Source organism: Myotis nattereri (genome assembly GCF_964212035.1).
Source record: "Myotis nattereri genome assembly, chromosome: 4".
NCBI classification, from domain to species: domain Eukaryota; kingdom Metazoa; phylum Chordata; class Mammalia; order Chiroptera; family Vespertilionidae; genus Myotis; species Myotis nattereri.
The window spans coordinates 79,590,464-79,734,195 of NC_138079.1; the positions used below are offsets into that span (position 1 = coordinate 79,590,464).

General features: G+C 44.5%; 5 protein-coding genes and 1 pseudogene across 9 annotated transcripts in view; all 6 read left to right on the top strand.

Annotated features, from left to right (window-relative positions):
• Positions 1-12,945: 12,945 nt before the first annotated feature.
• Positions 12,946-19,694, top strand: LOC308517935 (zinc-alpha-2-glycoprotein-like; the record flags this gene model as incomplete). Its single annotated transcript, XM_081089484.1, has 4 exons — positions 12,946-13,021; positions 15,983-16,240; positions 18,238-18,510; positions 19,131-19,694. The coding sequence occupies 4 exons, from the start codon at positions 12,946-12,948 to the stop codon at positions 19,415-19,417; spliced, it is 894 nt and encodes a 297-aa protein (XP_080945610.1). The 3' UTR covers positions 19,418-19,694.
• A 22,227-nt stretch (positions 19,695-41,921) lies between these two features.
• On the top strand, positions 41,922-48,997 carry LOC308517934 (zinc-alpha-2-glycoprotein-like; the record flags this gene model as incomplete). Its single annotated transcript, XM_081089483.1, has 4 exons — positions 41,922-41,997; positions 45,948-46,205; positions 47,814-48,086; positions 48,711-48,997. The coding sequence occupies 4 exons, from the start codon at positions 41,922-41,924 to the stop codon at positions 48,995-48,997; spliced, it is 894 nt and encodes a 297-aa protein (XP_080945609.1).
• Positions 48,998-63,920: 14,923 nt separating this feature from the next.
• LOC308518481 (zinc-alpha-2-glycoprotein-like) lies at positions 63,921-69,653 on the top strand. Its single transcript, XM_081090227.1, has 4 exons — positions 63,921-64,030; positions 66,311-66,568; positions 68,173-68,445; positions 69,071-69,653. The coding sequence occupies exons 1-4, from the start codon at positions 63,955-63,957 to the stop codon at positions 69,346-69,348; spliced, it is 885 nt and encodes a 294-aa protein (XP_080946353.1). The 5' UTR covers positions 63,921-63,954; the 3' UTR covers positions 69,349-69,653.
• A 17,466-nt stretch (positions 69,654-87,119) lies between these two features.
• LOC308518529 (superoxide dismutase [Mn], mitochondrial-like) lies at positions 87,120-92,708 on the top strand (annotated as a pseudogene). The gene is made up of 2 exons: positions 87,120-87,149; positions 92,108-92,708. The product of its transcript is annotated as a superoxide dismutase [Mn], mitochondrial-like (transcript).
• A 6,379-nt stretch (positions 92,709-99,087) lies between these two features.
• On the top strand, positions 99,088-115,496 carry ZKSCAN1 (zinc finger with KRAB and SCAN domains 1). 2 transcript variants are annotated; one of them, XM_081089774.1, is made up of 6 exons: positions 99,088-99,219; positions 106,937-107,449; positions 108,130-108,280; positions 110,622-110,713; positions 110,991-111,117; positions 113,438-115,496. In XM_081089774.1, exons 2-6 carry the CDS (start codon positions 107,024-107,026, stop codon positions 114,328-114,330), a joined length of 1,689 nt encoding a protein of 562 aa, XP_080945900.1. In that variant the 5' UTR covers positions 99,088-99,219; positions 106,937-107,023; the 3' UTR covers positions 114,331-115,496. The 2 variants fall into 2 exon arrangements, with proteins under 2 accessions (XP_080945900.1, XP_080945901.1); XM_081089775.1 differs by lacking the exons at positions 110,622-110,713; positions 110,991-111,117 and having other exon boundaries at positions 99,091-99,219.
• An 18,197-nt stretch (positions 115,497-133,693) lies between these two features.
• The window catches only part of ZSCAN21 (zinc finger and SCAN domain containing 21), a 13,866-nt gene continuing 3,827 nt past the window's right edge, over positions 133,694-143,732 (top strand). Inside the window, exons 1-4 of one of the 3 annotated variants that reach the window (XM_081090472.1) lie at positions 133,694-133,792; positions 140,360-140,837; positions 141,366-141,558; positions 143,595-143,732. The exon at positions 143,595-143,732 is cut by the window's right edge and continues 3,827 nt beyond it. In XM_081090472.1, the coding sequence (XP_080946598.1) occupies positions 140,442-140,837; positions 141,366-141,558; positions 143,595-143,732 (727 nt within the window). In that variant the 5' untranslated portion in view covers positions 133,694-133,792; positions 140,360-140,441. Of the gene's footprint in view, positions 133,793-137,269; positions 138,447-140,168; positions 140,838-141,365; positions 141,559-143,594 lie in introns of those variants that run through there. The other 2 variants (XM_081090473.1, XM_081090471.1) reach the window with 2 other exon arrangements.

The window sequence follows — 143,732 nt, forward strand, 5'->3', positions numbered from 1 at the left end:
TTAACAATCCTTTGTATTTCTGTGGGGTCTGTTGTTATTTCGCCTCTTTCATTTCTGGTTTTGTTTATTTGGGTCCTCTCTTCTGACTTCTTGGTGAGCCTGGCTAGAGGCTCATCAATCTTGTTTATCCTTTCAAAGAACCAGCTCTTGGTTTCATTGATCTTTTGTATTGTTTTTTTGGTCTCTATGTCATTTATTTCTGCTCTGATCTTTTGTTTGTTTGTTTGTTTGTTTGTTTGTTTTATTGCTTAAAGTATTACAAAGGGTATTACATATGTGTCCTTTTTTCCCCCCCCGCCCTTGACAGTCCCCTAGCCTCCCCTATCCCCCAGTGTCTTATGTCCATTGGTTATGCTTATATGCATGCATACAAGTCCTTTGGTTGATCTCTTTCCCCCCTCCCTCCTGCCCTCCAACCCTCCCCGGCCTTTCCGCTGTAGTTTGACAATCTGTTTGAGGCAGCTCTGCCTCTGTATCTATTATTGTTCAAAAGTTTATAATGGTCTCTATTATCCATGAATGAGTGAGATCATGTGGTATTTTTCCTTCATTGACTGGCTTATTTCACTTAGCATAATGCTCTCCAGTTCCTTCAATGCCGTTGCAAATGGTAAGAGTTCCTTCCTTTTTACAGCAGCATAGTATTCCATCGTGTAGATGTACCACAGTTTTCTAATCCATTCATCTACCGATGGGCACTTAGGCTGTTTCCAGATCTTAGCTATGGTGAATTGTGCTGCTATGAACATAGGGGTGCATATATCCTTTCTGATTGGTGTTTCTGGTTTCTTGGGATATATTAGATTTACCAACATGTGTACCCTTTCTTTGCTTAGTGCTGCTTCTTGAATCCCATACTTCTGGATTACATTTTCTTCTTTTTATTTTTTTAACCCTTGACCACTATTTTACATGTTCAGTAGTAGTATTAAGTATATTCACATTGTTGAGCAGCAGATCTCCACAAGTCTTACCTTGCGAAACTGAAACTTTGTACCCACTTCTCACTTCCCTTAACCCCTAGAAACCACCATTCTATTTCTGTTTCTATGCAGTTGAATATTAGATATTTCATATCAGTGGAATCCTACAGCATTTGTTCTTTTGTGACTGGCTTATTTTACTTAGCATAATGTCTTCAAGTTCATCCATGTTGTAGCATCTATTAGAACTTTATTTCTTTTTAAGGTCAGATAATATTCCATTGTGTGTATGTATGTGTGCATGTACCATGTATTGTTTATCCATTCACTCACTAGGGGACATTTAGGTTGCTTTCACCTCTTGGATAATGTGGAAAATGCTGCTATTTTCATGGTTGTGCTAAATTTTCTTCTTCTTAGAGTCCAACCTTCAGTAGTTCCTCTAGTAGGGAACTGTTAGGGGTAAAACCTTACTACTTTTGGTCTTAAAAAGATTTCATTTTGTCTTCAATCTTGAATTGTCATTTAGTTGGGCATAGAACTCTAGATTGACAGTCATTTTCCCTCCTGACTTTAAAGATATTATGTAATTGCCTTCTACTATTTGGTGGGTTTATAAGTCTGATTTATAATACTCCATGTGAAGTGCCAGCAGACTCTAAGAAAATTGTTATAAATACAGTTGATAAAATCACGGAGTATATATTTGCAAATGCTATGTCATCACCAGTTTGTGAAACTGCTGGGGGGAGAAAAGACAACAATTAATGAACTTGTATTATTTACCAATGTTTGTTGGTTGAGTTGTGGAAAAGTTTTGCTAAGAGTTACTGTACTGATAACTCCAATGCAAGATTTTCTTGAAACAAAAGAAATGCTTACCAAGTGCTCAATAATCGAAGACCTCAAAAATTCGCAGTGTCACTTACAGTTTCTCACTAATAACACACCGTAGATGAACAAGGTATACTTGGAGCTCCAAGGAAAAGAACTAATTGTGACTAGCCAGACAGACATGAGAGTTAATTGAAATTTAAACTTTCTGAAATATAAATGAAAGATAATGATTTTACACATTGTTCTTACAATGAATCAGTATGCACAGCAATCTAATCAATAGCTACTTAACATATAACAAAGGCTGTGTTATTTTGTTCTACTAAATATACTACATCTAGCCCAGTGCTAAACATTGAGGTTCCTATTTGGTTAATTCTTCAGGAATCCATGTGCCATGACCCATTCTGACTTGCAGGGCCCAGGCTGGTGAATTAAATGGGGATATGATGGAGACCACTGCCATGCATTCTTTAATTATTTGAAAATGACACTGATTTCTGCCTTTTTTTCCTGTGATGCAATATAGTTTTCTATTTATTCTCTTGGCCTAGAGGGAGTGGGGCAGAGCTCACTTGCCCTTTGCTATGTAATTGTAACCAGATAATCAATGGGTCCGTGCTGCATGTCATTACTTGAACCAATTAAGCAGAGACAGGGTTGACTATATATGAGCTTTTATTCCAATACTGCCCGCAGCATGGGAGAGCAGCGGGTCATCCACAAAAATCTGCTCTGCTCCCCACCATAAGCCAGCTGCTTATATTGGGTAGGAGGACAAAGATTACATGGGAAAGTAGGCAAAGGGTATGCCACATGGGCAGTTTACAGGTAATACGGGCTGGGGATTTGCAAAGGCCTTCAGGTATGCAAAAGCTAGAGGTCTTCAAAGGGCTAGCATCTCTGGTTTTTAGTTCTGTTTTCTGCAACAAGGTTGTTCATCTTTCCATGATAATAGGCAGCTCCCTGATGGGGAGAATGGGCTGCATGTCCAGGTGAGCTCCCAGCCAGGTTAGACTGTGCCTTATTTAATCAGAATAAAACAATCATGATTAACAGAACATGATTAATATTTCTTACAATTCTAGCTGATTCCCAATATTCTATTTCTGCTCCTATCATAATAACTTGACTTCAGTGGTCAAGGAATCTATGTGGGATTCAGCCATCTGCTAAGTTCATCTATTCTAACTGTACATTCTAGAACATGGGAAATGAACAACAGATGGGTCTGTAGAGGCAGTGAATGTAATCTGTAACTGTGAGAGGGAGCGGGGACAGGGCTCCATTTATTACCAAACCTCCACATGCCCTATGATGGAGCTTTGGGTCCTCAGGGTTCTCAGTGCCAGCTCAGATAATCTATGCAACCTCAAAAGGCCTCAGTATCCCCTTTCCCCATTGTATAGATATTTGAGTAAATAGCTGTAGGTTACTTCGGGGAAGAACATGGGGAATCACTACTGCATGCACCTCACAGGGTATTGCAGGGTACTTCCAGATGGCGATCCAACCCTTTCAATGATGGGTTCTCAATCTAACTTACTTAAAACTAACAGTCCCCTTTGGAAACCAAGAGCTCTGACCCCACCGTTCAGGGCTATACAGATGGTCCAGCTGGAGTGACCACAGTCCTTGTCTAAATGTCTGAAATGAGGGTGGAAAGTGGGGAGTGCACAGGGCCCAGGGAATAGGGGTACTTTTTAAAGTTGCATGAATTTCTCCTGATTCTTCAATGGCCCCATTTATAAATGTCCACAGTGCCTGAGTCCGCGTGGGTATCAGGGGTGGAGGCCAAAGTTGGTGCTGGGGGAGAGAGGGAGAGGCTTTCTGCCTAATTATTTCTAAGCTTCTAACAGGACCCTTAAACACCAAGACAAACTTCTCTTTTACAATAAGTTTCTGAGGACTGGTGCCAAGCAAGAAACCCCCACTTCTTGAGTCCACCAGACAATACCCTCTTTGTCCCTCCTCTTCCCACCAGATGAGACCAGCCTCCTCCCACAGCCATATGCTGGCAACACGTGCCAAGACCTGGAGCAGCAGGACGCCCAGGGTGCAAGGATCACCCAAGGTTAGGGAGGAGAAAGGAGTGCAGAGACCTGGCATCTCGTACCCCGCAGTGATTGGAAGAGATACCTTTCTTCTCTCCCTCCCTCCTTCTCTCCACAGATGGCTGTATCTATCTAGTTTGGGGGAGAGCAAGACACCACCAGGACCAAGGGTTGAAGAGGGGTCAGCAGAAAGAATCAAAGCAAGAAGGAAAACCACCCCCAGAGAAATAGATATAATGGTATGGGGCCTGGGATACTACATGACCTGGAGAGAAGAGAGCTACGCTAGTCCTGGGCCCATCATCACATGAAAATCTGGAGGAAACAAACATATAAGCTAAGCCCAGCAGGTATGGCTCAGTGGTTAAGCTTCAACCTATGACCCAGGTGGTCACAGTTTTATTCCTGGTCAGTGCACATGCCCGGGTTGCAGGCTTAATCCCCAGTGTGTGGTGTGCAGGAGACAGCTGATCAATGATTCTTTCTCATCTTTGAAGCTTCTCTCTTTCCCCCTTCCTTCCTCTCTGAAATAAATAAAAATATATATTTTTAAAATATATATATATAAGCTAATAACTTCTTTTTTGTTTGTTTAATACTCACACGAGGATATTTTTCCATTGATTTTTAGAGAGAGTGGAAGAGAGAGGGAAAGACAGAGAGAAATATCAATGTGAGAGAAACACATCGCGCCCTGCACGAGCCCTGAGGGCTCAGCTGGGGAGGAGCCTGCAACCGAGGTACGTGCCCTTGACCAGAATCGAATCCAGGCCCCGTCAGTCCGCAGGCTGATGCTCTATCCACTGAGTCAAACCAGCTAAGGCTAAGCTGATAACTTTTTAAGATTGTGTAGGTTTAGACTCTGTAACATTTACAAATAGTCAGCAAATGCATTTCTCACCAGCATGGCAACTCAAAGAACTGTTGATAAAGAGACAGAATCCTGGTTTTACTCCATGCTGATCCCATCTGGGGTAATTAATTAATCAGAATAATTCATTATCTGAATTTAGAAAATTTGCCTTCCTGCTCTCTCTTTCTTTTTTCTTTCTTTTTTTTCCTTCCTGCACTTTCTATCAAAGGCAAGTCCTTCTGCCCATGTGAGCATGCAATACTGTGACGCAGCTATTAATCCCAACCACTAGGTTTTCCTTCTTGATACTCTGCTGCCCCACAGTGGGACTCACAGTTGACCCACTCCTCAAACTCCTTTCCACTTTTGCAGGTCCTTCCTCTGTGCCTTTCTTTACCAGATGTTCCATGCCCAGTAAAGTCTTTCCTAGATTGTAGGCCACTGCCCATCCCAACAATCAAGCCTTCTTTCTCTATGATTGTGAAGGCAGTAAGTCCCTGGGACCCTAGAGCTGGGTGATGGGAACAGAGGAGAGAAGGAAAGCCAAGTGCAGAAGACCAGGGAGGACATCTTCATGGTGACCTTGAAGGAGATCATGGACTATTCCAAAGACAGAGAAAGCCAGTGAACTGAGTGTTGTGGATGGAAGGTATATACAGGGGTGGACAAAAGTAAGTTTACAGCTGTTCATATGGGAAAATATATAATACAAGATAAATAATAATGCAAGAATAAACTCTGTTTTGCACACTCATGACTGTAAACCTACTTTTGTCCACCTGCATGTGCTGTTTTCACAAGATCAAGGGGCAGTCCCAATTAAATTAGGCATAAGAAGAGGAGTTAGGAAAGGAAATATCAGATCCCTAAAAGATCAGCAAAAGACACAAATAGAAATACACAGATTCTTCTGCCTCCCCCTCCCCACAGCACAGCTGCTTTCTCCTTCCCCATCACTTCCCCATTCTCACTTCCAGGCCTCAAGTCTCGCAGGAAATAATGTCAAAGTCAACTCTTAACCAGGCATGCCTGATCTCTCAGCTCCACAACTGCACTTGTCTGAGGCTGTTCCTACTTAAAAAAGTATCAGACTCACCGTGCCCAGGGATGTTGGGTGGAAAGTAAGCCAGCCTTGGGGTCATTCAAACCTGGGTTCACATGGTGGCTCCACCAGTCACTAGCTGTTTTACAGGGACTTCATCAAGTGACTTAATCATCTATGCTACATTGCATCAGTGAGTCCTCTCATGGCTGTCATGAGAATTCAGTTTTTAAAACTAGTCTATGTAAGCTTCATGAGGGTAGAGGCAGCGTGTCTCTTGATCTGCCCTGCACCCTCATTGCCAAGGGCATTGCTCAACATTGAGAACTTGCTCAGTAAATATAGTCCATAGTTCAGAGTCTAGGCTAGGTGCTCACTAAATGTTTTTCTTTTTCTTTCCATAAACTATTACAGCTACATGGGACCCTAAGGATCCTCCACTCCATTTTACACATGAGAAAACGGACTCAAGTAATTTATATGGGTCATACAGACTGCAAGAGGCCGAACAAGACAGAGGCCAGTTGCTCAGACCTTGTGGAACTGCTGATACAAGGCACAGAAGAAGAGATAAGAGTGAGATTAGATAACAAAATGCCCCCCAAACTGCAGAGAATCGGAAATCTCAAAGAGGAGAAATCAGGAAAATAGTCTGTATCTCCTAAGTAGGAGTGATTAAGGCACATGGACTAGGAAGGACATTGGCTGGAACAGAAAAGTTTTAGTCAGAAGTTATGAGTAACAGGAGTAATGAATAAAGACAGAAAGAGGAGGACCCTGGGTAATTATATAGTGGTATTTATTAAGCCAATACTATGTAACAGGTATATATGTGTGTGTGTGTGTGTGTGTGTGTGTGTGTGTGTGTGTGTAATTTCATTTAATTCTCACCAAAAACACTGTGATAAAGTTCTTATTATAATATCCAGTGTAGCAATGAGGAAATTGAAGCACATAGGAAATTAAGTAATTTGCTCAAGGTCTGTAAAATCTGGATCATTAACCATAACTCACTCAATTGGGTAAAATCCTAGTCAGGAGTTACTGTTTTGAATAATCAGAAGAAGGTCAAAACCCTAAGTGGGCATTACACTTATCCCAAAAAGTGTGTGTTCAGGGAAGAGAAAACAATGAGGAATTACTGAAAATGAGTGAGGGAGATGGGGACATCGGGAATTTGAGATGGGAATATTAAAAGCAAGATAAAGGAGCAGACGTAATCACTCTACAGTCACTCGACCAGGCAGTTAAACTCTTAAGTTGGATGGAAAGAAAAGTTGCAAATAATATAAAGATTAAAAATAATTTTTATGTTTTTTGGAATAGCTATGAATATTGTTGTGTCTGTTTCCTCAATATTCCCAAGATATCCCAAGAAAGAAACTATTCAAGTGACTCAGGAAAGTCAGCAGATCTGATGTTCCTCTCCCAGCCTCCCTCTTGTGGCAAAATAGGATATTACCGCGAAACACCAACACAAATGTAAATGTCTAGCTTGGACCTTACTGAAGGGAGAACATTATGTGTGTGGTGGCTGCTGCAGAGTTCCAGGAAGCTGTCAGCAAGAGCTGAATCATCCTGTTCACCCTGCAGTAGTTGATCAGGTTTCCCAAAATTGCACCAGCACATCTGGAGGCCTTCATTGCTCAACCCCTTTTCCCCATGGCTGTTTGCTCAGCCTGGTACATCAACAGATGGATTGATCAGCTTAGCACATGAAGTCCCCTTTGCCAATGGGGATCCAAATGCAAACAAAAAAGGTACAGATACTTGTCGTAGTCTGGAAATTAGCCCTACTTTCAACCCAATGAATGAGTCCGTTACTTTTTTGTGGATGCTGGCAGAAGACAGGAGAGCGAGATGAAGGACTGGTGATTGTGGCACAGCAAGCAGCATGAGCAGCATATTGGCCAGGGTTGTCCTGAACCCCTAACTCCCAGACAGTAACTTCAAAGAATCCAGGTGGATGCTCTACAGGCAGGAGGCTTGCAGTACAATCAAAGAACACTGAGCTTGAGGAATGCATGCTTTTATAGTCAGCTGTCATAAGCCTGGTTAAAATCACACGGGGTTTTGCATACATGACATTTGAATGTGCAGGAACTTCAAGGCCCATGGCTAATTGCCCTTCCCAAAAGCACCCTCCCCAATTTCTTCCTCCACCCTCACCTCCGTGCTCGATCAGCCGGTTGTTCCCTGACTCACGGCAGATTGTTCCTACGGGTGAGGCAGGATTGCCTCAGAACGGCGCTAACATACTGATCGTCGGTGACTCCCATGGATGTGGGATGCAGGAAAGGTTCAAGATTCCAGGCTACAGCAGCCAACTGCCCTGCCCTTCTGTGTGTGTGTTTGGAGGCGTGGGGAGAATCTGTGCAGTGCCCCCATCCAATCTACAGCACCCTAGGGGGTTTTTCACCCCCTGCTTTCCTCACATCCATCACCCAGGATGCCCCCTGTGGTTCTCAGGTCAATCCTGGAGGAAGGGGAGAGCACCAATATTCCTATCTGGCCTTCCAAAGGAATCAGGCAGAGGAACATCCTCACTGGCAGTGATCAAGGCCATAACTCAGTACTCCCTGGCAGGGCATAAGCCATGAAGGATTGACTGCCCTTTTTGTTGCCCCCCATTGGCTCTCCTCTTCCTCAGCCATGATTGGTTGGGAGAGGATGGCCCAGAGCTCCCCCTTTCCTAGGTTCCCTCTGTCTCTTGTGGGTAGCCCTCCCTGCCACGGGAAAGGAGTGTTCTCCTGCCATTGGGCATTGCCGCCAGCCCCCTCACTGGCCCTGGAAAGCTCCAGGTTTTTCATTCGGTACAGGAGCAGAGGGATGGGCCATTTTGTTAGTGGAGTCCCTCAGGCAAGGGGGAGGTGATTTCCTTAGTTGAGGAAATCCCCCTGAAACTATAGTAAAAAGAAAAAGAGATGGTAGGAGCGAACACATAAGAAAATTACTGGCCAGAAGGCCCAACAGTTATGCAATAGAAGTTACACATAGAATGAATTGAGGAGGAATAGACTCATACCAAAGCATATTGTCATGAAATTTCAAAAAACTAGAGAAAAAAATTAAAATTTTACAAGTTTCTGGATAGGACAGAAAAAAAAACCCACACAGGTCGTACACAAGAGTCAGAAATCAGAATGAGGAAACCCTATACACTGCTGGTGGGAATGCAGACTGGTACAGCCAATTATGGAAAACAGTATGGAGTTTCCTCAAAAAATTAAATATGCAACTGCCATTTGACCCAGTGACCCCACTTCTAGAAATATATCCTAAGAAACCAAAAACAGCAATCAGAAATAATGTATGCATCTCTATGTTCATAGCAGCCCAATTTACAATAGCTAAAATTTGGAAACAGCCCAAGTGTCCACCAATAGATGAGTGAATAAAAAAAAAGCTGTGGTACATTTATACCATGGAATACTATGCAGGTGTAAAAAAAGAAGGATCTCTTACCCTTTGAGACAGCATGGAGGGACCTGGAGAATATTATGCTAAGTGAAATAAGCCAGTCAGAGAAAGACAAGTATCACAGGACCTCACTCATATGTGGAATCTAATAAACAAAATAAACTGATGAACAAAATAGACCCAGAGACAGAAGCATGGGACAAACTGTCGAATCTCAGAGGGAAGGTGGGTGGGTGGGAAGAAACCAACCAAAAAACTTGTTTGCATATATACATAACCCATGGACATAGACAATAAGGTGGTGAAGGCCTGTTGTGAGGAGCAGGGATGGGCTAGAAGAAGTCAGTGGGGGGTGAGGGAGGAAGGGACATATGTAATACTTTCAACAATAAAGATGTAAAAAATAATTTAAAAAAAAGAAATCAGAATGGTGCTCTGGCCAGTGTTTTTCAGTGGTTAGAGTGTCAGCCCACGGACCTAAGGGTTGCGAGTTCAATTCCTGGTTAAGGGCATGTATCTGGGTTGCAGGTTTGATCCCTGGCCCTGGTCAGTGTGCATGCAGGAGGCAACCAATCAATGTGTGTCTCTCTCACATCGATGTTTCTTTCTCTCTCTCTCTCCTCCTCCTCCTCCTTCTCCTCCTCCTCCATCCCTACCACTCTTTCTGAAAATCAATGGAAAAACTATCCTCAGGAGAGGATTAACAACAACAAAAATCAGAATGGCTCTAGACATTTCAAATGTACCAATGAAAGCTAGAAGACAACAGAGAGATGCTAAAGAAAATTTAGCAAAGAAAATTATTTATTTATTTATTTATTTATTCCCTTAACCACTAAAGAAAATTATTTCTAACCTAAAATTCTATACCTAGCCAAACTGTCAATCAAATGTGAAGGTATAATAAAGACATTTTCAGATATACAAGCTCTCAAAAATTTTACTTCCAGAAGCTTCTTGATAATGTGTTTTTATCAAAATGAAAAATAAAAATAAGCTAAGAGAAATATATACACATATATATATTCATGCACTGGGGGGTGGGGGGTCCCTTAGCCTGGCCTGCGCCCTCTCGCAGTCCGGGACCCCTCGGGGAATGTCCAAATGCCAGCTTAGGCCCACTCCCCTAGCAGCCCTGAACACCAATCAGAATGGGGGAGCAGAGAGCATCTTGATTAGGTGTCTGAGGCCTGTCTGGAGGAGTGCCCTGAGATGTTCAGAGGGATCACCTACTACCTGAACTGAGTGTTCACAGCTTCTTATGTTCTACTCACCAGCACTGAGCAAGAGAAGGGCCAAAGCACCTTGAGGAAAGGGGATATGAAAGGGTAGGTGACCTCAGAATCCTACTTACCCCACTAAAACTATTCTCAAAGCTCTGGGTTCAGGGCAAGAATGGGCACAGAGAGGGACATTGTCAGCCCACTCCTGAGTATCATGAAAAGGGCCTAAGTTTAATTTATGTTCTTATCTTGAGCTCTCCAGGGAGAAAAAAGAAAGTGTCCTAGATAAGGCACTTGGCCCTTTAATTCTCTCTCACATTAGTATTTTTAATTACATTGTGTTGGGTGGGAAGTATATGGAAATGTTGTCTTTGATATTTAGTACTGGAAGAAAAATAGAAAAACTGAGAAGGAAATAAACCAGCCAGTGGTATTTAAACACACACACACACACACACACACACACACACACACACACACCAACAGCTTAGAACAAATAAAGAAAAACATCACAGGAGAACATTTTCAGATCAATGAAGAAACCAGAAGTCCACATGAATAGCCCAAGGCTAAGGCAGATTACAGTGGGATATCTCACCCCACTTACGAGAAGCGGGCAGACTTGGACCAGAGGGAGGAAACCTCCAAAGACTGGAGTCCTGACAGACTATGGGGGAACAGGAGAGGGCACAGAGTCATTCACGCCCCCATAGAGACTTCCTGGAAGGATTGAGATTTCAGAGAGGGTATAGAAGCCTAACATAGCTTTCCGAAAAGAGGTAGAAAGACTGTTGCTGACCAAGAAGGTATGAGACAGCTGAGAGAGGAGGGTGACAGGACCTGACAGGTATGCAACCTGCATTTAGGACAGAGCCACTTTAGGATAGCATGTTGTTCTATATGGTGGACCCCTTTGCAAACAACCATCAGGCCACAAAAAATGCATGGAAAGACCTGCATTTCCATGTGACTGGCTTCTGCTCTATTCTGTGTTTTGTTTATAATGCATTAAATATCATCTTGAAAGGAATAAATAAATAAATTCTAAAAATTAAGAAAATATAAAATTTGTCTCAGCGAATGAGGAGATGGCACAAAAGACTAAGTACTGGTGATCTAGGGGTAGGGTATGCAGAGAATATAGGCTGTAAAGGAAAAGACACAATAATAAAATGTGTCTCATTCCCTGGAAGACATTGGGTGTTCTTTGGGTGGGGGTCGTCTAGAATCTGACTCCAACCTCCCTTTTGAATATATCACTCCATCTGCCATAGCCTCGCTCTCCTTCCTGAACTCCATTTCCACCAAATGGCTTCAGTGACTCTCAGATAGACCTGGCCATACCTTTTGGTCCCTGCTCATTTATCGATTGATCTATTTGTGTGTTTATTTGTTGTCTTCTTTCTGCCAGGAATGGGGCTTAGTACTGGGGACAGAGAAATGAACAGAACACACATCCCTGTCCTCGTAAAATTTGCCCCCTGCTGCCAACAGAGATTCTTTCCCTGTTGGGTATTTCCCTCGTCCAACGTCTCTCGGGAAGCCTTTCCCGAATGCCATTCCACACTTAACTTCCTCCTCTGATGAAGCTCTTGTCGCCCATCCTTAGTAGCAATTGTGTAAGATTTGCAGGAATGTCTGGGTCACACTTGGCTATTAGACTTTTCAGACTTTTGTAATTAAGTTATGAAAACTTATTTTTTGTTTTTAGCTTTAAATCATTAGGCACTGTTCATTTTTTGTCTGTTTCATCTTTAAAACTAGAAAAGCCAAAAGATCCTCTCTGCACTATCATAGCTATCACCTGATTTTCAGACTGTGCTTTGAGTCAATACTTTCTGCTTTTGAGTTCATTACACTTTTTTTTAAGCTTCCCAGCTCTATGGACTCAATCATCACACCTTGCCTTTGCATTTCTCAAGCTGTTTGGCATCTAATATTTTGCCTTCACTGAGCATTTTATTCCGGTTGACCGTAAGAGGTGACTCAGTTGGCTGTTTGACCCTCCACTCCTTGTAATAGCCTGCAGGACCCTGCCTTTAACCCCAATTTGGCCCCATAACCAAGCCTGGTTCCCCTTCCTCCATTTCCCTGAGTGACTGTTGCTTAAAAAGAATCCTTTTCCAATTTCGGTAACAGTCACATCATTAGTTACTAAAACAGATCCCGATTCTGACTTTAAGCAGAAAATACATTTATTTACCAGTGAGTTCTTGAAATCAATGGAGAAACTAAGACTTAGGCAGGAGAAGCACAAACCAAATAGCACCATGGGACTAGTCCTGTAATCACATGCTGCTGCCAAGAGGGCCACGGTGTGGACCCATGTCAAAGTCCTAGTCCCAGACCGCCCGGCTCAGCTCCACATGGGCAGACCGTCTGTATTCACTGAGGAAAACACACCCAGCCTGGCCTGTGCATCCTGCTTCCTCATCGTCAGCTGAGGAGCCCAGCCTGGCACGCTCACTGGCCTGTGCATTTACCTCACCTGGGCAGGGCTCCAAGCCAAGCTGTTCCCAAAACTATATCTAGCCGTCTCTCCAGGTAGTCTGCACCAGGACCTGGGAAGTCCAGTACCTTCCACTCAGACACGATGAGCACAATGGTGCCTGTGCTGCTGTCCCTGCTGCTTGTTGTGGGTCCTGCAGTCGCCCAGGACACTCAAAACAGTGAGTTGGGAACCAGGGGCTGGGTATGGAGAAGAATGCAGGGGAGGGAATGTGTGAGACAGATGGGCTGGGAGAGGGCCCCAGATGAAGCCGGGATTCCCAGTGTACAGTAGGAATGGGTGTTCGAGGCTGTCAGCTACCTCAGCTCACACACTTCCAGAAGCATTTAGGGAGCCTCTGGACTCATGCTAAGTAAGGCCTTAAATAATTAGAATCTAAAATTCTTAGTAGGCAAATGAACAAAACTGAGACCCAGACAAGTGAAGTGACCTGTCCTGGGTCATACAGCCAGGACAGAGCAGGGACCACACCGGTGCAACTTTTTGTTCCTCCCTCCTTCCAATGGCTGGATGTATCTGTCTGACTCTCAAGGAGAAAGATAACAACTCCAAAGAGCACTTGTAAAGGGATATTAACTGGAGGATACTTCTGGAAACAAGCCCATTCCTTCCCCGCATAGTTAGACACTTGGACAGTGGGCCTGGAAGGCTGGCGACCAGGAAAGAAGCCAGCTGGAGGTTGGGCAGAGTCCATTTTAGGACAGAGTCCTGAGGCTTTTTTTCAGGATGAAGAAATGGAAGCTAAACTGTGGAAGTTAGAATTTTTACATTTACAAACTGTCAGAATATGTGTTTTATAACTATTGATTATATTTACATTGTTAATAACATCCGACATCAAAATCCAGTTTAGATTTAGTGTTCTCCAGAGAAACAGAATGAATGGCATGTATATGCACAGAAAGAAACATTTATTTTAAGGATATGGCCCACACCATGGCGGGGGCTGAGAAGTCCAAAATCGGCAGGGTTGCTCTGCACACTGGAGACCCAGAGAAGACATGATGTTGCAGTCTTGGGTCCAGAGGCAATCTGGAGGCAGAGTGCCTTCTTCCTTTGGAGACCTCAGCCTCTTCTCCTGTGGCCTTCAGCTGGTTGGAGGAGGCCCACCCACATTATGTGCAGTAATCTTTACTCAACATCTACTGAGTAAAATGGCAATCACGTTTAGAAACTAATGAGTGAGAATAACTCTCAAATGTTTCCCCACTCACACTTTTTATCTCTTCTTTTCTTCTTTCCCCTTGGTACTTTTTACATTTGAATTTTTCTCATTCTTCATCTCCTTTTACCCCTAATTTTAACAAGCTTTCCATGTTTTTTTACCTAACCTACGCTCTTTGTTCCCCCTGGATACTTTTCCTTATTTTGAAACTCTTTCAGCATGCCCACTGCTTTTCACATTTCCTATACCAAAAGCATCTTTTCAATGTTTTCTAAGTTTAAGTTTGTGAAAAGGAGAGTTGAGGCCCAGTTTTGGTATCACTGAGCCTAGTTCATGTCCTCTATGTCCTACAACTGTCCCTTCTTTCCCATCCATCCCCCTCCCTTCACCTTCCTGTTAGTCATATCTGTTTCTTCATAGCATCCTCCACCCTTCCTTACCTTATCCTTTTCCTTACCCCAACTTTAAAAAAAGAAAAGAATAACTTAAGTACTGGAACTAGAAATCTGGAATATGACCTCTAACATTAGTAACACCCATCTATATATGTAAAAGCCTAAGCGACCGTCCAACCGATAGCTATGATGTGCAATGACCACCAGGGGGCAGGCGCTCTTACCAGTAGCTATGACACACACTGACCACCAGGGGCAGGCACTCAACACAGGAGCTGCCAAGCTGTGGTGACTTGGCAGCTGTGGTTCTTGGGTGATGCACCCGGAACCAGAGAAGAGGGAGCCCAATTCCAGGATGCGTCACCCAAGAACTGCCCACTTGCAATCTGGGACCCCTTGGGAGGATGTTAGAGATCCAACTTTAGTCTGATCCCTGCAGGCCAGGTGGAGGGACCCCACAGGTGCATGAATCCGTGCACCAGGCCTCTAGTAAGAGTTATATTAGGAATCCATTTTGAAATTTATTATAAAAATATCCCAACCCTCTACCACTCCCTGACTCACACAAAAACACAGGGACAGCCCTGGCATTTCTGAGTTCCATCCTGTTCTTAGCTTATGCTGATCCATTCTAGGTCATTTCCTGCGGTTACTAATTAATTCTTCTTCCTACACTTTCTAATTATAGTGTTTGTTAGGTTCAACTAGGTTATGCTCCAATAACAAAGACAGTTTTTAGTAGCATAACTCAGCAGATGTTTATTTTTTTGCTCCTGTAAACATGAAAACAGAACAGACGATATTCCTGTCTTCCATGGGGTGATTCAAGGATCCAGGTAGTTCCCATGTTGGGACTCTTCTATTTTATCCTGTGGTCTCCACAATCATCACCTAAATAAAAGAGAGACAGAGGGTTCAAATCAGCTCATAGGGCCTCCGACCAGAAGAAAGAAATCACTTCCACCCACATTTCCTTTTGACAGAACTCAGTCGTGGTCCCAATCTACACTAATAAAAGAGAAACATGCAAATTGGTGTCACTCCACTACACCTACCAGCCAATAGGATGAGTATGCAAGTTAACCCAACAAAGATGGTAGTTAATTTGCATACGTAGGCGCGGAGCGAAGACTGAAGGCTCCAGCCGGACTGAAGACTGAAGAGGCTTGGCTTCTCCACTGCAGCCGGACCAAAGGCCTGGGTCCTGGGTGCCGGAGGAAAATTGGTGCCGGCAGCCAGGTGAAGGAAGGCCTATTACGCGAATCTTCGTGCAACGGGCTTCTAGTATACCTATAAAAAGGCTAAGAAATACCATCTTTTGATGTGCCAAGAGAGAATACAATGTAGTAAAACACAAAACGGTCTCTGAAGTATCATCCCCAGAACAGAACTAAAGCCCATTCTTTCAAGTGAGCATCCAATAGTGCACGGGTGGCAGCAGGTGGAGAGAGCTGGGGCGGAAGAAGCCCAGTGATCAGGTCTCCCTTCCTGGCCCTCTGCTGCCCACACTGGGACTCCCCTGCATGAATCCCACAGCTCACTCTTTTCTCTCCTTTTGCAGGGCCTTATTCTCTGACCTACCACTCCAATGGGGTATCCAAGCCCAAGGAGGGCTTCCCCAGTTTTCAGGCAACTGGCTACCTCAACGACCAGGCCTTCTTCCACTACGATAGTGAAACTGAAAAAGCTGAACCCCTGGGCCCATGGAAACAAGTGGAAGGAATGGAGGACTGGGAGGAACTAAGTAAATTTCAAAAGGCCAGGGGGGACTTCTTCCTGAAGAACCTGAAAGACATCATGGGCTACTACAAGGACACAGGTCAGTGGACTATGGACTGCTGGGGTGGAAGGTCTTAGCTCAAGAGGCAGTCCTGCAATTTTGAATGGAAAGGGGTCTGCAGGCTAGAAATGCTCCCCATGCCAAAGAAAAAGTCAGAAGCACACTGAGAGATTTACAGACATTTCTTCATCTCTCCCCGCCCCTACCCCCCCCCAACACATCACAGCTGCTTTTCCTCCTTCCCCATCACTTCCCCCATCCTCGCTCCCAGGCCTCAACTCTCACACCAAGTGCTGTCAGTGTCAGCCCTTGTGGGCACATCTGTCCTCTCAGCTCCACACCCCTACCCATCTGAGGTGGATCCCACTTTACAAGGCATCAGACTCACCCCCACCCAGGGATGTTGGGTGGGGAGTGAGCTAACCTTGGGTCATTCTGATCAGGGTTCAGGTTCTAGCTCTGCCAGTCACTAGCTGTTTCACAGTGAACATGTTCTTAATTATCTGGTCTGGATCTGCCAAAACTGGAGCACTGAGTCCTGCCTCCAAGAGATTTTGTGAAAATGATCTAGGTAAATTCCGTGAAAGCTAGGACATAGCCTGTCTTGATATCCCCAGGAGCCCCTTAACCTAAGACAGACAATGAAGATGCTGAGTGATTGGAAGAAAGTACCTAGTGCAAACCATGGCTCATACTAGCTGCTCAGAAAGGACTGAATTTAAAACCACAAACTGTTAGGGTTCCATAAAATCATAAAGACCCTCCTGTCCATAGGAGGAGACTGGTGGGTGGGGTCACCAGGTCTTATGGTGTGAGGAGTCATGCAAGGTGGAGCTCAGAGACTAGTTCTCCCATCTCCCAACCCAGCTTTCTTTCTCCCAAACCATGCTGCCTACCCCACAAGCCAGCCAACCACAGGCCTGATGAACTGGTGATTTTAAATTATTATAGGGCTGGTGTCAAAAGATGGGTTTCTGAGTATTAAAAAACAAACAAACAAGAAGCTACAAAAGAAGGCAAAAGTTACTAAATCTGAAGGATGTAGTTTGGAAGTCCTAGTGAGAAAACAGCCTGAACTGTGCTCAAAAATAGGAGTGGGTAAGGCACAGGTGCCTGGGAAAGAAACTAAAACAAAGTTTGATTGGCTGGAATGGAAAATGGATGTGAGCAATCATGATATGAAAATAGGTATTAGAAAATAATGAGGCCTAACATTTATTGAGCTCTATGTGCTATGCTAGGCACATGTATTGACACATGCAATGATCAAGATAACCCTCTAACATAGTTCCATTGCCATCTTAGAAATGATAAAATTGAAGCAAAACAGGTTATTTGCTGAAATTTACACAACAAGTCAGGTGAGGGTGGACATGGGTCTGGGATTAGAGCCCAGATAGCTTGAGATCAGAGCCAGTGCCAATAGCACTAGTCAGTATTGGATAAACACCTACTTTTATAATAGAAATAAAGTGACTCTTCCCCCCTTTCCTAAGGCCAATTTCCAGTTGGGAAGGGAGGCCATGTTAAAGATCTGTAATGAAAATATCAGACACCAGAATAGAGGGAAGAACTGATCAACTTCTGTGGACTCACCTGGAGACATCAAACTTCATGTAGACGGGAAAAGAGGATAGATTGCACAATCTATTTTTAACCACAAGTAATTTCTATTTAACTTGAAAATGAACTTCTGTGCTCGTGTCAGGTTCCTAAGACCTCACAGTATATTAAATGTTCATTCAAAAAGGTGCTTCATGGGACTAGAAGATCTATTCACAGCCTGTAGCAATCCGAAATTCCCTGATTGGGAAGAACGTATCTCATCTCAGATTGGCCTAAAACACCAAAGCAAACTAAGTTTCCCTCTCTCTGCCTGCTCTATGTCTGGCTAATAACCCATTTGCCAAAATAAAGGGGTTGCATCTTTAGATTTCAAAACCCTTTCTTCCTCATTGCAAACTGTGCAAGAGTAAGTTATTAAGACAGAGTTGATGCCAGGCTGACTGATTTCTGGGGGATCGGGTTGCCTGCAGGGAATCACACCATGCAGGAAAAGTATGGCTGCAAGCTTCAGAATAACAACTACTGTGGGGCATTCTGGACGGTTGCTTATGATGGACGGGACTACATCAAGTTCGACACAGAAATCCCAGCCTGGATCCCCCTGCAACCAGAAGCTGTGAACACGAAGGTGAAATGGGAGACAGAAGGCTCTGTGCAGCGGACCAAGGCCTCACTGGAAGAAGAGTGCACCGGGAAGCTGCAAAAGTACCTGCAATTCAGCAGGCCCTTCCTGGACCGTCAAGGTACCTACTGCTCCCTCTGTCCTCCTCCCCGCACTGAGCTGAGAAAAACCAAGGTGACTCCAGGCTGGGACCTCAGGGGAACATTTCAGGCAAATCCTGTAGTCATTTCTCTCTGTGATATGCCTCCTGGCTTGGCTGTGGGGAGAAGGCAGGTGTGTAAAATGTCTGCCCAGGAAGGATGAAGATGAGTAAGTGAGAGCAGGATTGATTGACACAAGCTGAGACTTTGGTTTAAGAATTAATCAGAAAGAAGTTCTTAAGCAGCAGACAGACTGGGGGAGGCAGGAGCCACAAAGCCCACTGGAAGGTTTGTGGGGGAGGGCGGGAGAGAGAGAAACCAAAAACATAAAAACACGGGGCATTGGCATTTCTTGCCACCAGAAGTCAATCCACAGTGGGTGGGCAGTGTGCTGGGAGGCAAGGAAGTAGCCACAGACATTCCTTTATCCAACAGGGAAGCCTCATGGAAAGCCTCAGCTTCCCTGATCTTCTGGAAGTTTCCTGGGGAGGCAGGTGGAAAACTGAGAGCTCTGCTCATCCCTGACTCCAGGGGTGGGAGAGACATGAACAGGGAAATGTCTCCTTCAGACCCTCAAACTCTGTGCTGTGTCTCTCCACAGACGCTCCCTCTGTGTCAATCACCAGCCATGTGGACCCAGGAAACATCAGGACCCTCAAGTGCGTGGCCGACAACTTCTACCCAAAACCCATCAGTCTGTACTGGACTCAGGCAGACAGTGTAGTGGAGGCTGAGTCATGGGGAGAGGGTCCTCTCAGTGAAAATGGCACTTACCAGTCCTGGGTGGTGGTGAAAATCCCCTCTCTGTCCAGAGGCCCTTACTCCTGCCACGTGCAGCACAGCAGCCTGGCCCAGCCCCTCACTGTCACATGGAATAAGAGTCAGTAACCAGGGGCTAAGCATCTCGGGGTCCGGAGACTAGTAGGCACCCTTTCATCGGGACATGAGAGATGAGCTCTAGAATGACAGTCATCGCCATCAGCAAGGCCCAAGAGGAACAGTGAAGGGGACGGAGAGGTGGTGAATTTGGAGACACAAAGCTTGAATGCTGAGCACTGAGCTGACTCACTGCTATTCCCTCTCTGAACCCATTATCTATTCTGTGGAATCTAATCACACTAAACAACTAGCCTATAGGAAAAATAAATCTGATTATTGTATTGCTAAAATCTGTAGCGATGTCAGCAGAGATTATTATTCATCCTGCCCCCAAGCATTTGAATCATCTGAAATTCTTGGCATCCACTGAAAACAATATGTTCTGGCCATCTTTTTGTTTGTTTGTTTTGTTGATCCTCACCTGAGGATATTTTTTCCATTGACTTTTAGAGAAGGTGGAAGGGAGGGAGGGAGAGAGGGAGGGATGGAGGGAGGGAGGGGAAGAGAGAGGGGGAAGCATCAATATGAGAGAGAGACATATGATTGGTTGCCTCCCACATGCCCCAACTGTGCCAGGGATTGAACCTGCAACCCAGGCAGGTGCCTTTGACCAGGAATCCAATGTGTGACCCTTCAATGCATGGAACAACACTCAACCACTGAGCTATACCAGCCAGGGCTATACTGGCCAGCTATACTGGAGACCTGGGGCCTCCACTGTAGCATGGTATGACCACCTTGTACCTTGAGTATTGTTCAGGTGCCCACTGCTGATGTCCCCTCTGGTCATGAGGTCATAGAACACTGCAAATTCTTTAATTCAATCCGAAACATCTTCTGTACCTCAGTTTCCCCCACACTTACTTGCCACCTGTGAGACACTATCCTCCACTCCAGCCACTCTGCCTCTCCTACACTATGTTGGCTTTAGGGCCATGTCACCAGAACCCAGATTCAGCTGCCTGCTACCACATAAGCCAAACTCCTGAGACAGATGCTGTTGAAATTGGAAAGTGATTTATTCAAGTGCTGGACACCTGAGAAGATGGGGGATTCTTGTTGCAAAGCCAATCTCAACATCTCAGTGCAGGCAGAAGTTTTTTTGTTGTTTATTTTTTTTAATAAATCTTTATTGTTCAGGTTATTACAGTTGTTCTTCCTTTTCCCCCCATAGCTCCCCTCCACCTGGTTCCCCATCCCACCCCCTGCCCTTACACACACACCCTGCACTGTCCTCATCCATAGGTGTACAATTTTTGTTCAGTCTTTTCCCGCACCCCCCACACTCCCTTCCCCCTGAGAATTGTCAGTCCACTCCCTTTCTATGCCCCTGATTCGATTCTATTCACCAGTTTATTCTGTTCATCGGATTTTTTATTCACTTGATTTTTATTTTTTTTAAAATATATTTTATTTATTTTTACAGAGAGAAAGGGAGAGGGATAGAGAGTTAGAAACATCGATGAGATTGGAGAGAAAATGGCGGAGGTTTAGACAGACGTGTCGGTGCCTTGTCCCGGAGCAGATAAGGGCGGGCAGCTGAAATGGGTAGCATACAGCCCGAATAAGCAGAGGAGATTCAGCTGAGACAGTCTGCAGCCAGGAAAGACAGAGAAATCCTAGATAAAGGGAACGGTTAGAGGCTGAGGCTGAAACCTCTCCAGGTGCGCCGGCACAGCCGCAGAGACCGTGCCATCTTGGGTGACTGTCGCCGGCATCCAGAGACCAGCTACTAACCCGGCAACAACGGCTCTCAAGCAGCGCGACTACGTGAACTCAGAGGAACTCGGCTTCTCCCCACAGAAAGCAGATCCAAGCAACAGCGGCCTCCTGATCTCCACACGCTCTGTCTGAGGAACAGCTGCTGTGGGTGAAGCCTCCCTCCACCAGCCAGAAGAGCCACAACAGCTGTGAACAGCACCCATCAGAAGACCCGCTAACAACAGAGGAGCAGCTGCTACCACAACCGCCCAAGGAGCAACCACAGCCCGAGGAGCCACTGCCACCTAGGGAGCAGCCACTGAACGACTCAATATCTATATACGTCAGTGAGATCAAACATGGGTAGACAAAGAAATCCCCAAAGGAAAGAAAAGGAGGACTCACCAGAAAAGCAGCTAAGTGATACAGAGGCATACAACATGACAGAAAAAGAATTCAGAATAAGGGTCCTAGAGTGCATACACCGGATGGAGGAAAAAATCGACAACTTATCCAAGAAGCAAGAAGAAACAGATGAAAAAATCGACAACTTAACTAAGACCCAAGAAGAAATGAAGTGCGATATAGCTGCAATAAAGAACACCATTGAAAGTATCAACAGTAGACTAGGAGAAGCGGAAGACCGAATTAGTGAATTAGAAGACAGGGAAGCAAAACACACCCAAACTGTACTTCAGTTGGAGAAAAAAATTAAAAGACAGGAGGAGAGCCTAAGGGAGCTTTGGGACAACATGAAACGAAACAACATACGAATAATAGGGGTGCCAGAACAACAGAAAGAGGAACAAGGATTAGAAAACCTATTGGAAGAAATAATATCAGAAAACTTCCCTGAGGTGGGGAAGAAAAAAGTCACACAAGCCCAGAGAGTCCCAAGCAAGGTGAACCCGAAAAGACCCACACCAAGACACATCATAATTACCATGGCAAATGTTCAGGACAAAGAGAGAATCTTACAGGCTGCAAGAGAGAGACGGAAAGTTACATACAAGGGATCTCCCATTAGATTATCAAATGATTTCTCAACAGAAACACATCAGGCCAGAAAAGAATGGACGGAAATTTACAAAGTGATGCAAAGCAAAGGACTGAATCCAAGAATACTCTATCCAGCAAGGCTATCATTCAAACTTGAAGGGGAAATAAGAAGCTTCACAGACAAAAAAAGGCTAAGGGAGTTTATCACCACCAAGCCAGCAATGCAAGAAATGCTAAAGGGACTGGTGTAAAAAGAAGAAATAAAAATCCCAGAAAGAAAACAGCCACACACACAAAAAAAGAAATGGCTACAAACAAGTACCTTTCAATAATAACTTTAAATGTAAACGGGCTAAATGCTCCAACCAAAAGATATCGAGTGGCTGAATGGATAAAAAGTCATGACCCATACATTTGCTGTCTACAAGAGACCCACCTCATTAGAAAGGACTCACACAGACTGAAAGTGAAGGGATGGAAAACTATCTTTCAGGCTAATGGAAAAGAAAAGAAAGCTGGGGTAGCAATACTTATATCGGACAAAATAGACCTCAAAGTGAAGGCCATAACAAGAGATACGGAAGGCCACTTCATAATACTAAAAGGATCAATACAACAAGAAGATATAACCCTGATAAACATATATGCACCCAATGCAGGAGCACCCAAATACATAAAAAATCTTCTGGAAGATATCAAAGGAGAGATCGACAACAATTCAATCATAGTAGGGGACTTTAATACACCACTGTCATCACTGGATAAGTCCTCTAGACAAACAAACAGCAAAGATACAGCAATACTAAATGACTCACTAGATCAGATGGACTTAATAGACATCTTCAGAACACTTCACCCCAGTGCCACGGAATATACATTCTACTCAAGTGCTCATGACACATATTCAAAAATAGACCATATATTGGGTCACAAGCAAAGTATCCCCAAATTCAAGAAGATTGAAATCATAAAAAGCGTCTTCGCAGACCACGATGGCATAATATTAGAAATAAACTGCAATAAAAACAACCCAAAATACTCAAACACCTGGAAGCTGAATAGCATGCTATTAAATATTGATTGGGTTACCAATGAAATCAAAGAAGAAATTAAGAACATCCTGGAAACTAATGACAATGAAAACACAACAATCCAAAACCTATGGGACACAATGAAAGCAGTCCTGAGAGGGAAGTTTATAGCTCTACAGGCCTATCTCAAAAAACAAGAAAAAATGGTAGTAAATCAGCTAACTCTACAACTCAAAGAATTAGAAAGAGAGCAACAAGAAAACCCCAGAGTGAGCAGAAGGAAGGAGATAATAAAGATTAGAGCAGAAATAAATAACATAGAGACCAAAAAAATAATACAGAAAATCAATGAAACCAAGAGCTGGTTCTTCGAAAGGATAAACAAGATTGACAAACCTCTAGCCAGACTCACCAAGAAGCAAAGAGAGAGGACCCAAATAAACAAAATCAGAAATGAAAGAGGTGAAATAACAACAGACCCCACAGAAATACAAATGATTGTTAAAAAATACTATGGACAGCTCTACTCCAACAAACTAGACAACCTGGAGGAAATGGACAAATTCCTAGAAAAATACAACATTCCAAAACTCAATCAGGAAGAATCTAAAAATCTCAACAGGCCAATAACTATGGAAGAAATTGAAGCAGTCATCAAAAAGCTTCCAGCAAACAAAAGCCCAGGACCAGACGGCTTCACAGGGGAGTTTTACCAAACATTCAAGGAAGAACTAAAACCTATCCTCCTCAGACTACTACAAAAAATTCAAGAGGAAGGAACACTTCCAAGCTCATTCTATGAAGCCAGCATCACCCTAATACCAAAACCAGGTAAAGACAACACAATGAAAGAGAATTACAGGCCAATATCCCTCATGAACATAGATGCCAAAATCCTCAACAAAATCTTAGCAAATCGGATCCAGCAGTACATCAGAAAGATCATACACCATGACCAAGTAGGATTTATCCCAGGGATGCAAGGATGGTACAATATCCGCAAATCAATAAACGTGATACATCACATAAACAAATTGAAAGAAAAAAACCACATGGTCATATCAATTGATGCAGAAAAAGCATTTGACAAAATTCAACACCCATTTTTGATAAAAACTCTCAGCAAGGTGGGAGTAGGAGGATCATACCTCAACATAATAAAAGCCATATATGACAGGCCCACAGCCAACATCATTCTCAATGGACAAAAACTTACACCATTTCCCCTAAGAACAGGAACAAGACAGGGATGCCCCCTCTCACCACTCCTGTTCAACATAGTACTGGAAGTGTTAGCCATTGCAATTCGGCAAGAAGAAGAAATAAAAGGCATCCAAATTGGAAAAGAGGAAGTAAAACTGTCCTTATTTGCAGACGACATGATATTATACATACAAAACCCTAGAGACTCCATCAAAAAGCTACTAGACTTAATACATGAATTTGGCAATGTAGCAGGATACAAAATTAACCCCAAGAAATCTGAGGCATTTCTATACACCAATAGTGAACTTTCAGAAAGAGAGATTATAAAAACAATCCCGTTTACCATCGCACCAAAAAAACTAAGCTACCTAGGAATAATCTTAACTAAAGAGGTAAAAGACCTCTACTCAGAAAACTACAGGACGTTGAAAAAAGATATAGAGGAAGACATAAACAGATGGAAGAACATACCGTGTTCATGGATTGGTAGAATCAACATCATTAAAATGTCCATACTACCCAAAGCAATCTATAAATTCAATGCACTTCCCATTAAAATACCAACGGCATACTTCAGAGATCTAGAACGAACTCTCCAAAAATTCATCTGGAATAAAAAAAGACCCCGAATAGCTGCAGCAATCCTGAAAAAGAACAAAGTAGGTGGGATCTCAATACCAGATATCAAGTTGTATTACAAAGCCACTGTTCTCAAAACTGCCTGGTACTGGCACAAGAATAGGCATATAGATCAATGGAATAGAATAGAGAGCCCAGAAATCGGCCCGAACCAATATGCTCAATTAATATTTGACAAAGGAGGCAAGAACATACAATGGAGCCAAGATAGTCTCTTCAATAAATGGTGTTGGGAAAATTGGACAGATATATGCAAGAATATGAAACTAGACCACCAACTTACACCATACACAAAAATAAACTCAAAATGGATAAAGGACTTAAATGTACGACAGGAAACCATAAAAATTCTAGAAGAATCCAAAGGCAACAAAATCTCAGACATATGCCGAAGCAATTTCTTCACTGATACAGCTCCTAGGGCACTTGAAACTAAAGAGAAAATGAACAAATGGGACTACATCAAAATAAAAAGCTTCTGCACAGCAAAAGAAACCATCAACAAAACAACGAGAAAACCCACTGTGTGGGAAAACATATTTGCCAATGTCATATCTGATAAGGGCCTAATCTCCAAAATCTATAGGGAACTCATACAACTTAACAAAAGGAAGATAAACAATCCAATCAAAAAATGGGCAAAGGACCTAAATAGACACCTTTCAAAAGAGGACATTCAGAAAGCCAAGAGACATATGAAAACATGCTCAAAGTCACTAATCATCCGAGAGATGCAAATCAAAACAACAATGAGGTACCATCTCACACCTGTCAGACTGGCTATCATCAACAAATCAGCAAACGACAAGTGCTGGAGAGGATGTGGAGAAAAAGGAACACTTGTGCACTGCTGGTGGGAATGCAGACTGGTGCAGCCACTATGGAAGACAGTATGGAGTTTCCTTAAAAAACTGAAAATGGAACTCCCATTTGACCCTGTGATCCCACTTCTAGGAATATATCCCAAGAAACCAGAAACACCAATCAGAAAAGATATATGCACCCCTATGTTCATAGCAGCACAATTCACCATAGCTAAGATTTGGAAACAGCCTAAGTGCCCATCAGTAGATGAATGGATTAGAAAACTGTGGTACATCTACACGATGGAATACTATGCTGCTCTAAAAAGGAAGGAACTCTTACCATTTGCAACGTCATGGATGGAACTGGAGAGCATTATGCTAAGTGAAATAAGCCAGTCAATGAAGGAAAAATACCACATGATCTCACTCATTCATGGATAATAGAGACCATTATAAACTTTTGAACAATAATAGATTCAGAGGCAGAGCTGCCTCAAACAGATTGTCAAACTGCAGTGGGAAGGCCGGGGAGGGATGGGGGGCAGGAGGTAGGGGGGTAAGAGATCAACTAAAGGACTTGTATGCATGCGTATAAGCATAACCAATGGACATAAGACACTGGGGGATAGGGGAGGCTGGGGGACTGTCTAGGGCGGGGGGATAAAATGGACACATATGTAATACCCTTTGTAATACTTTAAGCAATAAAAAAATTAAAAAAAAATAATAAAAAAAATAAAATAAAATAAAATAAAAAAAAAGAAAGAAACATCGATGAGAGAGAAACATCGATCAGCTGCCTCCTGCACACTCCCTACTGGGGATGTGCCTGCAACCAAGGTACATGCCCTTGACTGGAATCGAACCTGAGACCCCTGAGTCCGCAGGCTGACGCTCTATCCACTGAGCCAAACCGGTTAGGGCTTCACTTGTTTTTTAGATTCACTTGTTGATAGATATGTATTTGTTGTTCATAATTTGTATCTTTACCTTTTTCTTCTTCTTCCTCTTCTAAAAGAATACCCTTCAGCATTTCATATAATACTGGTTTGGTGGTGGTGAACTCCTTTAGCTTTTTCTTATCTGTGAAGCTCTTTATCTGACCTTCAATTCTGAATGATAGCTTTGCTGGGTAGAGTAACCTTGGTTGTAGGTTCTTGCTATTCATCACTTGGAATATTTCTTGCCACTCCCTTCTGGCCTGCATGGTTTCTATTGAGAAATCAGCTGAGAGTCATATGGGTACTCCCTTGTAGGTAACTAACTAACTGTTTTTCTCTTGCTGCTTTTAATATTCTCTCTTTGTCTTTTGCTCTTGACATTTTAATTATGGTGTGTCTTGGTGTGGTCCTCTTTGGATTTCTTTTGTTTGGGGTTCTCTGTGCTTCCTGGGCTTGTAAGCCTATTTCTTTCACCAGGTAGGGGAAGTTTTCTGTCATTATTTCTTCAAATAGGTTTTCAATATCTTTCTCTCTCTCTTCTTCTGTCACCCCTATAATTCAGATGTTGGTACACTTAAAGTTGTCCCAGAGGCTCCTTGCACTATCTTCATATTTTTGTATTCTTTTTTCCTTTTGCTTTTCTTGTTGGGTGTTTTTTGCTTCGTATTTCAAATCTTTGACTTGATTTTTGGGATCCTCTAGTCTGCTGTTGGATCTCTGTATATTATTCTTTATTTTAGTCAGTGTATGCTTAATTTCTAATTGGTCCTTTTTCATATCCTTGAGGGTCTCACTAGATTTATCGGAGGTTTCTAGAAGATTCTTGAGTAACCTTATAACCGTGGTTTTGAACTCTATATCCAGTAGTTTGTTTTCCTCTATTTCTTTCATTTGTGACCTGTTTCTTTGTCTCTGCATTTTGGCTGCTTCTCTGTGTTGATAGAGTGGCTTTGTATTCTAGGTGTCCTATAGGGCCCAGTGGCTCAGCCTCCCCAATTACCTGAGGTGGACACTCTTGGTGCACCCCTTTGTGGGCTGTATGCACAGTCTTGTTGTAGTTAAGCCTTGATTGCTGTTGGTATCACTGGGAGGAATTGACCTCCAGGTCAGTTGGCTATGAGGATCAGTTGTGTCTACAGTGGGAGAACTTCTGTGCTGGAGATACCCTTATGGGGCAGGACTTGCTTCAGTGGGGCTTTGGTGCTCACTGAGTCTGCCCCTTGAGTATGTCTCTTATGGATCTGAGGAGTTGTAATCTGGATGGTCTCACTGACCACTGAGTAGACTGGCTCTTGGATCTCCAAGGAGGTGCAAAGTCAGCCACTGCCTGAGGCCACCCAGCAGGAGCTACAGAGAGATCTGCAGATTCCTCCTATTTGTTTGGGGTTTGGAGGTGCCCAGATGAGGAGCAGCTGTGAAGTAATGCAGGCTGCTGACGAGCCTTAGGTCTTCTTTTGGTAGCTCTGGGGTTCTCTGACCCAGCTACAGTTTGACAGGTTTTTAGGCAGAGAAAGGCCAGGCCATTCGTATGCAAAAGTGCACAGGTTGGGTGGGGTTGTAAATTGGATGGGGTGGGGTCTCAGGGAATCACCAGGGTGGAGTAAACCGCAATGGCTGCCAGTCTGCTTTGCCTCAAAGAGATCCCGGGGTCTGTGTCCTGCGGCCCCATGCAGGAACAATGAACACTGCAAGCACCTCTGTGAGAAAGCCGCCCTCACATTCTGACCCGATGCCAGACAGTCCAGTTTCCCTATGAGTCTGGGTCCCCAGAGACTCGCCCGGAACTGGAGTTCAGAGCAGTTGGGAGCTTGTATCTCCCTCCCGATTGTAAAAGACAACAGCATACCCAGCTGCCAGCCCCTTTCGCACGCGCCTCCATACCTCCACACTTCCACACCTCTGCACCTCCTACCGGACTCAATGCACTTTTCTCTTTCCTTCTAGTTGTAGAATTTCTACTCAGCCAGTCTTCCTGTGGTTCTGGATGATATTCGTTTTGTCTTTTAGTTGTAGCTTTAATGTGGTTGTGCGCGGCAGCAAGTTCAGGTATTTACCTATGCCACCATCTTGGTTGCTCTCCCCAGGCAGAAGTTTTTATAAGGAGGAAGAGAAAAACAGAACAAGGAAATCAAGGAGAGGGTTCTGAAGATTTCTCCATGTGCTGACCAGCATGATCCATTTCAATAAGGATATTGAAATTGGTCAAGTGATGGTTGGATGTGCATCATCCTGGTCTTCGTCATCTTGGTTCTATGGTTGAAGGTCAGCAAACCTCCAAAAACTGGGATGACTGAAGTTCAGAATATGCATCTTCTGAAGTTAGTTCATAGAATTCCTTTACAAACATGCTGTTTATCTACAGCTATATATTAGTCAGAGTTAGCATTTACAGAAACAATGTCAAAGGAATGATGGAGTGGGTTACAATTCCCCACTGTTACAGTCACACACAACCATATCTTATTTGAAAGGCTTCATCCTGTCAGGACACACTCCCAGGAAAGTAAAAAAATATTCAGACCTGTAGAGAATTTTTATAACAGTTTATTTGAGCCTAACTGATGGCATATGCATCTTCTTTATGCATATGAGAATAACAGTTTGCATCTTTTTTTATGCATTTGAAATTAAGAAGGAAAAGTAAGGAGGTGGGAGAAAAAAAGGTGGGGATTAGACCGAAGGATAGTTAACAATTTATGTGCTCTCTTTTGTTTGATAGTTCAGTTTGTTCATTAAATTCCACAACAGACTCATAGGCAGAGAGTCGGCAGACAGTTCTGGTGGTGAGGGGTGGGGTTGAGTGGGGTGGAGGGATTGAGAGAAAAAAAGAGAGAGAGAACTCATGGACATGGACAACAATGTGATGATGGCAGGGGGAAGGGAGGAGTGGAATAGGTCATAAAGGGGATAAGTGCTGAAGAAAAAGTAAAATAAAATAAAAACATTTTAAGTTTATGTGCTCTCTTGAGAGTTACCATCCCTTTTGAGGGTTACTACATCTGGTATTTCAAAGGTGTGTTAACTTTACATGCATAAGAGCAATCGACCAGCTGGCTTAAAGCCTTTCACTAAAGAAGTTATAGGTATGGGGCTTGGCTTCCCACTATGACCTACCCAGTTAGGAATTTATGAACAGATCACCCTATGAGATTTCTTTCTACAGAACCCCTTTTTTTCATCCACAGTTCCCACTTTGGTCATAAATCAATCCAAAGAATGCATTAATGACCAACCTTTTGATTGGATAGTGTGGTCTCACAGCCCTACGAAGGCTCATTCCTAAGAAATCTCAGTTTCAATGTTGTCTTGTTGACCATTGGGCATGGGACTATACTATAAACATGGAATCTGAGTTGAGGTTGAATTTTTTCCAAAAGGGAAGGGCAGGTAAGTGGAAGGCAGTCAGGTTCTATGGCCTTCATTACAGATAAAACATTCTAGATAATTTCTTTTCTGAACTATCATGATCCGAGTTTTGCCTTCTGACTCATTTTTCTGTATTTGGCATCTAGTATAACATTTACAAACGCCATGGAAAGAATATTAATAGTCATACATGTTCAGTAATCATAAATAGTTGGACTATATAAAAAAAGCCAAAGACAAATGTAACTATTATGATGACTAATCATTATCAGACTGGTAAAGATAATCAAACAAAATGGATTCTGAGTTCAATATCATATAGTAGGTACACAAACCTTGTCAATGTCTAGGGATAGTTGTCTATCCCTGGTGTCGGCAGCTTCTCATCTTCCAGCAGTCTTTGATGTCCGTAAACAGGGGTAGATGTCCATTACTGTTTAGGTGCCTGATTAGGTACCTTCCAACGAAAGTGTCTTTTATTTGATGTCCTTTCCAATAAGCAAAATGTCCAGGTGGTAGTTAAATGATTTTTAATGTCTTTGTCTGCTGAAAGCTGACTGAAAGAAAGGGACTACAAACTTGGCATTTTCTTGAAGTGACTCTATCAAACCTTTGCAATAGTGCAAAATGTCTCCATTCAAAAATGTCAGTTCATAAGGTTCTTCATCTAAGTCCAGTTTAAATGCACTGTGCTGCATGAAGAAATGCAAAAACCGAAAAATAGGGAGCTGGGAAGAATCAAGTGGCTCTCTTAGGTTTCTGGAGCCTTGACTATTCATTTAATTTACAACCATTGTTTATCCACACGATAAACAGAAGTTTTCATCACTTATTTTACAATGTTTCCCATGAAATTTCAAACCTTTCAAGGTGTTTCAGGGGCACTTCTAAAACACTACAAAGTTATTCCTACATATATTAAGATTTTAACCCTAGCCCAACAGCATGGCTCAGTGGTTGAGCATCTACCTATGAACCAGGAGGTCACGGTTCGATTCCCAGTCAGGGCACATGCACACATTGAAGACTTGATCTCCAGTGGTGGGTGTACAGGAGGCACACAATCAGTGATTCTCTCTTATCAATGATATTTCTTTTTTAAAATTTTTTTTATTGATTTCAGAGAGAAAGGAAGAGGACGAGAGAGATAGAAACATTAATGATGAGAGAGAATCATTGATTGGCTGCTTCCTGCATGCCCTCTATTGGGGATCAAGCCTGAAACCTGGGCATGTGCCCTTGACCGGACTCGAATCCGGAACTCCTCAGCCCACAGGCCAATGCTCTATCTACTGAGCCAAACCAGTTAGAGCTTGGTTTTTTTAAATTTTTTATACGTCATAGGTTTCTATCTCTCTCTTTCCTCCCTTCCTCTCTGAAATCAATAAAAAAATATTTTAACACTAAAAACCTCAATGTCAAATGAAAGCTAAGAAGTCAGATAGCATACTTTCGCTTGGACATTTTATAGCCTTTAAAAACATTTCTCATTATTCTGTGGTAAAGCAACTTGATACTAGGAGCCTAGTATGGCAGCATTATAATGTTAAGTGGCAGCCAGTTTTATCTTTAAAAAAATCATTATTGGCAGTTTTCCCTTATTATCACTACTTTAATGTAGTTTTCTGTAAATCCAAGTGCTTTGATTTAATGCAAATACTCTAGATTGAGAAATGAGATTGTCATCTTCTGTTAGTGATGTAACTTAATATGCTATTTATGGTTCTAATGAAGAATAATACCCTAATAATTTATAGTGTGGAATGTTTAGAATAAGTTAGAGAGGTAAATGTCACCATAATTCCTAGAATTAAAAAAAAAAAATCTCCAAGGAAGAAAAGAAAATTTATCTCACAATAACCAATAGCTCTCACAAAATTTTCTCATGTGGTAGGATTGTGTGTAAAGAAGCCTAGATCAACTTAAAAGATTTTTCTGGAAGTTCAGCAAAGTAATGTTAAAAAGGGGCCTTTGGTCTCATCCTCTCTAACTTTCATTTCTCTTTTCCAGTCTTTTTCCTAAAGTTTGGTGCTACTCAAGTTGGGTGCATCAGGGAGCTCTGTAACACTCATGTGCCACACAGGTGGTCTGTCACTTCTGCATCCAGTTTAATGGAGCTGAATGGTTTCTTAGACCATTATTCTTATGGGTCCCTAAAGCTGACTTTGCTCAAAGCATTAGGACCCTTATTACCATATCAAAGTTCTGTCTCTGCTTAAGCATGAATTCACTGTTGCTTCGTAGTAATCCCAATATGCTTTCATTTTTTTAAAATAAAATAAAAAATTGACAAAGACTTTTGCTCCTAGCCTGTTTGGGAAGAGTTCATAACATGGTGAAGATTGAGTACAGAGACTGCAACCTTATGAATAATAACTGTTGCCACTTGGCTTTTCCTTCTAATGCAAATACTCAACAGTAAACATGCCTAAAACATAATTAAAGCTTTTGGCCATACTTTTGGAAGAATTGTTTGCTAAGTAGCAGGTGTAGTTAACTGTCAGTTGGTATTTATTCTTTCTCCAGAATGTGTAGCCTTGATGCTTCCAAACTGCTTGTTGTGTTGTGTTTGTTTGTTTTTTCTTTTTTTTCTGAATAGCAAAGTTACTACTGGAAAAACTTAATTATGATTAGTGCAAATTTTTTAAGAGTTTCATTTTGCTTTAAAATTAGCGTATATTTCATCTCTTGGCTTTGGTGAACCTCAGATCTAGCTAGGAAATTCTTTTTTAAAAATCTGACATTTGGATTAATCTCCACCTTGAACACTAATAGTTGTATTGTCCACAAATCTCAGGAACGTTTTAGGCAGAAAACTGGTTGTAACTTGTTGGTGATCTGAAGGAGTGTACTTTAGGAGTTATTAAATAATACCCTTCTTTAATTGCAGTCCTAGGTACCGATAGCATGAGTGGCCTTAGTGTGTTTGTTGAAGTGTACATTTTTTCAAAAGTAAAATTTAAGATTAAAAATATATGCTATATATAGATATCTAGAAAACTTGGTTTGAGGTGCACAAGTTAAATGTTGGATGACTAAATAACTGTTGCAGGTACCATTTGTGTAACATTACTCAGTTCTGTAAATTCCTTTTATGGGAAGATATGTTGCCATGGTAACTAAAACTTTTCAGTTTAGTTCTACTTTTATGATGTGAATGAATGCTACATTTTATTAAATATGACCAGGTCAGTACTATTTTTATACTTTATTAAGCAACAGGGGATTTTAGTTGAACAGATTAAAAATAAAAAGCTCTTAATGAAATGATTAAAAGCAAATCACTAACAATTCTTTACATGAAAATCCCCACTAATAGTGCCACAATACTTTCTATAGAAATATCTGAGGTCATTGATAGATTTCTTTTTTAACACAATGCTTCATTGTGTCATAATGACCTTTCATATCATCCTTATCACAAACTTGTAGTACCCACCATTATTTGTAACCATTAAACCATACTGAGTATGTTTGTAACCAGCATTGTGATATATTCTGTACTTGTATTGCTAAAAATGAATTATTGACCTAATAAATATAGTGTTCCTGCAAAAAAAAAATAGAAACATAAAAGTCAATTGTTAACATAAACTTAGTTTTATAAAACCCAGGAAAAATAAAGACAAGTCTATTTTACTTAAACCAACAAACTTAGGCTAGGTTTTATTTATTAAAGATTATTCTTAGGTCACAAGAACTTGCAAAAACATTTAGGTTATTTTCTATATTGCCAAGAATTTTAGAATATCCAATTCTTACAAGCAAAGATTTGCATTTAAATTAATTTCAACAAAACCATCGGTTAGTAGAAAGCTATCGCACGTGAATAGCATACATATACACAGACACACATACAGACACAAGCAGAGACCTTTTAGCCATGAGAAGAGCTCACTAGTTTGTAAAAGGACAATTAGATCCAACTTTTGCCCTTTTGGCATTTACAATTTATATTTCTTCTTGACAAGGCAAATGCCAAATGACTTTCCCCCGTATAAAATAAGGACAGCTATTTTTTAATACTTCAAAGAATTAGATGGACACCTAAATGACACCATAGGTGGATCTATTTATCTAAATCTTCTTTTTGAAGTTCCAAGAAGCCAATTAAATATGATTTCCATTCATTCTGACTAATTTAATAGCAATCTCTTTCTAATTGTGCATGCAAAAGATTAATTTAGAAGCATCAAAGGATCCTCATCTCAGCCATCTTAGTTATGTTCCCAGTGGAAAAACGGCAACAGGCGTTAGCAATAAGTATACTCAGATGAGACCTCGATTCGGAAACCTCAGTGCTTGAGTTCTGGCTAAGAAAGAACTCAGAGCCAAGACTCAAACTATAAGAATGTTTATCTAGAAAATCACAGAGGTAGAGTGAGCCTAAAAGAAATGGGCTCAGTAAACAAGTTACAGAGGCAAAAGAAGGGCCCTGGAGCTTAGGAGAAAGAGAGAGGCAAAAAATGGACCTGGGGGGAAGGGTGGGGTAAGGCGGGGCATGCTCCATTGAGAGCCACAACTGGGTCCTCCTTTCTGAGGGCTTTTTTCTGAGGTCTTGGGGAGGATCTCAATAAAATATTCATCAGCTTTCCTGGTGTGTATCCTCAGGGTCACCATCATGGTGTCTCCCCAGCTGGTTTTGCTGCTTTTCTGGGCTTGGAGCTGAAACATACTAGTAGCCGAGGCCTAGGTGTCATCTCCAGGGGTTAATGCTTCAGGGGTGGTCAACCAAGGGCTTGTAGTTTTGCTCTCTGCCCTGGTGACCCCTCACACTTGGCCTGTTTCTACTCTGTTCATGCCTGTCTAACTGCCCATGACAATGATAAATGGGAGGCTGACTGTGGTGGGCCTTGTTGGCCTGGGGAGCAAGATTTCTCATGTTTATCTTGAGATCTGTAGAGTCTGAACACTCTTCTGGGAAAAACAGACCTTACATGCACTTCTCCAGATGAGCCAAATGCAGAGAAATGAACAAACACACGCCATTTCTGTTCTTATAAAATTTGCCCCTAAGGTGCCAACAGAAATTCTATCCCTGTCCAATGTCCTGGTCAACCACAACACCTCTCATGAAGCCTTTCCCAATGCCATTGCACAATTGGCAACCTTCTCCAATGAAGCTCTTGTTCACACCCACCTTTAATTACTAATAATATGATTAGCATTTAAGAAAAGTCTTGAATATACTTTATTTTTAGGCTTTTGTGATTAACTTATGAAAACTTATCTTTACTGGTTCTTAGTTTTTTAATAATTAGGCATTATTACATTTCACCAATTTAATCCTTGCAACTAGAAGACACAAGATTTTCTTTCTGCACTACCATGGAAGTTGTTTGCTTTTCAGACTGTGCTTGAGTCAATCATTTTTGCTTTTGACCTTGTCTTCTTCTTTAATCTTTCGAGCACTTATAGGTGCAAACATCCCAGATTTAGTCCTTGAATTCTCAAGTCCTTCACATTGTTGTATAGTACTAGCTTATTGGGAAATGAAATTCTACCTTCAATGACCATTATGTTTGCCCTAGCTGGCTTGGCTCAGTGGATAGAGCATCAGCCTGCGGACAGAAGTGTCCCAGGGTCGATTCCAGCCAAGGGCAGATGCCTGGGTTGTGGCCTCCATCCCCGGTGCGGGGCATGCAGGAGGCAGCTAGTCAATGATTCTCTCTCATCATTAATGTTTTTGTCTCTCTCTCCTTCTCCCTTCCTCTCTGAAATCAATAAAGAAATATATATATATTTTTTAAATGACCATTGCGATTAGTTGACAGTAAGACATAACTACATCAGGTGTTTGACCCTCCACACCGTGTCCAGGCCTGTAAGAACGGCCCCAAGATATCTGTATGTTCAATGCTTCAGCTAAACATGGCCCTATATCTGATCCTGGTGCCCATTTATACATTTCCCTGAGCAACTATTGCTTAAAAACAATCCTTTCCCAGTTTTGGTAGCAGTCACATCATTAAATCTTCTGCTAAAATGGAATTCTATTCTGACTTTAAGCAGAAAATACATTTATTTACTGGTTCCTTGTAGAATCAGTGGAGAGGTTGGAAAACCCAGAATTAGGCAGGAAAAGAAAAGGCAAAGCACACCCTGGAAGTAGTCCCAAGATCACATGTTGCTGCCAACAGGAGCAGTGAATGCCACGGTGCAGAACAATGACAAGGTCCCAGCCCCCAGATCACTGGCTCACCTCTCCATTGGCAGACCATCTGTAGACTCACTGAACACAACATCCACCCAGGCTGCCCTGATATCCTGTTTTCTCCCTGTCAGGAGAGGAGCCATGCTGGCAATCTCACTGGCCTGCGCATTCACCTCACCTGGCGTGGGCCCAAATCCCAGCCAGTCCCAAAAGGACACCAGGCTCTATCTCCAAGTAGTCCGCTCCAAGCTCCTGGATCTGAGGAGCCTTCAGGCCAGGAACCAGGAGCACAGTGGTGCCTATCCTGCTGTCCCTACTGCTCCTTCTGGGTCCTGCAGGCCCCCTGGAAACCCAAGCCTCTGAGTGTGGAAGCAAGGGCTGGACATGGAAAAGAATGGAGGGGACATGGTGATGAATGGGATTGATGGGAGAAGGGCCCCTGAGGAAGCTGGAATTGCCAGGGCACAGTAGGAATGGGCGTTCAAGGCTCTCAACTAACTCAGCTCACGCTCTTCTAGAAGCATTCAGGGAGCCTCTGGGCTCATGTGGAATCAGACCTCAAAGAATCATAATTCTAAAAATCTTAGTATATAGATGAACAAAATCAAGACCCAGAGCTGCTTGGACCCAAAGCATGGACAGAGCAGGGGCCACACAGACAGAACATTTTGTTCCTTCCTGCCTTCTAAGGGCTAGATGTGCCTGTCTGACTCACAGGGAGAGCAGTAACCCCAAGGGGCAGATGTGAAGGTAGATTAACTGGAGAGATGATTCCTGAATGAGGCGCCTTCCCTCCATAGCCTACAGCAGTGGTGGAAGGCAGGTGACTGGGAGAGGGGGAGCGTGGGAAGAACCAGGGTCAGTTCTAGGGCTGGAAATGAGGCTCTTTTTTTTTTCCACATAAAATCTCAGGATGAATAAATATAAGCTAAACTGCACAAGTTTAGAATTCATTACATTTACAAACTATCAGAATATGTGTTTTGTATTGCCTTTATACCCAGTGATCAGATTTTGAACATTAATCACATCCTATCTTGATTACTACAAATTCAACACTCCAAGCTGAGCTTCTAAAGGAAATCGTTCCCAACCTTCAGAATGCTGAGCTGACTATCTTTCTTGAAAGCCTAAATTTAAGGATTATACTTTTTTATTTTGATACTTCAATTCAATTTCAAAATCAAAGCTCAGAAATCGCTTCTTTAGTTTATGACAAATCCACAGTCCCCTCCTCTGGGGAAAAAATAATGTCCTGGCTTAACATCAAAAGGACTGCTGGAGCAAAATTTAAATAGTCAAGAGACAATAATGTAGCAATCGATGTTAATCAGTAAATCACATGACACGAGAAAAATCTCAGATCAAGGAGAAAACTCAGAGTCCATATGAAAGTCCAGGGCCAACGCATATTAGAACGTTAGATCCCACCCAGCCTATCACAGGAGTGATGAGGCCCAATTGGACAAGAGGGAAGAAACCTCAGAAATCCTGAGTCCTGGCCAGATGTGGGGGAAGGAGAGGGCACAGAGGCTCTCCCACACGCAGAGCAATGACTTGAGGGATTCCGATTTCAGAGGAGTGAAAGGCTCAGAGAGCTTAAGAAGAAGTGGAAAGACTGTTGCTGGCCTGGAGGGTATGAGGCAGCTGAGAGGTGATGGTCACAAAGCCTAGACAGGGAAGGGACCTCAATTTAGGATCAGGCGTAAGCATTGACTGGTCACATGAGGGTGGATGCAGGGGTCCAGAGGCCCAACTGTGCATTCATACACAATCAACTTTTGCCCACCCAACTAAAATTGCCAACAGATTCCTCTGCTGGCAGAACCCACTACAACTGCAATTTCAGGATGCCCCACCCCAGCAGAAACTTGGTTGCCACAAGTTATCTCATATATATGTGTGTGTGTGTGTATATATATAGAGAGAGAGCTCTGTCACAAACAGATCAGGGCTGATTAGGGGGTTGGAGAGCTCCCCCCTGTCATGCACAGAGCAGGGCCGATCAGGAGGTTGCAGTGCCACCCTCAGTCACGCTCAGGGTAGGGCCGATTGGGGGGGTTGAGGTGCTGCCCCCTGTCACACTCAAGGCAGGGTCGATGGGGAGGTTGTCTCGCTGCCTTCTGTCACCAACAGAGCAGGACTGATCAGGGGGTTGGGCACTCCCCCCTGTCACACTCAGGGCAGGGCCAATGGGGAGGTTGCGGCTCCACCCCGTCACACACAGAGCAGGCCCAATCAGGGCATTAGGGAGCTCCCCCTTATCAGGCACAGAGCAGGGCCAATCAGGGGGTTGGGGCGCCTTCCCCTTTCACAAACAGAGCAGGGCGGATAGGGAGGTTGTGGTCCCGCCCCCTGTCATACACAGAGATGCAGGGCGATCAAGGGGTTTGGGCGCTGCCCTCTGTCATGCTGCTCCAGGGGCCAGGAGGCGTCGTGGCTCCGCTGATCCCAGTGCTAGGAGGCCTCGTGTCTCTGCTGATCTCAGATCTGGGAGGCCTTGCGGCTCCGCTTGACACAGGGCCAGTGAGTCCTCGCGGCTCCTCTGATCCGGGTGCTGGGAGGCATATTACCCTTTTACTATATAGGATAGAGGCCTTGTGCACGGGTGGGAGCCAGCTGGTTTGCCCTGAAGGGTGTCCAGGATAAGGGTGGGGGTCACCACTAGGGTGCCTGGCCAGCCTGGATGAGGGGATGATGGCTGTTCAGGGTGGGGGTCCCCACTGGGGTGCCTGGCCAGTTGGACGAGGGATGATGGCTGGTTGCAGCTGGTCACACCCCCTTCAGGGTGGGGGTCCACACTGGGGTGCCTGGCCAGCCTGGGTGAGGGGCTGAGGGCCGTTTTCAGGCTGGCGGGTGACTGAAGCTCCTCCCAACCTCTCCTTTTTTTCTTTTCTTTTTTTATTCTGGGATTTATTTACTTTCTATGGCTGTCACTGGAGCTGAGAGCTGGTTTTAGCTCAGACCTCGGCTGCTGAAAGCAGGTTTCTGTGCTTTGTTTACCTTCTGTATTTGAAACTTTGTTGCGACTCCAGCTCTGAGATCCCGGCTGACTGAAAGCAGGTTTCTGGGGTTTTGTGTAGCTTCTATATTTGTAACAATGTTTCTTAAAGAGCAGCTCAGAGGCCGGCAGTGGCAGGTGGGGAACGTTGGCTTCCTCTGTCACTGGAGCAAGCAAGCCTCATGTTCACTTCAGTGCCTGGCTGCCGGCTGCCATCTTGGCTGGCAGTTAATTTGCATATTGCCCTGATTAGCCAATGGGAAGGATAGCGAAGTTATGGCTAATTACCATGTTTCTCTTTTATTAGATAGGATACACACTAGAGGTCCAGTGCACGAAATTTGTGCACAGCAGGGGGGGTCCCTCAACCCAGCCTGCACCCTTTCCAAACTGGAACCCCTCTGGGGATGTCCGACTGTTGGTTTAGGCCCAATCCCATCGGACATCCCTCTCACAATCCAGGAACGCTGGCTCCTAACTGCTCACCTGCCTGCCGGCCCCTAACTGCTCTCCCCTGCTGGCCTGAGCGCACCTAACCATCTCTACCTTGGCCCCACCACCATGTCTTTGTCCAGAAGAACGTCCGGAAGGTCGTCTGGACGATGTTCGGTCTAATTAGCATATTACCCTTTTATTAGTATAGATATATAATTTTTTTTTATTTCAGAGAGGAAGGAAGAGGGAGAGAAAGAAAGAAACGTCAATACTGGGAGAGAATCATTGATCAGCTGCCTCATGAACACCCTTTACTGGAGACCCAGAATGTGCCTTGACTGGAAATCAAACAGTGACCTCCTGGTTCACAGGTCGATGCTCAACTACTGGGCCATGCCAGCTGGGCTAGTCATCTTCTTAACAACTCCGCAGTGACTTTAAAATAGCATGTTGCTCTGTTTGGTGGGGTGGAGGGGCTGCCAACACCCCGTTGGCCTGCAAGGATGTGTGAAAAGTCTTGCATTTCCATATAACTGGCTTCCTCTGTGTCCGACATGTTTTAATTTATGCATTTAAAATTATCTTGAAAGCAAGTAAATGAATAAATAATTCTAAATTTTTTTTAATAAAACGTATCTTCAGAATAACTGTCAAGAGAGTAGATGCACAAAAACCTAAAAACTGCTGACCTAAAGGGGTGGGGTATGCAGAGAAGGTGTGAGGGAAAAGACACAATAGTGAAATGTTCTCCAGACATTGATTGGGTTCCCATTGAATGAGGGCCATACAGATCCTACCTCCAACTTCCTTTTACATTTTTATCATCCCACTGTTCCTACTTCTCAATCATCTACCTAAACTCTGTTTCCACTAAATTGTCCTCAGGGACCCTCAGATAGCTCTGGTATTGTCTCTTTTTCATCTTAGCTTATTTATCCATTCACCTATGCTTATAGGTGTTTACTGAATGCCTCATTTCTGCTAGGCATTGGGCTAAGTACAAGGGACAGAAAAATGAACATGACAAACACCATCACTGTCATAACATTTGCCCCCTGTTGCCAACAGAGATTCTTTCCCTGTTGGGTATTTCCCTCGTCCACAACGTCTCTCGGGACGCCTTTCCCAATGCCGTTCCACACGTGGCTTCCTCCTCTGAGGAAGCCCTTCTTGTCGCCCGTCCTTAGTTGCGATTGTATAAGATTTGCAGGAATGTCTGAGTCACACTTGGCTATTAGAATTTTTAGGCTTTTGTAACTAGTTATGAAGACTTATTTTTGGTTCTTAGGACGAAATCATTAGCCACTAATGTTTTTGTCTGTTTCATCCTTAAACTAGAAAAGCCAAAAGATTCTTTCTGCACTCCCATAGAAATCACCTGATTTTCAGACTGTGCTTTGAGTCAGTACTTTCTGCTATTGAGTTGATTTTCTTTTTCTGTAAGCTTCTCAGCCCTATGGACTCGATCATCACAGACTCTGTCCTCGAATTTCTCCAATTCCTTCACACTGTCCTATGGTAGCAGCCTCTTGGGACCTAAAATTTGCCTTCACTGAACATTTTGTTCCAGTTGACCAAAAGGGATGAGTAAGTCAGCTGTTAGACCCTCCACTACTTGTCAGGTCCTGCAAAAACAAGCCCAAGTTATCTTTATTTTCACTGGCTTCAGCCCCAATATGGCCCCATAACCTGGTTCCCCTTCCTCCATTTTCTTGAGAGACTGTTGCTTAAAAATAATCCTTTTCCAATTTTGTGAACAGTCACATCATTAGTTGCTGAAACAGATTCCTATTCTGACTTTAAGAGGAAAATAAATTTATTTGCTGATTCATTCTGGAACCCTTGGAGAGACTGGAAAACCCAGATCAGAATTAGGCAGGAAAAGAAAGGCAAATCATACCATGGGATTAGTACTGCAAACTCATGCTGCTGTCCCCAGGGCAATAGATGCCACAGTGTGGACCCATGACAAAGTCCCAGTCCCCAGATCACCTATCTCAGATCCCCATTGGCAGACCATCTGTAGACACTGAGGAAACATCCGCCAGCCTGGCCTGTACATCCTGCTTCCTCACAGTCAGCTGAGGAGCCCAGCCTGGCACTCTCACTGGCCTGTGCATTTACCTCACCTGGGCAGGGCTCCAAGCCAAGCTGTTCCCAAAAGTATATCTAGCCGTCTCTCCACGTAGTCTGCACCAGGACCTGGGAAGTCCAGTACCTTCCACTCAGACACGATGACCACAATGGTGCCTGTCCTGCTGTCCCTGCTGCTTGTTGTGGGTCCTGCAGTCGCCCAGGACACTCAAGACAGTGAGTTGGGAACCAGGGGCTGGGAATGGAGAAGAATGCAGGGGAGGGAATGTGTGAGACAGATGGGCTGGGAGAGGGCCCCAGATGAAGCCGGGATTCCCAGTGTACAGTAGGAATGGGTGTTTGAGGCTGTCAGCTACCTCAGCTCACACACTTCCAGAAGCATTTAGGGAGCTTCTGGACTCATGCTAAGTAAGGCCTTAAATAATTAGAATCTAAAATTCTTAGTAGGAAAATAGCAAAACTAAGATCCATATGCCCTGGCCAGCTAGTTCTGTTTGTTAGAGCCTCATCCCGATACACCAAGGTTGCAGGTTCAATCCCCAGTCAGGGCACATACAAGAATCAACCAATGAATGCATAAATAAGTGGAAAAACAAATATTTCTCTGTCTCTGTCTCTCTCTCTCTCTCTCTCTCTCTCTCTCTCTCTCTCTATCTCTCTCTCTCTCTCTCCCTGCCCCCCAAATTTAAAAAGCTAACACCCAGACAAGTGAAGTGACCTGTCCTGGGTCATACAGCCAGGACAGAGCAGGGGCTACACAGGTGCAACTTTTTGTTCCTCCCTCCTTCCAATGGAGAAAGATAACAGCTCCAAAGAGCACCTGTAAAGGCTTATTAACTGGAGGATATTTCTAGAAACAAGCCCGTTACTTCCCCCAACAGTTAGACACTCAGACAGTGGGTCCGGATGGCTGGAAGTTAGGCAGATCAGAGTATATTTATATTAGAGGTCCGGTGCACAAAAATTTGTGCACTGGCGGTGAGGGGGTGGTGTCCCTCAGCCCCACTTGTGCCCTCTCACAGTCTGGGACCCCTCGGGAGATAACGACCTGCTGGCTTAGGCCCGCTCCCGGGTGGCAGAGGGCAGGCCCAATCCCTAGGTGCAGGCCCTGTTCGGGCTCAGAGCAGGGCCGATTGGGGGGTTAGGGTGCCGCCCACGTCACACTCAAGGCAGGGTCAATGGGGAGGTTGCCGCGCCACCCCCTGTCATGCACAGAGCAGGGCCCATCAGGGGGGTTGGGGCTCCATAACCTGTCACACACAGAGCAGGGCCGATCAGGGGGTTGGGGCGCCACCCCCTGTAACGCATAGAGTAGGGCCAATAGGGTAGTTGGGGCACCGCCCCCTGTCACACACAGAGCAGGGCCCATCAGGGGTTTGGGGCGCCGCCCCCTGTCATCCACAGAGCAGGTCTGATCAGGGGGTTGGGGCACTCCCCCTTGTCACACTCAGGGCAGGCCCGATGGGGAGGTTGTGGCTCCACCCCGTCACACACAGAGCAGGGCCCATGGGGGCCTTTGGGCATCACACCCTGTCACGCACAGAGCAGGTCTGATCAGGGGGTTGGGGAGTTCCCCCCTATCAGGCACAGAGCAGGGCTGATCAGGGGGTTGGGGCGCCTTCCCCTGTCATGAACAGAGCAGGGCGGATAGGGAGGTTGTGGCCCCACCCCCTGTCACACACAGAGCTGCAGGGCGATCAGGGGGTTTGGGCTCTGCCCCCTGTCATGCTGCTCCAGGGGCCAGGAGGCCTTGCGGCTCTGCTGATCCTGGTGCTCGGAGGCCTCGCGGCTCTGCTTGACACAGGGACAGTGAGGCCTCGCTGCTCTGCTGATCCCAGTGCTAGGAGGCCTCGCTGCTCTGCTGATCCCAGTGCTGGGAGGCCTCGCTGCTCCGCTGATCCCGGTGCTGGGAGACATATTATCCTTTTACTATATAGGATAGAGGCCTGGTGCACGGGTGGGGGCCAGCTGGTTTGCCCTGAAAGGTGTCCTGGATCAGGGTGGGGGTCATCACTGGGGTGCCTGGCCAGCTTGGTTGAGGGGATGATGGCTCTTTGCAGCTGGTCACACCCCCTTCAGGGTGGAGGTGCCCACTGGGGTACCTGGCCAGTCTGGGTGAGGGGCTGAGGGCCGTTTTCATGCTGGCAGGCAACTGAAGCTCCCAACCTCTCCTTTTATTCTTTTTTCTTTTATTCTGGGACTTATTTGCCTTCTATGGCTGTCACTGGAACTGAGAACTGGCTTTCTCTCTGAGGCTTGGCTGCTGAAAGCAGGTATCTGGTTTGTTTGGCTTCTATAATTGAAACACTGTTTCAACTCCAGCTCTGAGGCCCGGCTGGCTGAAAGCAGGTTTCTGGGGTTTTTTTGGCTTCTATAATTGCAACAATGTATCTTAGCATGCAAGCTCAGAGCCCAGCAGCGGCAGGCAGGGAACGTTGGCTTCCTCTGTCACTGAAGCAAGCAAGCCTCCTGTTCGCTTCAAGCTGCCTGGCTGACGGCCGCCATCTTGGTTGGCAGTAAATTTGCATATCTCGCTGATTAGCCAATGGGAAGGGTAGCGATGTTATGGTTAATTACCATGTTTCTCAATTATTATATAGGATATATATATATACCATTATTGACCTCAGAGAGGAAGGGAGAGGGAGAGGGAGATAGAAACATCAATGATGAGAGAGAATCATTAATTGGCTGCCTCCTGCATGCCCCTTCTTGGGGAGCGAACCTGAAACCCAGGCATGTGGCCTGACCCGGAATCAAATCGTGACCACTTGGGTCATAGGTCGATGGTCAACTATTGAGCCATGCCGCCTAAGCCCAGAGTCAATTTTAGGACAGAGTAATGGGGCTTTCTTTGGCATAGAAAATTTCAGGGTGAAGACATGTAAGCTAAATTGTGTAAGTTTAGAATCCATTACATTTACAAACTGTCAGAATATGTATTTATAATGATTATGTTTACATTGCTAATCACACCCTACATCAAAATCTAGTTTAGATTTAGGGTTCTCAAGAGAATACCATGTACATGCAAGAAAGAAACATTTATTTTAAGGATATGGCTCACACCATGGTGGGGGCTGAAAAGTCCAAAATCGGCAGGGTTGGTCCGCACACTGGAGACCCAGAGAAGAGATGATGTTGCAGTCTTGGGTCCAGAGGCAATATGGAGGCAGAGTGCCTTCTTCCTTTGGAGACCTCAGCCTCTTCTCCTGTGGCCTTCAGCTGGTTGGAGGAGGCCCACCCACATTATGGAGAGTAATCTGCTTTACTCGACATCCACTGAGTAAAATGGTAATCATATTTAGAAACGAATTAGTGATAAAAACTTCAGTCCTGGAATGAAGAAGCTGTCATATGTCCTTCAACATTAGTAACACCCATGAAAGTGAAATCATGAATTAATTATGAAAATGCCCTGCCTCCCCTTCCCCCCAGTCTCTGCCTCATACCAAAATGCAGGGACAGCCCTGGCAATTCTGAGCTCCATCCTGTTCTTACCTTATGCTGATCCATTAAGGTCATTTCCTGAGTTTTCTGGTCAATTCTCCTTCCTACAGGTTCTAACTAAATGTGTCCATCAGGTTCAACTAGGCTATGCTCCAATAACAAAGACAGTTTTTAGTGGCTTAACCCAAACTAATGTTTATTTCTTGCTCATTTAAAAATGAATACAGATCAGGCCACGTTCCTGTCCTCCTTGGAATGACATCAGGACCCAAGCCGTTGGCATCTTAGGGCTCTTCTGTTTCACCCTGTGGCCTCCACAGTCATCACCTAAATAGAAGAGAGGCAGAGGGTTCCAATCAGTTTGCAGGGCCTCCGACGAGAAGAAAGAAATCACTTCCCTCACTTTCTCTTTTGACAGAACGCAGTCACGGTCCCAATAGACCTACAAGAAAACTGAAAAATATCTCTGACGTGGCAAGAGTGGAAACCGTGTAGTAAAAATGCAAAATATTTGAAATATTATTCCTCTGAATAGAAGTAGAGCCTCTTCTCCCAAGCAGCTGAGAGCAGGTGGAGAGAGCTGGGGAGGAAGAAGCCCAGTGACCTGGTTTCCCTTCCTGGTCTCCTGTTGTCCCACATTAAGACTCCCCTTTATGGTCCCCACATCTCAATGTTTTCTCTTTTCTTTTTTTTTTTTTTTTTTTTTTTTTTTGCAGGGCCTTACTCTCTGAGCTTCCTCTTTACCGGAGTGTCCAGGCCCAAGGCAAACATCCCTGGTTTTCAGGCCACTGGCTTCCTCAATGACCAGCCCTTCTACCACTACGACAGTAAAAGCAGAACGGCTGAGCCCCTGGGCCCATGGAAACAGGTGGACGGGATGGTGGACTGGGAGGATGAAAGCCAATTGAAGCAGGCCAGGCAGGACATCTTCATGGAGACCCTGAAGGACGTCATGGGCTATTACAGGGACCGAGGTCAGTGGACTGTGGGCTGCTGGGGTGGAGGGTCTTAGCCCCAGAGGCAGCCTGCTCTTGGGAGTGGAAAGGGGTCTGCGGGGTGGAAATACTTATATCTACAACGAGGTGTGGAAGAACAAGTACAAATATACAGACATTTCTGCACCCTCCTCCCCACATCAGAGCTGCTTTTCTTCCTTCCCCATTGCTTCTCCCATCCTCACTTTTAGGCCTCAACTCTCACAGGAAGTGAAGTCAGTGTCAGCCCTTGTCTAGGCACATCTGACATCTTGGTTCCACACCCCCACATCTGAGGTGGATTCCACTTTAGAAGGTGTCAGGCTCACCTCCAGCCAGGGATGTTGGGTGGGGAGTGAGCTAACCTTGGGTCATTTTGACCTGGGCTCAGGTGGTGGCTCTGCGAGTCACTAGCTGTTTGACAGTGAACATGTAATTAATTGTCTGGTCTGAATCTGCAATAATTGCATCATTGAGTTCTGTCTCCAAGAAACATGAATTATTATCTAGGTAAATTCCATGGAAGCTACAACGGACTGTCTTGATCTCCCTTGGAGCCATCACCTAGGAGAGCCAATAATAATTGCTAAGCCCTAGCTCCGTGGTCGGCAAACTGGGGCTCTTTGGCCCCTTGAGTGTGGCTCCTCCACCAAATGCCACGTGAGGGCACAGGTACAGTGCAACTGAAACTTCGTGGCCCATGTGCAGAAGTCAGTTTTCGGCCTGGGTGAGTCTATTTTGAAGAAGTACTGTTGATATTTGGCTCTGTTGACTAATGAGTTTACTGACCACTGCCCTAGATGGTTTGGCTCAGTGGATAGAGTGTCAGCCTGCAGACAGCCTGAAGGGTCCCAAGTTCAATTCCAGTCAAGAGCACATGCCCAGGTTGTGAGCTTGGTCCGCAGTAGGGGGCGTGCAGGAGGCAGCCAATCAATGATACTCTCTCATCATTGATGTTTCCATCTCTCTCTCCCTCTCGCTTCCTTTCTGAAATTAATAAAGATATTTTTTAAATTTTTAAAAAATACGAATTATACTTGCAAAAATGAAGTGAAGAGGTTATGTCTCCCTTCCCTACAAATGCCATTTTCCAAGAGTTGTTGCTAATTGAGAAGGAAGCTGGGCATTAGAGATTTGTTTGAAGATATCAAAAATGCAAAAAGAGAGAAGAGCTGATAAAATTATGCTGACCCAAATGGAGACATCAACTTCACACACAACTGGAAGAAACGGAGAGACTACATAATCTATTTTAAACTACAAATAATTTCTATTTAACCTGTCAATGCACTTCTGTGTGCTTGTGTCTGGTTCCTAAGACCCCACAGTTTATTCAAATTTTATTTAAAGACCTGTTCACAGTCTGCAGCAATCTGAAATTCCCTGATTGGGAAGAATGGAAAACACCAGAAAATGCTAAGTTTTCCTCTCTCCGCCTGCTCTATGTCCGGCTAATAAGCCATTTGCCAAGACAAAAGGGGTTGCATGTTTAGATTTCAAAACCCTTTCTCCCTACTGAGTTGCAAGCTATGTAGGAGTGAGAGTTATTAAGACGGAGCTGAAGCCAGGCTGACTGATTTCTGTGGGGGGGGGGGCGCTCACCTGCAGGAAATCACACCTTTAAGGGAAGGTTCGGTTGTGAGATTCGGAATAACAGCTACAATGGAGGATTCTGGAAGTATGCCTATGATGGACAGGACTACATCAAGTTCGACACAGAAATCCCAGCCTGGATCCCCCTGCAACCAGAAGCTGTGAACACGAAGGTGAAATGGGAGACAGAAGGCTCTGCGCAGGCGTCCAAGAACTATCTGGAAAACGAGTGCCCTGATACGCTGCGTAGCTACCTGCAATTCAGCAGGCCCTTCCTGGACCGTCAAGGTACCTACTGCCCCCATGTCCTCCTCCTCACACTGAGCTGAGAAAGACCGGTTCAGGCGGGGACCTCAGGGGAACATTTCAGGCAAATCCTGTAGTCATTTCTCTCTGTGATATGCCTCCTGGCTTGGCTGTGGGGAGAAGGCAGGTGTGTAAAATGTCTGCCCAGGAAGGATGAAGATGAGTAAGTGTGAGCAGGATTGATTGACGCAAGCTGAGACCTGGGTTTAAGAATTAATCAGAAAGAAGTTCTTATGGGAGGGAAGAGGGCAGGGTCACAAAGACAGAGCAGCCGGCAGACGGGGGAGGCAGGAGCCAGAAAGCCCACTGGCAGATTTTTTGGGGAAAAGCAAAACAATGCACGGGGCATTGGCATTTCTTGCCACCAGAAGTCAATCCACAGTGGGTGGGCAGGTTGCTGGGAGGCAAGGAAGTAGCCACAGACATTCCTTTATCCAACAGGGAAGCCTCATGGAAAGCCTCAGCTTCCCTGATCTTCTGGAAGTTTCCTGGGGAGGCAGGTGGAAAACTGAGTGCTCTGCTCATCCCTGACTCCAGGGTGGGAGAGACGTGAACAGGGAAATGTCTCCTTCAGACCCTCAAACTCTGTGCTGTGTCTCTCCACAGACGCTCCCTCTGTGTCAATCACCAGCCATGTGACACTAGGACTCATCAGGACCCTCAAGTGCGTGGCCGACAACTTCTACCCAAAACCCATCAGTCTGTACTGGACTCAGGCAGACAGTGTAGTGGAGGCTGAGTCATGGGGAGAGGGTCCTCTCAGTGAAAATGGCACTTACCAGTCCTGGGTGGTGGTGAAAATCCCCTCTTTGGACAGAGGCCCTTACTCCTGCCACGTGCAGCACAGCAGCCTGGCCCAGCCCCTCACTGTCACATGGAATAAGAGTCAGTAACCAGGGGCTAAGCATCTCGGGGTCCAGAGACTAGTAGGCACCCTTTCATCGGGACATGAGAGATGAGCTCTGGAATGACTGTCATCGCCATCAGCAAGGCCCAAGAGGAACAGTGAAGGGGACGGAGAGGTGGTGAATTTGGAGACACAAGTCCTGAGTGCTGGACCCTGAGCTGACTCACTGCTACATTCCTCCTCGGATCCATTATCTAGTCTGTGAAATCTAAGCCACACTAATCAACTAGCCTATCCACAAAATAAACCAGATTATTAAACTGCTAAATGCTGTGGAAATATCAGCAGACGTTATTATTCATCCTGCCCCCACGCATCTGAACCATCCGAAATTCTTCGTGTTTGCTAGAAGCAATGTTCACTGGCCCTCTTGGCCTGGGGCCCCCACTGTAGCATGGCATGACCACCAGGAGATTTCGGGGGGGAAACGAAAGCTATGAGCATTGTTCAGGTGCCCACTACTGAAATCCCCTCTGCCTGTGAGGCCATAATGCTCTGCCACCTCGCTAATGCGCAATCCACAGCCTTGTCTGTACCTCGGTTTCCCCAGCACTTCCTTCCCCACGGTGACCCCGCCCTCCGCTCCAGCTACTCCACCCATCCCACATCCAGTTGGCCGTGGGGAGCACGCACAGCTATGGGCTGTTCACGAGGCTTTATCCCCCAGAATGCACTCCCAGAGAAGCAAGAATCAGCCTACTGTTCTTGGACTCCTTCCAATTCATTTCATTGTGCTTTGTTGTTGTTTTTTTGGGGTTTTTTTTTTTAATATATTTTATTGATTTTTTACAGAGAGGAAGGGAGAGAGATAGAGAGTCAGAAACATCGATGAGAGAGAAACATCGATCAGCCGCCTCCTGCACATCCCCCACCGGGGATGTGCCCGCAACCCAGGTACATGCCCTTGACCGGAATCGAACCTGGGACCTTTCAGTCCGCAGGCCGACACTCTATCCACTGAGCCAAACCGGTTTCGGCCTTTGTTGTTTTTTAACTGAGTCCGTTTGTGATTTTATTTTTACTCAGTCACCTACCACCCTGCACAGTTTTAAGTAAAACAAACAAACAGGGCAGAACTCTTACCTGTGACCCCTTTATTAAGCTTCGGTGCCACAAATTCCCTTAACAATTCCTCAGTCTCTTAGGACCACCTTGTCTCTCTCTGGAGGATTCTCCTGGGGATAGTTTATCAGCTAGACTGGAGAGATAAGTATTCACCAGGATCAGTGTGACAGGGTGCGGCACCCCAACCTGATCCCACTGCAGCTCTGTGTGTGACAGGGGGCGGGGCCACAACCTCCCTATCTGCCCTGCTCTGTTCATGACAGGGGAAGGCGCCCCAAACCCCTCATCAGCCCTGCTCTGTGCCTGATAGGGGGGAGCTCCCCAACCACATGATCGCCCTGCGGCTCTGTGTGTGACAGGGTGCGGCACCCCAACCCCACCCTGCCCCCCCACGGGCCCTGCTCTGTGTGTGATGGGGTAGAGCCATAATCTCCCCATCGGCCCTGCCCTGAGTGTGTGAGTGGCAGCGCCCCAACCCCCTGATCGGCCCTGCTCTGTGGGTGATAGAGGGCGTCGCCCCAACCCCCTGATGGGCCCTGCTCTGTGTGTGACAGGGGCCAGCGCCCCAACCCCCTGATTGGCCCTGCTCTGTGCGTGACAGGGTACAGAGCCCCAACCCCCCTGATGGGCCCTGCTCTGTGAGTGACAGGGGGCAGTGCCCCAACCCCCTGATTGGCCCTGCTCTGTGGGTAACAGGGGGTGGCGCCGAAACCTCCCCATCGACCCTGCCTTGAGTGTGAAAGGGGACGGTGCCGCAACCCCCAATCGACCCAACCCTGAGCGTGACTGAGGATGGCATCGCAACCTCCCAATCCACCCTGCTCTGTGCATGACAGGGGCGGTGCCCCAACTCCCCATCGGCCCTGCTCTGAGCCCGACCAGGGACTGCACCTAGGGGTTGGGCCTGCCCTCTGCCACCCGGGAGCAGGCCTAAGCCAGCAGGTCGTTATCTCCCGAGGGGTCCAGGACTGCGAGAGGGCACAGGCAGGGCTGAGTGACCCCCCCTGTCCCCCGAGTGCACAAATTTTTGTGCACTCGGCCTCCAGTATATATATAAAACCCTAAGTGACTGAACAACTGGAATGACTGGAATGATCAGTTAACCAGTCACTATGACATGCACTGACCACCAGGGGGCAGACACTCACTGCAAGAGCTGCACCCTGGTGGTCAGTGTGCTCCCACAGCCAAACCCCCATGGCCCCTAACCCCAGCTGACCAACCTCTTGCAGCCCCCATAGGGACTGGGCCAGATGGCCCCAATCAGCCCCGATCGCTGGCCAGGCTGAGGAGCCCCATCCATGCATGGATTCATGCACCGGGCTTCTAGTTTGTAATAAACCATGAATTAGCTATTTCCTCAGTCTCTAATTTCCATTTTTAACTAAGCAAAATTTCTGGGTTGAATTTAATTTCTCAAGTAGACTTTTCTACCAAAGAAAGGAAAGTTCTCTATCTCCATTCTCTAGCTGGGAATAGCTTTGCCTAAGAAGTAATAAAACTGGCATTCTAGGTTTCAATCCAAGTTTTGTGGCATTGGTTACTGAAAATTTGTCTGAGGTATTGTAATGTAATGGCTAAGAGGATAAACTAAGCCTAGAATTAGTCAGCCCCAGGGCTGCTCCTGGGTCTTCCAGTTCCAGTATGGCTACTCTGCAATGATGATGATCATGTGATTTTTATCTTTCATTCTGTTTTGTGGTTTATCACATTTATTTATATTTGTGTATATTGAACCATCCTTGCATCCCAGGCATAAATTCCACTTGATTGTGTTGTGTGATCCTTTTCATGTGTTTTTTAATTTGGTCTGCTGATATTTTGAGAAGTTTTGCATCTGCATGGTGTGGCAAAAGTAGGTCTACAGTTGTTCATAGGGAAAATAACACAATAATGAATAAATAATATAAGAATAAATTCTGTTTTGAGTATTCACAACTGAAAGTCTACTTTTGCCCCACCCTGTATAGTCATCAAGGATATTGGCCCAGCGTTTTCTTTTTTTTAATTTCAATTTTATTTTTTAAATATATTTTTATTCATTTCAGAGAGGAAGGAAGAAGGAGAGATAGAAACATCAATGATGAGAGAGACTCACCCATCAGCTGCCTCCTGCACACCCCCTACTGGGGATCAAGCCCACAATCCAGCAATGTGCCCCTGACCGGAATCGAGCTCACAACTGGGCATGCGCCCCTGACTGGAATCAAACCCGGGACCCTTCCGTCCACAGGCCAACGCTCTATCCACCGAGCCAAACCAGCCAGGGCTATTTTCTTTCCTTGTAGTGTCCTTATCTGGCTTTGGGTAATGCTAGCCTCGTGAAATGAGTTTGAGACTGTTCCCATCTCTTCAATTTTGTGGAGCAGTTTGAGAAGGATGGGCATTCGTTCTTCTTTGAATGTTTGACAGAATTCCCACCAAGGATCTCCTTTCTTATTATTGGTCTTCATGTTTCACACTTGGTAGGTTGGATAGTAAAGCACTTTATAGAACCTTAAAATAGTCCTACCTTGCTTTCCAAATACAGAACTTAGGGCATCTGAGGAAACTGCTGCAGGAGGGGGACAGTGAGCAAAAAGGGAGGTATGAATAGGAAGGTCACCCGTGTTTTGCCTGGATTTAGTCCTGCTCTGGGAAAGTGGGTTTTGAGCTTACACACCCACAGACCAGGCACTCTTGTGAATATTCCCTACCTTCTCTCCACACATCCTCTTGCTGATCCACATCTCTGATGCTACCAGGTTTTGCTTATCTTTTATTAATCTTTTGAATTATCCTATATAATAATCCTATATAATAAAAGGGTAATATGTCCCCTCCACCAGGAGTTCGACCAGAATGTGACCAGGGGACAGGGTCAGCCTGCCAACCGCCCGAGGCCCCACCCCACAGCCAGCCCCGCCCCTGATCCCCCAACCCCCACCCTGATTGGGGCAGGCTGACACAACCCTCCCTGTGCACAAATTCGTGCACTGGGCCTCTAGTTTTCTAATAATGTTGCTTTTCTAGATCCCAAAGCTATGTAAAATGAAGGACATTCAGAATGATATGCAGAGTGAAAAATATTCAGTCATTTTTCTTCTGACAGTGGCAAGACTTTTCTAATGCTCTCCCTGGTACTAGTTTTCTATAAATATCGAGTAATTTGCTCAAAGCTATTATATAAGCTTTTCTGAAAAGTCTTCCAGAACCTTCCTGGCACCGGGCATAGAGTTTCAGTTTTTGTTCCAATCTCTTGAAAGAAACTTAAATTGGGGTGCTACTGGCATACTCATTTGTGAAATACTGGTTAACTGGTACCATTTGTGTAACATTACTCATTTCTGTAAATTCCTTTTATGGGAAGATATGTTGCCATGGTAACTAAAACTTTTCAGTTTAGTTCTACTTTTATGATGTGAATGAATGCTACATTTTATTAAATATTACCAAGTCAGTACTATTTTTATACTTTATTAAGCAACAGGGGATTTTAGTTGAACATATTAAAAATAAAAAGCTCTTAATGAAATGATTAAAAGCAAATCACTAACAATTCTTTACATGAAAATCCCCACTAATAGTGCCACAATACTTTCTATAGAAATATCGAAGGTCATTGATAGATTTCTTTTTTAAGACAATTCTTCATTGTGTCATAATGACCTTTCATATCATCCTTATCACAAACTTGTAGTACCCACCATTATTTGTAACCATTAAACCATACTGAGTATGTTTGTAACCAGCATTGTGATATATTCTGTACTTGTATTGCTAAAAATGAATTATTGACCTAATAAATATAGTGTTCCTGCAAAAAAAAATAGAAACATAAAAGTCAATTGTTAACATAAACTTAGTTTTATAAAACCCAGGAAAAATAAAGACAAGTCTATTTTACTTAAACCAACAAACTTAGGCTAGGTTTTATTTATTAAAGATTATTCTTAGGTCACAAGAACTTGCAAAAACATTTAAGTTATTTTCTATATTACCAAGAATTTTAGAATATCCAATTCTTACAAGCAAAGATTTGCATTTAAATTAATTTCAACAAAACCATCGGTTAGTAGAAAGCTATCGCACGTGAATAGCATACATATACACAGACACACATACAGACACAAGCAGAGACCTTCTAGCCATGAGAAGAGCTCACTAGTTTGTAAAAGGACAATTAGATCCAACTTTTGCCCTTTTGGCATTTACAATTTATATTTCTTCTTGACAAGGCAAATGCCAAATGACTTTCCCCCGTATAAAATAAGGACAGCTATTTTTTAATACTTCAAAGAATTAGATGGACACCTAAATGACACCATAGGTGGATCTATTTATCTAAATCTTCTTTTTGAAGTTCCAAGAAGCCAATTAAATATGATTTCCATTCATTCTGACTAATTTAATAGCAATCTCTTTCTAATTGTGCATGCAAAAGATTAATTTAGAAGCATCAAAGGATCCTCATCACAGCCATCTTAGTTATGTTCCCAGTGGAAAAACGGCAACAGGCGTTAGCAACAAGTATACTCAGATGAGAACTCGATTCGACAACCTCAGTGCTTGAGTTCTGGCTAAGAAAGAACTCAGAGCCAAGACTCAAACTATAAGAATGCTTATCTAGAAAGTCACAGAGGTAGAGTGAGCCTTAAAGAAATGGGCTCAGTAAACAAGTTACAGAGGCAAAAGAAGGGCCCTGGAGCTTAGGAGAAAGAGAGAGGCAAAAAATGGACCTGGGTGGAAGGGTGGGCCACAACTGGGTCCTCCTTTCTGAGGGCTTATTTCTGAGGTCTTGGGGAGGATCTCAATAAATATTCATCAGCTTTCCTGGTGTATATCCTCAGGGTCACCATCATGGTGTCTCCCCAGCTGGTTTGGCTGCTTTTCTGGGCTTGGAGCTGAGATGTCATCTCCAGGCGTTAATGCTTCAGGGGGTGGCCAAGCAAGGGCTTGTAGTTTTGCTCTCTGCCCCGGTGACCCTTCACACTTGCCCTGTTTCTACTCTGTTCATGCCTGTCTAACTGCCCATGACAATGATAAATGGGAGGCGGACTGTGGTGGGCCTTGTTGGCCTGGCGAGCAAGATTTCTCATGTTTATCTTGAGATCTGTAGAGTCTGAACACTCTTCTGGGAAAAACAGACCTTACATGCACTTCTCCAGATGAGCCCAATGCAGTGGGTATCCCTATAGGGCAGATTTATGCCCTAGAGGACATTTTTCCTCAGGCACCTAAGAATACTTGAGCAAAGGCCAGGAGGAGCTTGCGAGATGCCATTCAAACCTCAACACTTTCCAATGCAGGGCCCCCTTTCAAGGTGCATGCATTCCAGGGTACCCTGCCCTTCTTCCCTGGGCTCCCACCAGCTTCTCCTGGATCATCTGTGTTACCGCACTGAATGACTCCCCATGTCCATCTCTGCCATTCCAGATTCGGGAATCTGAACAACTACAGTGACCCCACTGGATATTCAAGGAGGGGATGCAAGTGTCCTTCCTCTTTTGAAGCTAAAGATTTAGGCTCTCATTTAACCAGCAACGATTTTGCTCAGATGCTCAGCAAGCAATCCAATTAAAGAGCCAAAACTGAAACAGCAACCCATTTTTTCTCCTTCCCCTAGGTTATCAAAACCCTTATCCACCTTGAGTTTCTCCAAGAACAGCTCAGATAAAGTCATGGCCTGCCACTTAAGGCAAGGAGGCCCATATTCTGAGAAAAACTCAAGTTTCCCCAGAGCAGATTGGGAAGCTGGTGGGGCACAATGCCCTTGCTTGTACTGAGCACCGGGTCCAGGTCCACAAGGTGGTCCTGCATGAGCTTCTTTAGAATCCTGCTGACTATGCCAAGGAAATGCCAACATAAGAAATGCCCAAGGCAGACCAGCTCCTGGCCCAGTCCCCTTCAGTAACAGAATTAGACAATGCTTAACAAGATTGAGAGTTAATACCCCCTTTGAGGAGTATGACAAAGCAGTGTTAATCTGGATGCACAAGAACAATAAAAAGGTTGGCTTAAAACCCGTAACTAAGAAATGTATAGGCCTGGAGCATGACTACTTACCAGATTCAGATTGCTAGCCCCCCAAAAATGTCTCATTTTCCCCATCAGAATATGGGACCCCACCCCACCTGTAACAGGAGTGATGGGGCCCAAGTGGATGAAAGGCAGGACACCTCAAAAAACCCAAGTCCAGGACAGATGTCAGGGGAAAGGAGAGGGCAAAGAAGTACTCACACACCCAGAGAAACTTCCTGGAGGGATTCAGATTTCAAAGTGAGTGAAAGGCTCAGAGAGCGTGGCCAGAAGAAGTAGGAAAATGGTTCCTGACCAGAAGGTGTGAGACAGATGAGAAAAGAGGGTAACAGAACTCAGGTGACTGAGGTTGGGACTTGGCTACAGGCATAAACTTCCAACACCCCCTGCCCATCCAACAAAGATCACCCACAGCTTCCTCTGCAGGCAGGACTAACTTCAAGTGAAAACTCAGGATGCCCCATCCCAGGAGGGCCTCCTTGCCACAAACTATCTCCTTCTTAAACATATATATAATTGATTTGTAGAGAGATGGGAAGGAAGAAAGAGAGGTAGAAACATCCCACCAGGAATGCAGCCCACTACCCAGGCATGTGTTATGGATGGGGAATGAACCTGTGACCTCTTGGTGCATGGGTCGATGCTCAACCACTGAGCCACATCAACCAGGCAAACTATCCCCTTTGTAACAATTCCTCACTCGCTTTAGGAGAGCATGTGACCCTGTATCAGGGGACCCCTCTGCTAACAGCTCATCAGCCCCCAAGGGTACATGGAAAAACCCGTGTTTTCATATAAATGACTTCCTTATAATGGGATGTTTTACATAATGCATGAAAAGTATATTGAAAGAAAGAAGTAAATGAATAAATAATTTCAGAAAGCTAAGAAATATTAAAATTTCTCTTGGCAAAAGAGTAGATGGCACCAACGGCTAAAAACTGCTGAACTAGATAGATGAGATATGCAGAGACTACAGGCTGTCGGGGAAAAGGAACAATAGTGAAATGTGACTCATTCATTGGGAGACATTTGCTGTTCATTGGATGAAGAAGGCTCCAGAATTTCACTTCAATATGCCTTCTGAATATATTTCCCCGGACCTGCCCAGCCCCTCAATCTTTTTCCTGAATTCTATTTCCACTAAATTGACCTCAGTGATTCTCAGGTAGGTCTGGTGCTATCCCTCTGGTTTTCAGAATGTGCTTTGAATCAATCATTTCTGCTTTTGAGCTTATTGTCTTTTTCTTCAATCCTTCCACCATTTATAGTTTCAACCATCCCAGATTTAGTCCTTGAATTCTCCAGTCCTTCACATTGTTGTATAGTACTAGCCGATTGGGAAATGAAATTCTACCTTCAATGACCATTACATTTTAGTTGACAACAAGACATAACTGTTTGACCCTCCACACCGTGTCAAGGCCTGTAAGAACGGCCCCAAGATATCTGTATGTTCACTGCTTCAGCTAAACATGGCCCCATATCTAGCCTGGTGCCCATTTCTATATTTCCCTGAGCAACTATTGCTTAAAAACAATCCTTTCCCAATTTTGGTAGCAGTCACATCATTAAATCTTCTGCTAAAATGGAATTCTATTCTGACTTTAAGCAGAAAATACATTTATTTACTGGTTCCTTGTAGAATCAGTGGAGAGATTGGAAAACCCAGAATTAGGCAGGAAAAGAAAAGGCAAAGCACACCCTGGAAGTAGTCCCAAGATCACATGTTGCGGCCAACAGGAGCAGTGAATGCCACGGTGCAGAACAATGACAAGGTCCCAGCCCCCAGATCACTGGCTCACCTCTCCATTGGCAGACCATCTGTAGACTCACTGAACACAACATCCACCCAGGCTGCCCTGATATCCTGTTTTCTCACTGCCAGGATATCAGTGAGAAAACAGGATATTTTTTCTGGCCTGCGCATTCACCTCACCTGGCCTGGGCCCAAATCCCAGCCAGTCCCAAAAGGACACCTGGCTCTATCTCCAAGTAGTCCGCTCCAAGCTCCTGGATCTGAGGAGCCTTCAGGCCAGGAACCAGGAGCACAGTGGTGCCTATCCTGCTGTCCCTACTGCTCCTTCTGGGTCCTGCAGGCCCCCTGGAAACACAAGCCTCTGAGTGTGGAGGCAAGGGCTGGACATGGAGAAGAATGGAGGGGACATGGTGATGAATGGGATTGATGGGAGAAGGGCCCCTGAGGAAGCTGGAATTGCCAGGGCACAGTAGGAATGGGTGTTGAAGGCTCTCAACTAATTCAGCTCACGCTCTTCTAGAAGCATTCAGGGAGCCTCTGGACTCATGTGGAATCAGACCTCAAAGAATCATAATTCTAAAAATCTTAGTATATAGATGAACAAAATCAAGACCCAGAGCTGCTTGGACCCAAAGCATGGACAGAGCAGGGGCCACACAGACAGAACATTTTGTTCCTTCCTGCCTTCTAAGGGCTAGATGTGCCTGTCTGACTCACAGGGAGAGCAGTAACCCCAAGGGGCAGATGTGAAGGTAGATTAACTGGAGAGATGATTCCTGAATGAGGCGCCTTCCCTCCATAGTCTACAGCAGTGGTGGAAGGCAGGTGACTGGGAGAGGGGGAACTTGGGAAGAACTAGGGTCAGTTCTAGGGCTGGGAATGAGGCTCTTTTTTTTTTTTCACATAAAATCTCAGGATGAATAAATATAAGCTAAACTGCACAAGTTTAGAATTCATTACATTTACAAACTATCAGAATATGTGTTTTGTATTGCCTTTATACCCAGTGATCAGATTTTGAACATTAATCACATCCTATCTTGATTACTACAAATTCAATACTCCAAGCTGAGCTTCTAAAGAAAATCGTTCCCAGCCTTCAGAATGCTGAGCTGACTCTCTTTCTTGAAAGCCTAAATTTAAGGATTATACTTTTTTATTTTGATACTTCAATTCAATTTCAAAATCAAAGCTCAGAAATCGCTTCTTTAGTTTATGACAAATCCACAGTCCCTTCCTCTGGAGAAAAAATAATGTCCTGGCTTAACATCAGGAGGACTGCTGGAACAAATTTAAATAGTCAAGAGACAATAATGTAGCAATCGATGTTAATCAGTAAATCACATGACACGAGAAAAATCTCAGATCAAGGAGAAAACTCAGAGTCCATATGAAAGTCCAGGGCCAACGCATATTAGAACGTGAGATCCCACCCAGCCTATCACAGGAGTGATGAGGCCCAACTGGACAAGAGGGAAGAAACCTCAGAAATCCTGAGTCCTGGCCAGATGTGGGGGAAGGAGAGGGCACAGAGGCTCTCCCACACGCAGAGCAATGACTTAAGGGATTCCGATTTCAGAGGAGTGAAAGGCTCAGAGAGCTTAAGAAGAAGTGGAAAGATTGTTGCTGACCTGGAGGGTGTGAGGCAGCTGAGAGGTGATGGTCACAAAGCCTAGACAGGGAAGGGACCTCAATTTAGGATCAGGCCGTAAGCATTGACTGGTCACATGAGGGTGGATGCAGGGGTCCAGAGGCCCAACTGTGCATTCATACACAATCAACTTTTGCCCACCCAACTAAAATCGCCAACACATGCCCTGATTGGTTTGGCTCAGTGGATAGAGCGTCAGCCTGCGGACTGGAGGGTCCCAGGTTCGATTCCGGTCAGGGGCATGTGCCTTGGTTGTGGGCACATCCCCGGTGGAGGGTGTGCGGGAGGCAGCTGAGAGATGTTTGCCTCTCGTCAATGTTTCTAACTCTCTATCCTGCTCCCTTCCTGTCTGCAAAAAATGAATAAAATATATATATTTAAAAAAATAAATAAATAAAATAAAATAAAATTAAATAAAATTAAATAAATAAATAAATAAATAAAATCGCCAACAGATTCCTCTGCCGGCAGAATCCACTACAACTGCAATTTCAGGATGCCCCACCCCAGCAGAAACTTGGTTGCCACAAGTTATCTCATATATATAAAGATATAGACATAGATATAGATAGATAGATAGATAGATAGATAGATAGATAGATAGATAGATAGATATACTAGAGGCCCGGTGCACAAACATTTGTGCACGGGCGGGGGGTGGGATCCCTCAGCCCCACTTGTGCCCTCTCACAATCTGGGACCCCTTGGGAGATAACGACCTGCTGGCTTAGGCCCGCTCCCGGGTGGCAGACAGCAGGCCCAATCCCTAGGTGCCTGCCCCGCAGCTCCTGGTAGGGCTCAGAGAAGGGCCGATTGGGGAGTTGGGGCGCCACCCCCTGTCATGCACAGAGCAGGGCGGATCAGGAAGTTGCGATGCCACCCTCAGTCATGCTCAGGGTAGGGCCGATTGGGGGGTTGGGGCGAAGCCCCCTGTCATACTCAAGGCAGGGTCGATGGGGAGGTTGCGGCACCACCCCCTGTCACGTACAGAGGAGGGCAGATCAGGGGGTTGTGGTGCCACCCCTGTCAGATACAGAGCCAGCCGATCAGGGGGTTGGGGCGCTGCCCCCTGTCAGGCACAGAGCAGGGCCCATCAGGGGGTTGGGGTGCCTTCCCCTTTCACGAACAGAACAGGGCAGATAGGGAGGTTGTGGCCCCACCCCCTGTCACACACAGATCCGCAGGGCGATCAGGGGGTTTGGGCGCTACCCCCTGTCATGCTGCTCCAGGGGCCAGGAGGCCTCGTGGCTCCGCTAATCCCAGTGCTAGGAGGCCTCACGGCTCTGCTTGACACAGGGGCAGTGAGGCCTCGCTGCTCCACTGATCCTGGTGCCAGGAGGCCTCGTGGCTCTGCTGATCCCAGATTCAGGAGGACTTGTGGCTCCACTGATCCCGGTGCTGGGAGGCATATTACCCTTTTACTATATAGGATAGAGGCCTGGTGCACGGGTGGGTGCTGGCTGGTTTGCCCTTAAGGGTGTCATGGATCAGGGTGGGGGTCCCCACTGGGGTGCCTAGCCAGCCTGGATGAGGGGATGATGGCTGTTTGCAGCTGGTCACACCCCCTTCAGGGTGGGGGTCCCCACTGGGGTGCCTGGCCAGCCTGGATGAGGGGCTGAGGGCCGTTTTCAGGCTGGTGGGTGACTGAAACTCCTCCCAACCTCTCCTTTTTTTTTCTTTTTTTTTTCTGGGATTTATTTACCTTCTATGGCTGTCACTGGAGCTGAGAGCCGACTTTAGCTCAGACCTCGGCTGCTGAAAGCAGGTTTCTGCGCTTTGTTTACCTTCTGTATTTGAAACTTTGTTGCGACTCCAGCTCTGAGATCCCGGCTGACTGAAAGCAGGTTTCGGGGGTTTTGTTTAGCTTCTATATTTGTAACAATGTTTCTTAAAGAGCAGCTCAGAGGCCGGCAGTGGCAGGCGGGGAACGATGGCTTCCTCCGTCACTGGAGCTAGCATGCCTCATGTTCACTTCAGTGCCTGGCTGCCGGCTGCCATCTGGCTGGCAGTTAATTTGCATATTGCCCTGATTAGCCAATGGGAAGGGTAGCGAAGTTATGGCTAATTACCATGTTTCTCTTTTATTAGATAGGATACACACTAGAGGAACAGTGCACGAAATTTGTGCACAGCACGGGGGGTCCCTCAACCCAGCCTGCACCCTTTCCAATCTGGGAATTCTCTGGGGATGTCCAACTGTTGGTTAAGCCCGATCCCATCGGACATCCCTCTCACAATCCAGGAACGCTGGCTCCTAACTGCTCACCTGCCTGCCAACCCCCTAACTGCTCTTCCCTGCTGGCCTGATCACCCCTAACCATATCTGCCTTGGTCCCACAACCATGACTTTGTCCAGAAGAACGTCCGGAAGGTCGTCTGGATGATGTTCAGTCTAATTAGCATATTACCCTTTTATTAGTATAGATATATAATTTCTTTTATTTCAGAGAGGAAGGAAGAGGGAGAGAGAGAAAGAAACGTCAATAATGGGAGAGAATCATTGATCAGCTGCCTATGTACACCCTTTACTGGAGACCCAGAATGTGCCTTGACTGGGAATCAAACAGTGACCTCCTGGTTCTCAGGTCGATGCTCAACTACTGGGCCATGCCAGCTGGGCTAGTCATCTTCTTAACAACTCCGCAGTGACTTTAAAATAGCATGTTGCTCTGTTTGGTGGGGTGGAGGGGCTGCCAACAACCTGCTGCCCTGCAAGGATGCATGAAATGTCTTGCATTTCCATATAACTGGCTTCCTCTGTGTCCGACATGTTTTAATTTATGCATTTAAAATTATCTTGAAAGCAAGTAAAGGAATAAATAATTCTAAATATTTTTTTTAATAAAATGTATCTTGAGAATACCTGTCAAGAGAGTAGATGCACAAAAACCTAAAAACTGCTGACCTACGGGGGTGGGGTATGCAGAGAAGGTGTGAGGGAAAAGACACAATAGTGAAATGTTCTCCAGACATTGATTGGGTTCCCATTGAATGAGGGCCATACAGATCCTACCTCCAACTTCCTTTTACATTTTTATCATCCCACTGTTCCTACTTCTCAATCATCTACCTAAACTCTGTTTCCACTAAATTGTCCTCAGGGACCCTCAGATAGCTCTGGTATTGTCTCTTTTTCATCTTAGCTCATTTATCCATTCACCTATGCTTATAGGTGTTTACTGAATGCCTCATTTCTGCTAGGCATTGGGCTAAGTACAAGGGACAGAAAAATGAACATGACAAACACCATCACTGTCATAAAATTTGCCCGCTGCTGCCAACCGAGATTCTATCCCTGTTGGGTATTTCCCTCGTCCACAACGTCTCTCAGGAAGCCTTTCCCAATGCCGTTCCACACGTGGCTTCCTCCTCTGAGGAAGCCCTTCTTGTCGCCCGTCCTTAGTTGCAATTGTATAAGATTTGCAGGAATGTCTGCGTCACCCTTGGCTATTATACTTTTTAGGCTTTTGTAACTAGTCATGAAAACTTATTTTTGGTTCTTAGGACGAAATCATTAGCCACTAATGTTTTTGTCTGTTTCATCCTTAAACTAGAAAAGCCAAAAGATTCTTTCTGCACTCCCATAGAAATCACCTGATTTTCAGACTGTGCTTTGAGTCAGTACTTTCTGCTATTGAGTTGATTTTCTTTTTCTGTAAGCTTCTCAGCCCTATGGACTCGATCATCACAGACTCTGTCCTCGAATTTCTCCAATTCCTTCACACTGTCCTATGGTAGCAGCCTCTTGGGACCTAAAATTTGCCTTCACTGAACATTTTGTTCCAGTTGACCAAAAGGGATGAGTAAGTCAGCTGTTAGACCCTCCACTACTTGTCAGGTCCTGCAAAAACAAGCCCAAGTTATCTGTATTTTCACTGGCTTCAGCCCCAATATGGCCCCATAACCTGGTTCCCCTTCCTCCATTTTCTTGAGAGACTGCTGCTTAAAAACAATCCTTTTCCAATTTTGTTAATAGTCACATCACTAGTTGCTGAAACAGATTCCTATTCTGACTTTAAGAGGAAAATAAATTTATTTGCTGATTCATTCTGGAACCAGTGGAGAGACTGGAAAACCCAGATCAGAATTAGGCAGGAAAAGAAAGGCAAATCATACCATGGGATTAGTACTGCAAACACATGCTGCTGTCCCCAGGGCAATAGATGCCACAGTGTGGACCCATGACAAAGTCCCAGTCCCCAGATCGCCTATCTCAGATCCCCATTGGCAGACCATCTGAGGACACTGAGGAAACATCCGCCAGCCTGGCCTGTACATCCTGCTTCCTCACAGTCAGCTGAGGAGCCCAGCCTGGCACGCTCACTGGCCTGTGCATTTACCTCACCTGGGCAGGGCTCCAAGCCAAGCTGTTCCCAAAAGTATATCTAGCCGTCTCTCCACGTAGTCTGCACCAGGACCTGGGAAGTCCAGTACCTTCCACTCAGACACGATGACCACAATGGTGCCTGTCCTGCTGTCCCTGCTGCTTGTTGTGGGTCCTGCAGTCGCCCAGGACACTCAAGACGGTGAGTTGGGAACCAGGGGCTGGGTATGGAGAAGAATGCAGGGGAGGGAATGTGTGAGATAGATGGGCTGGGAGAGGGCCCCAGATGAAGCCGGGATTCCCAGTGTACGGTAGGAATGGGTGTTTGAGGCTGTCAGCTACCTCAGCTCACACACTTCCAGAAGCATTTAGGGAGCCTCTGGACTCATGCAAAGTAAGGCCTTAAATAATTAGAATCTAAAATTCTTAATAGGAAAATGAGCAAAACTAAGATCCATATGCCCTGGCCGGCTAGTTCTGTTTGTTAGAGCCTCATCCCGATACACCAAGGTTGCAGGTTCAATCCCCAGTCAGGGCACATACAAGAATCAACCAACGAATGCATAAATAAGTGGAAAAACAAATATTTCTCTCTCTCTCTCTCTCTCTCTCTCTCTCTCTCTCTCTCTCTCTCTCCCTCTCTCCCTGCCCCCCAAATTTAAAAAGCTAACACCCAGACAAGTGAAGTGACCTGTCCTGGGTCATACAGCCAGGACAGAGCAGGGGCTACACAGGTGCAACTTTTTGTTCCTCCCTCCTTCCAATGGAGAAAGATAACAGCTCCAAAGAGCACCTGTAAAGGCATATTAACTGGAGGATATTTCTAGAAACAAGCCCGTTACTTCCCCCAACAGTTAGACACTCAGACAGTGGCTCTGGAAGTCTAGTCAGCTGAAAGTTGGGCATATCAGAATCTATATATACATACTGTTATTGATCTCAGAAAGGAAGGGAGAGGGAGAGAGAGATAGAAACATCAATGATGAGAGAGAATCATTAATTGGCTGCCTCCTGCATGCCCCTTCTTGGGGAGCGAACCTGAAACCCGGGCATGTGGCCTGACTGGGAATCAAATCGTGACCTCTTGGGTCATAGGTCGATGGTCAACTATTGAGTCATGCCGCCTAAGCCCAGAGTCAATTTTAGGACAGAGTAATGGGACTTTCTTTGGCATAGAAAATTTCAGGGTGAAGACATGTAAGCTAAATTGTGTAAGTTTACAATCCATTACATTTACAAACTGTCAGGATATGTGTTTTATAATGATTATGTTTACATTAAAATCACACCCTACATCAAAATCTAGTTTAGATTTAGGGTTCTCAAGAGAATGGCATGTATACACACAGAAAGAAACATTTATTTTAAGGATATGGCCCACACCATGGTAGGGGCTGAGCAGTCCAAAATCGGCAGGGTTGCTCCGCACACTGGAGACCCAGAGAAGACATGATGTTGCAGTCCTGGGTCCAGAGGCAATCTGGAGGCAGAGTGCCTTCTTCCTTTGGAGACCTCAGCCTCTTCTCCTGTGGCCTTCAGCTGGTTGGAGGAGGCCCACCCACATTATGGAGAGTAATCTGCTTGACTCGACATCTACTGAGTAAAATGGTAATCATATTTAGAAACTAATTAGTGATAAAAACTTCAGTCCTGGAACGAAGAAGCTGTCATATGTCCTTCAACATTAGTAACACCCATGAGAGTGAATTCATGAATTCATTATTGAATTAATTATGAAAATGCCCTGCCTCCCCTTCCCCCCAGTCTCTGCCTCATACCAAAATGCAGGGACAGCCCTGGCAATTCTGAGCTCCATCCTGTTCTTACCTTATGCTGATCCATTAAGGTCATTTCCTGAGTTTTCTGGTCAATTCTCCTTCCTACAGGTTCTAACTAAATGCGTCCATCAGGTTCAACTAGGCTATGCTCCAGTAACAAAGACAGTTTTTAGTGGCTTAACCCAAACTAATGTTTATTTCTTGCTCATTTAAAGATGAATACAGATCAGGCCACGTTCCTGTCCTCCTTGGAATGACACCAGGACCCAAGCCGTTGGCATCTTAGGGCTCTTCTGTTTCACCCTGTGGCCTCCACAGTCATCACCTAAATAGAAGAGAGGCAGAGGGTTCCAATCAGTTTGCAGGGCCTCCGACGAGAAGAAAGAAATCACTTCCCTCACTTTCTCTTTTGACAGAACGCAGTCACGGTCCCAATTGACCTACAGGAAAACTGAAAAATATCTCTGACGTGGCAAGAGAGGAAACCGTGTAGTAAAAATGCAAAATATTTGAAATATTATTCCTCTGAATAGAAGTAGAGCCTCTTCTCCCAAGCAGCTGACAGCAGGTGGAGAGAGCTGGGGAGGAAGAAGCCCAGTGACCTGGTTTCCCTTCCTGGTCTCCTGTTGTCCCACATTAAGACTCCCCTTTATGGTCCCCACATCTCAATGTTTTCTCTCTCTCTCTCTTTTGTTTTTTTGCAGGGCCTTACTCTCTGAGCTTCCTCTATACTGGAGTGTCCAGGCCCAAGGCAAACATCCCTGGTTTTCAGGCCACTGGCTTCCTCAATGACCAGCCCTTCCTCCACTACGATAGTGAAAGCAGAACGGCTGAGCCCCTGGGCCCATGGAAACAGGTGGACGGAATGGTGGACTGGGAGAATGAAACCCAATTGCAGCAGGCCAGGCAGGACATCTTCATGGAGACCCTGAAGGACGTCATGGGCTATTACAGGGACCGAGGTCAGTGGACTGTGGGCTGCTGGGGTGGAGGGTCTTAGCCCCAGAGGCAGCCTGCTCTTGGGAGTGGAAAGGGGTCTGCGGGGTGGAAATACTTATATCTACAACGAGGTGTGGAAGAACAAGTACAAATATACAGACATTTCTGCACCCTCCTCCCCATATCAGAGCTGCTTTTCTTCCTTCCCCATTGCTTCCCCCATCCTCACTTTTAGGCCTCAACTCTCACAGGAAGTGAAGTCAGTGTCAGCCCTTGTCTAGGCACATCTGACATCTTGGTTCCACACCCCCACATCTGAGGTGGATTCCACTTTAGAAGGTGTCAGGCTCACCTCCAGCCAGGGATGTTGGGTGGGGAGTGAGCTAACCTTGGGTCATTTTGACCTGGGCTCAGGTGGTGGCTCTGCGAGTCACTAGCTGTTTGACAGTGAACATGTAATTAATTGTCTGGTCTGAATCTGCAATAATTGCATCATTGAGTTCTGTCTCCAAGAAACATGAATTATTATCTAGGTAAATTCCATGGAAGCTACAACGGACTGTCTTGATCTCCCTTGGAGCCATCACCTAGGAGAGCCAATAATAATTGCTAAGCCCTAGCTCCGTGGTCGGCAAACTGGGGCTCTTTGGCCCCTTGAGTGTGGCTCTTCCACAAAATACCACGTGAGGGCACAGGTACAGTGCAACTGAAACTTCGTGGCCCATGCGCAGAAGTCAGTTTTTGGCTTGGGCGAGTCTATTTTGAAGAAGTACTGTTGATATTTGGCTCTGTTGACTAATGAGTTTGCTGACCACTGCCCTAGATGGTTAGGCTCAGTGGATAGAGTGTCAGCCTGCAGACAGCCTGAAGGGTCCCCAGTTCAATTCCAGTCAAGAGCACATGCCCAGGTTGTGGGCTTGGTCCGCAGTAGGGGGCGTGCAGGAGGCAGCCAATCAATGATACTCTCTCATCATTGATGTTTCCATCTCTCTCTCCCTCTCGCTTCCTTTCTGAAATTAATAAAGATATTTTTGAAATTTTTAAAAAATACGAATAATACTTGTAAAAATGAAGTGAAGAGGTTGTGTCTCCCTTCCCTACAAATGCCATTTTCCAATAGTTGTTGCTAATTGAGAAGGAAGCTGGGCATTAGAGATTTGTTTGAAGATATCAAAAATGCAAAAAGAGAGAAGAGCTGATAAAATCATGCTGACCCAAATGGAGACATCAACTTCACACACAACTGGAAGAAAAGGAGAGACTACATAATCTATTTTAAACTACAAATGATTTCTATTTAACCTGTCAATGCACTTCTGTGTGCTTGTGTCTGGTTCCTAAGACCCCACAGTTTATTCAAATTTTATTTAAAGACCTGTTCACAGTCTGCAGCAATCTGAAATTCCCTGATTGGGAAGAATGGAAAACACCCGAAAATGCTAAGTTTTCCTCTCTCCGCCTGCTCTATGTCCGGCTAATAAGCCATTTGCCAAGACAAAAGGGGTTGCATGTTTAGATTTCAAAACCCTTTCTCCCTACTGAGTTGCACACTACGTAGGAGTGAGAGTTATTAAGACGGAGCTGAAGCCAGGCTGACTGATTTCTGGGGGGGGGCGCTCACCTGCAGGGAATCACACCTTTAAGGGAAGGTTCGGTTGTGAGATTCGGAATGACAACTACGGTGGAGCATTCTGGAAGTATGCCTATGACGGACAGGACTACATCAAGTTCAACACAGAAATCCCAGCCTGGATCCCCCTGCAACCAGAAGCTGTGAACACGAAGGTGAAATGGGAGACAGAAGGCTCTGCGCAGGCGTCCAAGGACTATCTGGAAAAGGAGTGCCCTGATACGCTGCGGAGCTACCTGCCATTCAGCAGGCCCTTCCTGGACCGTCAAGGTACCTACTGCCCCCATGTCCTCCTCCTCACACTGAGCTGAGAAAGACCAGTTCAGGCGGGGACCTCAGGGGAACATTTCAGGCAAATCCTGTAGTCATTTCTCTCTGTGATATGCCTCCTGGCTTGGCTGTGGGGAGAAGGCAGGTGTGTAAAATGTCTGCCCAGGAAGGATGAAGATGAGTAAGTGTGAGCAGGATTGATTGACGCAAGCTGAGACCTGGGTTTAAGAATTAATCAGAAAGAAGTTCTTATGGGAGGGAAGAGGGCAGGGTCACAAAGACAGCGCAGCCGGCCAACGGGGGAGGCAGGAGCCACAAGGCCCACTGGCAGATTTTTTGGGGAAAAACAAAACAATGCACGGGGCATTCGCATTTCTTGCCACCAGAAGTCAATCCACAGTGGGTGGGCAGGTTGCTGGGAGGCAAGGAAGTAGCCACAGACATTCCTTTATCCAACAGGGAAGCCTCATGGAAAGCCTCAGCTTCCCTGATCTTCTGGAAGTTTCCTGGGGAGGCAGGTGGAAAACTGAGTGCTCTGCTCATCCCTGACTCCAGGGGTGGGAGAGACGTGAACAGGGAAATGTCTCCTTCAGGCCCTCAAACTCTGTGCTGTGTCTCTCCACAGACGCTCCCTCTGTGTCAATCACCAGCCATGTGACACTAGGACTCATCAGGACCCTCAAGTGCGTGGCCGACAACTTCTACCCAAAACCCATCAGTATGTACTGGACTCAGGCAGACAGTGTAGTGGAGGCTGAGTCATGGGGAGAGGGTCCTCTCAGTGAAAATGGCACTTACCAGTCCTGGGTGGTGGTGAAAATCCCCTCTCTGTCCAGAGGCCCTTACTCCTGCCACGTGCAGCACAGCAGCCTGGCCCAGCCCCTCACTGTCACATGGAATTAGAGTCAGTGACCAGGGGCTAAGCATCTCGGGGTCCAGAGACTAGTAGGCACCCTTTCATCGGGACATGAGAGATGAGCTCTGGAATGACTGTCATCGCCATCAGCAAGGCCCAAGAGGAACAGTGAAGGGGACGGAGAGGTGGTGAATTTGGAGACACAAGTCCTGAGTGCTGGGCCCTGAGCTGACTCACTGCTACATTCCTCCTCGGATCCATTATCTAGTCTGTGAAATCTAAGCCACACTAATCAACTAGCCTATCCACAAAATAAACCAGATTATTAAACTGCTAAATGCTGTGGAAATATCAGCAGACGTTATTATTCATCCTGCCCCCACGCATCTGAACCATCCGAAATTCTTCGTGTTTGCTAGAAGCAATGTTCACTGGCCCTCTTGGCCTGGGGCCCCCACTGTAGCATGGCGTGACCACCAGGAGATTTGGGGGGGGGGGGAACGAAAGCTATGAGCATTGTTCAGGTGCCCACTACTGAAATCCCCTCTGCCTGTGAGGCCATAATGCTCTGCCACCTCGTTAATGCGCAATCCGCTGCCTTGTCTGTACCTCGGTTTCCCCAGCACTTCCTTCCCCACGGTGACCCCGCCCTCCGCTCCAGCTACTCCACCCATCCCACATCCAGTTGGCCGTGGGGAGCACGCACAGCTATGGGCTGTTCACGAGGCTTTATCCCCCAGAATGCACTCCCAGAGAGGCAAGAATCAGCCTACTGTTCTTGGACTCCTTCCAATTCATTTCATTGTGCTTTGTTGTTTTTTAACTGAGTCCATTTGTGATTTTTTTTTTAACTCAGTCACCTACCACCCTGCACAGGTTTAAGTAAAACAAACAAACGGGGCAGAACTCTTACCTGTGACCCCTTTATTAAGCTTCGGTGCCACAAATTCCCTTAACAATTCCTCAGTCTCTTAGGACCACCTTGTCTCTCTCTGGAGGATTCTCCTGGGGATAGTTTATCAGCTAGACTGAAGAGATAAGTATTCACCAGGATCAGTGTGACAGGGGGCAGCGCCCAAACCCCCTGATCGCCCTGTGGCTCTGTGTGTGACAGGGGGCGGGGCCACAACCTCCCTATCTGCCCTGCTCTGTTCATGACAGGGGAAGGCACCCCAACCCCCTGATCAGCCCTGCTCTGTTCATGACAGGGGAAGGCACCCCAACCCCCTGATCAGCCCTGCTCTGTGCCTGATAAGGGGGAGCTCCCCAACCACCTGATCAGCCCTGCTCTTTGTGTGACAGGGTGCGGCGCCCCAACCCCGCCCTACCCCCAGGGGCCCTGCTCTGTGTATGACAGGGTAGAGCCATAATCTCCCCATCGGCCCTGCCCTGAGTGTGAGAGTGGCAGTGCTCCAACCCCCTGATGTGCCCTGCTCTGTGTGTGACAGGGGGCAGCGCCCCAACCCCCTGATGTGCCCTGCTCTGTGCGTGACAGGGTACAGAGCCCCAACCGCCCTGATGGGCCCTGCTCTGTGAGTGACAGGGGGTAGTGCCCCAACCCCCTGATTGGCTCTGCTCTGTGCGTAACAGGGGGTGGCGCGGCAACCTCCCCATCGACCCTGCCTTGAGTGTGACAGGGGACAGTGCCCCAACCCCAAATCGGCCCAACGCTGAGCATGACTGAGGGTGGCATCGCAACCTCCCGATCCACCCTGCTCTGTGCATGACAAGGGGCAGCGCCCCAACTCCCCAATCGGCCCTGCTCTGAGCCAGACCAGGGGCTGCACCTAGGGATTGGGCCTGCCCTCTGCCACCCGGGAGCAGGCCTAAGCCAGCAGGTCGTTATCTCCTAAGGGGTTCCAGACTGCGAGAGGGCACAGGCTGGGCTGAGGGGCCTCCCTCCCCCCCGAGTGCACAAATTTTTGTGCACCGGGCCTCTAGTATATATATAAACCCTAAGTGACTGAACAACTGGAATGACTGGAATGATCAGTTAACCAGTCACTATGACATGCACTGACCACCAGGGGGCAGACACTCACTGCAGGAGCTGCACCCTGGTGGTCAGTGTGCTCCCACACTCAAACCCCATGGCCCCTACCCCCAGCCGACCAACCTCTTGCAGCCCCCATAGGGACTGGCCAGATGGCCCCAATCAGCCCTGATCGCTGGCCAGGCTGAGGAGCCCCTTCCATGCATGAATTCGTGCATCGGGCTTCTAATTTATAATAAACCATGAATTAGCTATTTCCTCAGTCTCTAATTTCCATTTTTAACTAAGCAAAATTTCTGGGTTCAATTTAATTTCTCAAGTAGACTTTTCTACCAAAGAAAGGAAAGTTCCCTATCTCCATTCTCTAGCTGGGAATAGCTTTGCCTAAGAAGTAATAAAACTGGCATTCTAGTTTTCAATCCAAGTTTTGTGGCATTGGTTACTGAAAATTTGTCTGAGGTATCATAATGTAATGGCTAAGAGGATAAACTAAGTCTAGAATTAGTCAGCCCAAGGGCTGCTCCTGGGTCTTCCAGTTCCAGTATGGCTACTCTGCAATGATGATGATCATGTGATTTTTATCTTTCATTCTGTTTTGTGGTTTATCACATTTATTTAGATTTGTGTATATTGAACCATCCTTGCATCCCAGGCATAAATTCCACTTGATTGTGTTGTGTGATCCTTTTCATGTGTTTTTTAATTTGGTTTGTTGATATTTTGAGAAGTTTTGCATCTGCATGGTGTGGCAAAAGTAGGTCTACAGTTGTTCATAGGGAAAATAACACAATAATAAATAAATAATATAAGAATAAATTCTGTTTTGAGTATTCACAACTGAAAGTCTACTTTTGCCCCACCCTGTATAGTCATCAAGGATGTTGGCCCGTCGTTTTCTTTTTTTTAATTTCAATTTTCTTTTTTAAATATATTTTTATTCATTTCAGAGAGGAAGGAAGAAGGAGAGATAGAAACATCAATGATGAGAGAGACTCACCCATCAGCTGCCTCCTGCACACCCCCCACTGGGAATCAAGCCCACAATCCAGCAATGTGCCCCTGACCGGAATCGAGCCCACAACCTGGGCATGCGTCCCTGACTGGAATTGAACCCGGGACCCTTCAGCCCACAGGCCAACGCTCTATCCACCGAGCCAAACTAGCCAGGGCTATTTTCTTTCCTTGTAGTGTCCTTATCTGGCTTTGGGTAATGCTAGCCTCATAAAATGAATTTGAGATTGTTCTCATCTCTTCAATTTTGTGGAGCAGTTTGAGAAGGATAGGCATTAATTCTTCTTTAAATGTTTGACAGAATTCCCACCAAGGATCTCCTTTCCTATTATTGGTCTTCATGTTTCACACTTGGTAGGTTGGATAGTAAAGCACTTTATAGAACCTTAAAATAGTCCTACCTTGCTTTCCAAATATAGAACTTAGGGCATCTGGGGAAACTGCTGCAGGAGAGGGACAGTGAGCAAAAAGGGAGGTATGAATAGGAAGGTCACCCGTGTTTTGCCTGGATTTAGTCCTGCTCTGGGAAAGTGGGTTTTGAGCTTACACTCCCACAGACCAGGCACTCTTGTGAATATTCCCTACCTTCTCTCCACACATCCTCTTGCTGATCCACATCTCTGATGCTACCAGGTTTTGCTTATCTTTTATTAATCTTTTGAATTATCCTATATAATAATCCTATATAATAAAAGGGTAATATGCAAATTGTCCCCTCAACCAGGAGTTCGACCAGAATGTGACTAAGGGACAGGGTCAGCCTGCCAAATGCCCGAGGCCCCACCCCACTGCCAGCCCCGCCCCTGATCGCCCAACCCCCACCCTGATAGGGGCAGGCTGACCCAACCCTACCTGTGCACCAATTTGTGCACTGGGCCTCTAGTTTTCTAATAATGTTGCTTTTCTAGTTCCCAAAGCTATGTAAAATGCAGGACATTCAAAATGATATGCAGCCCTAACCAGTTTGGCTCAGTGGATAGAGTGTCGGCCTGTGGACTGAAAGGTCCCAGGTTCGATTCCGGTCAAGGGCATGTACCTTGGTTGCGGGCACATCCCCAGTAGGGAGTGTGCTGAAGGCAGCTGGTCAATGTTTCTCTCTCATCAATGTTTCTAACTCTCTATCCCTCTCCCTTCTTCTCTGTAAAATATCAATAAAATATCTACACTAATAAAAGAGAAAAATGGTAATTGGCGTACGGCGATACCGTTTTCATTGGCTAATCAGGGTTATGTGCAAATTAACTGCCAACTAAGATTGGCAGTTAACTGCCAACTAAGATTGGCAGTTAACTGCCAACAAGATGGCGGCTAATTTGCATATGTAGGCACAATGCAGTGAGGCGAAAGGGAAAGCAGGAAGAAGCCCCCTGCCACTGACAGTGATCGGAAACCCAGGGGGGAGCTAAGAGCTGGGGGGCAGCCATGATCGGAGAATCAGGCGCCTTTGCCGCCCTGGCCAGTGATAGCAGGAAGTAGGGGTGGAGCCAGCGATGGGAGCTGGGCACGGTCGAAGCTGGCAGTCCCAGGAGCTAGGGGTCCCTTGCCTGGGCCTAAAGAGAAGCCCACGATCGCGGCGCCCCCCGCTGCCACTGCAGGTCCCCGCTGCCCGGGCCGGACGCCTAGGCCAGAGGCGTTAGGCCTGGGCAGGGGCGGAGCCTGCAACCACGGGGAGCTGGGGGTCCCCTGCCCAGGCCTGACACCTCTGCCGGAGGCCTCAGGCCTGGTCAAGGGGCCGATCCGGTGAATGGTCATCGGATGGTGATGAGGGTCAACTCCTCTGGCTGAGGCATCAGGCCTGGGTGAGGGGCGGAGGTGGGAATTGGGGGGATATGATGGTCCCCTTGCCCAGGCCTGAAGCCTGGGTCAGAGGCGTCAGGCTTGGGCGGGGGGTGGAGCAAGCGATCAGAGGGAGATGGGGGTCCCCTGCCCAGGCATGATTCCTGGGCCAGAGGCCTCAGGCCTGGGCGGGGACCAGAGCCAGTGATCGGGGGGAGATGGGGGTCCCCTGTCCAAGCCTGACACCTCTGGCGGAGGCGTCAGGCCTGGGCAAGGGGCTGATCAGGCGATCGGAGGGTGATGGGGGTCAACGCCTGAGGGCTCTCAGTATGTGAGAGGGGGCAGGCTGGGCTGAGGGACACTCTCCCCCCACACACACACCCAGTGCACGAATTTCGTGCACCGGGCCCCTAGTATATTTATAACCATACAAACAAAATGATATGCAGAGTGAAAAATATTCAGTCATTTTTCTTCTGACAGTGGCAAGACTTTTCTAATGCTCTCCCTGGTACTAGTTTTCTATAAATATCGAGTAATTTGCTCAAAGCTATTACATAAGCTTTTCTGAAAAGTCTTCCAGAACCTTCCTGGCACCAGGCATAGAGTTTCAGTTTTTGTTCCAATCCCTTGAAAGAAACTGAAATTGGGGTGGTATTGCCATACATCATTATTTACAAATATTTATGTATATTCTTCTGCCAAGCCTGTCTACTATTTAAGAAACCTATTTTTCTAGCCCACATCTAATGCTTTTTGCATGGTATTGTGTATTCTCTGAGCTCCTTTTTGTATGTGAGTTAAAAGATACATAACATAAAATTGACCATCTCAACCATTTTTAAATATATAGTTCAAGCGGCATTAAATATATCCATATTGTTGTGCAACCACCATCCATCTCCAGAACTCTTTTCATCTTGTAAACTTTAAAATGTATGCCCATGAGATAATAACTCCCTATTTTCCCCTCCCCATTCTCTGGCAGACACCATTCTACTTTCTGGCTGTGAATTTGACTACTCTAAGTGCCTCATATGAATGGAATCATATAGTGTTTGTCCTTTAGTGACTGGCTTATTTCATTTAGCATAATTTCAAGGTTCATGCATCTTGTAGCAAGTGTCAGAATTTCCTTCCTTTTTAAGGCTGAATAAGATTCCATTATCAGCAGTTCTCAACCTGTGGGTCGCGACCCCTTTGGGGGTCGAACGACCCTTTCACAGGGGTCACCGACCTAAGACCATCGGAAAACACATATGTAATTACATATTGTTTTTGTGATTAATCACTATTCTTTAATTATGTTCAATTTGTAACAATGAAATTAGGGGTCACCACAACATGAGGAACTGTATTAAAGGGTTGCGGCATTAGGAAGGTTGAGAACCACTGCATTATATGGACATGCCATACATATTTTGTTTATGCATTCATCTATGAACCTTCAGGTTGTTTTCACCTTCTGGCTATTATGAATATTGCTGCTATGATCATGGATGTACAATATCTCTTCAAGCCCCTGCTTTTAATTCTTTGAGTGTATACCTAGAATTGGAATTGCTGGGTTTATGGTAATTTTGTTTTAAATTTTTTAAGGAGCTGCCCTATTGTTTTCTACAGTGGCTGCACCATTTTACATTCCCACCAGCAATGCCCAAGAGTTCCATTTCTCCTTGCAAACACTTGTTATTTAGCTGTTGTTTTTTTATAGTAGCCATCTTAATGGGCATGTGATGGTCTTCTCTGAATTCCTGCAGACTCACGTTACCTTTCCTGCCATTTTGAAAGCATACGCTTTAATTTTAATAGTGTTCATTTCTGCTAAGGGGCAGTCCTTGGCAGTGGGAAGGCCGGTGTGGAACAAGTCTGGGTTCTGACACAACTACATCACTGGGAAGCTCTAAGCAGGCATCGGATTATCCTCCGGTGAGGGAGTCAGCATGACCATCCGCCATGCTCCAACCCCTTAGCTGACATGGGCCTGGATATGTTTTGGTTATTTTTGGTTTTCTTTTTAAATATATTTTATTGATTTTTTACAGAGAGGAAGGGAGAGAGATAGAGAGCCAGAAACATCGACGAGAGAGAAACATCGATCAGCCGCCTCCCGCACATCCCCCACCGGGGATATGCCGGCAACCCAGGTACACGCCCTCGACCGGAATCGAACCCGGGACCCCCTCAGTCCGCAGGCCGACACTCCATCCACTGAGCCAAACCGGTCTCGGCCTGGATATGTTTTAAGTGGAGCTTCTTTTACACATGAGTTGCTGAATCTGGTTTCTAATTTATTTAAAAACAAACAAACCAAAAAAAAAAAAAAAAAAAACCACCACAAACTCATTTTGCTGCCCCTGGAGTGGGGTACCCGCCCTGGAAATCGGGTTCTTGCGCTAACTGGCCCGGGGATGGCGGTGCTGTTCTTCGAGCCTGGGAGAACCACCGAGATGTGAGGCCTCCAGCGTCCTAGAGAGGCCGCCTCGCCGGGCGCCCGCGGGCGCACTTCCGGCCTTTGTGTGCCGGGGGAGACGGCCGCCGTGGCAGTGCTCCGCGCTGGCCGCTGGGGTGCGCGGTGAGGCCGAGTCTGCTCCGTCGGGACGCGCAGCGCCAGACTCGGCCTCGGGGGATCCGAGAAGGACCGCTGCAGGCGAAGCGTCTTCTCCTGCCGCGCATTTTTGGTCTCGCCCTCCCTCCGGGCCCGCCGCCGACAAGGAGTGGGGAACTTGCAAAGACTCGGGGAGGGTGGCGGGAGTCCGCGGTTTGCCCCGTGTTCGGGCCTCCTCGGAGCCAGCCTGCTGCCGACCTCGCTCCCTCTCACATCCACGCTGCTGTCCATGGGAACAACTTTTGAAACGACCTTGGGGGCAGGTCCAGATTGTTAAAGTGAAAAAAGTAGTCTGGGTACCTCGTCTTCATTATTTCATTATTCAACGTAATGACCCGAGCGTCGGGCTAGGAGGTATAGGGCCGATGAACATTCAGACGGGATTCTGCCTTTCCGCGACGGGCGCACCCGCCAGGGAGCGCGTCCTTGCACGGCGGGAGCTGTCCTGCCCGAGAGGGGTGGGCATGCAGGCTAAGAGCCACCCGGGGTGGAGAAGACTGCGGAGGGGGTGCCACTCGGAGGCGGGGGTGCTACTCGGAGGAGGGGGTGCTACTCGGAGGAGGGGGTGCCACTCGGAGGAGGGGTTGCCCCTCGGAGGAGGGGGTGCTACTCGGAGGAGGGGGTGCCACTCGGAGGAGGGGGTGCCACTCGGAGGCGGGGGTGCCACTCGGAGGAGGGGGTGCTACTCGGAGGAGGGGGTGCCACTCGGAGGAGGGGTTGCCCCTCGGAGGAGGGGGTGCCACTCGGTGGAGGGGCAGGAATCGGATCTGTGGGAATACTGTTCCAAGCACGAACTCACCAGACAGAGCTGGATCAAAAACACAAAGGTGAAAGGTGGGGAGAACTGGAAAGAGGGTGGTAAATATTTCAGCACCTTCTGATAAATGTTTACTCTGTGCTGGATAGTGGAGTTAAAGAATGAGAGGCCACAAATCCCAGCTCCAGAGATTGCTAAGTCCCTGCTGCTAAAAATAGCCAAGCCCGGGCGCCCCCACCAGGGCCAAGTGTGCCCTGACTGGGAATGGAACCGGCTACCTTTTGGTGTACAAGATGACACTCCAACCGAGTGTCCAGCTTCCTCCCCCGCCCCCCCCCCCCCGCCCTTTTTTTAGTATATTTTTTAATGATTTCAGGGAGAGAGAGAAACAGTGATGAGAGAGAATCTTTGATCGGCTGCCGCCTGCACACCCCACACGAGACTGAGCCTGGGCATATGTCCTTACAGGGAATGAAAACCATGACCTCCCGGTTCATAGGTCTACACTCAACCACCAAGCCACACCGGCCGCCCCCCCCCTTTTTGTTTAGTAAAATTTGGAATTTAATTAAAATCAGAACAGGGAATGCAGTAAACAAACAATCATACTTTTATGATCATTGGTTTTTGAGACTGAAAACATCTCCAAAACTTTGGAGGTCCAGTTTATTCCTGAGAGACATCAACAAAGGTTTGACTCTTTGAACTATTACCCTTTAAAACACAAACAATAAAAAAAAACACTTGAATTTGTTTTCTAGAGATAGTGTAGCAAAATGAGATCTCAATGCCGCATACAAGCTGTGTGAACTTGGATGACTTTCCTAACCTTTCTGACCTTCAGATTCCTTGTCTCATTTCTAAAGGAGGGTTAGTAATAGTGCCTATTTAATAGGGAGAAATGAATGCGATAATTTGTATAAAGCACCCACCCGAATGTGTATGGTGGGTAGTACTAGGTCCTCAAGTATATCTTTCTGCACTTGAAGTGGTGTCACTCCACATTTTTTTCTTGTATCATCACATTTCAGGGATCTGGCATGTTAACGTCTTCATGTTTCTTTGTACAAACTTCTTTTGCTACTTTCACTATTTCCTTCTTGCCTTCCTCAGTTTCATTTTGGATTCTGTTTATATTCTGCTTTTTAAGACCTGCCTCTTCTTTGAGTACTTTCTGCTTTAATTTCTTCACTTTTCAGGCTTTAAATCAAGTGTGTTCTTTTTCCTCTTCAAACTTATATACCAGTGATGGCGAACCTTTTGAGCTCGGCGTGTCAGCATTTTGAAAAACCCTAACTTAACTCTGGGGCCGTGTCACATATAGAAATTTTTTGATATTTGCAACCATAGTAAAACAAAGATTTATATTTTTGATATTTATTTTATATATTTAAATGCCATTTAACAAAGAAAAATCAACCAAAAAAATGAGTTCGCGTGTCACCTCTGACACGCGTGTCATAGGTTCGCCATCACTGTTATATACAGACGTTTGTGCTGTATCATGCTATATGCATTCCTCAAAACTTAATGTCCTACAAAAATTACTCAAAATAAGTCTAAGTCTAATAGAGTTAAAGCAGACCATTCAAAACTATGTACTTTTGTAAAAAGAACAAGAAAATAACATTCTCACCCTAGCCAGTTTGCTCAGTGGGTAGAGCATCAACCTGCAGAATGAAGGGTCCCAGGTTCGATTCTGGCCAAGGGCACATGCCCGGGTTGCAGGCTTGATCCCTGGTGGGAGGCGTGGAGGAGGCAGCCGATCAATGATTCTCATCATTGATGTTACTATCTCTCTTTCCCTCTTCCTTCCTCTCTGAAATCAATAATGAAATATATTTTAACAAAAAAAAAGAACAAGAAAATAACATTCTCAATTTGAAATGATGGCACAGTTAAAAGACATCGTATTACTAATAAAGAAATATTGTACCTGCGAACTTACACTAAAAAATAAAAGGATAGAAATACAGATGGCCAATAGGTACATGAAAGGATGCTCAACATCGCTAATCATCCGGGAAATGCAATGAGCCCAGCCGGTGTTGCTCAGTGGTTGAGCACTGACCCATGAACCAGGAGGTCACGGTTTGATTCCTAGTCAGAGCACATGCCCGGATTGTGAGCTCAATTCCCAGTAGGTGGTGTGCAGTAGGCAGCCAATCAATTATTTTCTCTCATCATTGATGTTTCTATCCCTCCCTCTCTCTGAAATCAATAAAAACATAGTTTTTTAAAAAACCACAATGAAGTATCACCTCACATCTGTTAGAAGGCTGTCATCTAAGAGATAAGAGATAACATGCTGGTGAGGATGTGGGCAAAAGGGAACCTCATGCTCTGTTGGCAGGAGTATAAATTGGTGCAGCCCAGCCAGTGTGGCTCAGTGGTTAAGCATCAACCTATAAACCAGGAAGTCATGGCTCACTTCATGGTCAGGGCATATACCCAGGTTGTGGGCTTGATCCCCACTGTGGGGCATGCATGAGGCAGCTGATCAATGATTCTCATCATTGATGTTTCTATTTTTCTCTCTCCCTTCCCCTCTGATATCAATAAAAATATATTTTTTAAAAAAAAACACACCCTCTTTCTGGAAGCAGGTCTGTAATCACAGTCTGTTCTCAGCCACATGGTTCTGCTGCTGGAAAGGTAGGACTGTAAGTAAAACCACATCAAGGAAGTTCGCTTGCCAAGGGCTCTATCTATGTTAGAGCATTGCACACTAATCAGGAATGCTATATGCCAAAGGATCCATCGAATAGCACTAATCTGTCACTGGGACGTGGTTTTGCATGTCTTTAAATGGGGATATAAAACTTGTCTTCCCATCTCACTGAAGATCTGACTAGAAAGGATAGATATGGAAATGATAAAACATTAACACATGTAACAGCCACCAAGGATAAATATCTACTATGAACCAGAATAGTACCAAATCTTTTTTTAAAATATATTTTATTGATTTTTTACAGAGAGGAAGGGAGAGGGATAGAAAGTTAGAAACATCGATGAGAGAGAAACATCGATCAGCTGCCTCCTGCACACTCCCTACTGGGGATGTGCCTGCAACCAAGGTACATGCCCTTGACCAGAATCGAACCCGGGACCCTTCAGTCCACAGGCCGGCGCTCTATCCACTGAGCCAAACAGATTAGGGCAATACCAAATTTTTTTTATTTTTTATTTTTTTTGAGGAGAGAGAGAGAAAGGAAAGAGAGAGAGAGAGAGAGAGAGAAGAAAGAAAGAAAGAAAGAAAGAAAGAAAGAAAGAAAGAAAGAAAGAAAGAAAGAAAGAAAGAAAGAAAGAAAGAAGGAAGATTGGTTGACTTCCCTAAGAGCCCGACCAGTGATCAAACCCACAACCTAGGTGTATGCCCTGACCCGGGAATCAAACCCACAACTCTTTGGTGTAAGGAACAATGCTCCAACCAACTGAGCAACTCAGCCAGGGCCATGGTGGGATCACTTTTAAAATTCCTGCAGGTTGGAGTTATCGTGCCTAATACCAAGATGCAAACAGTTGCCATTAAAAAGTTCAGCAGCAGAATCAAGTCAGTTCAGCCTCAAAGCTTAGGCTCTTTTCACTAAAATCCTTCTTCAAACATAAGCTCTTATTTTTCTCTCTTCCCAGAATGAAGATAAGAGCTGTGTTTAAAGTTCTTAACCACCGCTTCAGCACAGCTGGCTGAGAAGCACACCAGCTCTCCACGACTTGTAGTGCCTTTCAGAACGGGCCCCAGCCTGTCTGGGAAACCGTGGGCTCTATGCATTTCGGTGAGTTTTGCTGCATAATGTAATGGAGGGAAATTCAAGTGTTTAAGACAAGAGGATAGTATGATTTTGCATTCCGTAAATAGCCAGAGATGATGGAATATTCTTTACCGGAAATTCTATCTTCCTCACATTATCAAGTAGACATAGAAAAGTGACATAGAAAAATATAAGGACTAAAAACTATTAAACAACAAAAAAAAAGTTGTTAAAGAAAAGCAGACAAGTCCTTTTCCATAGCGGTTCAGATGTCTTTAGGTTTTGAGAACAGTTTGATTTATAACCTGAATACAGCCATATGTTTTACTCTAGAAAAACCCTGGAGTTCTTTTTCCTGCTCCAAAACGGGCTGGCTGCTCTCTCAGCTCCTGCACAGCTGTCCTCTCGGGGTGTCCCTTCAGCAGCACCCTGGGGAGCCCTTGTCCCACCCCCACCCCCACCCCCATATTGGATCTCCTGCTTCTGGATCCCATTTCTCTCTCAGGAATTTCTCCTTTGGGTGAAGCATAGCCTTTCATAAGCTTCCTGAGACAAAATGTCTGTGGAGTGAATATTTTGAGAACCTGCATATCTGAAATTGTCTTTTTGCTCCCCTCATAACCCTTTTTTACTTTGGGTATAAAATTCTAGTTTAGAAATTATTTACCCTTAGAATTTTGTCTTCTAACTTACAATGTTTCTGTTAAGAAATCAGGCGCATTATGATTTTTTTCCCAAATTTTATTTTATTTTTTCCTTTTTATCGAATTTATTAGTTAATAAAATTATACAGATTTCAGGTGCACAATTCCACACATTGTATTGTGTGTTCACCACCCCAAGTCAAGTTTCCTTACATCACCTTTTACCACCACCACCCCACCCTCCGTATACCCTCCCCTTCCTCCCAGCAATCACCACACTTGTCCTTGTCCATGAGTTTTTTCTCTTTTATTCTTTTTTTGCTCCTCCCCACCCATCCACCCACCCACCCAGCCCCTCAATTCCACCCCCGCCAGCTGTCAGCCTGGTCTCTATCTAAGTCTGTCTCTATTTTATTTGTTAGTTCATTTTGTTCATTAGGTTCCACATGTGCGTAAAATCATCTGGTACTTGTCTTTCTCTGACGGGCTATTTCACTTAGCATAATGCTCTCCAGGTCCACCCATGCTGTTGCAAAGGGTGAAATTTCCTTCTTTTTTATGGCCAGGTAGTATTCCATTGTGTAAATGTACCTATTCATCGACTAATGGACACTTGGGCTGCTTCCAATTTTTAGCTATTGTAAATAATGATGCAGTGAACATAGGGGTTCATATATTCTGTCGAATCAGTGCTTCAGGTTTGATTCTTAGTCCTTTAAATGAATCTGGAAATCTTAGGATTCTGAAATTTCACATTGAGTTGGTTTTATTTAATCCTCTCCCATTCATTTTGCTGAACATTCAGTGGGCTCTATGTGTTCTTTATTTCTGAGTCATTTTCTTAAAATTTTTTTGTTGATAATTTCCCCCACTTCATTTTCTCTGTTCTGTATTTTCCAAAATTCCTAAAATTCAAATGAGGAACCTTTTGGATTGATTCTCTAATTTTCATATGTTCACTCATATTTTTCATTTTCTGTCTTTTTGTTCTATTTGCTGGTCTATATCTTTAACCTTCTCTTCTATTGAATTTTTCATTTTTGTGCTAATATTTTTTATTTCAAGATATTTTTTTGTTTTCTAAATGTTCCCTTTATAGAACATCCTGCAATTTCTCCTCTTATCTCTGAGGAAATTAACTGCAGAGGTTTTTGCTAAATATTCTGCTCCCTGCATGGTCATGGTTTCCTGGTCCTTCTCTTGTTGTGGCTGCTGTTACATAAATGGGCTAACGATGGCCCCTGGGTTACTTCTTCACAGCAGGCTCAAAGCCCACCAGCCCCAAATTCAAATTCTTATGCATCCAATTGCTTTAAATATAGCCCAAAGCATATTTTTAGCCATTTAGAGCCTCCTGCTTTGCAAAACTGCACCTATCAGCTAACCATAGAGAAGACAAACCCTGGGGCTATAAAAGACCCCCCCCACACACACCTCTGCTGCCCTTCGGGTTCTCTGACCCGGACACTCCCAACTGTACTGCTGGGTGAGGTCACCTAGACACACGAGTCCCCTCTCGGATTCCCCTTTCTCTTGCCCTGTTCCCTGCTCTTGGCACCGCAGCTGTCTCTGTAAAGTCCCTTTTATGCAACCCTGACCTAGATCCACCTAATAAAGTCGGTTGCATAACAATACTGCCCTGTTGTGGTCTTGTCTCCTCCTCCATCAGCCCCCAAATACTCAGCATACCACACCTACCCATGAGTTAAAGCTTTCCTCAGATGTCTTGGCTGCCCATTCACATGGAAAGAGTCAGTGTGGGCCTCACACAGTCAGCAGGGGACTCTGGGAAGCTCCCTGGAAGGCTCAGGTGTGGGCAGGTCTTGTCCACTATGACCCCCCCCACACACACCTCTGCTGCCCTTCGGGTTCTCTGACCCGGACACTCCCAACTGTACTGCTGGGTGAGGTCACCTAGACACACGAGTCCCCTCTCGGATTCCCCTTTCTCTTGCCCTGTTCCCACAGACGATCCTCTGGCAACTGGACACCAACTGTCAGTGTCTACTCTAGATCTTGCCTTTTTGTCAGTTTCTCCAATGGAAAACCCTCCAGTCTCCCTCCTGAAGAACCTATGCCTTCCTGCCAGCCCTCTGGATGCTGGGGGAGGAAAGGACTTGACCCTTGAAGGGTAGGGTGGAGGGGTAAGGTCAGAGCCATTAATGCATCTTGAGTCTGAGAGCCTACACCCTCAGGCCACCAACCAGACCCAGTGGAATCTCGCTTTTTGGGTTTTTTTAAAATATTTTTTGTTGTTGATTTCAGAGAAGAAGAGAGAGGGAGAGAGGGATAGAAACATCAATGATGAAGAGAATCATTGATCGGCTGCCTCCTGCATGCCCCACACTGAGGATCAAGCCCACAACCTGGGCATGACCCTGATCAGGAATCGAACCGTGACCGCCTGGTTCATAGGTCAACGCTCAACTGCTGAGCCCTAGCGTGATCTTGACACCTGGCACAGCTGAGGTGTGGATGCTTTACAGAAAACAAGGGATTAAACAAAGATCTACCTCGGGGATGGGGAGACCCTCCCCCAGGCCCTGCCCAGCCACATGCTTTTTCCTACAATAGGAGATGGCAAACATTTTCTGTAAAGGGCCAGATGGTAAATATTTGCAGCTACTCAACTGTGCCATTGCAGCGCAAAAGCTACCTCGGCCTCTACGTAAACAAAGGAGCGTGGCTGCATTCTGAAATCGTGGTATTCATGGATGCCAAAATTTGAGTTTAATATAATTTTCCCCGTGCCATGAACAAATACTCTTTTTAAAACCTTTCCACCTATTTAAAAATGTAAAACCCTTAGGTCACTGGCTGCACAAAACAAGTAAGTAGCAGGCTGCATTTGGCCCAGTGGCGGAAGTTTGCTGATCCCTATCTTAGAATATCATTGTCGAGAGTTTATGGTTAAAGGCCTCAGAACTTTTCTTGCTCTCACTCCTAGCAGTGCCTCCCAGTGCTCATTTTTGTCCATAAGGATAAGGATTCCTGGTTGTGCCGCCCTCATGCAACTTCCAGGACATGCCATGGAAATTTAGACATTTATGAATGGCCTTGGAACAGGGTAGCAGTGATTCCAAGAGCTCCTGCCAAGTTCTACCCTGAGGTGGAACAAGTTGTTGATTGTTCTCTTTCCCTGGCTTCTAACCAAGGTGATAAACGAGTGCGGTGGGAGGAGATCTCTGGGAGGGTGGGAGCCCAGACTCCCAGGCCTTGCGCTTATCTGAGTGAGAACGTCTGTCTCCTGCAAGGAAGATTGTTCTGAGTAGGCCAATACCTGTGTAGTCTCAGTTTTCAAATCATCAGAGGAAACAGTGCAGGGGCAAAACCAGGGTTTGGCAGTAAAAAGAGCTGCTTCTGCCACTTATTAATGTGTATTTGGGGGGCAAGTCAGCTCTCCTTGCTGAGCCTTGATTTTTTAATCTCTGAAATGGGGATCCCTACCTCATTGGGTACTTATGTGGATTACTAAAACAATACATCCAAAGCCCCTGTCACAATCAGGGGGCTCAACAAATGGCAGGTAGCACAATTCTAATTTGTGTAGACAAGAAAACTCATAGAGCTTAAGGCACCATCCAAAGGGGCACCCACAACTCATTAGGGGTGGAGGCAGGAATACAATTTGCTTTCTTGATTCTTCAGCGGGCATTCTTTCCTCCATCCTGCACTTCTTAAAGAGGAGGCCTTAGTTCTTCTATTTAAAAAAATATATTTTTATTGATTTTAGAGAGAAAGGGAGAGAGAGAGTTAGGAATATCAATGATGAAAGAGAATCATCGATGAGCTGCCTCCTGCACGCCCCCACTGAGGATCGAGCCCGCAACATGGGCATGTGCCTTTGACCAGAATCGAACCCGCGACCCTTCAGTCCACAGGCCTACGCTCTTTCCACTGAGCCAAACCAGCTAGGATGGCCTTAGTTTTTTTGTTTGTTTTTTGTTTTTTTAACCACACCTGAAATGCTAGGTAGGGAAGGGTCAGAGCTGCCAGATATCAGCTCTGTTCTCCCTTTTCTCACACCTTTCTTGGTTTCTGCTGCAGGTGACAGACCCTCTCCTCTCTCACAGTCAGACACTGGGCAAAGTTAACCTCTCTATAACATATGGCACAGGGGGTACTGGTGGGCACCCCCCTTTGCTACCGCCCTCTGCCTCCCCATGCAGGCTCTCTTCCTCTAGGCTTGGCCGCTCTGCCTGGACAGTCACAAAGATTCTTTGTAATGTGTTTACACGGAAAGGAGTGAAAGCAGGGGCCTGGCTGTACTCAAACCACATGGGCCCCCAGCCCTGTTTGCATAAGAGAGAAGGAGCCAAGACAGATGACCCTGTTGCTTGGGGCCCGGATTATAAACATAACCCAAGTCCAGAGCCGGTGGCTTGTTTCTGGGTTACACCACACAGAAGCAGCACCGAGGCGCCTCTTTACCCAGGGAGGCTTGTTTGCTAGGCTGGGTGAGAGATGTTTGCACAGGGAGGGCGGGGGGCTGGGCCATCTGGCTCTCCTCTGGCTGTGCAGGGGAGCATTTACAGGTCAGGCACCCATGTGTTCCCAGGCCCGTGGGGGGCAGCTCCCTGACAACAGTCTTACTGAGCTGCTCATCTCATCCTTGAGAGTGAATATGGACAATTTGGGGGAAATTCTTAAAACAGTGCTATCCCCCCCCTTTAATTTATTCCCATAATCAAATAAATCATCTAGGATCTTTCCCCCAGTTTTATTTCGCAAGGTGGGTTTTGGACATTAAAATGCAGTTTTCGACATTAAAAAAATAGTGATGCTTGGCACCTATACGGTACTTTGCAGTTAACCAAGCATTGGCATAGCCACCATTTCATGCGATCCTCAAGACAGCAGGGTAGCAGTGTGGCCAATATCATCCCACTTTTACAGAAGAGGAGCTGACACAGAGAGGTCAAGTTGCTGGTGTGAAACCACACATCCAGCAAGAGGCAGAGGCTGATGACTGTGGAAGGCATGCTCTTTCTGCTCTGTCCCCATGCCCCCCATTTGGCTGAACAGTGAGGGGTGCAGAGAGCTTGTTCCAACTTGTAATTAATCACCTTGCAGTTGGCTCCCCAAAGACAGCCGTGCATCTCAGGGACATGGTGGAAGCCAAAGCAGTGAGCCACAAGGGCGCTATGCCGGGACCATGAGTCTATCTATGAATGCCACCAATGGGGCATTCCCTGAGCGCCAGATGAAGCCTTATGTGGTCCGACCATGTGAAACTGCATGAAACATATACACTGTTCTACCACCAGCGACATCATGAAGGCGAGGGAGCATGTTACAAAACCAGTGAGTGTCTCCTCCAAGTACCTTTGGCCCTGTCTCCTCGTGGACTTCGTCTCCTTGCATGCAAACCTGCACATGTCTACCTGAAGCCTCTACCTGAATTCTAATGACTGTCCTAGTTACTTCTTCCCAGGTCTTCATCCTTTTCTGTAGCCCACAGCACCGAACCTACCCAAGAGGTGTCATTCCCAGCTTCCTCCCCTTTCTCTCTCCAGCTGTGTGCCTTCAGTCCAGTGCCACTGCTCAATCCAAACTGCTCTGACCTGCATAATCAGTTAGAACTTCTCCGCTCTGCTCCTGTCATCCGTAGCCCAGCCCCAGCACCCGACTCAGCCACCAGCCTCACCCGTGGCTCCTTTCTTTCCCATCACTGTCAAATCTTGCCTCTCCTCTCTTTCCACCAATCTATCCTTCAGTGACCATCTTTCCATAACTAATGTGTTACAGTATTCTGCTTGCAAAATACTTCTGCCTATGTGCATATAGACATATTCATACAGAGTCTCATTTAGAAATTAGCTCCTCCTCCCCAGTGGATCTCCATTCGTCTCTTGCTTAAACTACTAAAACTGTTTTTGGGGTTTTTTTTGGCGCTTTTTTTGTTATTGTTTATTTGTTTTTATATTGTCTTCACTTTGAATGCACCTGAATTCTGCCTGCTAGCATTCTTTTAACTAGACTACATTCAAATCTTTCATTAGCTTCCTCATAAAAAGCTATTATAGCCTGGCTGGTTTGGCTCAGTGGATAGAGCATCAGGCTACCAACTGAAGGGTTTGATTTCGGTCACGGGTACATGCCTGGGTTGTGGGCTCGATCCCCAGTAGGGGGCATGCACGAGGCAGCCAATCAGTGATTCCCTCTCATCATTGATGTTTCTGTCTCTCCCCTCTCCCTTCCTCTCTGAAATCAATAAAAATATATTTTTTTAAAAAGCAGCTTTGTTCAGACTACTATGCTGATAGGCTAATGCCCTTTAGAAAATAAAAAAAAATTTAATTTTTTTAAAAGCTATTATAAACCTTCAAATATTCTTCCTAATATGAAGGACTCACTTCCCTTCCTCCAAATATTTTAATTACTCTCTCCTGTGTCCTTCTGTATTCTTTCTCGACATTCAGTGTCTGTCACCTGTTATTAAAATCAGACTGACTCCTGGAACCAGCAGCTTTACGGATCATGTGGCCAGTGAATGACAGTTCACCCCATGGCCAGCCACCCCGTGCTGCCTGGATGTGTTTGTACATCTGCATGCGCTTGCTTACACTGTAAGCTCCCTGGAACAAGGTGATCCTCTTCCTTTACAAACTACTCAGATGTTTAGAGGAAGCTCTACGATGAGTGCAGCTGCTCTCCAGGTTCCAGTCCAACTCTAAAAAGTGTCCGCATGCCATGCGTTCTCTCTTCTCTGCCATTTGGCCAATATCAGAGCAAAATTGGGGAGGCACAGCTATAAAGGACCCCCAGTTTGCCTGAGATCGAAACTCCGGTATCAGAGAAGGCTTGGTATTGTGTCTTATGGTTCGATTGCTGAAATGCAAAGAGGGTCATGCAAAATTTGTATATAGTCTGGACAAATGAAGGCAAGACCTGGGAACATAGCTCAATGTTATCATTGTCTTCCCTTTTTAAAAAAATATTTTATTGATTTCAGAGAGAGGAAGGGAGAAGATATAGATAGAAACATCAATGATGAGAGAGAATCACCGATCAGCTGTCTCCCGCACGCCCCCCACCTGGGACCAAGCCCACAACCCGGGCACGTGTCCCTGACTGGAATCAAACCCAGGACCCCTCAGTCCGAGGGCCGATGCTCCATCCATTGAGCCAAACCAACTAGGGCATCATTGTCTTTTTTACTTTGGTTCTCCAAGGATGAGGAAAGGCCACCATGTCCTAGTTGGGTGCCTGTGAGAGCCAATGAAGTTGTACTGAGCTCTCCTATATCTCTGCCACCTTTTTAAAAAAATGTATTTTTTTAATTGATTTTAGAGAGAGAGGATGGAAGAAGGAGAGATGGAAACATCAATGAGAGAGAAACATCCATTGGTTGCCTCCTGCACACCCCCTACTGGGGATCAAGCCCACAATCTGGGCATGTGCCCTGACCAGGGATCAAACTAGTGATCTCTTGGTGCATAGGCCAATGCTCAATCCACTGAGCCACACAGGTTAGACTCCCTGCCACCTTTGTGTGTTGCCAACAGAGGCTGCCCTGTCATTGGCACACAGACAACAAAAAGCCCACACATGCAGCTCAAGCCCAAGGGTCAGTCAACAGCCCAGAGCCCTAAACTCATCTTGTGTCCAAGTGAGTCAAAAAATTAGTAATAATAGCTGAAACTGGTTTGGCTCAGTGGATAGAGCGACAGTCTGTGGACTGAAAGGTCCCAGGTTCGATTCCGGTCAAGGGCATGTACCTGGGTTGTGGGCACATCCCCAGTAGGAGATGTGCAGGAGGCAGCTGATTGATGTTTCTCTCTCATCGATGTTTCTAACTCTCTATGTCTCTCCCTTCCTCTCTGTAAAAAATCAATAAAATATATTTTTAAAAAATTAGTAATAATAGCAATAGCATTACTAGCTAACTATAATACCTCATAGGGTGTCAGAGTTTTACATGGATCAACTCAGAGCCTCATGACAGCCCAATGCTGTTATAATCCCAGTTTTACAGATAGAGAAAGGATCCTACCGGTAATGTAACTGCACCAAGAATAAGAGGCACAGACGAGATTAGAAACAAGTCTGTCTGAATTCGATGCCCACACACGACATACCATAGACAGAAAGGAAGAACATTTTGGCTTATTTGTTTTGTTTCGATGAGGTACCAGTCTCCTCGTTTAGACCCAGGTGCTTTTGCACTTGTGTGACTGGATGTGGACTGGAATTCTATTGTTATTGACTAGAGTCCAAAGTAAGGGCAGAGAGGTCTAAACTTCTGGAAGACACTCACACCCACAGCACAGTACGTCAAAGATCCCAGATGCCACCCCCGTGACAGGCAGGAAAGCTCAGATGCTTTGGTACCTGAGCCAGTTCCCCTACTCCCCAAGTTTAGAGGAAGCTAGCAAGAGATAAAGCGGTGGTTCTCAACCTTCCTAATGCCGTGACCCTTTAATACAGTTCCTCATGTTGTGGTGACCCCCAATTTCATTGTTACAAATTGAACATAATTAAAGCATAGTGATTAATCACAAAGACAATATGTAATTATATATGTGTTTTCGATAGGCGACCCCTGAGAAAGGGTTGTTCTACCCCCAAAGGGGTCGCGACCCACAGGTTGAGAACCACTGAGATAAAGGCTTTGTAGAAGTTGAATGTTTCCCACCTCTTAGAAATGCTTCCCTCTCTTGCACAGTGATCCCCACTCCCCGTCACCATGAAGCCAAGTAAAAACGTCTCCAAAAACTGGGGGTAGGGTTGGGAGGAGTGCCAGTAACAGGAGAAGGCTGGCATCTCATTGTCTGCTTGGTCATTATCTTAGACAGGAGTCTTCCTCCCACCCAAGCAGGTGGAGGATGATTCAACAAATCCACTGTCTAAGATGGGAGGGTAGCCAGAGGAGAGCATTGTTAAAGCCCATGTTCATGCCATTTGAGTGGCCAAAGATGCCTGAACTTCCTACAGATCAAGTGGACCCAGAGGAGGGTAGTTGGGCTTCATAGGACCTACTGGGCCCCACCGAAAGGACCCCATCAAAAAGAGGGTGTAGGATGCCTTGTTGGAGCAGATCGACTAGGACAGGGTAGTGAGCATGCCCCTAAGGGCTCCCTGAAGATGTTACCCCTGCACTCCATGAGCCAACTTTTGGATGCCTGACACACAGACCATTGATAGTGGTGGATGGTATTCTCCAAAAGTGGCGACAGCAATATTGCCCTTCCAGAACCTTTTCACTCCCCATCAAGAGGTGGCATCTATTTCTCCTCCCCTTGGAACTGAGGGTGACTTTATGATGATCTTGAACTGAATGCAATAAAAGTGATGCTGGGTGACTTCTGAGTCTGGGTGATAAAAGCAACATGACCTCCATATCTCTCTCTCTCTCTCTCTCTCTCTCTCTCTCTCTCTCTCTCTCTCCCCCTTCCTCCTTCCCTCCCTCTCTTTCTTTGTGTGTGTATGTGTGTGTCCCTGGATGCTTGTGCTTGGTTCCAAACCACTATCCTGGGAGGAGGCTCAGGCCACATGGAGAGGAGGAGTTATGAGCAACAGCCCCAGCTAAGATCTCAGTTGACTACTAGAGTCATCGGATTTAGGAGTGAGTGAGCTTCCAGATAATTCAACACAGGCTATAAGCCTTCCCATCTGCACCAAGTGTAGCAGAGATTAGCCAACTATGCTGGTCTTTGCCAAAAAGTGAGGATCTGGGAGCAAAATACATGTTCTCATTGTTTTAACCCACTAAGTTTTGTGGTAACTTGTTTTGCAGCCTAAGTAACTGGAACACTGTGTTACCTAGGGAGCAGCAACAGTCAACAGAGAGAGTTAAGTAAGAGACCCTTGCACTTTTCCTCTCTCTCCTTTTAGATTAGGAAAGGGGAGGAGGACTAGTCATCTAGAAGCAGACCACTCACTTCCTCCACTCGGGGTAGAGGAATAGGAGTAAAGCACAGACCACCCTCCCCTTCCCACTGCAGTACCCTGATACAAACTGGGCAATAGTAAGAAAAGGGAACTTTTACACCCGAGATGAAATCAGGGTTTTAACCTGGGCAGAATCTTACGTGAAAGTGACTAGGGTACGCACAGTTTCCCTCAGGTGCCATTGTAAAACCTGTCACCCAGAGAGTTGGGAGATTTGATAACACAGAGGAGGACAATGGGTGGAAAAGAAACTGTTTCATGTGTGTGCCTCTCTGAATTGAGGCTGCTCCGTAAAGTTGATCATATTTGTCAAGTAGTCAAATTTATTCCTACCCAAGGACCAGATGTGAGCACCATCCCTGGGGCAGTGGGAATGTTTATTTCAGAAGCCAGCTGATATAAGCACACCCTCCCCACTCTGCCTGCCCTCGGACTATGGTGTCCTGGAGCCCCATATCACCGGCCAGATCGTGCAGCTGCACCGCTGCAAGCACCAGGCGGCCTAAGTGAACAACCTGGCCAAGGGTGACATCACAACTCAGACAGCTCTTCAGCCTGCGCTGAAGTGCATCGGTGGGAGGCCATGTCAATCATAGCATTTTCTGGACAAGCCTGAGCCCTAATGGTGGTGGAGAACCCAACGGGGAATTGCTGGAAGCCATCAAACGTGACTTTGGTTCCTTCACCACGTCTAAGGAGAAGTTGACCACTGTGTCTGCCGGCCTTCAAGGCTCAGGTTGGGGTTGGCTTGGTTTTGATAAGGAACAAGGACGCTTACAGATTGCAGCTTGTTCTAACCAGGATCCCCTTCAAGGAGCAGCAGGTCTTATTCCACTCCTGGGGATTGACGTGCGGGAGCATGCTTATTACCTCCAGTATAAAAACGTCAGGCCTGACTACCTGGGAGTTGTTTGGAATATAATCAACTGGGAGAATGTCACTGAGAGATACATAGCTTGCAAAAAGTAAACCGTCAGCTTGACACCGAGTACATAAAGCTCTTTGTGGCTGCTTTTGTGGTAGTGCAGAGTACCTCCGTGTACCTGTAAGCTGCTCTGTCCTCTCTTTATTGAGTAAGGTATTACTTATGTGTCTTTATTCCCCCTCACTTGTCACTCCTGCCCCCACACTCTTTGACCATCTTTGACACCATCCCTTTCTAAGGCAAAGCTTTTCCTTATATTGAGCCAGAATCGGTATTCCTAATAACTCCCACACAGTGGTCTTTGCATTGTCTGCAGGAATTTCAAAAGAGAAATTTATTTCCTTTTCCACGTGAGGAGGCAAGATTCAGGGACTGTTATAGTCTGAATTGTGCCCCTCTCCCCCAGTACTTCAAAATGTGACTGTATTTGGAGATAGGGTCTGCAAAGAGGTAATTAAATTAAAATAAAGTCACGTAGGTTGACTCTAACCCAGCATGACCGGTGTCCTTCAAAGAAGAAGAGATTAGGGCGCAGACACACACAGGGGAAGGAGGACTTCTATAAGAAAAGGAGAAAGGTCTCAGAAGAAACCAACCCTGCTGACATCTTGACCTTGAACTTCCAGCCTCCAGACCAGAAGACACTAAACATCTTTGTTTAAGCTGCCCAACTGTGGTACTTTGTATGGCAGCCCCAGCAGACTAACACAGCCACTCCCTGCCAAGCCCCCTCCTCAGCCAAAGCAAACACTGTTCTTTTTGCTGAAACTCGGAGAAGCTTCCATTGCTCCTTCCTGTGTTGCTAACTCTCCTCTCCCTGCACTCTGATTTGTTAGGGTGCCCAGAAGGCAAAGCCCTGCACCCAGGGGGCCTGACCACTATGGAGAAAGGCATGCCTCTCACTTTATGTTTGGATTCTGTACTGCTGTTCATGGAGCTTAAGATTTGTTTGACTTTTATTGAATCACACTCTTAGCTCACTTTGAGCTTTGTCTCCATGAAGAGCCCCAGGCCTGTTCACTGCTATTGCTGTCAAAAAGCCACATCTTCCACTTTCAGTCCTTTCTTACTTATTTTTTCCAGACTGATTTTCCGTCTTGGGTGGCAGCCACAGGGATATTTTGTAGGCTTTTCCACCTACATGCAGAACATTGGTCCCTATTACTTTGTCACTCATCCATTCCCTGTTTGTTATTTTTTGTGGGGGGAAGAGAGAAGGAGCAACAAGAATTGCTTTCTGCCGAAACCGGTTTGGCTCAGTGGATAGAGCGTCGGGCCTCCGGACTGAAGGGTCCTGGGTTCGATTCCGGTCAAGAGCATGCCGGGAGCCGGTCCATCCTTGCTGTTTCAAGGGACCTGGCATATATGGCATACTGTTCTTAATATGTTTGCTCACCTTCTTGGCACTATGTGTTTTAACCAAGGTCACCTCTCTGAGAAAGGTTGTTTCCCCAGGTAGGGATTTTTCCCCTGAAGTTAGGGAGGGACTAAAACCCCTTAACTAAGTGCCAGGCGGGTAATTAATCACTTTAACTATGAACAATCATGCTTAAGCTACATAATCTTTACTCCCTGGAATGGAGATAAGAAACGCCCTAACCTTTGGAATAGAGATTGATAGGATTGGAATCAACTGGTATAAATACAGATGTAACAAGACAACAGAACCTACACAGAACCTAGAGACAGAAGAACTTCGCTGGAGAGAACATGGCAAAAGATCCTGGACAGAAACTAGACACAGAACCTAGAGACAGAACCTAGCGAGAGAATCTGGCTGAAGAACCTAGAGAATCTGGCTACAGAACCTGGATAGAACATGGCAAGAGAACCTGACTAGAACCTGGTGACTGAACCTGGCTGGAGAACCTGGACAGAACCTGGCTGGAGAACATAGCGAGGGAACATGGCTACCGAACCTGGCTGGAGAACCTGGCTGGAGAACCTAGCAAGAGAACATGGACACAGAACCTGGCTGGAGATCCTGACCAGAACTTGGCTAGAGATCCTGACCAGAACTTGGCTAGAGATCCTGGCTAGGCTGCTGATCAACTGAACGCTGTCTCTGTGTCATTCCTTCCCACTCTGTCCACACCTTTGGGGACCCCTGGACCTGCTGGGGTTGGACCCCAACAATGCATGTACCTGGGTTGTGGGCATTTCCCCAGTGGGGGATGTGCAGGAGGCAGCTGATTGATGTTTCTCTCTCATTGATGTTTCTGACTCGCTATCTCTCTCCCTTCCCCTCTAAAAAATCAATAAAATATATTAAAAAAAAAAAGAATTGCTTTCCTACCTTCAACATACTAGTGAATACCATTATCTTTAGGGTCATGCACAAATTTAATTTTATGTCCCCAACACTCTCATATATAACACTGATAAAACAGGAAACAGGTCATATGAAACACATATAAGAGAATCCTATTGTACAGGATATAACAGGACAGAACCCAGTTGTAGCTGACTCTGGAGACTCCACTCAAAGTTTATGTGAATTTATTAAGATAACTTGGGTCTGGTAATTCAACCAACTAAAAAGTCCATCCAACTCTGCCCTTACCTGCCTGCCATTTATTTCCCAAGGATTCATTGAGGGCCACACTTCTCCAGCTTATCCCACTGAAATGAAATCCATAAGCTCACTATCTTGTCTATAAAGCAGTATCTAAAGGTCTTCGTCCTTTGTACTCTGCTAGAGCTTCATTCTAATGTTTCAAGATTTAATGATTAAGCCTGTCTTTTCCCCAACCATACCATCTATAATTTTTCAAACTTACATTTCTTAAATATGTATCTCCTGGACTTCTGCTTCTGGCCATATGGCAGACAAGATGATCAAAGAAACCTTTTCCGTACAGTACACTGAAAAATTATGAATTCCATGCAAAAGGCATCCTTTTTTTTAATGCATGAATGAGTTGATAGGGAAGTAAGGGAACTCTTTGGAAGCCAGAAATGACAAGGTTTTGGAGATGCTCATTTGGGGACACTGACACCTCCCTAAGTGGGAATGGGCACATTTAAAGATGGAAATAGATGGAAAAATGGCCGCTCTCCTGAGCCTGTCCCCTTTGGCACTGACATTTCTGTATGACTTCCTAACCTTCCACAGGGTCCCTGTCACTCCTGCTGGGTGGAGGTCACTGGAGGAGAGAAGCCAGAACTGAAGTGTCCCTAGGAATGTGAGCGATACTGGGAAATAGGAGAGGACCCGCCAGAGCGGAAACACACCTGACATGTCTCCAAGGAGCAGGGCACCCCTGTCGGTCCCCGGAGAGGGGAGGGGACTCTACACGAGGCGGGGGAGTCCAGGTGAATGTCTATTCAATCAGAGGATTCTCTCTTGCCAAAAAAAGTGTATGTTAATATGACCTTTGAAAAGTGGTGCCGATTAAGAACCAACAAGGATTCACGAAGACCAGGTAACACCAAGTTAATCTCTAAAATTCGTCTCTGTTTTGCTAAGGTCTAGATCCGGGTTTCTCAGCCTTGGCACTGCTGACATCCAGACCTGGTAACTCATTGTTCTGTGGGGGTGCGGGAAGAGGGCTGCCCTGTGCATTGTAGGATGTTGAATTGCACCCTGGCCTCTACGCACTAGATGCCAGTAGGAGCGCACCCCCAACCCAACCCCCCCCCCCACACACACACAGTTATAACAACCAAGATACTGTCCCCAGACACTGCAGTGTCCCCAGGGGAAAGATCTTCCCTGGCTTAGAACACTGTTCTAGCCAAATATATTTGTACAAAAACCTTCAATTAATGCTGGGGTCCAACCCCAGCAGGTCCAGGGGTCCCCAAAGGTGTGGACGGAGTCGGCGAAGAAGGAATGACACGGAGACAGTGTTCAGTTGATCAGCAGCCTAGCCAGGATCTCTAGCCAAGTTCTGGTCAGGATCTCCAGCGAAGTTCTGGTTAGGATCTCCAGCCAGGTTCTGTGTCCATGTTCTCTTGCTAGGTTCTCCAGCCAAGTTCTGTAGCCAGGTTCTAGTCAGGTTCTCTTGCCATGTTCTATCCAGGTTCTGTAGCCAGGTTCTGTCTCTAGGTTCTTCAGCCAGGTTCTCTCGCTAGGTTCTGTCTCTAGGTTCTGTGGCCAATTTCTGTCCAGGATTTTTTGCCATGTTCCTTGCTAGGTTCTGTCTCTAGGTTCTGTCTCCAGTTTCTGTCCAGGATCTTTTGCCATGTTCTCTCCAGCGAAGTTCTTCTGTCTCTAGGTTCTGTGTAGGTTCTGTGTCTAGGTTCTGTGTGGGTTCTGTGTCTAGGTTCTGCGTGTCTGTTGTCTTGTTACATCTGTATTTATACCAGTTGATTCCAATCCTATCAATCTCTATTCCAAAGGTTAGGGCGTTTCTTATCTCCATTCCAGGGAGTAAAGATTATGTAGCTTAAGCATGATTGTTCGTAGTTAAAGTGATTAATTACCCGCCTGGCACTTAGTTAAGGGGTTTTATTCCCTCCCTAACTTCAGGGGAAAATCCCTACCTGGGGAAACAACCTTTCTCAGAGAGGTGACCTTGGTTAAAACACATAGTGCCAAGAAGGTGAGCAAACATATTAAGAACAGTATGCCATATATGCCAGGTCCCTTGAAACAGCAAGGATGGACCGGCTCCCGGCAAATTAAATAGTTCATAAAGTAGCCAAATTTTAGAAGTATTCTACATGTCTAGAAATAGAAGAATTATTAAATACTTAATGGTATAGCTGCTCAATGGAATACTATATGGCTATTAAAATGATAATTATCCATTCTGTGTAGCAAAATTTAAAATGTTAATGATACGATATTAAGCGTTTTTAAGTAATACATATGATTATCACTTTGGGCTTTTCCAGGTGGCAAGGAACAAAATTAGATTCTTTTGCTGGTTTATTCTAAGGACACACAGGGAAGATGAGGAGACAGGGCATAATGGCATCGGCAGCAAAGTCCAACAATGCAGAGAATAAACATCGTTTGGGGCCTGAAGGTTATTCATGCTGTCACCTCCATTATGTTGTGGCCCTAAGTATGACCGACCGCTGGGCTCCTGCTGTGAGCTCTGTTGTGCCATGTGCTGCACCTGTCTTTGTGTCTATAGCTCAGTTTGTTTTCTCTCAAGGCTCTGCTTACTAATGACTTCCATGGCTTCATGGCTTCTGTCAACTAGTGGCTTCTGCTTACTGATTTCTGCTTGCCCCAGTTTTCTGTGTGTCTCACATTTAAATGGCCCAAAGAAAGGGGATCTATTGTTCCATTAGTCAGAGCTCTCAAGCCAGGCCACCTCTGTAGATCCGAAGGTTAGCATTCCATAGGTAATTGTGTTTCCATCAGGTGACCAAACCTAATCCAATCAGCTTTTGTCCAAAAAGTGGTCATATAGCATGAATGTGGTAGTTACCACCTATCCAATACAACTATAGTTTTCAACTATGTCTAAAACAATAAATTAAAACTATGTAGTGTATCTATGAAGATAGATAGGAAAGGGATAAAATTAAAGCCATCATACTGGGGTTAGGGTGGAGGGATTACAGATTACTATCTTTCTCCATTTTGCAACTTTCATTTAATGATACTGTAATTGCTTTTTAGTTTTCACGTATTTTTCAGAAAATAATCTCCCCCAAGCAATTTCAGTCATGCCACCAAGCTTCTGAGTTTAGTCTCTCCATGAACTCGTCTTGGAACGGGTAGAGCAAAGTCGCAACCATGAAAGCCGCGGTCGCCCTTGCACATGAAGTGGAGCAACTTCTGCCAGGTAAAGGTGAAGGCCAGAATTATAGGTTGTAGAGTATCTTGAAGGTAAAAGTGCCTGCTATGACTCTGAAAACTCTCTTACTATGAAAACACCCTTACTATGAAAACTGCTATAATAGCATATGCCACATAAACAAAACACAGAACCTTCTAACTAACTTGGTTGTGGAAAGGCCTTTGTCCACCTGCCAGGTATTTGAAAATACCAACCACTTAATTGGCAGACATCTCCAGGGGCCACGAGAAGCTACCACGGCAGCTTTGTGAAACCAGCCACCCCTGGCTTCACTTTGATCTTCGCCTGTCTACACCCTTGTTTCAGTTCCTCTGCCACAGACATATAATTAATGCTTGATAATAACTGTAATTATTACAAGGACTACTTGAGATGGAAGAGAGGAGAAACCGAATTTTCATATGAATTGGCATCTGAGCTGAACAGTCTGTTTATATGTCATAAAGCTTGGACCCCCTTCTCGTCGGTCCCCAGCTTTAACTCGGGGCGCACGAGCTGAGGGCAGGAAACTCCAAGCTGGAGGCTTGATCACCCATCGGAGAACCGGCGTGGAGCCCAGCTTCCCAGGGAACCAAGTAGCAAAATCCTCCCGCGCTCCTAGAGAGGACCCGGAAGCTCAGCGCAATCCCGGAAGACGAGGTGCTGACACACTTCCGGCCTTTGTGACTCATTGTGTCTGTGTCGAGGCGTCGGGAGGGCCTAGCTCCTTGTGCAGCGCCCTTCGGCCGGTCTGAGCCCCGGAGTCGGCTCCCCTTTCTCTCCCAGCGCCCCAAGGCCGCTCCCGGGGCTCACGGTGAGACTTGGGCCGGCCTCTGCGGAGGGCGGGCGGGGCCGCAGGGGGGTGTGCGTGAGGGTGGGCTCTGCCGCTGCGGCCCGGGGTCCCCTCCAGGCGGCCCTGCCGGGATGTAAAGAGTTCCCGTCCCCATCCCCCAGGCCCGGCCTTAGGATGTGCCGTCCCCCAGGAGCCCGCCCGCCCTCCCCTCGGGTCCAGGCGGGGAGGGGGCGAGACCCCAGTGGCCAGGGGTGCTCGGGGACTGGGGAGAAGCCGGCCGCGGACCCTTTCGGGGCCCCTCGCCCACCGTGTCTACGTGGTGCTTTGACGTTTCGGAGAACAGTCTGATTTTCCTGCTCTCCCTTCGTCATCATTTGCTTTGAGTCCAGTGAGATTTTTTTTTTTTTCGGGGTCCTTCAGGGGAAAATGCGGCAGGCGGGACATGGGCACGTTTTGCAGTGCAGCCTTCATGTCTCCAGATCACCGCTCCTCACTCCACCCCTCCCTGATCGGTGGTGACAGAGTAGCCGGAGCCTAGTCCAGGGGGTGAAGAAGTGACTCGGCTGAAGGAGAGCTGATAGACAGCCCACTCCTTCCAGCTTTATGGAGTATTTTGATGGCTTTAGAAACCAGCTGTCAGGAAGATTGGGTGTATTTTTCGGTTCGGGGAAGCTACTCTGCTTGACTTGGCGTGAGTGAGAGTGAAGAGAATTGGTGGAGATTTCACCGTGTCATTAGAAGACTGATCACCTGAGTGACCTTGGATAAGACATTTCGCCAACTCTCAGTTTTGTCATTAATAAAATTAACTAGGTTTTCTTAAAAGATCCAATTTTGAAATTTCAGCTACAATTCACTCTGACGGCCCTCTCCCTCCTTCTTCCCTCCCTGCAGTGCCTCCAGGACACAATACCATACTGTCAGTACAGAGAGTGGCTGTTACATGGCCTGAGACCAAAGAAAGCATTTCTTGTGCAGGCCAGTGCTAGGCAGATTTGGAGGTGGTCAATAAATACTTGTTGAATTGTGGAGAATTAATTGTAACCCGATCAACAAAGCTCTGTGACTGTATGTGCTGGCCAAATGAAATAGCTTTATTACGTAGGGAACCGTAAGGACAGTGTGCTCCAGGAGGTTTTTTCCAAGTTGCATTGACTCTGAATTGCTATGCAATATTCTTGTTCATTATTTCAGGCAGTTTTCACCAATCTTAAAATACAAACTAGCTACTTAATATCATAGGCTTTTACTTATTCTCTACTTGATTTAAGCATTTAGATTTTTTTCTAACTTTCTATTGCACCTAAATACACAGTGTTAAATCTTACCTTTTCATTCAAAGGTAGTATCACTGTTCTTTGCGTAGCTAGCTGTCTTTTAAAGGTACCTTTTTTATTTTTTTTTATTTTTTTATTTTTTTCCTTTTTTATATTTTAAACGGTTTATAGCTCTGTTTTGAAAAATGAGAGGAGGGCAGTTTAAACGTTGACGACTAAAAGACACCCTGAAAAAAAATAATGGCCTGTTTAAAAAATAACCTGTGGAATAAAGTGAACTTGTAACTCCAAGCCCTTTTTGTAAGAAAATCGTTTGTATTTATCCTTGATGAGAACTAGTTGCTGGGGGTAATCTTATCTAAATCGGATAGAATGTCAGAATGTTCTTCAGCTCAGACGGACCCCAGAGGTAGTATTCTCCTCCCAGCTCCTATCTTCCCCCAATTTAACAGATAAGGATACTGGATGCCAGAGATGAAATAACTCAGGGATGCGTAACTTATTTGTGAGAGACTAGAATTCAGGTGTTTCAACCTGTACTGCTTTCACTATGGGATTTCTCCCATTGCTTAATCTTTTAAGTAGGCTGAAAATTGGAAAGTATAAATTGCATCTCTTTAGTTTATTGGAAAAAGTTAAAATACTTCCCTAGTGCCTACTAAATGCCAGACACTCTTTTAAGTGCTTTACATGTGTTAACTCATTTAATCCTCACAACTCTATGAAGCAAATACTGTTTATCCCCACTATACAAGGGAAGAAACACGCATAGATTAATTTGCTTAAAATCACCAGCTGGTAAGTGGTAGAGCAACTTCATGAAACTTCCAAGTAGCCAATTTGAGGATAACATTGAATTGTGTATGAATGGGCAAAAAAAAAAAAAAAAAAAAGTAATATAAATTCAATGAAGTATTTTTTAAAAAAAACTAATGCTTGCGAGGATTCTTCCTAAGTAGTCTAATAGGTACAAAGAAGCCTACCCTTAACAATAGTCCAGTTGAGGACGGAAGGCGTGAAAAATTACAGAAATAAAAACAGCGCCAGGTAGTTTAGAGGAAAAAAGCTGTGTGCTCACATCATCTGGGAAAACTAAAATAAAACCCAGCCCTTCTGCTGTTGTGACTTTTCTCTTGCCCAGAGTAGGAGTAGAAAATGGGAGATAGGGGAGAGGAACTATTGAAATTGGGGGAAGTGGGGATGTGCCTATGCCCTCATGTCTGTCCCTTTAGGTCTCACTTCTTCAGAGTATCTTCCTGTTAAGTCCCACTGACTCAGACTATCCTCTTTAAAACTCTGGTCCAGGTGTGGATACAAATCAAGATTCCTTTCCTTTATTCTTATTATGGCTAAGACAGAATAGAATTTTCATAAAAAGATTGCTGATTGCTAGGCTAGTTCTGCTCAGTTACCCTGTTGAAGGCCCTACCCACTTGATTTTAGATAATTCCCATTTACATATTCAGTGTCTCCTTAGTTGCACAGCTCTCTAGTGGGAACTGTGGGTATCAAACGAAGCCCATTCCTGAGTGGTCATCCTTCATAGGCACTTTCAGAATCTGTATGTGCACAGAAGCCCTTCCTCACCCCATGTTGAGACAGTGAGTTTGGTATGATGATTAGAGTTGTTTTTATATACATTTGTATTGATTTCAGAGGAGAGAAAGATAGAAACAGAGAGTCATTGATCAGCTGCCTCCTGCATGCTCCGTACTGGGGATCGAGCCCACAACTAAGGCATGTGCCCTTGACCGGAATCGAACTTGGGACCCTTTAGTCAGCAGGCCAATGCTCTATCCACTGAGCCAAACTGGCTGATGGTTAGAGTTTGAACTGAGAAGTCCCACAGACCTAATTTCAAATCCTGGTTCTCCCTTTCCAATTGCTGTGTGACCTTGGGTATGTTATTTAACAGTAGTTGCCCGGCCAGCATGGCGGTGGTTGAGCATGGACCTATGAACCAGGAGGTTACGGTTTGATTCTCCGTCAGGGCACATGCCCGGTTTGCAGGCTCGATCCCCAGTAGGGAGCATGCAGGAGGCAGCTGATCAATGATTCTCATTGATGTTTCTCAATGTCTCTCTCTCCCTCTCTCCTTTGCTCTCTGAAATCAATAAAATATATATTTTTAAAAAACAGCAGTAAACCTTAATTTTGTCATTATAAAATGAGATGATAATTGTACCCACCTCCTAAGATTGTGTGAAATGCTTAATATAATACCTAGTACCTAGAAAGCTCTCGATAAATAATTGGCTCTTACTATTACGCCTACTAGTGGCTTCTTGAATTGGACAGCGATGAGGGGAAAGGGCATTTTAGCTTAGATCTGATGATAAGTAGGCATTGAGTATGATGTGAGGAGAGGATGGCAGTCAAATTACAAGGCATATTTAGGAAAGACTGGATAAACTCATTTTGCTAGACGGAAAAGTTTCATGCAGAGAGGGGGAGAAATGGTTAGGAAGTGAAGCTTAAGGGGACACGGATCAGGTACTGGAAGTTGTTGACTGCAAGGCTATAAGTTTTAGGAAGAATAATCCAGAGGGTAGGAGGTGGGGGAATCATTGGGAGAAAATGAAGTCAGTGAACCAAAGAGAGGACGCTGGATTTCATGGAACCAGTTAGAAAAATAAGTGTGAACAAAGAATTGCTTCCCTTGGTGCTTGGAGACTGAATGCATGTAAGAAGAGAGGAGTCAAGCAAGGTGAGATTCTGAGCCCGAGTGATTGAGATATTAGTAGAATATATGATCATCATTGCCACTAAAGACAATATGAAGATGGCAGGGGGAGCTGTAATAGCTTGAGTAGTTCTTATTTCGTCTGTTCAGCTTAACAGAATTCAACCCTGCCCGGTGCGCGAGGAGATGAGTACAAAGAAGACAAGACTCCCTCTCCTGAGGAGCTTACGTTTTAGTTGGGAAGTGGAGGTAGGAACTGCAACCCAAATAATAATACAAGGAGAAAATAAGTAAGTGCCTTGAATAATAACAAAGAAGGTACTAAGGATGTTGAAAGGAGGAAGATACTTAATTTGGAATGTCAGGAGACATTATACATCTTGCAAGGTGCAAAAAAATTTGACCAATAAAGTTGATATGGTAGGAAATTAAAAATCACACCTATGCTTAGGGGACATTAATGGGCCAAAGAGGCTGAAATATAGGGGCTCGCTACTAAGAAAAGCAGTAAGGTAAGAATAGAAAAGTACAATGTGGTGTATCTGAGGGGGAGGAGGTAATGATCAGAAGCATACTCTGGCAGTACTGTGTTGGTCTTGGTATGTTCACATTGGAACAGGGAGAAATTGAAGCTAGAGAAACTGTATGGGGCTATGGCACTAGACTAGGTAGGAGATAGAGAGCTTGAATTAGGATGGTGGAAAATAATTGTAAGAGAGAGATAGCAGGAAGATATTCTTTATTTTGACTTTTCAGAATAAAAAGAAAGAAACTAAGACTTATAGGAATTATTTATCCTCCAGTTGGGTTAAGCTAGCCAAAGGGATGATCTCTTGAACTGCTTACTCTCTGCCTTTTCCTATCGCAGTCTTTTGGGGTCTTGGCTATTCTGATGCCCCCAGCTCCCAGGGGGGTGGGCCTCTTCCTGGAAGCTGCCTTGTTAATGCATCAGTTAAGTTACTTCTCAGGTGCTGGAACCTCGTTAGAACAGTTAGCACATTCTACTTTGTACTGTAATTATTTGTGTAAAAAGAGGACTAGTGCTTCTCATCCTTCTGTTCTCCTCAGTTTAATAGGACACCTTGAATATTGCGGAGAGGCAGAAATGTTTAGGAAACTGAGTAATTATAGCTCTACGGACTTTATTGGAAAAACTGCTCCGAGGTTGAAAAACACGATATTTACTACAGCAAGGAGGGTGAGGTACAGAACAGGTCTGAAGGTATTAAAGGGAAGGGCTAGAAGAAGGGAAGGTTTACAATAGGACTTTTTACTAGTTTAATGTCATTGGAGAAATGACTTAATTCCCCCACTTCCTTTAAATAGAAAGCCTTTTTTTAAAATATATATTTTAATGATATTTTACAGAGAGGAAGGGAGAGGGATAGAGAGTTAGAAACATCGATGAGAGAGAAACATCAATCAGCTGCCTCCTGCACACCCCCTACTGGGGATGTGCCCACAACCAAGGTACATGCCCTTGACCGGAATCCAACCTGGGACCCTTGAGTCTGCAGGCTGATGCTCTATCCACTGAGCCAAACCGGTTAGGGCTAGAAAGCCTTTTTTTAATGTAATATTCTTGTTTCTTCTTCTTCTTGTAATATTCTTTATTGTTATTATAGACTGCTAGTTTAATAAGGATTTCTGTTTTTCATTAAGGACAAAAAAAAAATAAGAAACACTAATCTTGTGATCTCAGATTAAAATCATGTTCTTTGTGATTAGAGCAGTCATCTCCAAACTTTTATGATCACACATTCCTACCAATTAAAAACTAAAAATTATATACATGTACTATTACACCAATATTTTGTATAATTAAAAATACATTAAATAGTGCTCTTTAAAAATAACTTGTGCTTTAGATGTACCTTTGCTACCAAAATTACTAATAATTTTTTAATGAGAGCCATGTAATTTAAAATGCTTCATTAGTTTTCAACTCTTGGCTTAAATAATTGTGATACAGAAATTGGATGCTGTCTCTCAAACTTGAATTTGATGCTTACTTATGATGGTTGTAGAGGTGAAAAAGATACTTCACAAAGATTTGTCAATTCAGATGGAAGGAACACATTGTCAACTGACTGTTTAGTAATATACCCACCAACCATGCTAAATTTTTGTTGTTGAAATTCAGCTAGTACTTTTCCATTTTCCATGACCTTAAATCATCTGTTCCTACAAACTAATCAAAGGTTTTTTTATATTTTAACAAACAGGTTTAAGACCTACTAAAATTCCTCATTTGGGAGATTTTTAAACAGATTAGAAAATATTTCCAAGTTTTTTAAATGACTAGGTAATAAGGATAATTAGTCATTTTTGGCTGTTAAAATTACTTAACAATGTATGTTTTCCAGCATACATCTGTCCTCATAATAGTTCTTTCCTTACACCCTTTTTTTTTAAGCAGCTGTTTTCTCACTGATTGGTTAACTCCTTGTTTGATTTAGATCGACATTGGTTTTTACCTCCTCATCTAGCTGAGTAAAACCTTGCTCTAAATAGAAACTTCAGCGGTGCCATTTTCTTGTTTATGTGTGTTTGCATCATTAGTATTTCTCATATTTTGGTTTCTCTGTAAGAACCTTTAAAGCTGCTTCTCTCTTTTTTGAGATATAATTGACATATAACATCATATTAGTTTCAAATGTAACACATAAAGACTCAGTATTTGTATTTATTGTGAAATGACCACCACAGTAAGTCTCGTTAACATCTGTTCACCATAGTTAAACAAAAATCTTATTGTAATGAGGATTTTTAAGATCTACTCTCAGCAACTTTCAAATATGCAATACAGTATTACTAACTGTAGTCACCATGCTGTACATTTACACCCCCCAGTTCTGGTTTTTTAATTTATAACCAGAACTTTGTACCGTTTGACCCCTTCACACACTTCCCAAGTCCCCATGCTTGTCTCTTTTAAGCTAGGTAAAATAATCCATTCTTCTACGAACTGATGTCAGGTAAACTGGGAAAAATCACAATGTCTAAAAGTGAGCAAGTAAATGAGGGCACCTTAACAGCCCTCTGTGTTGGGGAGAAGAGGGCTCCCACTCTCCTCTGTAGAATGACCACACAGTACCCCCCCAAAAAAACAATAGAAACAGTTGGATGGTGGATTAGCAATTCTGGGGCTTCAGATTTGGTGTGACGGTTGACTCCACTAGGTAGGTGGCTACTGCTGAGCAAATTAGTTAAATTATCTAAGCCTGAGCTATGTCATCTGTAAAATGGTACTAGCAGTTGTTCCTACCTGGTAGGATTGCTGTGGGATGAAATAAGACTGTGTGTGGCCCAGCCAGCATGGCTCAGTGGTTGAACCAGGAGGTCACAGTTCAATTTCTGGTCAGGGTGCATGCCTGGGTTGCGGGCTCGATCCCTAGTGTGGGCATGCAGGAGGCAGCCAATCAGTGATTCTCTCTCATCATTGATGTTTCTCTCTCCCTCTCCCTTCCTCTCTGAAATCAACAAAAATAAAAAATGAAAAAAGATTATGTGTGTACTGCTTGAAGTCTCTTGCCTGTACCCTGTTGACATTCAGCTCTCACTGGGTTAAGCACTGTAAAGGTATGATGTCATAACCTGCTGTTCTCCTGGAGGTAAGATGCTTAGGGTGGAATTTGCCCATTGGAGGCAAATCTTAATGTATAAAGTGATAGTCAAAACAGTGTGGCTCTGGAGGCTTTTTTTGTGCCTTGAATGAAGTGTTAGTAGCACAGGCCACTTTTCATAAAGATACTAATCACTTTTTTTAATACTTTAGGAATCATACAGAAACAGATATCAGAGAACATTTTCAAGGACAGAAAGGACAGACTTTATTTGGATCAAGTCAGTTCTCTGAGCCTGAATGATGACTGCTGAATCAAGGGAAGCTACTGGTCTGTCCCCCCAGGCTGCCCAAGAGAAGGATGGTATCGTAATAGTGAAGGTAGAAGAGGAAGATGAGGAAGAACACATGTGGGGGCAGGATTCCAGCCTGCAGGAGACTCCTCCTCCTGACCCAGAGATCTTCCGCCAACGTTTCAGGCACTTCTGTTATCAGAACACTTTTGGGCCTCGAGAGGCTCTGAGTCGACTGAAGGAACTTTGTCATCAGTGGCTTCGACCAGAGATAAACACCAAGGAGCAGATTCTGGAGCTGCTGGTGCTAGAGCAATTTCTTTCCATCCTGCCCAAGGAGCTTCAAGCCTGGCTGCAGGAATACCGTCCCGATAGTGGGGAGGAGGCTGTGACCCTTCTGGAAGATTTGGAGCTTGATTTATCAGGACAGCAGGTGAGAAGAGGTGAAACTTAGGTGTGAGGAACACGTGGACTTTGAGACTGGAGCAAAGAGAAAGTTACTGATTTAAAGCTAATATTAGTAGTCTTAGTATTAGACTAGTATTAGTATTAATATACTAGGGGCCCAGCGTGCGAAATTGCATGAGGCCCAGGACCCAGAGTCCCCGGCTCAGCAGGACCCAGAAAGAGTCCTGCGGCCGCTGCTGTGGGAGGCAGGATTCAGAAACCCCTCTGCCGCCCAGGCGGGACCCAGAACCCCACCCGCGCCTCTGGTCAAGTCCTCCAGAGTCAAGTCCCCACCCACCTGCCCCACGCCTCGCCACACATGCAGCCCCACCCACCCGCACACTCAGGCTCCTACTGATTGGTCATTACAGCATGATGGCATGACGGCGTGATAACCATAGGCTTTTATATAATAGATAAGATACTAATGTAATATATATAATAGGTATATATATCATGTCATATATATAAAATAAACTAATATACAGGCTACTAATATAAGCTTGTTTAGTAGTCTGTCGTGGTTATTCTCCTTGTTTTGCTTGAATATTAAAAAGTATTCTGGCCTTATCTCCCTTACATCCTGGTATACCTATGTTCTTTTTGCTCATTTAAAGTACTCATTAAAAAGTGATTTACCCTCAAGCCTAACCTGTTTGTTCTCAGGTCCCAGGTCAAGTGCATGGACCTGAGATGCTCGCAAGGGGGATGGTGCCTCTGGATCCTATTCAGGAGTCCTCAAGCTTTGACCATCATGAGGCCACCCAGTCCCATTTCAAGCATTCATCTCGGAAACCCCGCCTCTTACAATCACGGGGTAAGAAACAAGGTTTCTTATGGGGAAAAGAAGCAAACTATTCAGGATGGTGTGCCCTCTCTGTGTTGCTAAGTGCCTGTAATAAAGAAGCATGTTTTTATTATTAAACATTATTGTCATTACTAATATTAGGGGAAATACAATTTACAGACTAATCCCAGGAGTTAAATAATGTTACTAGGGAAGTAGATGAAATGTGCATAATGAACTTGGGTAGATATTACATTGCTTCTTGAATTGTTAGCATTCTGATGTCTAACAGATTTTTTCTTACTGGAAAGTGCTGGGAAGAGATGGTATACTTTCAGCCTGGTTTTGAAACACTATAGTACATCATAAATTATTTTATAAAGAATCAATTTTAAAATTCATTTCATTTAAAAAATGTATAAAAACATTGTATACATTGCTCTTTCTAGGTTACTTTCAGAATTTTCAAACAATAGGAAAAGATGGAAAACATTTCTTTTTCGTGGAGAAACATGAGGAAAAGCATCATTTCAGGGTCATATAAATAAAAATTATTTTAATTATTAGAGCTTAAATAAGTCTTTTCTATGCATTCTGGAGGGTAGCCAGCATTCATATGCTGGAGAAATCCGTGTAAACCAATACACTGTGATAATTAACCCACCATTGTCCACCTATGACCTTCTAAGGCCGTGGTCGGCAAACTGCGGCTCACGAGCCACATGCGGTTCTTTGGCCCCTTGAGTGTGGCTCTTCCTAAGCCTTAGGAGTACCCTAATTAAGTTAATAACAATGTACCTACCTACCTATATAGTTTGAGTTTAAAAAATTTGGCTCTCAAAAGAAATTTCAATCGTACTGTTGATATTTGGCTTTGTTGACTAATGAGTTTGCCGACCACTGTTCTAGGGTATATAAGGTCTCCACACTATACAGGGGGCGAAATCAGGAAATTGAAGAGGGTAGTCATGATTTTAAGTTCCAAATCAGACCTTCAGGCTACCAGAGCAACAGTGTTAGAGACCCTGGTACATCCAGTTGTTATTTAGTAAGTAGTTCTTTAACAAATTGAGGCATATACATTTATTCTCAATTTCTTCTTTCTGCTCTTCATCTTCCAGAGTGTTTCCTAGCTCCTGGAAGGCTATAGTGCTAGTTATTTAATCTTTCATACATTTTGCTCTAGCTTATTTTATTATTGTACCTCCTGAAAACAAGTTTAATAATTCAGTTTCAAATTCATTTCTCTAATATTATTTGGCAAGGGAGGATTTTAATATTGCAGTTTAAAATTTTTCTAATTGTTTTTACCCATTGCAGTTAGTATGATTATATGACATATTAAATATCTTTTATTAGATGAATGTCAACCCATACCTTTATATACTTATAAATGTCTCATTAACGTTTGAACCATATCTACATTTTATCAAAAAATTGGATAAGTGAGGGAAAAATGTAGAGGGACAAAAAATGGAAGCCCCTTTCTACCTTGTGTTTTTTTACAACTAAATGGGATTCTGATGTCCTGTTATTTGTTCCTTGGACTGGAGAAAATAAAAAATAAATAAATAAATTATTTTAATAGGTATTTATTGATTTCAGAGAGGAAAGGAGAGCTAGAAACATCAATGATGTCTGGCCGGTATGGCTCAGTGGATAGAGCATCGGCCTACAGACTGAAGGGTCCCGGGTTCGATTCCCAGTCAGGGCACATGCCTGGGTTGCAGGCTCCATCCCCAGTGTGGGGTGTGCAGGAAACAGCCAATCAATGATTCTCTCTCATCGATGATGTTTTTATCTCTCTCCCCTTCTCCCTTCCTCTCAAATTAATAAAAATATATTAAAAAGAAAAAAAACGTCGTTGATCAGTTGCCTCCTGCCCACCCACACTGGGCACCAAGCCCACAACCCAACGTGCCCTGACTGGAAATTGAACTGTGACCTCCTGGTTCATAAGTTGACACTCAACCACTGAGCCATGCCGGCTGGCTGAGAAAATGAAATCTTGAGCTAGGCTTGAATCATGGGCTAAATGTTACTCAGGTCTGTAGCTGAGAGTAGGAACCTGGATTCTAGATCTGGCTCTGACATTCTTAATTGTGTGACTTTAGACAAGTTATTTGACCTCTCAGGGCCTCAGTTTCCCCTTCTTTAAGAGCATAGGGTTGGACCAAGTGATTTTAAGGATCCTTTTACATTATTCCTTATCCAGCTTAAGAGTAGAAGTCTTGAGAAAATAGAAGTCATGCTTTTTCTTTTTTAATTCTCTATTCTGTAGTTGAACATTGAACATGCTGGTGCAGGAAAAAGAGAGCCCTGGGCCCAGAGCAGAGCTGGTTTTACTCATAGCTCCTTTTTCCTCCCTCAGCTCTCCCTGCCACCCACGTTCCTGCCCCTCATCACGAGGGGAGTCCCAGAGACCAAACAATGGCTTCTGCACTATTCACGGCAGATTCCCAGGTGAGCCATGGGCCCCTCTGCCCTCCTCTGAGACCCTCATATCTGCCTCTCTTTCTGGAGATCTTTATAACAGTCTCCACCCAGGACACTCAATTCTTGATGTCCTGCCCACAGAGTAGACCCACTCACCCCTCAATCCACCAGAGCCTGGCACCGTCACCTTTTCTTTCCCAGCACCCTGTAGGTTTGTAGTCAATTCTGTCCCTAACTCCAGGTTTGGGTAGTGGGTTTATCCCTGAGCTTTGGGGGAACTGAGTGTGGGGATCTCATATTTCAGGCGATGGTGAAGATCGAGGACATGGCTGTGTCCCTCATCCTGGAGGAGTGGGGATGTCAGAACCTGGCTCGGAGGAATCTCAATAGGGACAACAGGCAGGAGAATTATGGGAACGTGTTTTCCCAGGGTAAGAATAATGCAGGATTATTGTCTGATAAGATTGTTTTGCCTCTCTTTGTTAGTTGTGGGATCTCTGACATGTTCAATTGAGTGTTGACAAGGATGTAGAGACTGCTGAGCCCATTTCTTCAGACCAGGTAGAGAATGGGAACATTTATGTTCATTTAACTTCAAAGCCTGGTACTGTGACTGACTCCCTGATTACAAGTAGATTTTATTTTTTATTTTTTTTACCTCTACGTCATTTTTGCTGTTTGAAATCAGAAATATTCTTGTGTTCTGAGTCCTCACTTCTTCCATCACTTTGTTTCCTGGGAGGATTTTGCTCCACTTCCCTGTGGGTTACAACTTAGGTACCTCTATTGAGGGAGCATCTGTATTTTCTAGTGTAGAGGGCCAAGTGAGAACTGATCATTGGTTCTAATCCTAACTTGGGACCATGTTCCTAAACCTACCAAGCAAGCATCCTTCTGTGGGCTTTCTGTCTTCTTCATCCTGTGAACCATGCTCTGTGACAGCTTTGCATAATTCTATGAACTTACATCTATACCTCCCTTTTGATCACGGTTCCCAATTTCCAAACCTAATAGTAATCTATGAAGAGCTCTGGTCCCTAGGTATATAGCAGGGGTGGGGAACTGTTTTTCTGCCAAGGGCAATTTGGATGTTTATAACATCATTTGCAGGCCATACAAAATTATCAGCTTAAAAATTAGCTTGCTATATTTGGTCAAACATTTCATTAACTCACCCCTAATGCCTTGGCAGGGCCAGATCAAATGATTTTCTAGGCCTTATATGGCCCATGGGTTGGACGTTCCCCACTCCTAGTGTATAGTAAAGACAAAGAAGTTCTAAGGCATCAATCAATATAAGACAAAGAGACACAGTTGACATACATTCCCATTTGTCTCTGCTGAGAGAGAGGAATGCAGAGGAGCTCTCAAATAATTCCTATCATAGGAAGTCCACGTGAGGCTTCTACCCGGGGAGGGCAAATGAGGGGAAACTTAATAAAGAAAGAACGTTACTATGAAACCTAAACTTTTGTTTTGAACCATCAGGAAAAATGGGTTTATGGTTTCTTGGTATTTACTCTTTGGATTAGGTGAAAATTAAGGCAAAGAACTGATCCATGTTTGTAAGCTGGATATTACCTATTCCAAGATAACTTTTTTAAAAAATTGGGTTCAATCCAGATAGTTGAGGACCTTGGCTTGGAATTCAAAAGAAGAAGTCAATTTCCTCTTTCTTATGATTGGCTTAGTACTTATGGCAATTTCTTCACTAAAGTCAGGAGTTAAATATTATTCAGCTCTCTCAGGAGTTGCATTCAAGGGCCTGTCTGGGATAGTACAGACCTTCTTGGACAAGTTTCTTAAGGCCAAATAAAAAAGAGTTGGGATATATATAAACATATATAAAATATACCTTTATTGAACAATTTTTAATCTCTACTTAAAACAAAATGAATACAGCAGTCTACAATAAGAATATTCCAATGTCTTCATATGCTGATTGCTAAAGTGAGAGGATCAGCCCTGCATTAATAAAATTTTGTCGTCTTCTGGTGTCTCCTTCATGGGTATCTCTGGAATTGTCTTCATTTTCTTTTCTATTCTATTTCAGTGAAGGTTTTAATTATGTTTACCAATGCCCCAACCAGCTTCTTCACCTTCATCTCTGTCTGCTCCATGCTGTTCTCCCTGATGGAGAGAAGCTTATTTCCTGTGTCTGAAGGTCCTTGTAACCTGCCAAGTTGAGAGTTCCTTGTTTTGCCCATTAACCATCTCCTTGTTGGTAAAAAATTTCACAGAATGGAGACGTTTTCACTTTCCTTTATTAATGATGCTCCTTTATTTCTGCTAATACCACTTATTTTCTAGGAAAGACCTGACCATTCTCTTTTTAAGCTCATAAATTCTTATATTAGAATCAGAACATGATTTTTTTCCATGTATATTTGTTTCTTCAAATTAATTATCAGGTGACCAAATAATAGAACTGTGAATTGTTAATGTCTTATGTTCTTTAATTCTTCATCCCTTCTTCCTTAACTGGTCATGTCCCTCTGTTCGTTGCCCAGTAGATCTGTTCACTCCCATCCTCTCTGTACACTCACTCTGTTGTCCTTTCCACTCTTCCTGCCCTCTTGTTTCCCAATTCTATTCCCTGTTTTCTATATTTTTTCTTCTATTTTATCTTTGATTAATACTGTGGGGTCATTTTGCAGGTATGTAGGAGCTTCCTGGAAAACAGTGTCATTTGATTAACCTATAGATTAAAAAGAAAAAGGTGTTATTTGTTTTTTCTATTTATTGTGTCAGGTTGTGAAAGCAGGAATCAGAATGAGGAGTCGACCTCCAAGGCTGAAATCACAAAAGACTCAGCATCACGTAGGGAGACAAGAGGAAGAATCCAGAAAGATTTTGGAGAAAAACATGAACAGCAGGGCAGAACAGCAGAAAGGCAGCAGAAGAATCCTGAGGAGAAAACTGGAAAAGAAAAGAAAGATTCAGGGCCAGCTACAGCCAAGGAAAAAAAAACAACCACAGGAGAGAGAGGTCCCAGGGAGAAGGGTAAAGGATTGGGAAGAAGCTTCAGTCTGAGCTCAAACTTTAACACCACTGAAGAAGTTCCAACAGGAACAAAGTCTCATAGGTGTGATGAATGTGGTAAATGCTTCACAAGGAGTTCAAGCCTTATTCGCCATAAAATCATCCACACTGGAGAAAAGCCCTATGAATGCAGTGAGTGTGGGAAAGCCTTCAGTCTGAACTCAAACCTTGTCCTGCATCAGAGAATCCACACAGGAGAGAAACCTCATGAATGTAATGAGTGTGGCAAAGCCTTCAGTCATAGTTCAAATCTCATTCTGCATCAGCGAATTCACTCTGGAGAGAAACCTTATGAATGTAATGAGTGTGGGAAGGCCTTCAGCCAGAGCTCAGACCTTACAAAACATCAGAGAATCCACACAGGGGAGAAACCCTATGAATGTAGCGAATGTGGAAAAGCTTTCAACCGAAACTCATACCTTATTTTGCATCGGCGAATTCACACCCGAGAAAAGCCCTATAAGTGCACTAAGTGTGGCAAGGCCTTCACCCGGAGCTCGACTCTCACTCTGCATCATAGAATCCATACCAGAGAGCGAGCCTCTGAGTACAGTCCAGCTTCTCTTGATGCGTTTGGAGCATTCCTGAAAAGCTGTGTGTAAAGTGAGAATTTGCTGACAAGCCATTTCCCCCTTTTGTTTCTAAATTTATTTCAAAGATGTGTGCTTATGGAAGGGAATAAACATCCTCAACAGATTTGAAAACACACACACACTTTTTAAGGATCCTTATAGTTAGATTAGCAGTGTTCTACCTTTGCATAGTCTGTGGGCATATAATTCTTCCATACAGCCCCTGTAGGGAAGCTAGTCATACAGATAAGCTACATGATATTTCCTTAAGACATAAAAGCACACACAGCAAAATGTCACACTTTTCAGTAATGAGGATACCTTTAAGGCGCTATTGGACTCTCAGCAACCATGATACAGAATTGAAAGATTAAAATTGGCTCTCTAAAAATGATACTTAGGTTAAAAGCTTCTTGCTGCAATCAAGCCCTGGCTGGCCAACATCTTGCTGTACCTTCTTTCTCAAAAAAAGAGGGATAGTTAAAACAAAAACTACATTGGGACATGCTGCTTGAACTAGTTATATATATAAGATATATATGAACACTGGTAGCCTACCAAAGCTATAGAAATCTAGGACTGTGCTGATCAGTATCAAACCAAAGATTTCTATCTCTTCATGAAAGAGAGGGTATGTGCACCAGTCTCCAGTTCCAAAGGACTGCCACAAATGTAGATGGTTTTATCCTCATCTATGAGATAAATTCTACTGGAATGGCAACAATGATTCAAAATACTTCTCTCCCTTCTGGAAGAAATCCCTAAAGCACTAATCACACTCTGAAATGCATTTCTCCACAAGTTAGCACTTGATTATATACCGTCTTGTAATCTTTTGTTTCATGTATGAAATTTTTCATTACCCCCCAAAAGAGATGCTTTGACAAGGGATATATTTATATCCTTACAGCACTGGGCACAGTGCTGAACACATAAGGAGCACTCATTATGCCTGACTTCTAACAGGACTTTTGCACTTATGATAAAGCCCTGTGAATCATGAGTCCCTGAAATATGGTAGCCTGGCCCAGCTTTTGAAGAGGACATTCAGAGCCTGAGGCATGCTAAAGCTCCAGGGTCTTAACGCTATTTTTATCCTAAACAAAAGAAAGGTGCCATTTAGCCACCTGCGTAGACATTCTAAACATGGATTAGTGAGTAAATACCATGGAATGTCAGAAATGACTCCATTATCTCATCTTAAGAAAAAGACAGAAACTTAACTAAGGCCATTTTTTGACATCATTTTATGACAGAGATCTTGGCCAGTATTTTCTTCAGTCAGCTGCTGAACAACCTAATGATTTGGGCACTTTCTGAATCATTTGTAACTTTAAATAATAGTTCAGACTATGTATTTTTTGTTGCTTTTCAGAAAAAGGAAGATGTAGGAAGCATTTTCTCCCACACTTTCCAGAAACTTCACAAAACCATTTGACATCATTAGCTGGCCATTACTAAATGTGTTAGTTGCTCTGAGAAGTTCACCAAATTGCTAAGATTTGGTTGGTTGTATCAGAGTTGTACTACAGTGTCTGTTCTCTCTCATCACTAAAGACTGAGGTGGGGTTATAAAATTTGGATCTTTTCTATCTGTGCAAGAAGATGCAATTGGCTGCTTGGAAGCCAATGCCAGAGACTTCAGATACAATACAAGAAACCCAAGTATCAGGGGGCTACTACATAGGTAGTCATCAGGGACGCAGGTAAAGATGACTGCTCATGAGAGCATGCAAAAAATTGTAAGCTCTACAGAAACTTAAGACACAGAATAAGAACACACCTGAAGACTATCCTCGTAACAGGAGACCCCCAATAGAGATTGAGATTTTCCATCAAGAAACAAAACTAAGACGCATCATTTTGCTAATCAGCAACTTGAGCCCATGTGACAGCATGGTTTTATGGGGAGCCAATGAGGTGGGGGCAGCTATGGCCTCAGCTCCAGACCAAACTAAAATCTGCATAGCAGTAATTCTTTCGCCTCTCTATACCTTGGACCAACCACAGTTTCTCTGTAGTTTCTAAGCAGTTTCATCAGTGTTGCCTGGGAAACTTCAAAGAAGTCAGCTGGTGACAAGAATATTTCTATCCATTCAACTTAAGAAAAATAGAAAAGATACTCCAGAAACGTATACCTGAGGAACGTTTTATAGTAAAGTGAAAGTAGAAGAAATGCTTCTAGGATTTTCTTCACAATGAACCACAGTGATGGTTGCATAGAAAACCGCTGGTGCTTTTGAGCAAAGACTTGCTGTTGGGAAGCAGCTGAAAGCAGTGAGCTGCTTACCTCCAGATACTGATCAAAGCACTGACTACTCTTAAGAGGGAACGAACTTTGATTGGTTCTTCATTGGCTTTTTTATTATCCAGAACTACGTGCTGACATAACTCAGCCATGTTTTTTAATGAAAATTAAAGTAACCTGTGCCCCCACACTTAATTCCCGTTTTTCTGGGACATTGACTGTGTGGGCAGCCACTGTGGTTGCTCCAGATCTTCAGCAGACACACGCCTTGAAGCAGCTGCTTAAAGATGTTTCCTAAAGAAAACAGGCTACAGCTGATGGTTAAAACCATTTGCATTGCATTCATCAGCTGCTCAAAGCAAATTGCAATTGGCGTATGGTCAAAAACGCTTACAACATCTAATAAGGGTTCAGGATAGTCATTCAAAATTCTTGACTGGGTGAAGCCTGTTAATAGTTTAAACAGTAGCATGTAAGTTGACCTATTGGAAGTTTTTGAAGGGCTTCTTAAAACAATACCTTAACTTTGCCAGGAAAAGAAGTAAAGTTCTTCAAGTCGTGGGGTATTTGTTTCTACTGTGGCCTGGCAGGCAAGGCGAAAGCCTGAGAATAGAGATGTATGAGGCATCTTGTTGAATGCACTTAGTATTTTATTAAAGGCATAAAAGTGAAACTATGCTAAATATGTACAGAGAGGTTAATATGTTTGTTATGTGAGACAATTCATATCTTATGTACATCAGAGAATTCATTCCAGAAGGAAACCTCTTGAATGTGATAATATGGCAAAGCCTATAATCACACTTCAGCCCTTAGCATCAGAAAGCTTACACTGTAAATAAACTTTATTAATATTATATGTGAGGAAACCTTTCATGTATAGCACTCGTTGCTTTGGACAGAAAATGAATTCCATCAGTATGTTCCAATTGTAATGAATTTCAGAAACACTGCAGAGGACACTCAATCTTAACTCCAGAGGATCCACAGAAGAAAAAAATGTGGGGAAATAGCAAAATGTACAACTTCTTACAAAAATTGTCAGTGTTGGGTACTTCTATATATTTTATATGACCTTAATGTCAGTGTCTGTGTTTTGTACCTTCAGCCCCTGTTGCTATTCTGTATATTCTCTGTAGGCAAAGAATGTATTTTATTTTACTCTATTTGACAGAACACATCATTTCAAAAAAAGCAGAGTTTTAGAGTGAATAGTAAAGAAGTTGATGTGATTACAGACAAAAAAAAAATTCACAGAACTGAGGAGGGGGAATATGAGAAAAAATCTTCATAGTTTAGTGCTTATCAAATCAGAAGAGGAAGTTAGTAGATGCAATAAGAGAGACAAGTTAGCCCGGCCTGTGTGGTTCAGTTGGTTGAGCGTCCCATGCACCAAGAGATCACCGGTTCAATTCCTGGTCAGGGCACATGCTCAGGTTGTGGGCTCAATCCCCAGTAGGGTGCATGCAGGAGACAACTGATTGATGTATCTCATCAATGTTTATCTCCCTCTTCCTTCTCTGAAATCAATAAAAAAAACATAAAAATAAAAGAGAGACAGGTTAATGGGGCACTAAAATGAAATAATTCCTATAAACATGCAGCTTCCTGAGAGTTTTCCAAGCCAGAAAGTTGACCTCTTAGCTGCCAAGTCACCATTTTAAGCAAAGAGAATGGTTTCTCTGAGCTTGTCGGGGAGTAAGAGGGTCTTCTCCATGAAATAAGAGTAGGGAGAGTATTAGAAAGGCCAGTTGACTGGGTTCTATAAACCATAGCCCTGCTTCCCCCACTAACTTAAATGTTTATGCTTAGATTTGGGGTAGGAAAATTCCAAGATGGGCTCTTGCCTAGAAAATAGTGACAGAGGCACCCAGTTCCTGGCATTGCAGGAAGTTTTTCTGATAAGCATTTTTGCGGTGTTCCTATTGGCTGTACTGTGTACCTTTCCTGCTCCTGCTTACTTTCCCTAGTTTATGATAAGAGAGAGGGCTTGTGAAGATTTATAGCTGTGAAAGAACTTTTTCCTAATTTTTATCCTAGACCTGATCACCTTTTATTCCAGAGTTTGATCATGCTGATGTACTCATCTAAGGCTAGCTAAGCAGGTTCACTCATCCTACCGTCCTCATGGAAGATTCGTTGTGTGAATTGGAGTAGCTATTAAAATGTAGTCAAACAGTGACAGCAATACTTGCCAGAGGAGCCATGTTTTGTGTGTCCCACTCAGCAACTTCTCAAAAAATGGGCTGGGGCTCCCCATCTGAGAAACCGAGTGAAGGTCTGCAGGTTGCAAAGTGAAATGTGGAATCAGAAATAGAAATGAGTGGTATAAATAGATCTTTCATAAAAGTAGATTTCAGCTACTACTGGAGAATTTAATAAAAAGCATTTGAAAAGTTTTCTTAACAGATTTAGGTTTCATTTTTAGAATGGATACATTTAAAAGCAGTTACTTATTTTGCTATTCAAATTAATTTTTTATTATATATGAAAATGAAATTGTTTTACTTTTCAAAGCTTTGTGAAACAAACTTGAAGGTATAGGGAGGTAAGCCATCTCCAACTCTGCAAGTCAAACAAAAGTTTGGGAAGTACTTTGAATATCTCATAATATAGACTGTCTTAACATGAGAACTTTGTTTCATATTATCTGGTTCTATTTCCTAGTGGACACCACAAACCTCATGTTTTTCTCTTATCCTAAAACAGTGGAAGGTAAAGAGTGGGTACTAGACTTCTAAACAATGGTCCGCTGTTATTTTAACAATTTTTTTTAATCTCTTAAAATTCTCACCTTCATTTACTAAATTATGACTCACTTCAAATTACATAGTAATCAGCAAAGTTAATTGGTCTTAAAATTGTATTTCCTCCCTTCAGCAAGCACTCATTAAGCAGTGAGAATGAGTGTTTTAAGATATAAATGAGTGTTTTAAGATATAAAGAATGAGATCGGTGAGTGATTTAAAGGTGGTTTTGAAACTTGGATTTCATTGCAGTTTCAGATTTAGGGGTTAAGTTCCTTTGATCCAGGGAAGGAACTAGGCAGCTGCTATCATTTAGTTTCCCGACAAGGTCAGGTGTGTTGGGAAGGGTTGTAATAGCCCTGCACTCCTGGCCGAGGAGGAGTAATGAGGTGTCTGGTGGAGGGAGAAGAGAGAATCGTGAGGATGTGCTGAGGTCAGTGCTTGCCTTCGCCCTCACCTCAGCTAGTTAACAGCTTATGGTTTTAGTCTGCCCTGGCAAGAACAACGCATGTTAGACTGAAAGGTGCTTCTGCAAATAGCAGAGGTTCTTAGAGGAAGACAAATATATGAGGGGGTGGGGTGGGAGGAAGTGGACTATGAATATGCAGGAAAATCTTGTTTTAAAAATATAACTTTAGGGGTAAGGGATAGGATATGCAAGCAAAATCAGTTATTTTAAAATGAACATGTATTTTTATTAACTTTTAGTTAAATATAGATTATTACAACCAGCTCAACATGATAAGCCCAGGTCTGTGGAGAGAGCTAACTCAGGCATTCATTGTCTTGTTGATCTATAGACTGGACAGAACAAACCTTTCCTGTTCTGTCGTTCTTGGTTTCTTAACTTAGAATAAATTAGACAAAAGGAAGACACTTGTCTTTGTATACCTGCACAATTAAGTTATTGCTGTTAAAACCTGACCTTTTCACTAGTCTTTGAAGAGTCCAGATGCTTGGTAGGTGTTCAGTAAATTATTTTTAAATTGAATTTGTTCTTTTAAAATCCTCAACATCTCTAGAAAGGCTGCTTTCAGTGAATAATGGAAAGTGGTTGGGTTTTTTTAAGTTAGGGAACTCCATTGAAAATGATTTAAACATGAACTTACTGAAGTTTCAATCATGTGAAATGGGAGCAAAGTAAACTGTACACACATTTATAGCCAGTGGTCCATTTTGGGAGGCTGGGGGTGTCTGACAAAGAAATTAGAGTAGTGAGGTTTGGGAAGGAAACGGGATTTGTAATAAATATCTCTTCATGTTGTTTCTCTCCTGGGTCATGGTAAAACAATAAATTATCATCTCTAGGTAACAATGTCTGTGGTATTTTTTTTTCATCCTTGGTTGCATAAACAATTTCATAATTAACTGGAACTATGACCCACAAACAACCCAAATGAAATTGTCTTAAGTCATTTCACCAGAACTCCCTATGAAATGCCACCTTAGAGCTCTGGCTAGGTAGCTTGGAAAGGGTGACAGGATGAAAAGCCATAGAATAAAGTAGCTTTTTAATCATTCCTCTCCCCCCCCCCCCCCCGCCCTCCCTCCCAAATTTCTCATTAGATGGAACCATTAAAATAACCTTTGAGCAACTTATGGCCTGGAAAAATCCTAATGGTGAGTACTGTTGAAATCTGAGTTTAGATCTAAACTGACCTCTAACCTAATAACCTTGTTTTGTTATTACATAATATATTGAAACAAACTTAGTGTGATTTTTTTAAGTAAATAAAAGGTGGCATATATGAAGAACTATTTTTATGCAGTTATCTTCGCAAGCAAATCCTGGTTCAGGCGAACTTCACCCTATCCTGGCCGTCTTAGCCCGCATCCTCCAGAGAGCAGAACCTGAGGTGAGGGCTTGTGTGCTGGTGATTTATTTTAGAAAGTGATTCCAGAGGGCAGAAGTGAGGGACGGTGGACAGCAATGGGAAGAAACCAGTACATTATTGAATATGGTCACTGCTGTGGACAAGGGGCCCCATGAGAGATTCAGGTCCCAAGTTTAAAGGCCTGGGTGTCAAGAGGACCAGAGTCTTACCGTCCCCCCAGGGCAGACAAGAGTCCCAGGAGTCAAAGGTCAAGGTTTACACCTACCAAGACTTCTCAATCTTTCACTCTGTCCGGTCCAGTTCAAACCCTGGACTACCTTCCTCCACGTCCTCCGTTCCTGTGCCTCAGTTACAGAAAGCTGTGGAAGAAAGCACGCAGACATGGCCACCTTCATTCTTACGCGTGTCCCTGCCTTAGTCTTGAATTCACAGTCTGGGTGTCTCCTGCTCCCCAAACTCCCATGCCTACCACAGCCTCACCTCACCCTTTCTCGGCAGACACACTTCAGTATTCTTTCCCAAGGGCCTCAGGCCATCAGATGTGCTCCACTTTCTGGAATTGCCTGCCCCCCTGGAGCCCCTTGCCTTGCCGCCTGCCAAGGGCTGTGGCCTTGCTCTGGGTCCTCCAGGCTCCTCACCCTTCAAATCTGTTCTATGTTTATTTTTTTAAAAATACATTTTATTGATTTCTTACAGAGAGGAAGGGAGAGGGATAGTTAGAAACGTCGATGAGAGAGAAACATCGATCAGCTGCCTCCTGCACACCTCCTACTGGGGATGTGCCCGCAACCAAGGTACATGCCCTTGACCGGAATCGAACCTGGGACCTTTGAGTCCGCAGGCTGACACTCTACCCACTGAGCCAAACCGGCCAGGGCTCTGTTCTGTGTTTAAGTACCTGTAGCTTTAAGGAGCAAAACCAAATTTTTAAGTATCACTTGTTTAACCTTGTCCCTTCCATTGAGCTACCAAATTCCTCTACCAATTGGAGCATAACCACTGTTTTCATCTCTTCGCTGTTGATATCCTCCCTCCTCAAGCCTCTGTAACTGAGCTGTTTTCTTTTTTTTCTTTTTTTTAAAATATATTTTATTGATTTTTTACAGAGAGGAAGGGAGATAGAAAGTTAGAAACATCAATGAGAGAGAAACATCAATCAGCTGCCTCCTGCACATCTCCCACTGGGGATGTGCCCACAACCCAGGTACATGCCCTTGACCGGAATCAAACCTGGGACCCCTCAGTCCACAGGCCGACGCTCTATCCACTGAGCCAAACCGGTTTCAGCTGAGCTGTTTTCTTAACCATTTAAATGGTCACCGGTGTTCTTGACAGTATTTTTTCTTCATTCTTCCTTACATTTCTATAATATTTGACCATTTCCTTGAAACCCTATCAGTTCGCATTACTCTGTCCTTCAACTTCTCTCTTCCTCCACTCATCCTATATAATAAAGAGGTAATTTGCAAATTAACCCTCATGCCCTCACAAGATGGCTGCCTACAACCAGGCCAGCAGCGGGGTTAGTAGCAGGGGGGTTAGTGAGGGACGACCAAATGACTGAACAAGCAGGCTGTGTGGGGCGACCAGGCCAGCAGGGGGGGAAGTTGGGGGCAACCAGGCCGGCGGGGATGGGGCAGGTAGGGGCGACCAGGCTGGGGGGGGGGCGGGGGAAGTTAGGGGCGATCAGGCTGGCAGGGGGGAGTTAGGGGCGACCAGGCAGGCAGGCAGGTGAGTGATTAGGAGCCAGCAGTCCAGGATTGTGAAAGGGGTGTCCGAGGGGTCCCAGATTGGAGAGGGTGCAGGCTGGGCTGAGGGGACATCCCCCCCCCCCCCCCGCATGAATTTCATGCACCGGGCCTCTAGTGAATAATAACCATGAATTTTCTCTAATCTACATATCAACTTTGTGAAGACAGTTGCCCCATTTTACAGCTGTGGAAACTAAGGACTGGAAAGTGAAGTGGTTTACCCATTAAGTGGCAGAGCTAGATTTTAAAACCAGATGCGTCTGACTCCAGCAACCCAAGTTCTTTCCACCACTTCATTGTCACTTGTCCTTTTGAACTCAGTTATTCTCCCTCCATACATCCATCACCTATGGTTACACACACAGGCATTGGAGCCAGTTCATCTAGGATCAAATTATCTACCACTTACTTGCTTTGTCTTAGTTTTCTCATCTGCAAAATGGGTAGAGTTATTATAAGCATTAAGTAAGCCATTACATGTAAAGCACCTACAACAGTGCCTATCATAAATGTTCCAAAATATTAGCTATTATTATTTCCTCCATGGGCCTCTAGCTCTTCTCTTCCAAATATTCACTTACCCCCAGATCCCTTTATAAGGTGAAACACAGTGGTTGTGTACTCCATCCCATTAGTCCCTAAAGACCTGATCATGTGAAATCAGGTCTTTGTGAAAATTGAGGACCCAGACACTGGGCCCATTTTAGTCCCAGATGCTATGGACAGAATTTCACATGATCTCTCTGATTCTCTCAAATTGCCCCAATCCTTGCTTAATGCTTTCTCCTGCCCCAGTCCTTCAGCTGATGCAATTCCTTTTGCAATCCCAAATCCTGTGAGGAATCAAATATTTCCTAGAATGATGAAAATTGCTGTACAGGTTTAAGAGGCCTTTCTTGTCCCAAACTACCCATGTCCCTTGCCAGTAGTTACCACCACTGCCTCCAAGTCTCAGGTGTCATCCACTTCAGATTCTTAAACTAAGGAGGTGCTTGGCTGACTCTAAGACAGCCGTGGGCAAACTATGGCCCGCGGGCTGGATCCAGCCCGTTTGAAATGAATAAAACAAAACAAAACAAAAAAAGACCGTACCCTTTTATGTAATGATGTTTACTTTGAATTTATATTAGTTCACACAAACACTCCATCCATGCTTTTGTTCTGGCCCTCCGGTCCAGTTTAAGAACCCATTGTGGCCCTCAAGTCAAAAAGTTTGCCCACCCCTGCTCTAAGGTTATCTATCATCATGTGCCCTGCATTGGTTCTGTATTCCACATTTAGAAAGACAGACTAACTGCAGGATGGTAAGAGCAAAACCAGCCCTAGCCAGTTTTGCTTAGTGGATAGAACGTCAGCCTCCAGACTGAAAGGGCCTGGGTTCAATTCTGGTCAAGGACCTGTGCCAGTTGCAGGCTTGATGCCCCACCCTGGTCGGGCACACTCGGGAGGCAACCAATTGATGTGTGTGTCTCACATCAATGTTTCTTTCTATCTCTTCCCCTCCTTCCTGCTCTCTCTAAAAATCAATGGAAAAATATCCTCAAGTGAGGATTAACAGAAAAACAAACAAACAAAAAACCTCATGTGTGCAACCAAGGATTTTTCTTGATGAGGAAAAATCTCACTGGGAACTTGGGTTCTGTCCTCAAAGATGTAAAGGCCTGTCGTCTTAGAAGAGGATTTCAGTTTGTTCTGCTTGACTCCAAGAAATAGAACTAAATCCCTTTCTACAAACATGATTGTCAGGCATATGCTGTGTACTGGGAATAATAAAAGGAAGGAGATGCAGCAATGAGTAAGGCAGCTTCGTAAAGCCAGCTCTGCCTAGCCACTACCAGGATTTGGGGCAAATTAAAGAAAGGTACCCCATCTTCAGGAAATTTGTCTGCCTTCTGCTGGCAAGTTGTGGTAATTATATAACTCCCTGAAAACTCCCCGATAAGATAATTGGTGGCCCCTAGGGTTGTGCAGGGCACAAGTTGCACAATCAGGAGTGACCCTAGTGGAAACCACTGGGAGAAGAAATAACCTTGCTGCAGAGCAGCCAGAGCAGGTGGCTGAATCAGTTTATTCGTGTATGGCTGGGGGACACACAGGGGTCTGGGCAAGAAGGAATCTTGCATGGGGGGTAGGCCTAGGCCAGGTAGCCTTTGTAATCTCCTTATATTCTGAGAGTATGCAAATTTTTAAAATATATTTTATTGATTTTTTTACAGAGAGGAAGGGAGAGGGATAGAGAGCTAGAAACATCGATCAGCTGCCTTCCGCACACTCCCCACTGGGTATGTGCTCGCAGCCAAGGTACATGCCCTTGACCGGAATCGAACTCAGGACCCTTGAGTCCGCAGGCTGATGCTCTATCCACTGAGCCAAACTGGTCAGGGCAAGAGAGTATGCAAATTTTTCCTGGGTTCTTCCTCAAGCTAGGGGGAACAAGCCAGTAACGTGTTCTTGTGCAAGTTGTGGCAAGAAAGCACCCTCTCTTATTAAGAAGAAGGCAGGTGGCCCAATCCATAGTGGACAGAATAGAAATATGGATCTGTGATAGGTGGAGCTACATCTATCCCTTGGCGGGGGGGGGGGGGGGGGGCGGGCAAAGAGGGTATCAAAAATAATATTGTAGCCAAGAGTTTTGAAGATTAAAAATCCCTTATTATTGGTACAAGTAGTTACAAAGCTAGTTCACTCTCGCATGATCCAGCACTTTAAAGTTGTCAGAGAAGCCCACTGGCGTTGCTCAGTGGTTGAGTGTCGACTTATGAACCAGGACGTCATGGTTTGATTCCCCGGTCAGTTTATATGCTCAGGTTGTGGGCTTGATCCCTGTATAGGGCATGCAGAAGGCAGCCAATCAATGATTCCCTCTCATCATTGATGTTTCTATCTCTCTTTCCCTCTGAAATCATGTAAAAATATTTTTATTAAAGGAAAAAAATTATCAGAACAAATATTATACCATTTTCAGATAATCAAGCAGCATATCCAAATCTCCCAAGGCTCATTAGCAACAGGGCTTCAGCGCTAAGCCCTGGGGTTGTCTACACCACTCCATTTCTATTCTTGTCATTTTCTTTAGAAAATGTCTTTGCAGCTTCCCAACATGCTATATGTGTGGACTCCTTCAAGGAAGACGGCCGTTTTCAGAGCTGTAATGGACAAGAAGCTTGCCCAGCCTTGTTCTAAGAGAAATCAAGGTTTGCTCACCCTCTACTGGCCAAGGACAGGGATGGCACAAAAATAGGTGATGGCAGAAGTGAGGAAGATCCAGAAAGCAACCATTTTAGAGAGAGCCATGACCATGATCATGTCTGAAAGCTGCTTCAGAATCTTTGAATATAAATGTCTGAACTGACTGTGGGCCACTCTAAGGGTCCACAGTTCCTCATTTAAAAGACCTCCATACTCTCCCACTTTACTTTCTCTATATACTCAGTTCTCTTTTGTCTTGAAACATTTGGCTTGAAAAGGAAAAAGGATTACTATTCCCTTTGTAGCAGAAACCTGGAAGGGGAAAAGCTACCAGTGGTTACTGTAAGCCTTGGCTCTCTCCCTCCTTTTCCACAGAGCAATCTTTGGGACAATCATGTGATAATTTTCAAATATTTTAAAGGGACAAGAATAACAACTACATGCATTTTGTGAGAGAAAAGAATAGATCAAGACTAAGATCAACGAGTTGAAATTATAAGAATGCAGATTTCTGCTTTAAAGAACTTTTACCAAGTAGAACTCTCCCAAAAGAGGGAATTGTCCTCTAAAGTAGTAAGCTCCCTGCCACAGAAATGGTTAGAAACAGAATTGTCATAGAAAGAATGTTCGTATGTTACAGAAGGCTAGACTGAGATCCCCAAGATGACACATTCATTCAGTCACCACTTATTGGTCTCAACTCTTATCACAACATTTCTGTAATTATTTGATTACATGTCTGCCAAGAACTGTGTGTATTGTTTTAAATATATCTTTATTGATTTCAGAGAGGAAGAGAGGGGGCAAGAGAGATAGTAACATCCATGATGAGAATCACTGATTGCTGCCTCCTGCACGCCCCCTACTGGGGATAGAGCCCACAACCCAGGCGTGTACCCCTGACCAGAATTGAACCTGGGACCCTTCAGTCCACAGGCTGACACTCTATCCACTGAGCCAAACCAGCTAGGACTGTATTTTTCATTTACCCTTGTGCCTTAACACAATATCTGACACACTGTAGGTTCTTGGTGTTTGTGCAATGAATTCATTGGAAGAGTATGAGGTTCCTGGAAATCAAAACCATTCTAAAGAGGAAATGCAGGTAACACATCACAGAGAGCCACCAGCAATTTGACTAACTTTTCCTTTGTTCTCTTGTGGTCTTTTCATATGGTCATGGTTATATTAATGGAAGAAAATAATGAATTGTTCTAGGTTAACTTGTTTTAATACCATATGATTTGGATGAATGATATCCTTAAAAATCTGTTGAGACATAGTAATGACACGCATTGAATTAGAGAATCAGAATTCTACTCTAAGCTTTGCTACTAATTAGCTAGCTAGTGTGCCTTGGATCTGACTTCTGTAAGCATTGGCTTCTTCATCTAAAAACAAGAGCTTTACCAGATTGTCCTTAAGGTTTCTTTTGGTATGAATATTTTGCAACACTAGGCCCCTTCTTCAAGCCCCTGCATCACAACTCACTGGTTACACGAGTAGGCAAAGATCCTTTGACTAAGTGACTGGTTAGAGTGCTACCAAAGCATCAACACACATGTGTGGCTAATAGAACAGATACAGGTTTCCTGGTTTTCCCCTCAGTCCTAGTGATTCTCTTCCCTTTAACCATTTATTCTTTTTCCAGCCGATGCAGAGGAATTATAGAGCTTAAAAACATAGGCTTTGGGTCTTAGCTGGTTTGGCTCAGTGGATAGAGCATCGGACTGCGGACCAAAGGGTCCTGGGTTGGAGCCTGGTCAAGGGCAAGTACCTCAGTTGCAGGCTCCTCCCCAGGGCCTGCAGGCTCTTCCCCCACCCGAGCCAGGTCAGGGCGCAACAAATTGATGCGTTTCTCCCACATCAATATTTCTCTCTGTCTTTCACTCTCTCTTCCACTCCCTCTAAAAAATTCAATGGAAAAATATTCTAGGGTGAGGATTAAAAAAAAAAAAAAGCGTAGGCTTTGGAGAAAGAGAGCCAAGTCTGAATCTTGACTTCCCACATATCGGTTGTATGACACTGGAAAAGTTACTTCGTTTTCTGAGCCCAAGTTTCTTGATCTATAAAATAGAAATTTTACTATTTCACAGGGGTAAGTATTCTCAGGATTACAGTATTTCAAAGATTGATATAATGAAGATACATGTGTGTAGATTGTTTCCAAAGATAATCACATTATCTCCCATCCTACATACTCTTGCAGTGTGACCAAGAGATAGAATCTGTTTTTCTTCCACTTGAGTTTGGCCCAGTGACCTGTTTTAACAAAAGGTGGTGAAAATGATACTATTTAACTTCCAAGGCTGGGCCCTACACATCTACAAGTTCCACCTTGACCTCTTACTAGGTGTACCGGTTAATGATGCAGATTTTTTTCAATAGATGGGGGTTCCACATATGTTGATATGTGTGTGTTTTGATATGTATGCTATTTTGTTGTATTGACAACAAGCTTCAAAACTTATGTCAAATTTTCTGAAGGTGTTAACATCATAGATATTTTTACGCTTAAAAATGGTAACATTGGGAGAAACTAAGATGGCGGCATAGGGAAACACCGAAATTGCTGCCTCCTACAACAACTTCAAAACACAATAAAAAGACAAAACGGACATCATCCAGAACTTACAGGAAGGCTGGCAGAGTGGAAATTCTACAACTAGAAGGGAAGAGAAAAGCACATGGAGGGTCAGGAGCTGCGGAAGTAAAGTGCAAAGGTACGGAGGCTCGAGAGTGCGCGGGAAGGGGCTGGTACCTGAGGACGCGGCTGTCTTTTTGAATCGGGAGGGAGTCACAAGCTCCCGACTGCTCTGAACTCCGGTTCCGGAAAGTCTCTGGGGACCCAGGACAAATACGGGGAGAAACTGGACTGTCTGGAAGCGGGCAGAACTCGGAACTCGAGGGCGGCTTTCCCTCAGAGGTGCTTGCAGCAATTAAATTATCAGGACACTGAGACATGCGCGGCCCCTTAGGGCAGGGCTGAGAATCTGCCATAGTTCCTTGCTCCGCCCTTTGATTCCCTGAGACCCCGCCCCATCCAGGCTGCGGCAGAGGCTTTTGCATATGAATGCCCTGGCCCTTTGCAACCTGAAAATTACCTAACAAACTGCAGCTGGGCCACAGACCCAGAACTTCCAAGAGAAGGCCCAAGGCCCCACAGCAGCTTGCATTGCTTCACAGCTGGGCCTCATCAGGGCACCTCCAAACTCCAAAAAAGGAAGGGGAATCTGCAGTTCTCTTCATAGCTCCTGCTGGGTAACCTCCAAGAGCCAGTGTACCCAGCGGTCAGAGGGGGACCATCCGGATTACAGCTCAGATCCATAAGGGAAACACCCAGGGGGCAGGCTCAGTGAGCACCAAAGCCCCACTGAAGCAAGTCTTGCCCCAGAAGGGTGTCTTCAGCACAGAAGTTCTCCCACTGCAGACACAGCCTATTCTCACTGCCAATTGGCCTGGAGGTCAATTCCTCCCAGTGATCCTACAACAATCAAGGCATAACTACAACAAGACTGTGCACAAAGCCCACAAGGGGGTGCACCAAGAGTGTCCACCTCAGGTAACAGGGGAGGCTGAGCCATTGGGCCCTACAGGACACCTAGCACACAAAACCACTCTACCAACACAGGGAAGCATAAAAAATGCGGAGACAAAGAAACAGGTCACAAATGACAGAAATGGAGGAAAGCAAACAACTGGATATAGAGTTCAAAACCACGTTTATAAGGTTTTTCAAGAACTTTATGGAAACCGCCGATAAATTTAGTGAGACCCTCAAGAAATCTAGTGGGACCCTCGACGATATGAAAAAGGACCAACTAGAAATTAAGCATACACTAACTGAAATAAAGAATAATCTACAGAGATCCAACAGCAGACAAGAGGATCCCAAGAATCAAGTCAAAGATTTGAAATACAAAGAAACAAAAAATACCCAACCGAAAAAGAAAAAAGATTCCAAAAATATGAAGATAGTGTAAGGAGCCTCTGGGACAACTTCAAGCATACCAACATTAGAATTATAGGGATACTAGAAGAAGAGAGAGGGCAAGACATTGAAAACCTATTTGAAGAAATAATGACAGAAAACTTCCCCTACCTGGTGAAAGAAATAGACTTACAAGTCCAGGAAGCGCAGAGAACCCCAAACAAAAGGAACCCAAAGAGGACCACACCAAGACACATCATAATTAAAATGCCAAGAGCAAAAGACAAAGAGAGAATCTTAAAAGCAGCAAGAGAAAGAAAGTCAGTTACCTACAAGGGAGTACCCATACGACTGTCAGCTGATTTCTCAACAGAAACCATGCAGGCCAGAAGAGAGTGGCAAGAAATATTCAAAGCGATGAATAGCAAGAACCTACAACCAAGATTACTTTATCCAGCAAAGCTATCATTCAGAATAGAAGGTCAGATAAAGAGCTTCACAGATAAGAAAAAGCTAAAGGAGTTCATTACCACCAAACCAGCATTATATGAAATGCTGAAAGGTATTCTTTAAGAAGAGGAAGAAGAAAAAGGAACTCTTACCATTTGCCACAGCATGGATGGAACTGGAGAGCAGATAAATACCACATGATCTCACTCATTTGTGGAATATAATGAACAGCATAAACTGATGAACAAGGACTGATCCAGAGACGGAGAGGCACTGATTGGACTATCGGGCCTTGGAGGGAAGGTAGGGGAGGGTGGGGGTAACGGGGAAAGATCAACCAAAGGACTTATATGCAAGCATATAGGCCTAACCAATGGACAGGGACAACGGGGGGGCGGGGGTGAGGGCATGAACGGAGGGGGGGGGGTTAGGGGGTAACGTGGGGATTAGGACACATATGTAATATCTTAATCAATAAAAAATATATTAAAAAAAATGGTAACGTTGCTGAAACCGGTGTGGCTCAGTGGATAGAGCATCGGCCTGCATACTGAAAGGTCCCGGGTTTGATTCCGGTCAAGGGCATGTACCTTGGTTGCGGGCACATCCCCAGTAGGAGGTGTGCAGGAGGCAGCTGATCGGTGTTTCTCTCTCATCGATGTTTCTATCTCTCTCCCTTCCTCCCTGTAAAAAATCAATTAAAAAAAAATGGTAACGTAAATAAACCACTGAAACCTGTAAAGAATTTTTGTGAGTTTATTTGAGCCAAACTGTTGACATATGCCGGGAAGCAGAACCTCAATGAATTGAGATAATGCTCCGGAGAATGGGGAATTCATATCTTATTTTTATAAATTTATCATCAAAAGGAAAATATAGAAGTGGATTACATGAAATCCATTGGTGATAGATTAAGGAGGTGGGACAAAGCAAAGCAGGGAAACCTCTGGGCTAGGGTAAAAAGTGAAGTGATGGACATATGCTTCTTTTACATAGATGGATAAAGGAGAGTTTAACATAGTTAACAGTTGACTATTAACTTGATAACAATAACAATGAGGGAATGTCCTGGTGCCATTTGTTGTGCCCTGAGGGGTCTGGGAAAAAAGAGAAGTTACAAGTTACCCAGATATTTCACCAATATGTTATCTTAGAGGCAAAAAGACAAATGGGTTCAGTAAAGATCTATGTTTATCTTTATCAGGGAAAATACTGGCCTAGGACATGACTACCCACTATAACCTGTTTATAGTTAAATATTTAATTTTCAAACCATCTTTTGTGGTTATTTTAGGTCTTTGAGTTTGCACAACCGCTATGTAGGCCTTCCCTGAACTAATCAGGTTAACATATGGCCCCTTTTGTCCACAAAAATGTCAAATTTTGTGCCCAAAAAAAGAGCATTTGCAGGAAGTTTTAATTCATTATTTTGAAGAAAAGTGCTAGCGATGGACATTACTTTGAAGAAAGCACTTTTTTTAAAAAATATATATTTTATTGATTTTTTACAGAGAGGAAGGGAGAGGGATAGAGAGTTAGAAACATCGATGAGAGAGAAACATCAATCAGCTGCCTCCTGCACACTCCCCACTGGGGATGTGCCAGCAACCAAGGTACATGCCCTTGACCGGAATCCAACCTGGGACCCTCAATCCGCAGGCCCACGCTCTATCTGCTGAGCCAAACCGGTTAGAGCTGAAGAAAGCACTTTTGATGTTTCTCTTGAAATTATCACAAAACCCACATTACTAACCGGTCAATGATTAATCCGAATTACTAACCAGTTAACAATTAATCTGAATTACTAGCCAGTTAGTAATGCGGATTTTGTGATCAAAGAAAACATGATAGTTTCAAGAGAAACATCAAAAGTGCTTTATTCAAAGTAATGTCCACGGCTAGCACTTTCCTTCGAAATAATGAATTAAAACTTCCCGCAAATGCTCTCTTTTTTTGCATGAAATTCGACATTTTTAAGCATAAAAATATCTATGATGTTAACACTTTCAGAAAATTTGACATAGGAAATTTTGAAGCTTGTTGTCAATACAACAAAATTACATATCAAATCGCATATGTGTAACCCCATCTATTGAAAAAAAAATCCGCATTATTAACGGGTACACCTAGTAAAATGCTCCTCTTGGGGAATCCAATCATCCTGCAGAGAAAGCCCAGGCAGCCACGCCCACAGACAGACATGCACATGGAGGCCCCAGGCCCGCATCCGGCTGAGCTCCCAGCCTGTGGACCAGCACCAATTGCCAGCCATCCCAGCTCCTGAGTGGATACCGCGGAAGCAGGGCAACCAGCCAGTCCGCAGATTTGTGAGATCATGTAATAAATGATAAATGCTGTGTTAAGGCACGAAGTTTGGGGGTGGTGTTTTACGCATCAATACAAAACTGAAACCAAGAACAGAACACGGTGCCTGGCCCATAGCCAGCACTCCAAGGCGTGTGTGGAGGGAGTGGTGATGGCGAAGGAGGGTTACAAGTTCCCCCGTTTTAAAGGGGGAACTAGGAGCCTACGGCGAGCTGTAGGAAGGTGGTAAAGGTTGTCTAACCCACAAAATTCATCCTGCGAACCTCCTGTCCGTCCCATCCCCAGGCCTCTCCTAATTCTTCCAAACGGCACTAGATGATACAGGAGGTGGCCATTTGTGTTAGTTTGGCTTGTTTTTTGTGAATCCTCACCCGAGGACATTTTTCCCGCTGATTTTCAGAGAGTGGGGACCCTGACGGGCCTAGAATGGAGCCGCGGCCCAGGTGTGCGCCCTGGACCAGGACCCCAGCCTCGCGCCTTCGGGGCAGGGAGGACGCTCATCAGACACCCGAGCAGGTGGCCATTTCTGGGCAACTCCTCCGCAAGACAGTCCTTCCTGGCACTGAACTCTCTCACGTCCATCCATTGGTCTTCTGGTCCCATAATGCAAACTTCTTTCTCAAATGACAACACTTCACATATTGGAAAACTAGACCGCTTTGTCCCTCATTCTCCCCGTCTTTCCACCAAAGGTAAGAAGTTTCTCCACGTTCCCTTAGGTCGAACCGCATGGTGTCTGCTTAGTTGCTCCTTTCCGGCCGAAGCCGCCGCCTTTAGGTCGGAACTTTTTTTAGTAAAAAACCGACGGGGAGACGAGATCCCGACGGGGAGACGAGATCCCGTCGGTTCACGTTGGAGGAGCCGCAATCTACCGAGCCGCCGAGATTTCCCGAGTTCCTAGAGCGGCCACTGCGGCCGCGCAAAACGGCCCGCGGACGGGCTGTGACGTACTTCCGGCTGCGCCCGCCGCGGAGCGCGTCCAGGTGTCCCAGCGCCAGCAGCGACTCTGACTCACGGTGAGCCCGCTGGTCCCGGTGAGCTCGGCGGGCGGAGGAGGGAGCGCGGTCGCGAGTAGTAGGAGCGGGAGCCGTGGGCGCGGGGCTGTGGCCTCCGCGGCGTCCCCAGTCGGGCCCGGAAGGGCTGGGGGAGGAGCCCGTGTCCCTGCCCAGCCCTGGGGGCGCTTGCTCCCTGGGAAGCCTTTCCTCCTCCCGAGGCTTTAACAAATGAAACTTCGGTTCGCAGTTTCAGAGCCGTTTTTGCGCGCTCCTAGAGCAGAGCAGGGGCTACCAAGTTTCTTCCCAACCCCGACCCCACCCCCAGCCCGGGCCCTCGAAGGGAGGCCCGAACTCAGGGCTAATTGATGAAACGCCCCAGGGGGTTGCGGGCCTTCTGCGAAAGCGAACCTCTTTAGAAGGCCTGATCCGAGGGCGTGAAAAGTCTCGTTGGTCTTTGTTCAGGTTGGAAAGTATACGGGGCCCTGGATGGGTAACTCATTTGGTTAGAGCGCCCTCCCCATACGCAAAGTTTTCGGGGTCCATCTCGGGTCGGGGCACATACAAGAAGCAACCCATGAAGGCATGAGTAACTGCAACAGATCCCCCTGCTCCCCTTCTTTCTCCTCCCCGCCCCCTTTGTCTCTCTCTCTAAGGTCAATACATTTTTTTAAAAAAAGCATCGTGCCCTTGTCGGTTTGGCTCAGTGGATAGAGCGTAGGCCTATGGACTGAAGGGTCACGGGTTCGATTCCGGTCAAGGGCACATGCCTGGGTTTCGGGCTCAGTGGTCAGTGTGAGGTGTGCAGGAGGCAGCCGATCAATGAGTTTCTCGCATCATTGATGTTTCTATCTCCCTCTCTGAAATCAATCAATATATATATTTTTTAATTAAAAGGAAGCATTTAAATAACAGGGATCTGCTCAAGTTTGGAAACGCGGTATTACAGGACCATTTGTTAAGAGTTTGTGAAAAGAAAGGTCATCTGGTAGGTGAGGTGCTTGGAAACATGTTATTTGAGGAACAGTTGAAACAAGTGGCTAGAAAGACAGTTAAGAGGCAAGATAATTGTTTTCAGGCATTTTAAGGCTACTATGGAGAAAGTAAGTGTTGGTCTAGGACTGAACTAGGATCTTGAAGATGGAAGATAAAATATTATGCACAATTTAGTTAGGTTTGGTTTGGCTTAAAGAAAAGCTTGGAAACAAAAACTCTAACAGAATTCTGTGCCTGAAAAATGATCAAATTTGCCTGGTTGGGAGTTTTCAGGAACAGACTTTGAGTGTGTTAAAGGCATTTTAGCATTAAATTGTCAGAATCTGTGATAATTTTATTATTTATGCCTCACCTTGCTCCAGAATGGCTGTGGGGCTCTTTTATAAGGAGATACATGCTTTGGGAAACAGGCATAAAGGAGGGGAAGGAAAAAAACTTGGAACAGAACAAAAGCCTGCTGCTTATAGTAGACCATGAACTTTTGCTTAATGGACCTCTTTAAAGCTTTTTTTCTTTTTCCTCATTATTTTAGAGAGAGGGGCAGGGAGAGAGAAAAAACAAACATCAATCTGTTGTTCCACTTTATGCATTTATTGATTGATTCTTGTATGTGCCCTAACCAGGGAACCTGCAACCACGGGTGTCAGGACGACATTCTAACCATCTGAGCTACCTGGCCAGGGCATTGATGGGTCTCGTTAGCTGAAATTCTAGATAGCCTAAAAAAGCAGTTCACTGTGCTTGGAGCCTGTACAGGGTGCGTTAGTAATGAAGCCTCCGTTTCCTGTCCACATGCTTTTTTACTTTATGAGCACTTTACTGAAAAAAATCCAGAAGCCATGACCTGTAGGGCATCCCTAACTCAGCATGACCAAATGTGAAATTGCTGGCTTTCCTCAGGTGAAAAACGAAACATCAATGCAGAGCATTATCAGATTTGTTTTTTAATATTTGCCAATCTGAGAGGTGGGAGCATATTTTATTATAACTAAGGTTGAGCATCTTTTCATGGATTAGTTACTGAGCTGAGACTTGAACGAGCAGTTGAAGCCTGCCGTAAGAATTGGGCATTGAGTGAGCATAGGGGAAAGTGATGACTGAAAGGGGCGGCAGAGGCCCCCTTGGCATTTGTTTACCATGCAAAAAGCTCTCTGAACTCGGGAAATCTCGGCGGCTCGGTAGATTGCGGCTCCTCCAACGTGACCCGGCGGTTTTTTACTAAAAAAAGTTCCGACCAAAAGGTGGCGGCTTCGGCCAGAAAGGCACATACCCGATTGTGGACTCGATTCCCAATGGGGGGCGTGCAGGATGTTTCTCTCTCATCGATGTTCTCTATCCCTCTCCCTTTCTTTCTAAAATTAATAAAAACATTTTTTTTAAAAAATCGTAAAAGAAAAAGGCTTCACAACTTTTTTAAATGTTTTATTAACTCTAAAAATGGCCTGCTTCACCATCATAAGTATTGACATTAACAACACATTTCTCTATCACCCCATAATAGAACAGCATTTACTAAAGCTGCTTGTTTGCCCCAACAGCCCATATTTTGTGTTTAAATAATTTTAGGATAGTTTTAGATTTATAGGAAACCTCAAAGATAATACAGTGAGTCCCCATCACCTCTCCCCAGTTTCCCGTGTTAACATCTTACTTTACTGTGCACATTTGCCACAACTATAGGAACCAACATTGGTGCATTACAATTAACTAAGCTTCACACTTTGACTTTCACTAGTTTTTTTTTTTAAATACATTTTATTGATTTTTTTACAGAGAGGAAGGGAGAGGGAAGAGAGTTAGAAACATCCATCAGCTGCCTCCTGCACACCCCCTACTGGGGATGTGCCCGAAACCAAGGTACATGCCCTTGACTGGAATCGAACCTGGGACCCTTCAGTCTGCAGGCCGCCGCTCTCCACTGAGCCAGACGGTTAGGGCTTTCACTAGTTTTAATGCCCTTTCCTGTTCCAGGATCCCAGCTAGGATCCCACGTTACATTAGTCTTCATGCCTGCTTCGTGTCCTTTGGTCACTGACAGTTTCTTAGTCTTTCCTTGTTTTTTATTAACTTGACAGTTTTGAGGACTACTGGTCAGTTGTTTTTGTACAGTGTCCCTCAATTTGGTTTGTCTGATGTATTTCTCATGATTAGGCTGCGGTTATGGGTTTTGAAGAGGAAGACCACAGAAGTGAAGTGCTCTTCTCATGTCAAGGCACATGACTTATCACTGATGATATTAATCTTTTTTAAAAAATGTGTTTTTCCTGAGGTAACATTGGTTAGTAACATATAAATCTCAGGTGTGCAACATGGTAGTTCGATATTTATTTCATGCTCCCACACCAAAAGTCTAGTTTCCATTCATTACCATATATTTTGATCCCCTTTACCAATTTTGCTCTCCCCCTTCTGCTAACTACCATTATGCCTGTATGTCTGGATCTCTGAGTTTGTGGTTTGTTTTGTTTTGCTTTGTTTGTTCATTTGGTACTTTTTTCTTTTTTTAGTTCCACATGTGAGTGAAATTATATGGTTCTTGTCCTTTTCTAGCTGACTAATTCACTTAACATAATTTGCTCAATCTCCGGGCATGTTGTCATAGATGGCAGTATTTCATTTTTTATGACTGAGTGGTATTGCATTGTGTGTGTGTGTGCGCGCGTGTAGATACATAGAGACCATGATGATGTTAATGTTGATCAGCTGGCTGAGGTAGTAGTTTGTCAGGTTTCTTCGCTGTAGTTCCTTCCCCAGCAAGTCAGTAAGGGTAGCCTGTATTCAAGAGGTGGAGCTCCGCCTTCTTGAGGGAAGTATCTACATACATTTTTTGGAGTAATTCTGTATGGGAGATTTGTCTTTTCTCCTCTATTTATTTATTCAGCCACCCTTTTTAACATCAATCAGTACAGGCTTACGGATATTGATATTACACTTACGGTTATAATCTATCTAGTACTACACCATTTATTTTGTTTTTCAAATTGTATCAGCTGTGACTATTGGGAGCTTTTCTGTGTCCCTTTAACATGCCTCACTGTGGTTGTTTAATACTTTCTGGCATTACAAGGTGGCTCCAGGCTCAGCTTGTATATTCCCCAACATAGAATCAACCATTTCTCCATCTCTAGTTCCTTTTATTGGAGAATGATATTTAGAGACCAGGATTTGAGCACTGGGTATGCTTATTCCTACCAGGATGTCATTGCTTCCGGACCTTCACAGCAGACAGAGCTAGAAAATAAATGTCTCCATAGTAACCCATGTACACACATTATCTAATTCTATATCAACCTCTGTCTATAATACAATAAACATGAATTCTTACTGCCATATTTGTAAATTTTAAATTTGTATTGATATTTTTAAACCCAATTTTACAGTTTTTACTCCTTAGAAGTAGACCCAAAGATCCATGCATTGCATTCTTTCCACAGATATTTGAGTACCTGCAAAGTACTAGGTATATTTTAGATGTTTGAAATGTAGCAGTGAACAAAATAGATGAAAGTCTCCGCCCTCAAGAATTGATTTTCAAGGATGGAGACAGTTTAAAAAATAAAAGTAAAATATATAGCATTTGTATGGTGGTAAGTGATATGGAAGAAAAGAATAGGAGGATAAGGAGTTCTGAGGTGAGGGAGGATAGTGTACAGTTTAAAACAGAGTGGTCATGCCAGCTGGTGTGGCTCAGTGGTTGAGCATTGACCTATGAACCAGGAGGTCACGGTTCGATTTCCGGTCAGGACACATGCCTAGGTTGTGGGCTTGATCCCCATTGTAGGATGCAGAAGGCAGCCTATTAACGATTCTCATTATTGATGTTTCTACCTCTACATTCCTCTCTGAAAGCAGTAAAAAAAGTTTTTTAAATAAATAAAACAGGGTGGTCAGAGGGCGGGAGCCAAGCATGCATAATCTGGAAGAAGCATGTGATCTGCAGGAAGAGTTAAGGGGAGCAGCCGGGACAAAGGCTCTGAGGTGGGAGTGTGCCGCACAAGTCCAGGGAACCGCCTGGGGAGGAATGAACAGAGAAGTACAAGATGAGGTCAGAGACAACAGGGAGGCCTTCTTGGCCATTTGATGCCTTTGGCTTTTACTCTGTGTGACACAAAGCCTTGAGAGGTGTGAGCAGAGGAACGGGAGCTCTCTGGCTGCTGTGTTGAGAATGGACTGAGGTAAGAGTGGAAGCAATTAGGAGGCTGCTGGTGATGGACTGGGATGGCAGTGTTGAAGGTTGAACTCTGTATCTCTTGGATGTAGAGCTAACAGGATTTACTTATGAATTATATGCAGAATGTAAACAAGAGAGGAATCAGGGATGACCACGTTTTTTTGGTCCATGAAAACAGAGCAGTAGAGCTGCCATTAACTGAGATGAGCAGCTTTGGGGGGAAGATGGGAGTGCAGTTTGGGACATGTTAGGCTTGAGATGACTTTGGACAGGCTGGTGGCAGTGTCAAGTGGGTAGTTGGTCATATAAGTCTAACCTTCAAAAGAGAGGTCCAGGCTGGAGGTAAATTGGCAGTTGTAGTTGGATCCCAGAAGCTAAGTAGCCCAAACAGGTTCTGATGTCTTTCCTGTTGTTGGACTGCCCTCCTCTGGCTGGAGTGTGAAATTTTGTAATCAAGTATGTAGTTCAACACTGACGTCGACTTTTAAGCATACCTAAGAAATGCTCCCAGCACTGCTACATCTGTAGTCTTCGGTGCCAGAGCCTTTATTTTAGGAGGCTAATGGCAGTGTTTCTTCCCTGGCTCAATTTTCAAGTAATACTGAACTAGGGAGCTCCAGCAGCGAATTGGGTGTGTAGGACAGCATTAGGGAGTGAGTGGATGGTGCTGTCTGGTTCACCCTGTCAGGACACCTGCTGACATCTCATAGAATGCTTCCGCATTGGTACAGTGGAGGGGAGTCCCAAGTACTGACATCCCTAGAATTCTGATAATTATTGAATTTTTCATAAAAGCAAGGTCACATACTGAGGTTCTGTTACCAAAATCCCATTTCACATTTTTTTTTAATTGCAAAAGTTGATCACAAAAGTAAATATTATTCACTAAATGTGTGAATCTAAACACCTAATTTAAAGCTATGACATAAATGTATATTTCTGGCCAGCAATAGCCTGTTGAAACCTCAGGAGTTCTAAGGGCCTAAAAAAGTTTTCAGAGCACAGTTAATGTAAATTTAATTTTTAAATTATGCCAAGTGCAGTTTGGGGGAGGGGGCCGGGGGGGTAATCCTCACCTGAAATATTCTTTCCTTTTTTCTGAGAGAAATACTGATGTGAGAGACACATCAATTGGTCCCCCTGCACGCGCCTACTGTGGAGCAAGCCCACAGCCCAGGCCTGTGCCCTGACTGGGAACTGAACCCTGCACTGAGCCACACCAGCTGGGCCCAGTGTGCTTTTTTGGAAGTAAAATCAAAGTAGGATATTCTGAGCTAACTCCAGAGAGATTTGAATAGTAATTTTTACATGGTAGTATTATAGTGGCCATAATTTCCACAATTTCTTGTGCTGAAAGTGTAACTGTAAGACCAAAATTTAAAAATACGTATTTTGGTAATTTTATGGTAACCATTTTTTCTTAGGTTGAGCCTGTAGTCCTGAAGAACCAGAAACTCAAAGGAACCAATATTCCTTCTACAAAGAGCCCATCTTTAGTGAGGCCATATGATGACCAAGGTCCTGGGCGTGGCCGCAGGTCTGGGCCGTGGGCCTCTACAGGAGCAGGCGGGGCCTGTGGTTGTGAAAGTGGAGGAGGAGGAGAAGGAGAAGTGCTTTCCCAGCCTGGAGATGTTCCGCCAGCGCTTCAGGCAGTTTGGATACCATGACACACCTGGACCCCGGGAGGCACTCAGCCAGCTCCGGGTGCTCTGCTGTGAGTGGCTGAGGCCCGAGATCCACACCAAGGAGCAGATCCTGGAGCTGCTGGTGCTGGAGCAGTTCCTGACCATCCTGCCCCGGGAGCTGCAGGCCTGGGTACAGGAGCACTGTCCAGAGAGTGCTGAAGAGGCTGTCACTCTCCTGGAAGACCTGGAGCAAGAACTGGATGAACCAAGGCAGCAGGTAGGGGGGGGGGGCGTTTCTACTGATTTAGACCATGTTTCCTCCTCCTTTTCCTACTATCCTACACTAGCTTTAGCCTTGAGAATTGAATGGGAGGGTGTTTCTCTTTTCTCTTTCCTAGAGATTCTACATAGCTCTCCTGAGATTTTCTTTCATTTTAGTTCAAAAGTGAGCTGTGGCCCTAACTGGTTTGGCTCAGTGGATAGAGCATCGGCCTGTGGACTGAAGGGTCCCAGGTTCAATTCCGGTCAAGGGCATGTACCTTGGTTGCGGGCACATCCCCAGTAGGGGGTGTACAGGAGGCAGCTGATGGATGTTTCTCTCTCATCGATGTTTCAGACTCTATCCCTCTCCCTTCCTCTCTGTAAAAAATCAATAAAATATATTTTTTTAAAAAAAAGAAGTACCATTAAAGAAACAGTTGCATGTGTACATAGAGTCACACTCAAGAGATTCACTGCAACTGTTATAAAAAATAATAATAATGAAGTGAGCTGTGGACAAATCCAGCCATTCCTAATTGTCTAGGTTTCACCTCCTCCAAATGAACAGAAACAGGCATGGGAGAAGATGTCCTCTTCAGGAACAGCAAAGGAATCTCTGAGCAGCAGCCAGCCACAGTCTGTGGAAACAAGTCCCAAATATGAATCTTGGGGACCCCTGTACATCCAAGAGACTGGTGAAGAGCAGGATTTTACTCCAGAGCTAAGACAGAATCAAGGTAGGAACTATTCATTTGTTAATGATTTAGTGAGCCTGTTATATATATAATCAGCTTTGGATTATGCAGAAATGATCCCTGGTAAATTTATTCAACTTCTGCCCCAGGCTATTTAAAATTTTTAACTTTTAAGTTAACTTATTTCCTACACATAGTTCACGGCAACTTGAAGGGTAGTCTGTATGAGCAGCCACGTGATTGCTCCTCATGGAGCGTGAGAGAGATTTTAGCTCCCACTGCTGCAGACAGTGAGTAAGGGGTGAGCCTGGAAGCAGCTGAGTGGTTACTGCTGACAGAGGAAGGAAATAGATGGTCAGGAGACAGAGACAGAGGGATAGGGAAAAGGGGACTAGAGGGAGGTACCTTTGTCAAGTGGGACTTTTGTACCCATGGAGGGAAGACTGTACTTAAGAGGAGCCCATTTTGCCCTAGCCCCGTGATGGCGAACCTATGACACGCGTGTCAGAGGTGACATGCGAACTCATTTTTTTGGTTGATTTTTCTTTGTTAAATGGCATTTAAATATATAAAATAAATATCAAAAATATAAGTCTTTGTTTTACTATGGTTGCAAATTTCTACATGTGACACGGCACCAGAGTTAAGTTAGGGTTTTTCAAAATGCTGACACGCCGAGCTCAAAAGGTTCGCCATCACTGCCCTAGCCAGTTTGGCTCAGTGGATAGAGCATCAGCCTATGGACTGAAGGATCCCAGATTCGACTCTGGTTGGGGGCACATGCCTGGGTTGCGGGCTTGATCCCCTGTGTGGGGTGTGCAGGAGGCAGGCGATCAATGATTCTCCTTGTTGATGTTTTTCTCTCTTTCTCTCCCTTCCTCTCTAAAATCAATAAAAATATATTAAAAAAAAAAAAAGAGGAGTCCATTTTTCAGAGGAAACTTCTATTACTCCCCTTTCCATGTGTGTGGATGAGTAGATGGACTTTTAGCAGTGTGACTGCCTAGTGAAATGCTCTTAAAAGATGTACTGCTTCAATCTGATTTCAACAGTGATACTTTATAATTAAAAGAATAACAAGACCTAGCTGATATAGATTAAATTATAAGAGTTGAACCCTGGTGGGAGTTAAGTACTTTCACTTAAATTAAGAAGGATCTGGGCCTGGCTAGTGTGGCTCAGTTGGTTAAGCTTCATCCCATGCACCAAGAGTTCACTGGTTCAATTCCCAGTCAGGGCATATGCCCAGGTTGTGGGCTCAATCCCCAGTAGGGGGTGTGCAGAAGGCAACCAATCAATGTTTCTCTTTCCCTCGCCCTTCCTCTCACTAAAAAAATCAATAAAAACATATTAAAGTTGGAGGAGGAGGATCTGGGACTAGAATGATTATAAATGGACTGAATGTTCTCTTCTATTGCTTTTACTAGTGGTCTGGTGCACAAATTCATGCATTTCGAAAGGAAATTAATTAGAAGAAATATTTCAATATTGCTATTCACCCTTTCTCTATAATAGAAGTGTCAACCGAATTCACGATTGACAATGACAGATGGAAACACATGCATGTGATTGGCACCAGCGAGAACTTTATGTATCGCACATGCACAAGTCAACTTAGCCTTTTATATATATAGATATTTAGCTTCTATGAGCATATAGATTTTTTGAGTTTGCCACTAGTCTCTTCTCCCTTAATTATTCTTTTATTTTCCTTAATCAGATTGACCCTTCAGCAATATTTCTAACTTGTTTCATTCTGCCCTATCTTCCTTTGCTGCTATATGCTTGGCTTTGCCTTATTGCCCTTTATATATGAAGTTCTCCTCCTAGCAGAAAAAGGCATGTACTCTTCATACCATCATAGCTTTTGGTAGGCAGCTTGTGTGAAAGTCTGATATTGTAAACTAGATTTGATGATGACTTATTTGTATAATTGTGATATTGTGAACTCTCATAAAGCAATATTTGGTCACCCTTAAAAATCTATCAATGTCATTCGATGATTCTGTTTGTCCTTTAACAGTTTCTTCTCAGAACAGGAAACAATTCACATGTCCTTATTCTACTTATTGTTTCAGATTGTAAATCGAACACCCAGAATGAGGAACCAACAGATATGCAGGAAAGTTCTGAAGAGTCTCATGCAGAAGAATTCAAAAAGGATATTACTCCCATGGTTATTGCCAATAAATTTGAGGCCAGGTTAGAAAGGCAAT

Coding starts and splice junctions, on each gene's coding strand:
- LOC308518481 (XM_081090227.1), top strand. CDS start 63,955: ATGACCACAATGGTGCCTGTCCTGCTGTCCCTGCTGCTTGTTGTGGGT. Junction 64,031..66,310: donor CGCCCAGGACACTCAAGACG/GTGAGTTGGGAA, acceptor GTTTTTTTGCAG/GGCCTTACTCTCTGAGCTTC. Junction 66,569..68,172: donor GGGCTATTACAGGGACCGAG/GTCAGTGGACTG, acceptor GCTCACCTGCAG/GGAATCACACCTTTAAGGGA.
- ZKSCAN1 (XM_081089774.1), top strand. CDS start 107,024: ATGATGACTGCTGAATCAAGGGAAGCTACTGGTCTGTCCCCCCAGGCT. Junction 108,281..110,621: donor CCGCCTCTTACAATCACGGG/GTAAGAAACAAG, acceptor TTCCTCCCTCAG/CTCTCCCTGCCACCCACGTT. Junction 111,118..113,437: donor TGGGAACGTGTTTTCCCAGG/GTAAGAATAATG, acceptor TTATTGTGTCAG/GTTGTGAAAGCAGGAATCAG.